The 121,896-nt window shown below is 37.8% G+C and overlaps 2 long non-coding RNA genes across 5 annotated transcripts; one reads left to right on the top strand and one right to left on the bottom strand.

Moving 5' to 3' along the window:
- Positions 1-6,300: 6,300 nt before the first annotated feature.
- Positions 6,301-112,299, bottom strand: LOC146365200 (uncharacterized). 3 transcript variants are annotated; one of them, XR_014798721.1, is made up of 10 exons: positions 111,761-112,299; positions 111,374-111,546; positions 111,055-111,126; positions 10,848-10,928; positions 8,817-8,998; positions 8,233-8,718; positions 7,592-7,743; positions 7,231-7,339; positions 7,004-7,125; positions 6,301-6,861 (listed from the first exon to the last, which is right to left on the bottom strand). It is a non-coding gene; the product is annotated as an uncharacterized LOC146365200 (long non-coding RNA). The 3 variants fall into 3 exon arrangements; XR_014798720.1 differs by lacking the exon at positions 10,848-10,928 and having other exon boundaries at positions 111,761-112,298; XR_014798719.1 differs by lacking the exons at positions 111,055-111,126; positions 111,374-111,546; positions 111,761-112,299 and having other exon boundaries at positions 7,592-7,748; positions 10,848-11,313.
- A 15-nt stretch (positions 112,300-112,314) lies between these two features.
- Positions 112,315-117,862, top strand: LOC146365199 (uncharacterized). 2 transcript variants are annotated; one of them, XR_014798723.1, is made up of 6 exons: positions 112,315-112,619; positions 114,106-114,865; positions 115,353-115,509; positions 115,762-115,800; positions 115,975-116,096; positions 117,280-117,862. It is a non-coding gene; the product is annotated as an uncharacterized LOC146365199 (long non-coding RNA). The 2 variants fall into 2 exon arrangements; XR_014798722.1 differs by having other exon boundaries at positions 115,762-115,870.
- Positions 117,863-121,896: the final 4,034 nt, after the last annotated feature.

The raw sequence follows: 121,896 nt of genomic DNA, 5'->3' as shown, positions 1-121,896 counted from the left end.
TCAAACAGCTGCAAAACCTATTTCCCCAGCACAGATATGCTGAATTCTATAAGGCAAAGCCATATTTATGTGTGTCTGAGTCTTCTATCAAAATTTACAGCTGTCTTTATGAAATGGCGTTATTAGCACAAATCAGTCCCATAGATATGGGCCATCTCCTGCTAGATTGTTCAGAAGGTTGTTATCATCCATCCAGATGGAGGATCACTAACAGGAGCGTGGGAAGACTCCAGAATCCACTCTGGCTGGAATCCGGTGGATATGCAGTGTTTACAGGTACGACCGCTTAAACGGACAGCATTTATAGAATGACTATAAAAGTCAGCGAGTGTCAATAATGTTAATGTGGTTATGTTAGTAATACACCGAGTGCTAATATAACAGCTTTAAGATGCATTTGTAGATATTATTACGTGTTTTACCGTCTTTATGGTGCTAGCTTAAAGTTACGGTGTAAACGTTAGCTTATATTGTAGTAAAGCTGTTACTGTTTAAACGATGTTAGCGCAGAAATATTAGCTTCTGTCATGACTGATGAAGTTACTGGTTAATAAAGTTTCCAGTAAAGTGTTTAATCGCAGCCACAGATTGACAGCAAATATCTCGATTAGCTTCAGTACATCTGTAATAAATATGTGCAAGTTTCAGTGCTTCGTTTAAACTGTATGATACTTATACTGACCCAGGGTCAGTGTAAAATACAATCCTAGCTGTGTGAACAAAGCCTGGCTCCTTTAATCCTGCATGACAAACCTCAGGATGCAGGTTATTATTACTCTTTCCTGCTGGCACACCTGTCACACCTGAGAGTCAGCTAGAAACGTACAGTGACGTGGACATCATGCAAAGACTGCCAGACTCTGTAATACTGCAAATGATCAGTGACTCAAGTTAACACTAAACTTTAAACGGTACCTCTGTGTCTCTGTGTGCTGAACATTTAGGATTGAGTCAGGCTGCATTGACTGTGGGACTTTAATGTGTTAAAAGCAGGTTGAAGACGGCTCAGAAACATCTGAAGATTAAAATTTAGCATTATGGCTGCTGGTGGTTTGTAAAGCCTATACTCAGCTGTATTTTTGTTACTAATTTATGTTTGTTGTTGTTTAACACAGATTCCAGAAGAGCAAATATGCTTAATAGTTTAACTAGATTTCATTTGTCAGTGTGGGACTGCTGAGTCACCTGAAGAACTCATTTCATTCATTCTCCACGTGATGTTCATTTACAGAAATGTTTCACAGGAACTGATTCCTCCCAAAAGGGTGAACTAGTGTGTTTCCATAGATTATCTCTGTATGAATCTACTTCTTAAATGAAGGCAAGTGTTTGTCCTTTTTTGTTCCTCAGTTACAGTACGTGATATTAAGGGCAGGCGGTCAACACTGGGGGAAGACAAGAAGCAGACGTACTTCCAAGAGGGAGCTGCAGTGAGGACACAGCCAGGTCACTGAGGTCAGAGGTCAGAATCTGAAACAGCTCAGGTTTGTATTTTATGGGTTATAAAAAATCAAAATGTATTTATGAAGAAACCTTTAAATAATAGTCATAATTATGATTATTATAACAAATATCAAACATTTAAGTGGATTTTCTGTTACACATATTGTGTTAGCCCTGCGATAAACTGGCAGCCTGTCCTTTTCTCTGTCCTGTCTCAGCTGGGATAGGCTTCATCCTCCTGCAACCCTGAATTGGATACATTGTATTCCAATTATGTAATCTGATCATTTACAAACTCAAGGTATCTAATCAAAATGTAAGTAATAATTATAAAATGGGAAAGCAGAAATAAGTGTGACATAAATGTAAATGTGCTAGCTGACATAGAGGACAGCTACATGCAGTCTGAAAAACCTTTGTTGTCAAGTTTGCAGGTATATCAGCACAAGACATTCTTACACTGTAACTCAGTGAAGCATTATTGGTCCAGTCTGTTTGGATAAATATAGTAAGTTGATGTACGTCCATTTATTGACACATTTTCTTAAGTGCTTATCCAGTTCAGCATCACAGTGGAGCTGCAGCTGGATATGTTCACTAAATAAACCTTACAAAAGTTAACAATAAACCTGCATCCCTGTATGTTGTTGTCCACAGGATGAGAAAATCAAACTGGAAGACTGTGGAACATGTTAATAAATGTTTGTGTTTATCCCTGTGTCTTTCACAGGAGGCTCTGGAAGGTTTCCCTAATAGTTCCTGGTGAATCAAAGCAGAACCATAAAGGTTGCTGGATTGCATGATGGCCTTACCCCTGAGCAGTCATCCTGTTAAAGGAGGAACCAGTTAGAAGCTGTTTTCAAAGTAGCTGAGCAGATTTCATCTCAAGTAAGCGATTAACTGTTTGTTAATCTGTTCTGCCACTTAAAGAGCATTTAAGGACATCTTTTGAGTGTCCAGTTGAATTAATTCTACTGGCTCTCATGGTCATTTGTTATTATAGACATATTTTTCATGTTCATCCAGCTATTTAGTAAATTCTATCTATTTAGTAATATCTGTCAGCTATAAAATGTAATATAAATATAAAAATATCTAAATATCTCCTGCCCTTTATATTTTAATGATGTAAGTCTGTTATCGTGTTACATTAGCATTCCTCACATGTCAATGAGATGCTGTACAGTACAATCCTACTGACACAGCAGAGGGATAACGACGGCTATTCAACATTGTTACACGACACATTCGAGCTGCATGATGCAGACAAAGTGACTAAATCATCTTTTTTGTGGTTTATTGTCTTCAAACCAGCAGACAAAGCTGATGGCAGAAGATGTCGGAGAAGAACTTCAGGCCGTGGACTGAAAAGGTATTTTTTTCTTGTTATCAAAAGACATTTGGAGTGACGGCTTCTACAACTGGTTGTGCTAAAGTAAAGCTTACAGTCTAAGAAATCACAGTGTTGATATTCAGCACAAAGAGAAAAGCTCACTTGTTTGAATTTATTTACATCTTTTACAGCTTTGATATTGTTTAACACTAGATATCAGGTTTAATTTAAAGGTTTCTGTGTCCCAATGAGCCATTTACACTGACCAGTGTTTCACTTTAACTGTAACACATTCATTATTTAGTTCCAACATTTCTAAGAGAAATAACTGAATGTAAAAAATGGCAGCCCTCAGGCCAGGTTTAATTGATAGAGATATATGCATGCATTATGAAATTTATGTATCCCAGATAATTGTTATTCATCTAGTCATGGCATACCCACCCCTTCCTCCCAAGTTAACTGCAACCCAAAAGAACTAGTGGGACTATTTACACACTCACAACCAGTGTGGGGTAAAAAGAGCCACCAAAAAGCCACAGATGTGCTAGAAGAGTTAGAAACTCTACTTATGGAGAAACTTTCTAAGTCTAACAGGGGACAGGTACTTCTGCCCAAATAACATGATATAACCCCACATACAGCCCAGCCATAAAATGAACCAAGTCATTTAGTTAAAGACAGCATGGGACCAAATGCATGTAACCAGCCTGCACCAACCTGGCATTTCTTCCTCCTGAATTAAATGAATGAATGGATGAAAGTTAAATGACTACAAACGTAAAGCCACTAGTTCCCACACTGGAGCTCCCTGACACTGTGTGTTAACCGTATTTAGCTTGTATCAACAGTTGTAACAGGCTAAGCCACCTGAGACACTGCATTGAATGATTGTTCCTGTCTTAATGATTTCAGCTGACTGGTTTCAGCTCAGATGTTCTGCTTTTTCCTTTCAGTAGATCAAAGCAGCTCGTGCTCCTTCTGCTTCCAATTTAATGGCAAGAAGAAGAAGAAGAAGAAGAATGCTTCAGCGAAGTGGCGTTCATGGTCTCAGTGAACAGTCATGTTCACTGAGACCATGACAAACTGCATGTGGTTTTAAAAGCAACATGTCTGTTCACTACAACGATCGAGATGTGTAATATTAGTGCAGCTACGGTTTGTTCTTGAACATCAGTTCTGTTTTCTACTTTGATCACTTAGACCAAAAAAGTGTTGTTTTCAGATTCTTTCTTTTAAATCTATAAAGCACCTGTTCATTTTTTATTACAATTAGTTTCACATGAATGTTAGTGTTTCCTTTATAATCTTTTAATGCTTACACTACACTGTACATGTCTACATTAGAGACATTTCTGTTACCTGTTTCTGTTGACTCAGAGTTGTGAAATGTTCTTTTATTTCATACACAATATGAAGTTCATAATTTTCTTACAAATAAAACTCTAATGACAAACATGAACAGCTGTGCTTATTTCTGAGACATGAGTTTTTGAATGTGTTCATATTTAGACAGTGTGCATCTGTAGGCTGAAACTGTAATAGTGAACCTGAGGTGATGGTCAACAGAAGGCAAATATATATCAATATAAAACAATGTTGAAGTAATGTCTTTACCCTCTGCAGCGTGTGGACGCTGTGCACACAATCACCTTATTTACTGTAGTAAACATGCACCGCTAGCTCACGTGACTGACTGTCTCCATAGTTATATTGTATATTATTAGCTATGTAAACAGCTTCCAAAGATACCGCCATAGCTCTCTGCAGCTGTAACACTGTCACACTTTGCAAATCATTTCACGTTTTTGATAGTTATGAAGACAGAATATGTTTTTAAGGTCATGCTAGGCGGTTGCTATGGTGGTTGCTGTGGACTTGGGTGGACCGCGTCCGATTCCTGTTATTAGCTGTCCGCCGTAGGAAGGCTGCGTTCCATTTACAAGTAGTGACAGTCTGCCGTAACTCCAACTCAAACCCCGCTTTGTTCTTTAATTATAGGCCTTTTATAGCCGTTCATGACACGCACACACACACATAAAGCACTTTGCCTCACCATGAGAATGCAAGTTTACCTAACCTAACCTTTAAAGTATCTGATATAGGATAGAAAAATGAAGCAACCAGAGATTTAATGATGAAGACTCTGGGTTCTGTGGTGACCTGAATGACTCTTTGCATATAATTTATTGACGAGGAGTTTAGAATGCACTTCACATTTAGACTGTTGCTGTTTAATTTTTTACATTGTTGCCGTGTTATGTCATGAATAAGGTTCACCTGCTGGGGGTTTGATGGATCAGCTGGACAATACAGTCAAAGACAGACTTCATTCATCATATGCAAGAATCCTAGTTGGATTTTTGTTGTCACTCATGTTTTTGAACCAAATATTGAAAACAATTCTGACAGACTGGATACCTGGTCAGGTGTACATTACCTTGTACTCAAGCATCCCAGGACAGAGCCCTGGCCCACCATGAGTCTGGGTGGATACGTGGTTATAATATAAAAGGACCGATACTGAATATGAATATTTCATGAAAATTGAATTATAATACAAATTAGTAATAAGGGTTTCTCTGGGCCCTTATCTACCCCATACTCAAAGAGCTGCGGGCAGAGAGGGTGACAGGAGAGGATGGCACTGAAGAGAAGATGCTCGGTTTCTGGAGTCTCCTGGTCCTGTCAGTATTAGTAGGATGCATCTGCTGTCTTCTCGTGGATGCTCACCTACCTTGACTCGTTCCAGCCTGGTATGGATTTCCCAACACTGCGGACAGTGGCCCACGTCAGAGACGTTTAATATTGATTACATATGTCTGAATTGCTAACCGTAACCCTAACCCTAGCTCAACAGACCACAATGCTCTGGACTGTCAGTATTATTACACGCTGTGAACATAAGTAGCTTTGATCACAGTTTATGTTGTAAAGAGAAGGAATATTGAAAAAAAGATCAACATTGTGATATTATTTGTTCCAAACTGACCAGAAACATGCTTGTCAGACTCTCACAGCAAAGGATCAGACTCACTGTGCATGACGGCTCAGGCCAAAGATGTCTGTTAGATTGTCAGTTGTTTAGTGCTTCTGTACAGTTAGGGTCACCATCTCTATTTCAGAATAATTAATATGCGGAAAACACTAAAAGTTGATTGTCTTCCAATATTCTAACATAATTAAAAAACTGTACGTTTGTAAGTACATATTGTTACAGTCCTAATGCCAATATGATTCTTCATAACTCCTGCTTTGAAATACTGAACTTTAAAATTTACCTGATGAAAGATAATTTACAGTGGCACTCTGTCAGGATCATTCTGACTATAAGATCACTGTATTAATCTGAATCCTTCTGAAATGTGCTGTGAATGAATGCTGATGCAACTCACTGTGGGAAAGCTGTTAATAAAATGAATCTGTGACACATGCAACACATTCACAGAGGAAGAGGACACAAAGGGAGGACACGCAGAGGCTGTGTTAAAGTCAGAAATCCAAATCTTTAGTCAAAAACAGGCGGCGGTAACAAACAGGAAGACAAGCAGTCCATCAAACAGTCTACAGGGTCAAACATTCAGAGAATTCAAACAGCAGTAAAAAATAACTGGACACTGAAAAACTTAAAGCAATGTGTGACGCAATAAAAGGAAGCAGCGCAGTATATTCACTGAATTATCATCAATTACAAAAGAGAAAAAGAGAAAGGGAGAAAAACTATGATTTCTAAGAAAATAAACCTTGATGTAAACTATCACATAGTTTACATTCTGTAAACTATGTGAGTTTGGTGAACTTTGTTAGTAACAAATGAGGTAAAAACTCAAAACAGACAAAACACAGAAAGAGGCTCTCAGTATTCATTAATAATTAGAAAGCATCTAAACATTCTGGTTGTGGATTTTTACAGTCTTAGTTCCGCTCGCTGTCATCATTATAATCATCATGATCAATGGCGAGGTCCTGAGGTGGGCGGGACTGTCTCTGGTGATGTCACCATGAAGGAACAGCATCTGGCACGTGTTACTGAAACGTCCCAGTACACTGGTGTAGTTTCCTCTCCAGCTGTTTGACATTTGACACTTCAACATTAAGGGGAAGAAGAAGAAACAGTGTTAGGTCAGGTGACCACATGGTTTCTAAAGTAACTGACAGGAAGTAACCAGGCCGTTAGAAATGGATGGCATGTGTTTAGAGTTACTGGAGTTGGGTAACTCTACTTACCAAAAGCAGAAGCACACAGATGACAGATCAGATGCTGAATGTTGCAGGAACATGCTCATGTGTGGTGATCATTCAATGCTGCTCCGGCAGGTTAGACAGTCCAAGACTGATATACTGCCCATCTGAGAGTTTGAAAACACACATGCAAAGATTTATTTTGTATTACAGTCAAAGTTGGATGTTCATTTTTGTCCTTTAAAAATGTTTGTGTATTTGAAAGCACTAACATTTAAGGATGACTTGGATTGTCTCCTTTAAAGGGGAGACAAGTGTATCCACTGATCCACGTCACTTTACCTGGATGATGACTCCTCTCTCCCTCACTCAGAAACACTCCTAATATAACCAAGCAAATAAATAATATTGAAGATTTACTTACATCATTACAAAAACATCAAAAACATCTTCCTTTGATTCTATTTCTCCATTCCTGCTGAACATCAGGCAACAAATATCTCAATAAATCACAGTAAAATGTAAAGCACATATTTTCTCTGCTTTGTCTAACCTCTGCAGAGCCTCTGTCAAGAAAAACATATCTGTAAGCATAAAACAAATATACATTTCATAACACGTCACTGGACAAACCTCGCTCAGTTGATTTCCTCTGTGCAGTGCAGACGAGCATCAGTCAGCAAGTCAAGGTGGTGAGATGGACTGGTGCCCTTTGTGACTCTGCTGGTTCTTCTGAGGAAACACCACCGTCTCTCCACACCGTCACCATCTGTGAGCACAAACTGCTGCTCTGCCAGCATGTAGGAAATCACATATCACACACAAAGGGGTGAAGAAACATTAGAGCTCAACTATGGATACTTTAGATCTAAACAGATCAAACTAGCTCTTAGTTTCAACAATCAGTGAACAGACAAACAATGATACCATACTGATTCTGTATGAATACAATATGGTATTTTCAATACAGGTGTCAAATTAATTCATTAAAACTAATACAGATATATGTATATATATTTTTTTGATAAATTAGTTTGCTAAATTATAAGAATATTTTTTTTTTCATTTAACAATTGCAACTGAAAGAAATTAAATATTGAACAAAAATATATTGTCACATTCTGAGCATGCTCAGCATGCTGACAGACTTGAAGTTGCTACAGATTTTAAGAAGTGATAATTATAGGGAAGAAACTTCTCTTTTTCATCCATTTAATCAAACATTTGATGCCTCAGCTGTCTCAGTCCTATAGCGTTCTGCAACTACAACTAACCTGAGGCTTGGATTTGGCTGCAGGTGCCCCTGTACATCCTTCTCAACATGTGGGTACCATTTAATCACACTTCTTCCTGAGCTTTGCTTCATAACAAGACCAAAGGTGGCATCCCGTGTCACAGTCTTATCATCATCCAGAAGAAACATTTGAAGAAACATCATGGAGAAGAAACATTTACGCGCCTCCTGGTTTTGTTTTCTGATCCCGCAAAAAGACTGAGGACAACAAAGCCCAGAGAACACGAGATACACAACATCCAACATTCAGACTCAACAGCCTCCATAAATGAAGAGCACCAGGTTGGTTCAGTTATAGTAGATATAAGCATACTTCACATTACTGGGTATGAATAATAATGAGGAGGCAAACTTTGAAGATGCAGAGCATGATGTCCCATCATCAGACTGTAAACAAACATCCACCAGGCTTCTTTGTTGGCAAAATTGATGATTCTCCTATCAGGGATCAGTAGAGTGTATTAACCTGTGGTATAAGCAGCAGTCACTGAAATATTACTGTTTCAGATAAGAAATCTAGCACATAAAAGCCAGGGTGGGAGGGATCTCTGCAAACTGACTTACCTCTGCAAGTGTGAAGCTCAACAAAAATCTGACTCTCCAGTCACAGACAAACAAAAACCTCCAGCTGGGAGATAGAAAACACTGTCTGGGTCTTGCTGGATGTTGCTGGTCAGAGTCCACACATTAGCAGAGTGCTTCTTGGTCCCACTGACCCATGTGGACAGTGACTGTGGAGAACTGTTCTGGAAAACAGAAAAGAGAATTAAAATAACAAAAAGCCAAACAGGATTTCCACAAAGACTATCTTGGAATCAGCAATCAAAAAAAAAACACTGGTTCATATTTCAATTAAATATGAACAGGTTCCTTAAATGTACGCAGTTCAGACCTGATTTAATTTAATTTCCTTCACACAGCACATTTGTCCAGGCTGACAGGTAAACATAGAATTAATCTCAGGTAACATGACTCATAGTAGAGATTCAGTAAGAAAGATTGCCAGCTCTGATATTATTACTACACAATCCAAGGACACACCAACAGCTCAGATTTCTAGAACTATTTAAACAAATGTCTTCTGAATATTCAATTCAGGTTCACAGTGGGGGGTGTCGTGGAATTTTTTAAATAAAGTCTGCAACACAGAAAGAGCTGTGATCAAGCTATTTATTACTGCGCACAGGAGAGCCAACACACATCAAACATCACAGTTCAGTCATGTCAGCGCTGCCACAGAAGTGGTGCTCCTACTCCTTTATGCATTCCAAGGAAGAGGGAGGAAGTTACAAACTGATCGCACCACACTTCACGTGTCTCGCTATGAAACCTAACGGATCAATGGTTAAGCTGTTTTGTGCCCTTGGCCTTATCAGCACCTGTAAAGGGAGTTGTTTTCTCAAACTGCTGACGCTGAAGTAAGTTCATCTAGTTTTAGAAACTTTCACTGAACAGTCTATAACAGTGTCACAACTAAGCACATGCATGAGCACTTAAATACTTTAAATGAGAATAACAGAAAATTTCTATTAAAAAGGCTAGAGCCTGTCCCAGTAGTCATAGGTAGAGCACACCTGGACAGGTCACCAGTCTGTCAGAGGACTAACACAGAGACAGACATCAGAGTAACAAATCTATTTAAAATTAATGTAAGTTTGCTGCAGCTGTATGTATGAACATGTGTTTCTGTGCTCACAGTCCACCTCTCAGGAACCTGCAGTTCATTTTTAGTCTACTTTAAACAGACCTCACAAAAGGCTGATGTGGCTGGATCAGTAGTCTGATTTAAGTACGATACCTTTGGCCAGGGATTAATCTGGTACATCGCTTCACTGCAGTCTTACGTATTTTCCCCACACCTGAATTAAAAAAAATACTGATATATACAAATAACAGCTTCAGCTGATGCAGCCTGACTCAATCCTAAATGTTCAGAGACACACAGAGACACAGAGGTGCCGTTTAAAGTTTAGTGATAACTTGAGTCACTGATCATTTGCAGTATTACAGAGTCTGGCAGTCTTTGCATGATGTCCACGTCACTGTACGTTTCTAGCTGACTCTCAGGTGTGACAGGTGTGCCAGCAGGAAAGAGTAATAATAACCTGCATCCTGAGGTTTGTCATTCAGGATTAAAGGAGCCAGGCTTTGTTCACACAGCTAGGATTGTATTTTACACTGACCCTGGGTCAGTATAAGTATCATACAGTTTAAACGAAGCACTGAAACTTGCACATATTTATTACAGATGCACTGAAGCTAATCGAGATATTTGCTGTCAATCTGTGGCTGCGATTAAACACTTTACTGGAAACTTTATTAACCAGTAACTTCATCAGTCATGACAGAAGCTAATATTTCTGTGCTAACATCGTTTAAACAGTAACAGCTTTACTACAATATAAGCTAACGTTTACACCGTAACTTTAAGCTAGCACCATAAAGACGGTAAAACACGTAATAATATCTACAAATGCATCTTAAAGCTGTTATATTAGCACTCGGTGTATTACTAACATAACCACATTAACATTATTGACACTCGCTGACTTTTAATAGTCATTCTATAAATGCTGTCCGTTTAAATGGTCTTACCTGTAAACACTGCTGTATCCACCGGATTCCAGCCAGAGTGGATTCTGGAGTCTTCCCACGCTCCTGTTAGTGATCCTCCATCTGGATGGATGATAACAACCTTCTGAACAATCTAGCAGGAGATGGTCCATATCTATGGGACTGATTTGTGCTAATAACGCCCATTGTATGGACTGATAACAGCCGAAGCGGGTGAATAAAGTCACCCAGTCGCTAGCTGTGCCATTACCCAGCATATTAGGCAATATTAGGCACAGCACCACCATAGACATTTTCAGTGGTTTTGAATGCAGGACATGGTTATCTTACCTTGTAAAACGCATGACAATAAAACAGCTAACCACCATAAAATGGTATTGTGTGTATGTGTGTGCATGTGTGTGTGTGTGTGTGTGTGTGTGTGTGTGTGTGTGTGTGTGTGTGTGTGAGAGAGAGAGAGAGAGAGGGAGAGAGATCAAAGGCGTGCGTTTATGTTTTTTCTTGATCAAGAGTGAGCCTCCTCTCTCTTATTGGCTGTATGGTATAGCATGTTTATTCAGGTGCACCTTTGAAGTCTATGAGAATACTTTGCAGCCTGGTCTGAGTGGTCATTTCTGCACAGACACAATGAAGCGTGCACTCAGTTTAGAGGAGGCTGTTGCTGCAGTTTTGCACTCTTCAGAAAGTGAAAACGATACCACAAGCAGTGGAGATACTTCTGACAGCGAAGAAGAATTTTTGCCAGGCACCGAGGAGCTTTGCAGCTCGTGTGAGGAGGAGGAGGAGGAGAAGGAGGAAGAAGAGCAGGAGGAAGAGACAAGACTGGAGGATGGCCAGTGGAGATCTAAAAATGGAGAAATCATGTGGCAACCCACACATGAAGAGGTCCTGCCATTTTTTCCTCCTCCCATTTTAACCCCAGGACCAACCCATTATGCAATTCGTAGGATCAGCAGCCCTGTGAGCACTTTCCATCTTTTTTTTGCAGAGGACATTATGCAGCTAATCCTGCATTTCACCAACCTGCAGGGCAACAGGTCAGTAAAAGACTGGAAGGACATAGATGAGGAGGGGTTGCAGGCTTACATGGGGCTTGTGATGCTGGCTGGCCTGTACAGGTCTCAACATGAAACGACAACAAGCCTGTGGGATGGGGAGACAGGGCTCTTCTGTTTCCTGCTACCATGTCAAAAAAAAGATTTGAGCAAATTAATCGGGCAGTAAGATTCGATGATCGTCTCTCCCGTCCAGGTCGCTACAGGGGGGACAAGGCTGTGGTTTCCTACATCCCCAAGCAAAGAAAAAATGTTGTCTTATTGAGCACCAGGCACCGTGAGCTACAAGTCCAGGACTCTGGGAAGAGAAAGCCCCACATCATCCTGGATTATAACAAATGCAAAGGGGCTGTGGATCATCTGGACCAGGTAAGCACAATTATAAGTCATTTATTTGCCAAATTGTTTACCGTTTCTCATTGTTATAACTGATAAAGTCAGATAATGTGATTATGATAGTTTTGATATGAGATGATAGTTTTAGACTATGATAGTTTTGATAGTTACAGAAAGGAGGGGGGGGGGGGGTATAGTTTGACGCCCACAGGCAGGAAGAATCTATGAAGTTTATGAAAAAACGCTTTATTTATTGAGCAAACCTGTTTGCTCAACACGGGGATATAGAATTCTATAAGATAAAACCATAAATATGTGTGTCTGAGTCTTCTATCAAAAGTTACAGCTAACTTCATGAAGTTGTACAAAAAGGCTTTATTTCGCCGACACAGTGCGTTTCTGACTGTTACATGCATTTGAATGGAGTTCTCGCCAGAAAACAAAGTATAGGTTTTCATTATGTGAATAACTTGAAAATCTTAGCTCAAACAGCTTTAAAACCTGTCTGCTCAACACGGGGATATTGAATTCTATGAGATAAAACCATAAATATGTGGGTCTGAGTCTTCTATCAAAAGTTACATATAACTTCATGAAGTTGTACAAAAAGGCTTTATTTCGCCGAGACAGTGCGTTTCTGACTATTACATGCATTTAAATGGAGTTCTCGCACGAAACAAAGTATAGGTTTTCATCTTGTGAATAACTCGAAAATCTTAGCTCAAACAGCTTTAAAACCTGTTTGCTCAACACGGGGATTTTGAATTCTATGAGATAAAACCATAAATATGTGTGTCTGAGTCTTCTATCAAAAGTTACATGTAACTTCATGAAGTTGTACAAAAAGGCTTTATTTCGCCGAGACAGTGCGTTTCTGACTGTTACATGCATTTAAATGGAGTTCTCGCACGAAACAAAGTATAGGTTTTCATCTTGTGAATAACTCGAAAATCTTAGCTCAAACAGCTTTAAAACCTGTTTGCTCAACACGGGGATTTTGAATTCTATGAGATAAAACCATAAATATGTGTGTCTGAGTCTTCTATCAAAAGTTACATGTAACTTCATGAAGTTGTACAAAAAGGCTTTATTTCGCCGAGACAGTGCGTTTCTGACTATTACATGCATTTGAATGGAGTTCTCGCACGAAACAAAGTATAGGTTTTCATCTTGTGAATAACTCGAAAATCTTAGCTCAAACAGCTTTAAAACCTGTTTGCTCAACACGGGGATATAGAATTCTATAAGATAAAACCATAAATATGTGGGTCTGAGCCTTCTATCAAAAGTTACAGCTAACTTCATGAAGTTGTACAAAAAGGCTTTATTTCGCCGAGACAGTGCGTTTCTGACTGTTACATGCATTTGAATGGAGTTCTCGCACGAAACAAAGTATAGGTTTTCATCTTGTGAATAACTCGAAAATCTTAGCTCAAACAGCTTTAAAACCTGTCTGCTCAACACGGGGATTTTGAATTCTATAAGATAAAACCATAAATATGTGGGTCTGAGCCTTCTATCAAAAGTTACAGCTAACTTCATGAAGTTGTACAAAAACACTTTATTTCGCCGAGACAGTGCGTTTCTGACTATTACATGCATTTGAATGGAGTTCTCGCCAGAAAACAAAGTATAGGTTTTCATCTTGTGAATAACTTGAAAATCTTAGCTCAAACAGCTTTAAAACCCGTCTGCTCAACACGGGGATATAGAATTCTATGAGATAAAACCATAAATATGTGTGTCTGAGTCTTCTATCAAAAGTTACATGTAACTTCATGAAGTTGTACAAAAACACTTTATTTCGCCGAGACAGTGCGTTTCTGACTATTACATGCATTTGAATGGAGTTCTCGCACGAAACAAAGTATATGTTTTCATCTTGTGAATAACTCGAAAAACTTAGCTCAAACAGCTTTAAAACCTGTTTGCTCAACACGGGGATATAGAATTCTATAAGATAAAACCATAAATATGTGGGTCTGAGCCTTCTATCAAAAGTTACATGTAACTTCATGAAGTTGTACAAAAAGGTTTTATTTCGCCGAGACAGTGCGTTTCTGACTGTTACATGCATTTGAATGGAGTTCTCGCACGAAACAAAGTATAGGTTTTCATCTTGTGAATAACTCGAAAATCTTAGCTCAAACAGCTTTAAAACCTGTCTGCTCAACACGGGGATTTTGAATTCTATAAGATAAAACCATAAATATGTGGGTCTGAGCCTTCTATCAAAAGTTACAGCTAACTTCATGAAGTTGTACAAAAACACTTTATTTCGCCGAGACAGTGCGTTTCTGACTATTACATGCATTTGAATGGAGTTCTCGCCAGAAAACAAAGTATAGGTTTTCATCTTGTGAATAACTTGAAAATCTTAGCTCAAACAGCTTTAAAACCCGTCTGCTCAACACGGGGATATAGAATTCTATGAGATAAAACCATAAATATGTGTGTCTGAGTCTTCTATCAAAAGTTACATGTAACTTCATGAAGTTGTACAAAAACACTTTATTTCGCCGAGACAGTGCGTTTCTGACTATTACATGCATTTGAATGGAGTTCTCGCACGAAACAAAGTATATGTTTTCATCTTGTGAATAACTCGAAAAACTTAGCTCAAACAGCTTTAAAACCTGTTTGCTCAACACGGGGATATAGAATTCTATAAGATAAAACCATAAATATGTGGGTCTGAGCCTTCTATCAAAAGTTACATGTAACTTCATGAAGTTGTACAAAAACACTTTATTTCGCCGAGACAGTGCGTTTCTGACTGTTACATGCATTTGAATGGAGTTCTCGCACGAAACAAAGTATAGGTTTTCATCTTGTGAATAACTCGAAAATCTTAGCTCAAACAGCTTTAAAACCTGTCTGCTCAACACGGGGATTTTGAATTCTATAAGATAAAACCATAAATATGTGGGTCTGAGCCTTCTATCAAAAGTTATAGCTATGTTTATGAAGTTGTACAAAAACGCTTTATTTCGCCAAGACAGTGCGTTTCTTGCTATTTCATGCATTTTGAATGGAGTTCTCGCCCGACACAAAGTATAGGTTTTCATTTTATGAATAACTTGAAAATCTTAGCTCAAAGAGCTGCAACACCTATTTCCCCAGCACGGAGATGCTGAATTCTATAAGGCAAAGCTGTAAATACGTATATCTGAGTCTTCTATCAAAAGTTATAGCTATGTTTATGAAGTTGTACACAAACGCTTTATTTCGCCAAGACAGTGCGTTTCTCGCTATTACATGCATTTGAATGGCGTTCTCGCCCGACACAAAGTATAGGTTTTCATTTTGTGAATAACTTGAAAATCTTAACTCAAACATCTGCAAAACCTATTTCCCCAGCACGGAGATGCTGAATTCTATAAGGCAAATCCATATTTATGTGTGTCTGAGTCTTCTATCAAAAGTTACAGCTATCTCCATGTAGTTGATGGAAAAACGCTTTATTTCACCACGTTAGTGCGTTTCTCGCTATTACATGCATTTGAATGGAGTTCTCGCCCAAAACAAAGTATAGGTTTTCATTTTGTGAATAACTTGAAAATCTTAGCTCAAACAGCTGCAAATCCTATTTTCCCAGCACGGAGATGCTGAATTCTATAAGGCAAAGCTGTAAATACGTATATCTGAGTCTTCTATCAAAAGTTATAGCTATGTTTATGAAGTTGTACAAAAACCCTGTATTTCGCCAAGACAGTGCGTTTCTTGCTATTTCATGCATTTTGAATGGAGTTCTCGCCCAAAACAAAGTATAGGTTTTCATTTTGTGAATAACTTGACAATCTTAGCTCAAAGAGCTGCAAAACCTATTTCCCCAGCACGGAGATGCTGAATTCTATAAGGCAAAGCTGTGAATACGTATATCTGAGTCTTCTATCAAAAGTTATAGCTATGTTTATGAAGTTGTACAAAAACGCTTTATTTCGCCGAGACAGTGCGTTTCTCGCTATTACATGCATTTTGAATGGAGTTCTCGCCCGACACAAAGTATAGGTTTTCATTTTGTGAATAACTTGACAATCTTAGCTCAAAGAGCTGCAAAACCTATTTCCCCAGCACGGAGATGCTGAATTCTATAAGGCAAACTTGTAAATACGTATATCTGAGTCGTCTATCAAATGTTATAGCTATGTTTATGAAGTTGTACAAAAACGGTTTATTTCGCCAAGACAGTGCGTTTCTCGCTATTACATGCATTTGAATGGAGTTCTCGCCCGACACACAATATAGGTTTTCATTTAGTGAATAACTTGAAAATCTTAGCTCAAACAGCTGCAAAACCTATTTCCCCAGCACGGAGATGCTGAATTCTATAAGGCAAAGCTGTAAATACGTATATCTGAGTCTTCTATCAAAAGTTATAGCTATGTTTATGAAGTTGTACAAAAACGCTTTATTTCGCTAAGACAGTGCGTTTCTCGCTATTACATGCATTTGAATGGAGTTCTCGCCCGACACAAAGTATAGGTTTTCATTTTGTGAATAACTTGAAAATCTTAGCTCAAACAGCTGCAAAACCTATTTCCCCAGCACGGAGATGCTGAATTCTATAAGGCAAAGCTGTAAATACGTATATCTGAGTCTTCTATCAAAAGTTATAGCTATGTTTATGAAGTTGTACAAAAACGCTTTATTTCGCCAAGACAGTGCGTTTCTCGCTATTACATGCATTTGAATGGCGTTCTCGCCCGACACAAAGTATAGGTTTTCATTTTGTGAATAACTTGAAAATCTTAACTCAAACAGCTGCAAAACCTATTTCCCCAGCACGGAGATGCTGAATTCTATAAGGCAAATCCATATTTATGTGTGTCTGAGTCTTCTATCAAAAGTTACAGCTATCTCCATGTAGTTGATGGAAAAACGCTTTATTTCACCACGTTAGTGCGTTTCTCGCTATTACATGCATTTGAATGGAGTTCTCGCCCAAAACAAAGTATAGGTTTTCATTTTGTGAATAACTTGAAAATCTTAGCTCAAACAGCTGCAAATCCTATTTTCCCAGCACGGAGATGCTGAATTCTATAAGGCAAAGCTATAAATACGTATATCTGAGTCTTCTATCAAAAGTTATAGCTATGTTTATGAAGTTGTACAAAAACCCTGTATTTCGCCAAGACAGTGCGTTTCTTGCTATTTCATGCATTTTGAATGGAGTTCTCGCCCAAAACAAAGTATAGGTTTTCATTTTGTGAATAACTTGAAAATCTTAGCTCAAACAGCTGCAAATCCTATTTTCCCAGCACGGAGATGCTGAATTCTATAAGGCAAAGCTATAAATACGTATATCTGAGTCTTCTATCAAAAGTTATAGCTATGTTTATGAAGTTGTACAAAAACGCTTTATTTCGCCGAGACAGTGCGTTTCTCGCTATTACATGCATTTTGAATGGAGTTCTCGCCCAAAACAAAGTATAGGTTTTCATTTTGTGAATAACTTGACAATCTTAGCTCAAAGAGCTGCAAAACCTATTTCCCCAGCACGGAGATGCTGAATTCTATAAGGCAAACTTGTAAATACGTATATCTGAGTCGTCTATCAAATGTTATAGCTATGTTTATGAAGTTGTACAAAAACGGTTTATTTCGCCAAGACAGTGCGTTTCTCGCTATTACATGCATTTGAATGGAGTTCTCGCCCGACACACAGTATAGGTTTTCATTTAGTGAATAACTTGAAAATCTTAGCTCAAACAGCTGCAAAACCTATTTCCCCAGCACGGAGATGCTGAATTCTATAAGGCAAAGCTGTAAATACGTATATCTGAGTCTTCTATCAAAAGTTATAGCTATGTTTATGAAGTTGTACAAAAACGCTTTATTTCGCCAAGACAGTGCGTTTCTCGCTATTTCATGCATTTTGAATGGAGTTCTCGCCCAAAACAAAGTATAGGTTTTCATTTTGTGAATAACTTGACAATCTTAGCTCAAAGAGCTGCAAAACCTATTTCCCCAGCACGGAGATGCTGAATTCTATAAGGCAAACTTGTAAATACGTATATCTGAGTCGTCTATCAAATGTTATAGCTATGTTTATGAAGTTGTACAAAAACGGTTTATTTCGCCGAGACAGTGCGTTTCTCGCTATTACATGCATTTGAATGGAGTTCTCGCCCGACACAAAGTATAGGTTTTCATTTAGTGAATAACTTGAAAATCTTAGCTCAAACAGCTGCAAAACCTATTTCCCCAGCACGGAGATGCTGAATTCTATAAGGCAAAGCTGTAAATACGTATATCTGAGTCTTCTATCAAAAGTTATAGCTATGTTTATGAAGTTGTACAAAAACGCTTTATTTCGCCAAGACAGTGCGTTTCTCGCTATTACATGCATTTGAATGGAGTTCTCGCCCGACACAAAGTATAGGTTTTCATTTAGTGAATAACTTGAAAATCTTAGCTCAAACAGCTGCAAAACCTATTTCCCCAGCACGGAGATGCTGAATTCTATAAGGCAAAGCTGTAAATACGTATATCTGAGTCTTCTATCAAAAGTTATAGCTATGTTTATGAAGTTGTACAAAAACGCTTTATTTCGCCAAGACAGTGCGTTTCTCGCTATTACATGCATTTGAATGGCGTTCTCGCCCGACACAAAGTATAGGTTTTCATTTTGTGAATAACTTGAAAATCTTAACTCAAACAGCTGCAAAACCTATTTCCCCAGCACGGAGATGCTGAATTCTATAAGGCAAATCCATATTTATGTGTGTCTGAGTCTTCTATCAAAAGTTACAGCTATCTCCATGTAGTTGATGGAAAAACGCTTTATTTCACCACGTTAGTGCGTTTCTCGCTATTACATGCATTTGAATGGAGTTCTCGCCCAAAACAAAGTATAGGTTTTCATTTTGTGAATAACTTGAAAATCTTAGCTCAAACAGCTGCAAAACCTATTTCCCCAGCACGGAGATGCTGAATTCTATAAGGCAAAGCTGTAAATACGTATATCTGAGTCTTCTATCAAAAGTTATAGCTATGTTTATGAAGTTGTACAAAAACGCTTTATTTCGCCAAGACAGTGCGTTTCTCGCTATTTCATGCATTTTGAATGGAGTTCTCGCCCAAAACAAAGTATAGGTTTTCATTTTGTGAATAACTTGACAATCTTAGCTCAAAGAGCTGCAAAACCTATTTCCCCAGCACGGAGATGCTGAATTCTATAAGGCAAACTTGTAAATACGTATATCTGAGTCGTCTATCAAATGTTATAGCTATGTTTATGAAGTTGTACAAAAACGGTTTATTTCGCCGAGACAGTGCGTTTCTCGCTATTACATGCATTTGAATGGAGTTCTCGCCCGACACAAAGTATAGGTTTTCATTTAGTGAATAACTTGAAAATCTTAGCTCAAACAGCTGCAAAACCTATTTCCCCAGCACGGAGATGCTGAATTGTATAAGGCAAAGCTGTAAATACGTATATCTGAGTCTTCTATCAAAAGTTATAGCTATGTTTATGAAGTTGTACAAAAACGCTTTATTTCGCCAAGACAGTGCGTTTCTCGCTATTACATGCATTTGAATGGCGTTCTCGCCCGACACAAAGTATAGGTTTTCATTTTGTGAATAACTTGAAAATCGTAACTCAAACAGCTGCAAAACCTATTTCCCCAGCACGGAGATGCTGAATTCTATAAGGCAAAGCCGTATTTATGTGTGTCTGAGTCTTCTATCAAAAGTTACAGCTATCTCCATGTAGTTGATGGAAAAACGCTTTATTTCACCACGTTAGTGCGTTTCTCGCTATTACATGCATTTGAATGGAGTTCTCGCCCGACACAAAGTATAGGTTTTCATTTTGTGAATAACTTGAAAATCTTAGCTCAAACAGCTGGAAAACCTATTTCCCCAGCACGGAGATGCTGAATTCTATAAGGCAAAGCTGTAAATACGTATATCTGAGTCTTCTATCAAAAGTTATAGCTATGTTTATGAAGTTGTACAAAAACGCTTTATTTCGCCAAGACAGTGCGTTTCTCGCTATTACATGCATTTGAATGGAGTTCTCGCCCGACACAAAGTATAGGTTTTCATTTTGTGAATAACTTGAAAATCTTAACTCAAACAGCTGCAAAACCTATTTCCCCAGCACGGAGATGCTGAATTCTATAAGGCAAATTCATATTTATGTGTGTCTGAGTCTTCTATCAAAAGTTACAGCTATCTCCATGTAGTTGATGGAAAAACGCTTTATTTCACCACGTTAGTGCGTTTCTCGCTATTACATGCATTTGAATGGAGTTCTCGCCCAAAACAAAGTATAGGTTTTCATTTTGTGAATAACTTGAAAATCTTAGCTCAAACAGCTGCAAATCCTATTTTCCCAGCACGGAGATGCTGAATTCTATAAGGCAAAGCTGTAAATACGTATATCTGAGTCTTCTATCAAAAGTTATAGCTATGTTTATGAAGTTGTACAAAAACCCTGTATTTCGCCAAGACAGTGCGTTTCTTGCTATTTCATGCATTTTGAATGGAGTTCTCGCCCAAAACAAAGTATAGGTTTTCATTTTGTGAATAACTTGACAATCTTAGCTCAAAGAGCTGCAAAACCTATTTCCCCAGCACGGAGATGCTGAATTCTATAAGGCAAAGCTGTGAATACGTATATCTGAGTCTTCTATCAAAAGTTATAGCTATGTTTATGAAGTTGTACAAAAACGCTTTATTTCGCCAAGACAGTGCGTTTCTCGCTATTACATGCATTTTGAATGGAGTTCTCGCCCAAAACAAAGTATAGGTTTTCATTTTGTGAATAACTTGACAATCTTAGCTCAAAGAGCTGCAAAACCTATTTCCCCAGCACGGAGATGCTGAATTCTATAAGGCAAACTTGTAAATACGTATATCTGAGTCGTCTATCAAATGTTATAGCTATGTTTATGAAGTTGTACAAAAACGCTTTATTTCGCCAAGACAGTGCGTTTCTCGCTATTACATGCATTTGAATGGAGTTCTCGCCCGACACACAGTATAGGTTTTCATTTAGTGAATAACTTGAAAATCTTAGCTCAAACAGCTGCAAAACCTATTTCCCCAGCACGGAGATGCTGAATTCTATAAGGCAAAGCTGTAAATACGTATATCTGAGTCTTCTATCAAAAGTTATAGCTATGTTTATGAAGTTGTACAAAAACGCTTTATTTCGCCAAGACAGTGCGTTTCTCGCTATTTCATGCATTTTGAATGGAGTTCTCGCCCAAAACAAAGTATAGGTTTTCATTTTGTGAATAACTTGACAATCTTAAATCAAAGAGCTGCAAAACCTATTTCCCCAGCACGGAGATGCTGAATTCTATAAGGCAAACTTGTAAATACGTATATCTGAGTCGTCTATCAAATGTTATAGCTATGTTTATGAAGTTGTACAAAAACGGTTTATTTCGCCGAGACAGTGCGTTTCTCGCTATTACATGCATTTGAATGGCGTTCTCGCCCGACACAAAGTATAGGTTTTCATTTTGTGAATAACTTGACAATCTTAGCTCAAAGAGCTGCAAAACCTATTTCCCCAGCACGGAGATGCTGAATTCTATAAGGCAAACTTGTAAATACGTATATCTGAGTCGTCTATCAAATGTTATAGCTATGTTTATGAAGTTGTACAAAAACGGTTTATTTCGCCGAGACAGTGCGTTTCTCGCTATTACATGCATTTGAATGGCGTTCTCGCCCGACACAAAGTATAGGTTTTCATTTAGTGAATAACTTGAAAATCTTAGCTCAAACAGCTGCAAAACCTATTTCCCCAGCACGGAGATGCTGAATTGTATAAGGCAAAGCTGTAAATACGTATATCTGAGTCTTCTATCAAAAGTTATAGCTATGTTTATGAAGTTGTACAAAAACGCTTTATTTCGCCGAGACAGTGCGTTTCTCGCTATTACATGCATTTGAATGGAGTTCTCGCCCGACACAAAGTATAGGTTTTCATTTTGTGAATAACTTGAAAATCTTAGCTCAAACAGCTGGAAAACCTATTTCCCCAGCACGGAGATGCTGAATTCTATAAGGCAAATCCATATTTATGTGTGTCTGAGTCTTCTATCAAAAGTTACAGCTATCTATATGTAGTTGATGGAAAAACGCTTTATTTCACCACGTTAGTGCGTTTCTCGCTATTACATGCATTTGAATGGAGTTCTCGCCCAAAACAAAGTATAGGTTTTCATTTTGTGAATAACTTGAAAATCTTAGCTCAAACAGCTGGAAAACCTATTTCCCCAGCACGGAGATGCTGAATTCTATAGGGCAAATCCATATTTATGTGTGTCTGAGTCTTCTATCAAAAGTTACAGCTATCTATATGTAGTTGATGGAAAAACGCTTTATTTCACCACGTTAGTGCGTTTCTCGCTATTACATGCATTTGAATGGAGTTCTCGCCCAAAACAAAGTATAGGTTTTCATTTTGTGAATAACTTGAAAATCTTAGCTCAAACAGCTGAAAAACCTATTTCCCCAGCACGGAGATGCTGAATTGTATAAGGCAAAACTGTAAATACGTATATCTGAGTCTTCTATCAAAAGTTATAGCTATGTTTATGAAGTTGTACAAAAACCCTGTATTTCGCCAAGACAGTGCGTTTCTTGCTATTTCATGCATTTTGAATGGAGTTCTCGCCCAAAACAAAGTATAGGTTTTCATTTTGTGAATAACTTGACAATCTTAGCTCAAAGAGCTGCAAAACCTATTTCCCCAGCACGGAGATGCTGAATTCTATAAGGCAAAGCTGTGAATACGTATATCTGAGTCTTCTATCAAAAGTTATAGCTATGTTTATGAAGTTGTACAAAAACGCTTTATTTCGCCAAGACAGTGCGTTTCTCGCTATTTCATGCATTTTGAATGGAGTTCTCGCCCAAAACAAAGTATAGGTTTTCATTTTGTGAATAACTTGACAATCTTAGCTCAAAGAGCTGCAAAACCTATTTCCCCAGCACGGAGATGCTGAATTCTATAAGGCAAACTTGTAAATACGTATATCTGAGTCGTCTATCAAATGTTATAGCTATGTTTATGAAGTTGTACAAAAACGGTTTATTTCGCCGAGACAGTGCGTTTCTCGCTATTACATGCATTTGAATGGCGTTCTCGCCCGACACAAAGTATAGGTTTTCATTTAGTGAATAACTTGAAAATCTTAGCTCAAACAGCTGCAAAACCTATTTCCCCAGCACGGAGATGCTGAATTCTATAAGGCAAAGCTGTAAATACGTATATCTGAGTCTTCTATCAAAAGTTATAGCTATGTTTATGAAGTTGTACAAAAACGCTTTATTTCGCCAAGACAGTGCGTTTCTCGCTATTACATGCATTTGAATGGAGTTCTCGCCCGACACAAAGTATAGGTTTTCATTTTGTGAATAACTTGAAAATCTTAGCTCAAACAGCTGGAAAACCTATTTCCCCAGCACGGAGATGCTGAATTCTATAAGGCAAATCCATATTTATGTGTGTCTGAGTCTTCTATCAAAAGTTACAGCTATCTATATGTAGTTGATGGAAAAACGCTTTATTTCACCACGTTAGTGCGTTTCTCGCTATTACATGCATTTGAATGGAGTTCTCGCCCAAAACAAAGTATAGGTTTTCATTTTGTGAATAACTTGAAAATCTTAGCTCAAACAGCTGAAAAACCTATTTCCCCAGCACGGAGATGCTGAATTGTATAAGGCAAAACTGTAAATACGTATATCTGAGTCTTCTATCAAAAGTTATAGCTATGTTTATGAAGTTGTACAAAAACCCTGTATTTCGCCAAGACAGTGCGTTTCTTGCTATTTCATGCATTTTGAATGGAGTTCTCGCCCAAAACAAAGTATAGGTTTTCATTTTGTGAATAACTTGACAATCTTAGCTCAAAGAGCTGCAAAACCTATTTCCCCAGCACGGAGATGCTGAATTCTATAAGGCAAAGCTGTGAATACGTATATCTGAGTCTTCTATCAAAAGTTATAGCTATGTTTATGAAGTTGTACAAAAACGGTTTATTTCGCCAAGACAGTGCGTTTCTCGCTATTACATGCATTTGAATGGAGTTCTCGCCCGACACACAGTATAGGTTTTCATTTAGTGAATAACTTGAAAATCTTAGCTCAAACAGCTGCAAAACCTATTTCCCCAGCACGGAGATGCTGAATTCTATAAGGCAAAGCTGTAAATACGTATATCTGAGTCTTCTATCAAAAGTTATAGCTATGTTTATGAAGTTGTACAAAAACGCTTTATTTCGCCAAGACAGTGCGTTTCTCGCTATTACATGCATTTGAATGGAGTTCTCGCCCGACACAAAGTATAGGTTTTCATTTTGTGAATAACTTGAAAATCTTAGCTCAAACAGCTGCAAAACCTATTTCCCCAGCACGGAGATGCTGAATTCTATAAGGCAAAGCTGTAAATACGTATATCTGAGTCTTCTATCAAAAGTTATAGCTATGTTTATGAAGTTGTACAAAAACGCTTTATTTCGCCAAGACAGTGCGTTTCTCGCTATTTCATGCATTTTGAATGGAGTTCTCGCCCAAAACAAAGTATAGGTTTTCATTTTGTGAATAACTTGACAATCTTAGCTCAAAGAGCTGCAAAACCTATTTCCCCAGCACGGAGATGCTGAATTCTATAAGGCAAACTTGTAAATACGTATATCTGAGTCGTCTATCAAAAGTTATAGCTATGTTTATGAAGTTGTACAAAAACGGTTTATTTCGCCGAGACAGTGCGTTTCTCGCTATTACATGCATTTGAATGGAGTTCTCGCCCGACACAAAGTATAGGTTTTCATTTTGTGAATAACTTGAAAATCTTAGCTCAAACAGCTGCAAAACCTATTTCCCCAGCACGGAGATGCTGAATTCTATAAGGCAAAGCTGTAAATACGTATATCTGAGTCTTCTATCAAAAGTTATAGCTATGTTTATGAAGTTGTACAAAAACGCTTTATTTCGCCAAGACAGTGCGTTTCTCGCTATTACATGCATTTGAATGGCGTTCTCGCCCGACACAAAGTATAGGTTTTCATTTAGTGAATAACTTGAAAATCTTAGCTCAAACAGCTGCAAAACCTATTTCCCCAGCACGGAGATGCTGAATTCTATAAGGCAAAGCTGTAAATACGTATATCTGAGTCTTCTATCAAAAGTTATAGCTATGTTTATGAAGTTGTACAAAAACGCTTTATTTCGCCAAGACAGTGCGTTTCTCGCTATTACATGCATTTGAATGGAGTTCTCGCCCGACACAAAGTATAGGTTTTCATTTTGTGAATAACTTGAAAATCTTAGCTCAAACAGCTGGAAAACCTATTTCCCCAGCACGGAGATGCTGAATTCTATAAGGCAAATCCATATTTATGTGTGTCTGAGTCTTCTATCAAAAGTTACAGCTATCTATATGTAGTTGATGGAAAAACGCTTTATTTCACCACGTTAGTGCGTTTCTCGCTATTACATGCATTTGAATGGAGTTCTCGCCCAAAACAAAGTATAGGTTTTCATTTTGTGAATAACTTGAAAATCTTAGCTCAAACAGCTGGAAAACCTATTTCCCCAGCACGGAGATGCTGAATTCTATAGGGCAAATCCATATTTATGTGTGTCTGAGTCTTCTATCAAAAGTTACAGCTATCTATATGTAGTTGATGGAAAAACGCTTTATTTCACCACGTTAGTGCGTTTCTCGCTATTACATGCATTTGAATGGAGTTCTCGCCCAAAACAAAGTATAGGTTTTCATTTTGTGAATAACTTGAAAATCTTAGCTCAAACAGCTGAAAAACCTATTTCCCCAGCACGGAGATGCTGAATTGTATAAGGCAAAACTGTAAATACGTATATCTGAGTCTTCTATCAAAAGTTATAGCTATGTTTATGAAGTTGTACAAAAACCCTGTATTTCGCCAAGACAGTGCGTTTCTTGCTATTTCATGCATTTTGAATGGAGTTCTCGCCCAAAACAAAGTATAGGTTTTCATTTTGTGAATAACTTGACAATCTTAGCTCAAAGAGCTGTAAAACCTATTTCCCCAGCACGGAGATGCTGAATTCTATAAGGCAAAGCTGTGAATACGTATATCTGAGTCTTCTATCAAAAGTTATAGCTATGTTTATGAAGTTGTACAAAAACGGTTTATTTCGCCAAGACAGTGCGTTTCTCGCTATTACATGCATTTGAATGGAGTTCTCGCCCGACACACAGTATAGGTTTTCATTTAGTGAATAACTTGAAAATCTTAGCTCAAACAGCTGCAAAACCTATTTCCCCAGCACGGAGATGCTGAATTCTATAAGGCAAAGCTGTAAATACGTATATCTGAGTCTTCTATCAAAAGTTATAGCTATGTTTATGAAGTTGTACAAAAACGCTTTATTTCGCCAAGACAGTGCGTTTCTCGCTATTACATGCATTTGAATGGAGTTCTCGCCCGACACAAAGTATAGGTTTTCATTTTGTGAATAACTTGAAAATCTTAGCTCAAACAGCTGCAAAACCTATTTCCCCAGCACGGAGATGCTGAATTCTATAAGGCAAAGCTGTAAATACGTATATCTGAGTCTTCTATCAAAAGTTATAGCTATGTTTATGAAGTTGTACAAAAACGCTTTATTTCGCCAAGACAGTGCGTTTCTCGCTATTTCATGCATTTTGAATGGAGTTCTCGCCCAAAACAAAGTATAGGTTTTCATTTTGTGAATAACTTGACAATCTTAGCTCAAAGAGCTGCAAAACCTATTTCCCCAGCACGGAGATGCTGAATTCTATAAGGCAAACTTGTAAATACGTATATCTGAGTCGTTTATCAAATGTTATAGCTATGTTTATGAAGTTGTACAAAAACGGTTTATTTCGCCGAGACAGTGCGTTTCTCGCTATTACATGCATTTGAATGGAGTTCTCGCCCGACACAAAGTATAGGTTTTCATTTAGTGAATAACTTGAAAATCTTAGCTCAAACAGCTGCAAAACCTATTTCCCCAGCACGGAGATGCTGAATTGTATAAGGCAAAGCTGTAAATACGTATATCTGAGTCTTCTATCAAAAGTTATAGCTATGTTTATGAAGTTGTACAAAAACGCTTTATTTCGCCGAGACAGTGCGTTTCTCGCTATTACATGCATTTGAATGGAGTTCTCGCCCGACACAAAGTATAGGTTTTCATTTTGTGAATAACTTGAAAATCTTAGCTCAAACAGCTGGAAAACCTATTTCCCCAGCACGGAGATGCTGAATTCTATAAGGCAAATCCATATTTATGTGTGTCTGAGTCTTCTATCAAAAGTTACAGCTATCTATATGTAGTTGATGGAAAAACGCTTTATTTCACCACGTTAGTGCGTTTCTCGCTATTACATGCATTTGAATGGAGTTCTCGCCCAAAACAAAGTATAGGTTTTCATTTTGTGAATAACTTGAAAATCTTAGCTCAAACAGCTGAAAAACCTATTTCCCCAGCACGGAGATGCTGAATTGTATAAGGCAAAACTGTAAATACGTATATCTGAGTCTTCTATCAAAAGTTATAGCTATGTTTATGAAGTTGTACAAAAACCCTGTATTTCGCCAAGACAGTGCGTTTCTTGCTACTTCATGCATTTTGAATGGAGTTCTCGCCCAAAACAAAGTATAGGTTTTCATTTTGTGAATAACTTGACAATCTTAGCTCAAAGAGCTGCAAAACCTATTTCCCCAGCACGGAGATGCTGAATTCTATAAGGCAAAGCTGTGAATACGTATATCTGAGTCTTCTATCAAAAGTTATAGCTATGTTTATGAAGTTGTACAAAAACGCTTTATTTCGCCGAGACAGTGCGTTTCTCGCTATTACATGCATTTTGAATGGAGTTCTCGCCCAAAACAAAGTATAGGTTTTCATTTTGTGAATAACTTGACAATCTTAGCTCAAAGAGCTGCAAAACCAATTTCCCCAGCACGGAGATGCTGAATTCTATAAGGCAAACTTGTAAATACGTATATCTGAGTCGTCTATCAAATGTTATAGCTATGTTTATGAAGTTGTACAAAAACGCTTTATTTCGCCGAGACAGTGCGTTTCTCGCTATTACATGCATTTGAATGGAGTTCTCGCCCGACACACAGTATAGGTTTTCATTTAGTGAATAACTTGAAAATCTTAGCTCAAACAGCTGCAAAACCTATTTCCCCAGCACGGAGATGCTGAATTCTATAAGGCAAAGCTGTAAATACGTATATCTGAGTCGTCTATCAAATGTTATAGCTATGTTTATGAAGTTGTACAAAAACGGTTTATTTCGCCGAGACAGTGCGTTTCTCGCTATTACATGCATTTGAATGGAGTTCTCGCCCGACACAAAGTATAGGTTTTCATTTAGTGAATAACTTGAAAATCTTAGCTCAAACAGCTGCAAAACCTATTTCCCCAGCACGGAGATGCTGAATTCTATAAGGCAAATCCATATTTATGTGTGTCTGAGTCTTCTATCAAAAGTTACAGCTATCTATATGTAGTTGATGGAAAAACGCTTTATTTCACCACGTTAGTGCGTTTCTCGCTATTACATGCATTTGAATGGAGTTCTCGCCCAAAACAAAGTATAGGTTTTCATTTTGTGAATAACTTGACAATCTTAGCTCAAAGAGCTGCAAAACCTATTTCCCCAGCACGGAGATGCTGAATTCTATAAGGCAAAGCTGTGAATACGTATATCTGAGTCTTCTATCAAAAGTTATAGCTATGTTTATGAAGTTGTACAAAAACGCTTTATTTCGCCGAGACAGTGCGTTTCTCGCTATTACATGCATTTTGAATGGAGTTCTCGCCCAAAACAAAGTATAGGTTTTCATTTTGTGAATAACTTGACAATCTTAGCTCAAAGAGCTGCAAAACCTATTTCCCCAGCACGGAGATGCTGAATTCTATAAGGCAAACTTGTAAATACGTATATCTGAGTCGTCTATCAAATGTTATAGCTATGTTTATGAAGTTGTACAAAAACGGTTTATTTCGCCGAGACAGTGCGTTTCTCGCTATTACATGCATTTGAATGGAGTTCTCGCCCTACACAAAGTATAGGTTTTCATTTTGTGAATAACTTGAAAATCTTAGCTCAAACAGCTGCAAAACCTATTTCCCCAGCACGGAGATGCTGAATTCTATAAGGCAAAGCTGTAAATACGTATATCTGAGTCTTCTATCAAAAGTTATAGCTATGTTTATGAAGTTGTACAAAAACGCTTTATTTCGCCAAGACAGTGCGTTTCTCGCTATTTCATGCATTTGAATGGAGTTCTCGCCCTACACAAAGTATAGGTTTTCATTTTGTGAATAACTTGAAAATCTTAGCTCAAACAGCTGCAAAACTTATTTCCCCAGCACGGAGATGCTGAATTCTATAAGGAAAATCCATATTTATGTGTGTCTGAGTCTTCTATCAAAACTTACAGCTATCTCCATGTAGTTGATGGAAAAACGCTTTATTTCACCACGTTAGTGCGTTTCTCGCTATTACATGCATTTGAATGGCGTTCTCGCCCGACACAAAGTATAGGTTTTCATTTTGTGAATAACTTGAAAATCTTAGCTCAAAAAGCTGCAAAACCTATTTCCCCAGCACGGAGATGCTGAATTCTATAAGGCAAAGCTGTAAATACGTATATCTGAGTCTTCTATCAAAAGTTATAGCTATGTTTATGAAGTTGTACAAAAACGCTTTATTTCGCCGAGACAGTGCGTTTCTCGCTATTACATGCATTTGAATGGAGTTCTCGCCCGACACAAAGTATAGGTTTTCATTTTGTGAATAACTTGAAAATCTTAGCTCAAACAGCTGGAAAACCTATTTCCCCAGCACGGAGATGCTGAATTCTATAAGGCAAATCCATATTTATGTGTGTCTGAGTCTTCTATCAAAAGTTACAGCTATCTATATGTAGTTGATGGAAAAACGCTTTATTTCACCACGTTAGTGCGTTTCTCGCTATTACATGCATTTGAATGGAGTTCTCGCCCAAAACAAAGTATATTTTTTCATTTTGTGAATAACTTGACAATCTTAGCTCAAAGAGCTGCAAAACCTATTTCCCCAGCACGGAGATGCTGAATTCTATAAGGCAAAGCTGTGAATACGTATATCTGAGTCTTCTATCAAAAGTTATAGCTATGTTTATGAAGTTGTACAAAAACGCTTTATTTCGCCGAGACAGTGCGTTTCTCGCTATTACATGCATTTTGAATGGAGTTCTCGCCCAAAACAAAGTATAGGTTTTCATTTTGTGAATAACTTGACAATCTTAGCTCAAAGAGCTGCAAAACCTATTTCCCCAGCACGGAGATGCTGAATTCTATAAGGCAAACTTGTAAATACGTATATCTGAGTCGTCTATCAAATGTTATAGCTATGTTTATGAAGTTGTACAAAAACGGTTTATTTCGCCGAGACAGTGCGTTTCTCGCTATTACATGCATTTGAATGGAGTTCTCGCCCGACACACAGTATAGGTTTTCATTTAGTGAATAACTTGAAAATCTTAGCTCAAACAGCTGCAAAACCTATTTCCCCAGCACGGAGATGCTGAATTCTATAAGGCAAAGCTGTAAATACGTATATCTGAGTCTTCTATCAAAAGTTATAGCTATGTTTATGAAGTTGTACAAAAACGCTTTATTTCGCCAAGACAGTGCGTTTCTCGCTATTTCATGCATTTGAATGGAGTTCTCGCCCTACACAAAGTATAGGTTTTCATTTTGTGAATAACTTGAAAATCTTAGCTCAAACAGCTGCAAAACCTATTTCCCCAGCACGGAGATGCTGAATTCTATAAGGAAAATCCATATTTATGTGTGTCTGAGTCTTCTATCAAAACTTACAGCTATCTCCATGTAGTTGATGGAAAAACGCTTTATTTCACCACGTTAGTGCGTTTCTCGCTATTACATGCATTTGAATGGCGTTCTCGCCCGACACAAAGTATAGGTTTTCATTTTGTGAATAACTTGAAAATCTTAGCTCAAACAGCTGCAAAACCTATTTCCCCAGCACGGAGATGCTGAATTCTATAAGGCAAAGCTGTAAATACGTATATCTGAGTCTTCTATCAAAAGTTATATCTATGTTTATGAAGTTGTACAAAAACGGTTTATTTCGCCGAGACAGTGCGTTTCTCGCTATTACATGCATTTGAATGGAGTTCTCGCCCTACACAAAGTATAGGTTTTCATTTTGTGAATAACTTGAAAATCTTAGCTCAAACAGCTGCAAAACCTATTTCCCCAGCACGGAGATGCTGAATTCTATAAGGCAAAGCTGTAAATACGTATATCTGAGTCTTCTATCAAAAGTTATAGCTATGTTTATGAAGTTGTACAAAAACGCTTTATTTCGCCAAGACAGTGCGTTTCTCGCTATTTCATGCATTTGAATGGAGTTCTCGCCCTACACAAAGTATAGGTTTTCATTTTGTGAATAACTTGAAAATCTTAGCTCAAACAGCTGCAAAACTTATTTCCCCAGCACGGAGATGCTGAATTCTATAAGGAAAATCCATATTTATGTGTGTCTGAGTCTTCTATCAAAACTTACAGCTATCTCCATGTAGTTGATGGAAAAACGCTTTATTTCACCACGTTAGTGCGTTTCTCGCTATTACATGCATTTGAATGGCGTTCTCGCCCGACACAAAGTATAGGTTTTCATTTTGTGAATAACTTGAAAATCTTAGCTCAAAAAGCTGCAAAACCTATTTCCCCAGCACGGAGATGCTGAATTCTATAAGGCAAAGCTGTAAATACGTATATCTGAGTCTTCTATCAAAAGTTATAGCTATGTTTATGAAGTTGTACAAAAACGCTTTATTTCGCCGAGACAGTGCGTTTCTCGCTATTACATGCATTTGAATGGAGTTCTCGCCCGACACACAATATAGGTTTTCATTTAGTGAATAACTTGAAAATCTTAGCTCAAACAGCTGCAAAACCTATTTCCCCAGCACGGAGATGCTGAATTCTATAAGGCAAAGCTGTAAATACGTATATCTGAGTCTTCTATCAAAAGTTATAGCTATGTTTATGAAGTTGTACAAAAACGCTTTATTTCGCTAAGACAGTGCGTTTCTCGCTATTACATGCATTTGAATGGAGTTCTCGCCCGACACAAAGTATAGGTTTTCATTTAGTGAATAACTTGAAAATCTTAGCTCAAACAGCTGCAAAACCTATTTCCCCAGCACGGAGATGCTGAATTCTATAAGGCAAAGCTGTAAATACGTATATCTGAGTCTTCTATCAAAAGTTATAGCTATGTTTATGAAGTTGTACAAAAACGCTTTATTTCGCCAAGACAGTGCGTTTCTCGCTATTTCATGCATTTGAATGGAGTTCTCGCCCTACACAAAGTATAGGTTTTCATTTTGTGAATAACTTGAAAATCTTAGCTCAAACAGCTGCAAAACCTATTTCCCCAGCACGGAGATGCTGAATTCTATAAGGAAAATCCATATTTATGTGTGTCTGAGTCTTCTATCAAAACTTACAGCTATCTCCATGTAGTTGATGGAAAAACGCTTTATTTCACCACGTTAGTGCGTTTCTCGCTATTACATGCATTTGAATGGCGTTCTCGCCCGACACAAAGTATAGGTTTTCATTTTGTGAATAACTTGAAAATCTTAGCTCAAACAGCTGCAAAACCTATTTCCCCAGCACGGAGATGCTGAATTCTATAAGGCAAAGCTGTAAATACGTATATCTGAGTCTTCTATCAAAAGTTATATCTATGTTTATGAAGTTGTACAAAAACGGTTTATTTCGCCGAGACAGTGCGTTTCTCGCTATTACATGCATTTGAATGGAGTTCTCGCCCTACACAAAGTATAGGTTTTCATTTTGTGAATAACTTGAAAATCTTAGCTCAAACAGCTGCAAAACCTATTTCCCCAGCACGGAGATGCTGAATTCTATAAGGCAAAGCTGTAAATACGTATATCTGAGTCTTCTATCAAAAGTTATAGCTATGTTTATGAAGTTGTACAAAAACGCTTTATTTCGCCAAGACAGTGCGTTTCTCGCTATTTCATGCATTTGAATGGAGTTCTCGCCCTACACAAAGTATAGGTTTTCATTTTGTGAATAACTTGAAAATCTTAGCTCAAACAGCTGCAAAACTTATTTCCCCAGCACGGAGATGCTGAATTCTATAAGGAAAATCCATATTTATGTGTGTCTGAGTCTTCTATCAAAACTTACAGCTATCTCCATGTAGTTGATGGAAAAACGCTTTATTTCACCACGTTAGTGCGTTTCTCGCTATTACATGCATTTGAATGGCGTTCTCGCCCGACACAAAGTATAGGTTTTCATTTTGTGAATAACTTGAAAATCTTAGCTCAAAAAGCTGCAAAACCTATTTCCCCAGCACGGAGATGCTGAATTCTATAAGGCAAAGCTGTAAATACGTATATCTGAGTCTTCTATCAAAAGTTATAGCTATGTTTATGAAGTTGTACAAAAACGCTTTATTTCGCCGAGACAGTGCGTTTCTCGCTATTACATGCATTTGAATGGAGTTCTCGCCCGACACAAAGTATAGGTTTTCATTTTGTGAATAACTTGAAAATCTTAGCTCAAACAGCTGGAAAACCTATTTCCCCAGCACGGAGATGCTGAATTCTATAAGGCAAATCCATATTTATGTGTGTCTGAGTCTTCTATCAAAAGTTACAGCTATCTATATGTAGTTGATGGAAAAACGCTTTATTTCACCACGTTAGTGCGTTTCTCGCTATTACATGCATTTGAATGGAGTTCTCGCCCAAAACAAAGTATATTTTTTCATTTTGTGAATAACTTGACAATCTTAGCTCAAAGAGCTGCAAAACCTATTTCCCCAGCACGGAGATGCTGAATTCTATAAGGCAAAGCTGTGAATACGTATATCTGAGTCTTCTATCAAAAGTTATAGCTATGTTTATGAAGTTGTACAAAAACGCTTTATTTCGCCGAGACAGTGCGTTTCTCGCTATTACATGCATTTTGAATGGAGTTCTCGCCCAAAACAAAGTATAGGTTTTCATTTTGTGAATAACTTGACAATCTTAGCTCAAAGAGCTGCAAAACCTATTTCCCCAGCACGGAGATGCTGAATTCTATAAGGCAAACTTGTAAATACGTATATCTGAGTCGTCTATCAAATGTTATAGCTATGTTTATGAAGTTGTACAAAAACGGTTTATTTCGCCGAGACAGTGCGTTTCTCGCTATTACATGCATTTGAATGGAGTTCTCGCCCGACACACAGTATAGGTTTTCATTTAGTGAATAACTTGAAAATCTTAGCTCAAACAGCTGCAAAACCTATTTCCCCAGCACGGAGATGCTGAATTCTATAAGGCAAAGCTGTAAATACGTATATCTGAGTCTTCTATCAAAAGTTATAGCTATGTTTATGAAGTTGTACAAAAACGCTTTATTTCGCCAAGACAGTGCGTTTCTCGCTATTTCATGCATTTGAATGGAGTTCTCGCCCTACACAAAGTATAGGTTTTCATTTTGTGAATAACTTGAAAATCTTAGCTCAAACAGCTGCAAAACCTATTTCCCCAGCACGGAGATGCTGAATTCTATAAGGAAAATCCATATTTATGTGTGTCTGAGTCTTCTATCAAAACTTACAGCTATCTCCATGTAGTTGATGGAAAAACGCTTTATTTCACCACGTTAGTGCGTTTCTCGCTATTACATGCATTTGAATGGCGTTCTCGCCCGACACAAAGTATAGGTTTTCATTTTGTGAATAACTTGAAAATCTTAGCTCAAACAGCTGCAAAACCTATTTCCCCAGCACGGAGATGCTGAATTCTATAAGGCAAAGCTGTAAATACGTATATCTGAGTCTTCTATCAAAAGTTATATCTATGTTTATGAAGTTGTACAAAAACGCTTTATTTCGCCGAGACAGTGCGTTTCTCGCTATTACTTGCATTTGAATGGAGTTCTCGCCCGACACAAAGTATAGGTTTTCATTTTGTGAATAACTTGAAAATCTTAGCTCAAACAGCTGGAAAACCTATTTCCCCAGCACGGAGATGCTGAATTCTATAAGGCAAATCCATATTTATGTGTGTCTGAGTCTTCTATCAAAAGTTATAGCTATCTATATGTAGTTGATGGAAAAACACTTTATTTCACCACGTTAGTGCGTTTCTCGCTATTACATGCATTTGAATGGCGTTCTCGCCCGACACAAAGTATAGGTTTTCATTTTGTGAATAACTTGAAAATCTTAGCTCAAAAAGCTGCAAAACCTATTTCCCCAGCACGGAGATGCTGAATTCTATAAGGCAAAGCTGTAAATACGTATATCTGAGTCTTCTATCAAAAGTTATAGCTATGTTTATGAAGTTGTACAAAAACGCTTTATTTCGCCGAGACAGTGCGTTTCTCGCTATTACATGCATTTGAATGGAGTTCTCGCCCGACACAAAGTATAGGTTTTCATTTAGTGAATAACTTGAAAATCTTAGCTCAAACAGCTGCAAAACCTATTTCCCCAGCACGGAGATGCTGAATTCTATAAGGCAAAGCTGTAAATACGTATATCTGAGTCTTCTATCAAAAGTTATAGCTATGTTTATGAAGTTGTACAAAAACGCTTTATTTCGCCAAGACAGTGCGTTTCTCGCTATTACATGCATTTGAATGGAGTTCTCGCCCGACACAAAGTATAGGTTTTCATTTTGTGAATAACTTGAAAATCTTAGCTCAAACAGCTGCAAAACCTATTTCCCCAGCACGGAGATGCTGAATTCTATAAGGCAAAGCTGTAAATACGTATATCTGAGTCTTCTATCAAAAGTTATAGCTATGTTTATGAAGTTGTACAAAAACGCTTTATTTCGCCGAGACAGTGCGTTTCTCGCTATTACTTGCATTTGAATGGAGTTCTCGCCCGACACAAAGTATAGGTTTTCATTTTGTGAATAACTTGAAAATCTTAGCTCAAACAGCTGCAAAACCTATTTCCCCAGCAAGGAGATGCTGAATTCTATAAGGCAAAGCTGTAAATACGTATATCTGAGTCTTCTATCAAAAGTTATAGCTATGTTTATGAAGTTGTACAAAAACGCTTTATTTCGCCAAGACAGTGCGTTTCTCGCTATTTCATGCATTTTGAATGGAATTCTCGCCCCAAACAAAGTATAGGTTTTCATTTTGTGAATAACTTGACAATCTTAGCTCAAAGAGCTGCAAAACCTATTTCCCCAGCACGGAGATGCTGAATTCTATAAGGCAAACTTGTAAATACGTATATCTGAGTCGTCTATCAAATGTTATAGCTATGTTTATGAAGTTGTACAAAAACGGTTTATTTCGCCGAGACAGTGCGTTTCTCGCTATTACATGCATTTGAATGGAGTTCTCGCCCGACACAAAGTATAGGTTTTCATTTAGTGAATAACTTGAAAATCTTAGCTCAAACAGCTGCAAAACCTATTTCCCCAGCACGGAGATGCTGAATTCAATAAGGCAAATCCATATTTATGTGTGTCTGAGTCTTCTATCAAAAGTTACAGCTATCTATATGTAGTTGATGGAAAAACGCTTTATTTCACCACGTTAGTGCGTTTCTCGCTATTACATGCATTTGAATGGAGTTCTCGCCCAAAACAAAGTATAGGTTTTCATTTTGTGAATAACTTGACAATCTTAGCTCAAAGAGCTGCAAAACCTATTTCCCCAGCACGGAGATGCTGAATTCTATAAGGCAAAGCTGTGAATACGTATATCTGAGTCTTCTATCAAAAGTTATAGCTATGTTTATGAAGTTGTACAAAAACGCTTTATTTCGCCGAGACAGTGCGTTTCTCGCTATTACATGCATTTTGAATGGAGTTCTCGCCCAAAACAAAGTATAGGTTTTCATTTTGTGAATAACTTGACAATCTTAGCTCAAAGAGCTGCAAAACCTATTTCCCCAGCACGGAGATGCTGAATTCTATAAGGCAAACTTGTAAATACGTATATCTGAGTCGTCTATCAAATGTTATAGCTATGTTTATGAAGTTGTACAAAAACGGTTTATTTCGCCGAGACAGTGCGTTTCTCGCTATTACATGCATTTGAATGGAGTTCTCGCCCAAAACAAAGTATAGGTTTTCATTTTGTGAATAACTTGAAAATCTTAGCTCAAACAGCTGCAAAACCTATTTCCCCAGCACGGAGATGCTGAATTCTATAAGGCAAAGCTGTAAATACGTATATCTGAGTCTTCTATCAAAAGTTATAGCTATGTTTATGAAGTTGTACAAAAACGCTTTATTTCGCCAAGACAGTGCGTTTCTCGCTATTTCATGCATTTGAATGGAGTTCTCGCCCTACACAAAGTATAGGTTTTCATTTTGTGAATAACTTGAAAATCTTAGCTCAAACAGCTGCAAAACTTATTTCCCCAGCACGGAGATGCTGAATTCTATAAGGAAAATCCATATTTATGTGTGTCTGAGTCTTCTATCAAAACTTACAGCTATCTCCATGTAGTTGATGGAAAAACGCTTTATTTCACCACGTTAGTGCGTTTCTCGCTATTACATGCATTTGAATGGCGTTCTCGCCCGACACAAAGTATAGGTTTTCATTTTGTGAATAACTTGAAAATCTTAGCTCAAAAAGCTGCAAAACCTATTTCCCCAGCACGGAGATGCTGAATTCTATAAGGCAAAGCTGTAAATACGTATATCTGAGTCTTCTATCAAAAGTTATAGCTATGTTTATGAAGTTGTACAAAAACGCTTTATTTCGCCGAGACAGTGCGTTTCTCGCTATTACATGCATTTGAATGGAGTTCTCGCCCGACACAAAGTATAGGTTTTCATTTTGTGAATAACTTGAAAATCTTAGCTCAAACAGCTGGAAAACCTATTTCCCCAGCACGGAGATGCTGAATTCTATAAGGCAAATCCATATTTATGTGTGTCTGAGTCTTCTATCAAAAGTTACAGCTATCTATATGTAGTTGATGGAAAAACGCTTTATTTCACCACGTTAGTGCGTTTCTCGCTATTACATGCATTTGAATGGAGTTCTCGCCCAAAACAAAGTATATTTTTTCATTTTGTGAATAACTTGACAATCTTAGCTCAAAGAGCTGCAAAACCTATTTCCCCAGCACGGAGATGCTGAATTCTATAAGGCAAAGCTGTGAATACGTATATCTGAGTCTTCTATCAAAAGTTATAGCTATGTTTATGAAGTTGTACAAAAACGCTTTATTTCGCCGAGACAGTGCGTTTCTCGCTATTACATGCATTTTGAATGGAGTTCTCGCCCAAAACAAAGTATAGGTTTTCATTTTGTGAATAACTTGACAATCTTAGCTCAAAGAGCTGCAAAACCTATTTCCCCAGCACGGAGATGCTGAATTCTATAAGGCAAACTTGTAAATACGTATATCTGAGTCGTCTATCAAATGTTATAGCTATGTTTATGAAGTTGTACAAAAACGGTTTATTTCGCCGAGACAGTGCGTTTCTCGCTATTACATGCATTTGAATGGAGTTCTCGCCCGACACACAGTATAGGTTTTCATTTAGTGAATAACTTGAAAATCTTAGCTCAAACAGCTGCAAAACCTATTTCCCCAGCACGGAGATGCTGAATTCTATAAGGCAAAGCTGTAAATACGTATATCTGAGTCTTCTATCAAAAGTTATAGCTATGTTTATGAAGTTGTACAAAAACGCTTTATTTCGCCAAGACAGTGCGTTTCTCGCTATTTCATGCATTTGAATGGAGTTCTCGCCCGACACAAAGTATAGGTTTTCATTTTGTGAATAACTTGAAAATCTTAGCTCAAACAGCTGCAAAACCTATTTCCCCAGCACGGAGATGCTGAATTCTATAAGGCAAAGCTGTAAATACGTATATCTGAGTCTTCTATCAAAAGTTATAGCTATGTTTATGAAGTTGTACAAAAACGCTTTATTTCGCCAAGACAGTGCGTTTCTCGCTATTACATGCATTTGAATGGAGTTCTCGCCCGACACAAAGTATAGGTTTTCATTTTGTGAATAACTTGAAAATCTTAGCTCAAACAGCTGCAAAACCTATTTCCCCAGCACGGAGATGCTGAATTCTATAAGGCAAAGCTGTAAATACGTATATCTGAGTCTTCTATCAAAAGTTATAGCTATGTTTATGAAGTTGTACAAAAACGCTTTATTTCGCCGAGACAGTGCGTTTCTCGCTATTACTTGCATTTGAATGGAGTTCTCGCCCGACACAAAGTATAGGTTTTCATTTTGTGAATAACTTGAAAATCTTAGCTCAAACAGCTGGAAAACCTATTTCCCCAGCACGGAGATGCTGAATTCTATAAGGCAAATCCATATTTATGTGTGTCTGAGTCTTCTATCAAAAGTTACAGCTATCTATATGTAGTTGATGGAAAAACGCTTTATTTCACCACGTTAGTGCGTTTCTCGCTATTACATGCATTTGAATGGAGTTCTCGCCCGACACAAAGTATAGGTTTTCATTTTGTGAATAACTTGAAAATCTTAGCTCAAACAGCTGGAAAACCTATTTCCCCAGCACGGAGATGCTGAATTCTATAAGGCAAAGCTATAAATACGTATATCTGAGTCTTCTATCAAAAGTTATAGCTATGTTTATGAAGTTGTACAAAAACGCTTTATTTCGCCAAGACAGTGCGTTTCTCGCTATTACATGCATTTGAATGGCGTTCTCGCCCGACACAAAGTATAGGTTTTCATTTTGTGAATAACTTGAAAATCTTAACTCAAACAGCTGCAAAACCTATTTCCCCAGCACGGAGATGCTGAATTCTATAAGGCAAATCCATATTTATGTGTGTCTGAGTCTTCTATCAAAAGTTACAGCTATCTCCATGTAGTTGATGGAAAAACACTTTATTTCACCACGTTAGTGCGTTTCTCGCTATTACATGCATTTGAATGGAGTTCTCGCCCGACACAAAGTATAGGTTTTCATTTTGTGAATAACTTGAAAATCTTAGCTCAAACAGCTGCAAAACCTATTTCCCCAGCACGGAGATGCTGAATTCTATAAGGCAAAGCTGTAAATACGTATATCTGAGTCTTCTATCAAAAGTTATAGCTATGTTTATGAAGTTGTACAAAAACGCTTTATTTCGCCGAGACAGTGCGTTTCTCGCTATTACTTGCATTTGAATGGAGTTCTCGCCCGACACAAAGTATAGGTTTTCATTTTGTGAATAACTTGAAAATCTTAGCTCAAACAGCTGGAAAACCTATTTCCCCAGCACGGAGATGCTGAATTCTATAAGGCAAATCCATATTTATGTGTGTCTGAGTCTTCTATCAAAAGTTACAGCTATCTATATGTAGTTGATGGAAAAACGCTTTATTTCACCACGTTAGTGCGTTTCTCGCTATTACATGCATTTGAATGGCGTTCTCGCCCGACACAAAGTATAGGTTTTCATTTTGTGAATAACTTGAAAATCTTAGCTCAAACAGCTGCAAAACCTATTTCCCCAGCACGGAGATGCTGAATTCTATAAGGCAAAGCTATAAATACGTATATCTGAGTCTTCTATCAAAAGTTATAGCTATGTTTATGAAGTTGTACAAAAACGCTTTATTTCGCCAAGACAGTGCGTTTCTCGCTATTTCATGCATTTGAATGGCGTTCTCGCCCGACACAAAGTATAGGTTTTCATTTTGTGAATAACTTGAAAATCTTAGCTCAAACAGCTGCAAAACCTATTTCCCCAGCACGGAGATGCTGAATTCTATAAGGCAAAGCCGTATTTATGTGTGTCTGAGTCTTCTATCAAAAGTTACAGCTATCTCCATGTAGTTGATGGAAAAACGCTTTATTTCACCACGTTAGTGCGTTTCTCGCTATTACATGCATTTGAATGGAGTTCTGGCCCAAAACAAAGTATAGGTTTTCATTTTGTGAATAACTTGAAAATCTTAGCTCAAACAGCTGCAAATCCTATTTCCCCAGCACGGAGATGCTGAATTCTATAAGGCAAAGCCATATTTATGTGTGTCTGAGTCTTCTATCAAAAGTTATAGCTATGTTTATGAAGTTGTACAAAAACGCTTTATTTCGCCGAGTCAGTGCGTTTCTCGCTATTTCATGCATTTGAATGGAGTTCTCGCCCAAAACAAAGTAACTTGAAAATCTTAGCTCAAACAGCTGCAAAACCTATTTCCCCAGCACGGAGATGCTGAATTCTATAAGGCAAAGCCGTATTTATGTGTGTCTGAGTCTTCTATCAAAAGTTACAGCTATCTCCATGTAGTTGATGGAAAAACGCTTTATTTCACCACGTTAGTGCGTTTCTCGCTATTACATGCATTTGAATGGAGTTCTCGCCCGACACAAAGTATAGGTTTTCATTTTGTGAATAACTTGAAAATCTTAGCTCAAACAGCTGCAAAACCTATTTCCCCAGCACGGAGATGCTGAATTCTATAAGGCAAAGCTGTAAATACGTATATCTGAGTCTTCTATCAAAAGTTATAGCTATGTTTATGAAGTTGTACAAAAACGCTTTATTTCGCCAAGACAGTGCGTTTCTCGCTATTACATGCATTTGAATGGCGTTCTCGCCCGACACAAAGTATAGGTTTTCATTTTGTGAATAACTTGAAAATCTTAACTCAAACAGCTGCAAAACCTATTTCCCCAGCACGGAGATGCTGAATTCTATAAGGCAAATCCATATTTATGTGTGTCTGAGTCTTCTATCAAAAGTTACAGCTATCTCCATGTAGTTGATGGAAAAACGCTTTATTTCACCACGTTAGTGCGTTTCTCGCTATTACATGCATTTGAATGGATTTCTCGCCCGACACAAAGTATAGGTTTTCATTTTGTGAATAACTTGAAAATCTTAGCTCAAACAGCTGCAAATCCTATTTTCCCAGCACGGAGATGCTGAATTCTATAAGGCAAAGCTGTAAATACGTATATCTGAGTCTTCTATCAAAAGTTATAGCTATGTTTATGAAGTTGTACAAAAACGCTTTATTTCGCCAAGACAGTGCGTTTCTCGCTATTACATGCATTTGAATGGCGTTCTCGCCCGACACAAAGTATAGGTTTTCATTTTGTGAATAACTTGAAAATCTTAACTCAAACAGCTGCAAAACCTATTTCCCCAGCACGGAGATGCTGAATTCTATAAGGCAAATCCATATTTATGTGTGTCTGAGTCTTCTATCAAAAGTTACAGCTATCTCCATGTAGTTGATGGAAAAACGCTTTATTTCACCACGTTAGTGCGTTTCTCGCTATTACATGCATTTGAATGGAGTTCTCGCCCAAAACAAAGTATAGGTTTTCATTTTGTGAATAACTTGAAAATCTTAGCTCAAACAGCTGCAAATCCTATTTTCCCAGCACGGAGATGCTGAATTCTATAAGGCAAAGCTGTAAATACGTATATCTGAGTCTTCTATCAAAAGTTATAGCTATGTTTATGAAGTTGTACAAAAACGCTTTATTTCGCCGAGACAGTGCGTTTCTCGCTATTACTTGCATTTGAATGGAGTTCTCGCCCGACACAAAGTATAGGTTTTCATTTTGTGAATAACTTGAAAATCTTAGCTCAAACAGCTGGAAAACCTATTTCCCCAGCACGGAGATGCTGAATTCTATAAGGCAAATCCATATATATGTGTGTCTGAGTCTTCTATCAAAAGTTACAGCTATCTATATGTAGTTGATGGAAAAACGCTTTATTTCACCACGTTAGTGCGTTTCTCGCTATTACATGCATTTGAATGGAGTTCTCGCCCGACACAAAGTATAGGTTTTCATTTTGTGAATAACTTGAAAATCTTAGCTCAAACAGCTGGAAAACCTATTTCCCCAGCACGGAGATGCTGAATTCTATAAGGCAAAGCTATAAATACGTATATCTGAGTCTTCTATCAAAAGTTATAGCTATGTTTATGAAGTTGTACAAAAACGCTTTATTTCGCCAAGACAGTGCGTTTCTCGCTATTACATGCATTTGAATGGCGTTCTCGCCCGACACAAAGTATAGGTTTTCATTTTGTGAATAACTTGAAAATCTTAGCTCAAACAGCTGCAAAACCTATTTCCCCAGCACGGAGATGCTGAATTCTATAAGGCAAAGCTGTAAATACGTATATCTGAGTCTTCTATCAAAAGTTATAGCTATGTTTATGAAGTTGTACAAAAACGCTTTATTTCGCCGAGACAGTGCGTTTCTCGCTATTACATGCATTTGAATGGAGTTCTCGCCCGACACAAAGTATAGGTTTTCATTTTGTGAATAACTTGAAAATCTTAGCTCAAACAGCTGGAAAACCTATTTCCCCAGCACGGAGATGCTGAATTCTATAAGGCAAATCCATATTTATGTGTGTCTGAGTCTTCTATCAAAAGTTACAGCTATCTATATGTAGTTGATGGAAAAACGCTTTATTTCACCACGTTAGTGCGTTTCTCGCTATTACATGCATTTGAATGGAGTTCTCGCCCAAAACAAAGTATATTTTTTCATTTTGTGAATAACTTGACAATCTTAGCTCAAAGAGCTGCAAAACCTATTTCCCCAGCACGGAGATGCTGAATTCTATAAGGCAAACTTGTAAATACGTATATCTGAGTCGTCTATCAAATGTTATAGCTATGTTTATGAAGTTGTACAAAAACGGTTTATTTCGCCGAGACAGTGCGTTTCTCGCTATTACATGCATTTGAATGGAGTTCTCGCCCGACACACAGTATAGGTTTTCATTTAGTGAATAACTTGAAAATCTTAGCTCAAACAGCTGCAAAACCTATTTCCCCAGCACGGAGATGCTGAATTCTATAAGGCAAAGCTGTAAATACGTATATCTGAGTCTTCTATCAAAAGTTATAGCTATGTTTATGAAGTTGTACAAAAACGCTTTATTTCGCCAAGACAGTGCGTTTCTCGCTATTTCATGCATTTGAATGGAGTTCTCGCCCGACACAAAGTATAGGTTTTCATTTAGTGAATAACTTGAAAATCTTAGCTCAAACAGCTGCAAAACCTATTTCCCCAGCACGGAGATGCTGAATTCTATAAGGCAAAGCTGTAAATACGTATATCTGAGTCTTCTATCAAAAGTTATAGCTATGTTTATGAAGTTGTACAAAAACGCTTTATTTCGCCAAGACAGTGCGTTTCTCGCTATTACATGCATTTGAATGGAGTTCTCGCCCGACACAAAGTATAGGTTTTCATTTTGTGAATAACTTGAAAATCTTAGCTCAAACAGCTGCAAAACCTATTTCCCCAGCACGGAGATGCTGAATTCTATAAGGCAAAGCTGTAAATACGTATATCTGAGTCTTCTATCAAAAGTTATAGCTATGTTTATGAAGTTGTACAAAAACGCTTTATTTCGCCGAGACAGTGCGTTTCTCGCTATTACTTGCATTTGAATGGAGTTCTCGCCCGACACAAAGTATAGGTTTTCATTTTGTGAATAACTTGAAAATCTTAGCTCAAACAGCTGGAAAACCTATTTCCCCAGCACGGAGATGCTGAATTCTATAAGGCAAATCCATATTTATGTGTGTCTGAGTCTTCTATCAAAAGTTACAGCTATCTATATGTAGTTGATGGAAAAACGCTTTATTTCACCACGTTAGTGCGTTTCTCGCTATTACATGCATTTGAATGGAGTTCTCGCCCGACACAAAGTATAGGTTTTCATTTTGTGAATAACTTGAAAATCTTAGCTCAAACAGCTGGAAAACCTATTTCCCCAGCACGGAGATGCTGAATTCTATAAGGCAAAGCTATAAATACGTATATCTGAGTCTTCTATCAAAAGTTATAGCTATGTTTATGAAGTTGTACAAAAACGCTTTATTTCGCCAAGACAGTGCGTTTCTCGCTATTACATGCATTTGAATGGCGTTCTCGCCCGACACAAAGTATAGGTTTTCATTTTGTGAATAACTTGAAAATCTTAACTCAAACAGCTGCAAAACCTATTTCCCCAGCACGGAGATGCTGAATTCTATAAGGCAAAGCCGTATTTATGTGTGTCTGAGTCTTCTATCAAAAGTTACAGCTATCTCCATGTAGTTGATGGAAAAACACTTTATTTCACCACGTTAGTGCGTTTCTCGCTATTACATGCATTTGAATGGAGTTCTCGCCCGACACAAAGTATAGGTTTTCATTTTGTGAATAACTTGAAAATCTTAGCTCAAACAGCTGCAAAACCTATTTCCCCAGCACGGAGATGCTGAATTCTATAAGGCAAAGCTGTAAATACGTATATCTGAGTCTTCTATCAAAAGTTATAGCTATGTTTATGAAGTTGTACAAAAACGCTTTATTTCGCCGAGACAGTGCGTTTCTCGCTATTACTTGCATTTGAATGGAGTTCTCGCCCGACACAAAGTATAGGTTTTCATTTTGTGAATAACTTGAAAATCTTAGCTCAAACAGCTGGAAAACCTATTTCCCCAGCACGGAGATGCTGAATTCTATAAGGCAAATCCATATTTATGTGTGTCTGAGTCTTCTATCAAAAGTTACAGCTATCTATATGTAGTTGATGGAAAAACGCTTTATTTCACCACGTTAGTGCGTTTCTCGCTATTACATGCATTTGAATGGCGTTCTCGCCCGACACAAAGTATAGGTTTTCATTTTGTGAATAACTTGAAAATCTTAGCTCAAACAGCTGCAAAACCTATTTCCCCAGCACGGAGATGCTGAATTCTATAAGGCAAAGCTATAAATACGTATATCTGAGTCTTCTATCAAAAGTTATAGCTATGTTTATGAAGTTGTACAAAAACGCTTTATTTCGCCAAGACAGTGCGTTTCTCGCTATTACATGCATTTGAATGGCGTTCTCGCCCGACACAAAGTATAGGTTTTCATTTTGTGAATAACTTGAAAATCTTAGCTCAAACAGCTGCAAAACCTATTTCCCCAGCACGGAGATGCTGAATTCTATAAGGCAAAGCCGTATTTATGTGTGTCTGAGTCTTCTATCAAAAGTTACAGCTATCTCCATGTAGTTGATGGAAAAACGCTTTATTTCACCACGTTAGTGCGTTTCTCGCTATTACATGCATTTGAATGGAGTTCTCGCCCGACACAAAGTATAGGTTTTCATTTTGTGAATAACTTGAAAATCTTAGCTCAAACAGCTGCAAAACCTATTTCCCCAGCACGGAGATGCTGAATTCTATAAGGCAAAGCTGTAAATACGTATATCTGAGTCTTCTATCAAAAGTTATAGCTATGTTTATGAAGTTGTACAAAAACGCTTTATTTCGTTAAGACAGTGCGTTTCTCGCTATTACATGCATTTGAATGGCGTTCTCGCCCGACACAAAGTATAGGTTTTCATTTTGTGAATAACTTGAAAATCTTAACTGAAACAGCTGCAAAACCTATTTCCCCAGCACGGAGATGCTGAATTCTATAAGGCAAATCCATATTTATGTGTGTCTGAGTCTTCTATCAAAAGTTACAGCTATCTCCATGTAGTTGATGGAAAAACGCTTTATTTCACCACGTTAGTGCGTTTCTCGCTATTACATGCATTTGAATGGAGTTCTCGCCCAAAACAAAGTATAGGTTTTCATTTTGTGAATAACTTGAAAATCTTAGCTCAAACAGCTGCAAATCCTATTTTCCCAGCACGGAGATGCTGAATTCTATAAGGCAAAGCTGTAAATACGTATATCTGAGTCTTCTATCAAAAGTTATAGCTATGTTTATGAAGTTGTACAAAAACGCTTTATTTCGCCAAGACAGTGCGTTTCTCGCTATTACATGCATTTGAATGGCGTTCTCGCCCGACACAAAGTATAGGTTTTCATTTTGTGAATAACTTGAAAATCTTAACTCAAACAGCTGCAAAACCTATTTCCCCAGCACGGAGATGCTGAATTCTATAAGGCAAATCCATATTTATGTGTGTCTGAGTCTTCTATCAAAAGTTACAGCTATCTCCATGTAGTTGATGGAAAAACGCTTTATTTCACCACGTTAGTGCGTTTCTCGCTATTACATGCATTTGAATGGAGTTCTCGCCCAAAACAAAGTATAGGTTTTCATTTTGTGAATAACTTGAAAATCTTAGCTCAAACAGCTGCAAATCCTATTTTCCCAGCACGGAGATGCTGAATTCTATAAGGCAAAGCTGTAAATACGTATATCTGAGTCTTCTATCAAAAGTTATAGCTATGTTTATGAAGTTGTACAAAAACGCTTTATTTCGCCGAGACAGTGCGTTTCTCGCTATTACTTGCATTTGAATGGAGTTCTCGCCCGACACAAAGTATAGGTTTTCATTTTGTGAATAACTTGAAAATCTTAGCTCAAACAGCTGGAAAACCTATTTCCCCAGCACGGAGATGCTGAATTCTATAAGGCAAATCCATATATATGTGTGTCTGAGTCTTCTATCAAAAGTTACAGCTATCTATATGTAGTTGATGGAAAAACGCTTTATTTCACCACGTTAGTGCGTTTCTCGCTATTACATGCATTTGAATGGAGTTCTCGCCCGACACAAAGTATAGGTTTTCATTTTGTGAATAACTTGAAAATCTTAGCTCAAACAGCTGGAAAACCTATTTCCCCAGCACGGAGATGCTGAATTCTATAAGGCAAAGCTATAAATACGTATATCTGAGTCTTCTATCAAAAGTTATAGCTATGTTTATGAAGTTGTACAAAAACGCTTTATTTCGCCAAGACAGTGCGTTTCTCGCTATTACATGCATTTGAATGGCGTTCTCGCCCGACACAAAGTATAGGTTTTCATTTTGTGAATAACTTGAAAATCTTAACTCAAACAGCTGCAAAACCTATTTCCCCAGCACGGAGATGCTGAATTCTATAAGGCAAATCCATATTTATGTGTGTCTGAGTCTTCTATCAAAAGTTACAGCTATCTCCATGTAGTTGATGGAAAAACGCTTTATTTCACCACGTTAGTGCGTTTCTCGCTATTACATGCATTTGAATGGAGTTCTCGCCCAAAACAAAGTATAGGTTTTCATTTTGTGAATAACTTGAAAATCTTAGCTCAAACAGCTGCAAATCCTATTTTCCCAGCACGGAGATGCTGAATTCTATAAGGCAAAGCTGTAAATACGTATATCTGAGTCTTCTATCAAAAGTTATAGCTATGTTTATGAAGTTGTACACAAACGCTTTATTTCGCCAAGACAGTGCGTTTCTCGCTATTTCATGCATTTGAATGGAGTTCTCGCCCTACACAAAGTATAGGTTTTCATTTTGTGAATAACTTGAAAATCTTAGCTCAAACAGCTGCAAAACCTATTTCCCCAGCACGGAGATGCTGAATTCTATAAGGCAAAGCCGTATTTATGTGTGTCTGAGTCTTCTATCAAAAGTTACAGCTATCTCCATGTAGTTGATGGAAAAACGCTTTATTTCACCACGTTAGTGCGTTTCTCGCTATTACATGCATTTGAATGGAGTTCTCGCCCAAAACAAAGTATAGGTTTTCATTTTGTGAATAACTTGAAAATCTTAGCTCAAACAGCTGCAAATCCTATTTTCCCAGCACGGAGATGCTGAATTCTATAAGGCAAAGCTGTAAATACGTATATCTGAGTCTTCTATCAAAAGTTATAGCTATGTTTATGAAGTTGTACAAAAACGCTTTATTTCGCCGAGACAGTGCGTTTCTCGCTATTACATGCATTTGAATGGAGTTCTCGCCCGACACAAAGTATAGGTTTTCATTTTGTGAATAACTTGAAAATCTTAGCTCAAACAGCTGCAAAACCTATTTCCCCAGCACGGAGATGCTGAATTCTATAAGGCAAATCCATATATATGTGTGTCTGAGTCTTCTATCAAAAGTTACAGCTATCTATATGTAGTTGATGGAAAAACGCTTTATTTCACCACGTTAGTGCGTTTCTCGCTATTACATGCATTTGAATGGAGTTCTCGCCCGACACAAAGTATAGGTTTTCATTTTGTGAATAACTTGAAAATCTTAGCTCAAACAGCTGCAAAACCTATTTCCCCAGCACGGAGATGCTGAATTCTATAAGGCAAAGCTGTAAATACGTATATCTGAGTCTTCTATCAAAAGTTATATCTATGTTTATGAAGTTGTACAAAAACGCTTTATTTCGCCGAGACAGTGCGTTTCTCGCTATTACTTGCATTTGAATGGAGTTCTCGCCCGACACAAAGTATAGGTTTTCATTTTGTGAATAACTTGAAAATCTTAGCTCAAACAGCTGGAAAACCTATTTCCCCAGCACGGAGATGCTGAATTCTATAAGGCAAATCCATATTTATGTGTGTCTGAGTCTTCTATCAAAAGTTACAGCTATCTATATGTAGTTGATGGAAAAACACTTTATTTCACCACGTTAGTGCGTTTCTCGCTATTACATGCATTTGAATGGAGTTCTCGCCCGACACAAAGTATAGGTTTTCATTTTGTGAATAACTTGAAAATCTTAGCTCAAAAAGCTGCAAAACCTATTTCCCCAGCACGGAGATGCTGAATTCTATAAGGCAAATCCATATTTATGTGTGTCTGAGTCTTCTATCAAAAGTTACAGCTATCTATATGTAGTTGATGGAAAAACACTTTATTTCACCACGTTAGTGCGTTTCTCGCTATTACATGCATTTGAATGGCGTTCTCGCCCGACACAAAGTATAGGTTTTCATTTTGTGAATAACTTGAAAATCTTAGCTCAAAAAGCTGCAAATCCTATTTCCCCAGCACGGAGATGCTGAATTCTATAAGGCAAAGCTGTAAATACGTATATCTGAGTCTTCTATCAAAAGTTATAGCTATGTTTATGAAGTTGTACAAAAACGCTTTATTTCGCCGAGACAGTGCGTTTCTCGCTATTACATGCATTTGAATGGAGTTCTCGCCCGACACAAAGTATAGGTTTTCATTTAGTGAATAACTTGAAAATCTTAGCTCAAACAGCTGCAAAACCTATTTCCCCAGCACGGAGATGCTGAATTCTATAAGGCAAAGCTGTAAATACGTATATCTGAGTCTTCTATCAAAAGTTATAGCTATGTTTATGAAGTTGTACAAAAACGCTTTATTTCGCCAAGACAGTGCGTTTCTCGCTATTACATGCATTTGAATGGAGTTCTCGCCCGACACAAAGTATAGGTTTTCATTTTGTGAATAACTTGAAAATCTTAGCTCAAACAGCTGCAAAACCTATTTCCCCAGCACGGAGATGCTGAATTCTATAAGGCAAAGCTGTAAATACGTATATCTGAGTCTTCTATCAAAAGTTATAGCTATGTTTATGAAGTTGTACAAAAACGCTTTATTTCGCCGAGACAGTGCGTTTCTCGCTATTACTTGCATTTGAATGGAGTTCTCGCCCGACACAAAGTATAGGTTTTCATTTTGTGAATAACTTGAAAATCTTAGCTCAAACAGCTGGAAAACCTATTTCCCCAGCACGGAGATGCTGAATTCTATAAGGCAAATCCATATTTATGTGTGTCTGAGTCTTCTATCAAAAGTTACAGCTATCTATATGTAGTTGATGGAAAAACGCTTTATTTCACCACGTTAGTGCGTTTCTCGCTATTACATGCATTTGAATGGAGTTCTCGCCCGACACAAAGTATAGGTTTTCATTTTGTGAATAACTTGAAAATCTTAGCTCAAACAGCTGGAAAACCTATTTCCCCAGCACGGAGATGCTGAATTCTATAAGGCAAAGCTGTAAATACGTATATCTGAGTCTTCTATCAAAAGTTATACCTATGTTTATGAAGTTGTACAAAAACGCTTTATTTCGCCAAGACAGTGCGTTTCTCGCTATTACATGCATTTGAATGGCGTTCTCGCCCGACACAAAGTATAGGTTTTCATTTTGTGAATAACTTGAAAATCTTAACTCAAACAGCTGCAAAACCTATTTCCCCAGCACGGAGATGCTGAATTCTATAAGGCAAATCCATATTTATGTGTGTCTGAGTCTTCTATCAAAAGTTACAGCTATCTCCATGTAGTTGATGGAAAAACGCTTTATTTCACCACGTTAGTGCGTTTCTCGCTATTACATGCATTTGAATGGAGTTCTCGCCCAAAACAAAGTATAGGTTTTCATTTTGTGAATAACTTGAAAATCTTAGCTCAAACAGCTGCAAATCCTATTTTCCCAGCACGGAGATGCTGAATTCTATAAGGCAAAGCTGTAAATACGTATATCTGAGTCTTCTATCAAAAGTTATAGCTATGTTTATGAAGTTGTACAAAAACGCTTTATTTCGCCAAGACAGTGCGTTTCTCGCTATTACATGCATTTGAATGGCGTTCTCGCCCGACACAAAGTATAGGTTTTCATTTTGTGAATAACTTGAAAATCTTAACTCAAACAGCTGCAAAACCTATTTCCCCAGCACGGAGATGCTGAATTCTATAAGGCAAATCCATATTTATGTGTGTCTGAGTCTTCTATCAAAAGTTACAGCTATCTCCATGTAGTTGATGGAAAAACGCTTTATTTCACCACGTTAGTGCGTTTCTCGCTATTACATGCATTTGAATGGAGTTCTCGCCCAAAACAAAGTATAGGTTTTCATTTTGTGAATAACTTGAAAATCTTAGCTCAAACAGCTGCAAATCCTATTTTCCCAGCACGGAGATGCTGAATTCTATAAGGCAAAGCTGTAAATACGTATATCTGAGTCTTCTATCAAAAGTTATAGCTATGTTTATGAAGTTGTACAAAAACGCTTTATTTCGCCGAGACAGTGCGTTTCTCGCTATTACTTGCATTTGAATGGAGTTCTCGCCCGACACAAAGTATAGGTTTTCATTTTGTGAATAACTTGAAAATCTTAGCTCAAACAGCTGGAAAACCTATTTCCCCAGCACGGAGATGCTGAATTCTATAAGGCAAATCCATATATATGTGTGTCTGAGTCTTCTATCAAAAGTTACAGCTATCTATATGTAGTTGATGGAAAAACGCTTTATTTCACCACGTTAGTGCGTTTCTCGCTATTACATGCATTTGAATGGAGTTCTCGCCCGACACAAAGTATAGGTTTTCATTTTGTGAATAACTTGAAAATCTTAGCTCAAACAGCTGGAAAACCTATTTCCCCAGCACGGAGATGCTGAATTCTATAAGGCAAAGCTATAAATACGTATATCTGAGTCTTCTATCAAAAGTTATAGCTATGTTTATGAAGTTGTACAAAAACGCTTTATTTCGCCAAGACAGTGCGTTTCTCGCTATTTCATGCATTTGAATGTAGTTCTCGCCCGACACAAAGTATAGGTTTTCATTTTGTGAATAACTTGAAAATCTTAGCTCAAACAGCTGCAAAACCTACTTCCCCAGCACGGAGATGCTGAATTCTATAAGGCAAAGCCGTATTTATGTGTGTCTGAGTCTTCTATCAAAAGTTACAGCTATCTCCATGTAGTTGATGGAAAAACGCTTTATTTCACCACGTTAGTGCGTTTCTCGCTATTACATGCATTTGAATGGAGTTCTCGCCCAAAACAAAGTATAGGTTTTCATTTTGTGAATAACTTGAAAATCTTAGCTCAAACAGCTGCAAATCCTATTTTCCCAGCACGGAGATGCTGAATTCTATAAGGCAAAGCTGTAAATACGTATATCTGAGTCTTCTATCAAAAGTTATAGCTATGTTTATGAAGTTGTACACAAACGCTTTATTTCGCCAAGACAGTGCGTTTCTCGCTATTTCATGCATTTGAATGGAGTTCTCGCCCTACACAAAGTATAGGTTTTCATTTTGTGAATAACTTGAAAATCTTAGCTCAAACAGCTGCAAAACCTATTTCCCCAGCACGGAGATGCTGAATTCTATAAGGCAAAGCCGTATTTATGTGTGTCTGAGTCTTCTATCAAAAGTTACAGCTATCTCCATGTAGTTGATGGAAAAACGCTTTATTTCACCACGTTAGTGCGTTTCTCGCTATTTCATGCATTTGAATGGAGTTCTCGCCCAAAACAAAGTATAGGTTTTCATTTTGTGAATAACTTGAAAATCTTAGCTCAAACAGCTGCAAATCCTATTTTCCCAGCACGGAGATGCTGAATTCTATAAGGCAAAGCTGTAAATACGTATATCTGAGTCTTCTATCAAAAGTTATAGCTATGTTTATGAAGTTGTACAAAAACGCTTTATTTCGCCGAGACAGTGCGTTTCTCGCTATTACATGCATTTGAATGGAGTTCTCGCCCGACACAAAGTATAGGTTTTCATTTTGTGAATAACTTGAAAATCTTAGCTCAAACAGCTGAAAAACCTATTTCCCCAGCACGGAGATGCTGAATTCTATAAGGCAAAGCTGTAAATACGTATATCTGAGTCTTCTATCAAAAGTTATAGCTATGTTTATGAAGTTGTACAAAAACGCTTTATTTCGCCAAGACAGTGCGTTTCTTGCTATTTCATGCATTTTGAATGGAGTTCTCGCCCGACACAAAGTATAGGTTTTCATTTTATGAATAACTTGAAAATCTTAGCTCAAAGAGCTGCAAAACCTATTTCCCCAGCACGGAGATGCTGAATTCTATAAGGCAAAGCTGTAAATACGTATATCTGAGTCTTCTATCAAAAGTTATGGCTATGTTTATGAAGTTGTACACAAACGCTTTATTTCGCCAAGACAGTGCGTTTCTCGCTATTTCATGCATTTGAATGGAGTTCTCGCCCGACACAAAGTATAGGTTTTCATTTTGTGAATAACTTGAAAATCTTAGCTCAAACAGCTGCAAAACCTATTTCCCCAGCACGGAGATGCTGAATTCTATAAGGCAAAGCTGTAAATACGTATATCTGAGTCTTCTATCAAAAGTTATAGCTATGTTTATGAAGTTGTACACAAACGCTTTATTTCGCCAAGACAGTGCGTTTCTCGCTATTACATGCATTTGAATGGAGTTCTCGCCCGACACAAAGTATAGGTTTTCATTTTGTGAATAAGTTGACAATCTTAGCTCAAAGAGCTGCAAAACCTATTTCCCCAGCACGGAGATGCTGAATTCTATAAGGCAAAGCCGTATTTATGTGTGTCTGAGTCTTCTATCAAAAGTTACAGCTATCTCCATGTAGTTGATGGAAAAACGCTTTATTTCACCACGTTAGTGCGTTTCTTGCTATTACATGCATTTGAATGGAGTTCTCGCCCGACACAAAGTATAGGTTTTCATTTTGTGAATAACTTGAAAATCTTAGCTCAAAAAGCTGCAAAACCTATTTCCCCAGCACGGAGATGCTGAATTCTATAAGGCAAAGCTGTAAATACGTATATCTGAGTCTTCTATCAAAAGTTATAGCTATGTTTATGAAGTTGTACACAAACGCTTTATTTCGCCAAGACAGTGCGTTTCTCGCTATTTCATGCATTTGAATGGAGTTCTCGCCCTACACAAAGTATAGGTTTTCATTTTGTGAATAACTTGAAAATCTTAGCTCAAACAGCTGCAAAACCTATTTCCCCAGCACGGAGATGCTGAATTCTATAAGGCAAAGCTGTAAATACGTATATCTGAGTCTTCTATCAAAAGTTATAGCTATGTTTATGAAGTTGTACACAAACGCTTTATTTCGCCAAGACAGTGCGTTTCTCGCTATTTCATGCATTTGAATGGAGTTCTCGCCCGACACAAAGTATAGGTTTTCATTTTGTGAATAACTTGAAAATCTTAGCTCAAAGAGCTGCAAAACCTATTTCCCCAGCACGGAGATGCTGAATTCTATAAGGCAAAGCCGTATTTATGTGTGTCTGAGTCTTCTATCAAAAATTACAGCTATCTCCATGTAGTTGATGGAAAAACGCTTGATTTCACCACGTTAGTGCGTTTCTCGCTATTACATGCATTTGAATGGAGTTCTCGCCCAAAACAAAGTATAGGTTTTCATTTTGTGAATAACTTGAAAATCTTAGCTCAAACAGCTGCAAATCCTATTTTCCCAGCACGGAGATGCTGAATTCTATAAGGCAAAGCTGTAAATACGTATATCTGAGTCTTCTATCAAAAGTTATAGCTATGTTTATGAAGTTGTACAAAAACGCTTTATTTCGCCGAGACAGTGCGTTTCTCGCTATTACATGCATTTGAATGGAGTTCTCGCCCGACACAAAGTATAGGTTTTCATTTTGTGAATAACTTGAAAATCTTAGCTCAAACAGCTGCAAAACCTATTTCCCCAGCACGGAGATGCTGAATTCTATAAGGCAAATCCATATATATGTGTGTCTGAGTCTTCTATCAAAAGTTACAGCTATCTATATGTAGTTGATGGAAAAACGCTTTATTTCACCACGTTAGTGCGTTTCTCGCTATTACATGCATTTGAATGGAGTTCTCGCCCGACACAAAGTATAGGTTTTCATTTTGTGAATAACTTGAAAATCTTAGCTCAAACAGCTGCAAAACCTATTTCCCCAGCACGGAGATGCTGAATTCTATAAGGCAAAGCTGTAAATACGTATATCTGAGTCTTCTATCAAAAGTTATATCTATGTTTATGAAGTTGTACAAAAACGCTTTATTTCGCCGAGACAGTGCGTTTCTCGCTATTACTTGCATTTGAATGGAGTTCTCGCCCGACACAAAGTATAGGTTTTCATTTTGTGAATAACTTGAAAATCTTAGCTCAAACAGCTGGAAAACCTATTTCCCCAGCACGGAGATGCTGAATTCTATAAGGCAAATCCATATTTATGTGTGTCTGAGTCTTCTATCAAAAGTTACAGCTATCTATATGTAGTTGATGGAAAAACACTTTATTTCACCACGTTAGTGCGTTTCTCGCTATTACATGCATTTGAATGGCGTTCTCGCCCGACACAAAGTATAGGTTTTCATTTTGTGAATAACTTGAAAATCTTAGCTCAAAAAGCTGCAAAACCTATTTCCCCAGCACGGAGATGCTGAATTCTATAAGGCAAATCCATATTTATGTGTGTCTGAGTCTTCTATCAAAAGTTACAGCTATCTATATGTAGTTGATGGAAAAACACTTTATTTCACCACGTTAGTGCGTTTCTCGCTATTACATGCATTTGAATGGCGTTCTCGCCCGACACAAAGTATAGGTTTTCATTTTGTGAATAACTTGAAAATCTTAGCTCAAAAAGCTGCAAAACCTATTTCCCCAGCACGGAGATGCTGAATTCTATAAGGCAAAGCTGTAAATACGTATATCTGAGTCTTCTATCAAAAGTTATAGCTATGTTTATGAAGTTGTACAAAAACGCTTTATTTCGCCGAGACAGTGCGTTTCTCGCTATTACATGCATTTGAATGGAGTTCTCGCCCGACACAAAGTATAGGTTTTCATTTAGTGAATAACTTGAAAATCTTAGCTCAAACAGCTGCAAAACCTATTTCCCCAGCACGGAGATGCTGAATTCTATAAGGCAAAGCTGTAAATACGTATATCTGAGTCTTCTATCAAAAGTTATAGCTATGTTTATGAAGTTGTACAAAAACGCTTTATTTCGCCAAGACAGTGCGTTTCTCGCTATTACATGCATTTGAATGGAGTTCTCGCCCGACACAAAGTATAGGTTTTCATTTTGTGAATAACTTGAAAATCTTAGCTCAAACAGCTGCAAAACCTATTTCCCCAGCACGGAGATGCTGAATTCTATAAGGCAAAGCTGTAAATACGTATATCTGAGTCTTCTATCAAAAGTTATAGCTATGTTTATGAAGTTGTACAAAAACGCTTTATTTCGCCGAGACAGTGCGTTTCTCGCTATTACTTGCATTTGAATGGAGTTCTCGCCCGACACAAAGTATAGGTTTTCATTTTGTGAATAACTTGAAAATCTTAGCTCAAACAGCTGGAAAACCTATTTCCCCAGCACGGAGATGCTGAATTCTATAAGGCAAATCCATATTTATGTGTGTCTGAGTCTTCTATCAAAAGTTACAGCTATCTATATGTAGTTGATGGAAAAACGCTTTATTTCACCACGTTAGTGCGTTTCTCGCTATTACATGCATTTGAATGGAGTTCTCGCCCGACACAAAGTATAGGTTTTCATTTTGTGAATAACTTGAAAATCTTAGCTCAAACAGCTGGAAAACCTATTTCCCCAGCACGGAGATGCTGAATTCTATAAGGCAAAGCTGTAAATACGTATATCTGAGTCTTCTATCAAAAGTTATACCTATGTTTATGAAGTTGTACAAAAACGCTTTATTTCGCCAAGACAGTGCGTTTCTCGCTATTACATGCATTTGAATGGCGTTCTCGCCCGACACAAAGTATAGGTTTTCATTTTGTGAATAACTTGAAAATCTTAACTCAAACAGCTGCAAAACCTATTTCCCCAGCACGGAGATGCTGAATTCTATAAGGCAAATCCATATTTATGTGTGTCTGAGTCTTCTATCAAAAGTTACAGCTATCTCCATGTAGTTGATGGAAAAACGCTTTATTTCACCACGTTAGTGCGTTTCTCGCTATTACATGCATTTGAATGGAGTTCTCGCCCAAAACAAAGTATAGGTTTTCATTTTGTGAATAACTTGAAAATCTTAGCTCAAACAGCTGCAAATCCTATTTTCCCAGCACGGAGATGCTGAATTCTATAAGGCAAAGCTGTAAATACGTATATCTGAGTCTTCTATCAAAAGTTATAGCTATGTTTATGAAGTTGTACAAAAACGCTTTATTTCGCCAAGACAGTGCGTTTCTCGCTATTACATGCATTTGAATGGCGTTCTCGCCCGACACAAAGTATAGGTTTTCATTTTGTGAATAACTTGAAAATCTTAACTCAAACAGCTGCAAAACCTATTTCCCCAGCACGGAGATGCTGAATTCTATAAGGCAAATCCATATTTATGTGTGTCTGAGTCTTCTATCAAAAGTTACAGCTATCTCCATGTAGTTGATGGAAAAACGCTTTATTTCACCACGTTAGTGCGTTTCTCGCTATTACATGCATTTGAATGGAGTTCTCGCCCAAAACAAAGTATAGGTTTTCATTTTGTGAATAACTTGAAAATCTTAGCTCAAACAGCTGCAAATCCTATTTTCCCAGCACGGAGATGCTGAATTCTATAAGGCAAAGCTGTAAATACGTATATCTGAGTCTTCTATCAAAAGTTATAGCTATGTTTATGAAGTTGTACAAAAACGCTTTATTTCGCCGAGACAGTGCGTTTCTCGCTATTACTTGCATTTGAATGGAGTTCTCGCCCGACACAAAGTATAGGTTTTCATTTTGTGAATAACTTGAAAATCTTAGCTCAAACAGCTGCAAAACCTATTTCCCCAGCACGGAGATGCTGAATTCTATAAGGCAAATCCATATATATGTGTGTCTGAGTCTTCTATCAAAAGTTACAGCTATCTATATGTAGTTGATGGAAAAACGCTTTATTTCACCACGTTAGTGCGTTTCTCGCTATTACATGCATTTGAATGGAGTTCTCGCCCGACACAAAGTATAGGTTTTCATTTTGTGAATAACTTGAAAATCTTAGCTCAAACAGCTGGAAAACCTATTTCCCCAGCACGGAGATGCTGAATTCTATAAGGCAAAGCTATAAATACGTATATCTGAGTCTTCTATCAAAAGTTATAGCTATGTTTATGAAGTTGTACAAAAACGCTTTATTTCGCCAAGACAGTGCGTTTCTCGCTATTTCATGCATTTGAATGTAGTTCTCGCCCGACACAAAGTATAGGTTTTCATTTTGTGAATAACTTGAAAATCTTAGCTCAAACAGCTGCAAAACCTACTTCCCCAGCACGGAGATGCTGAATTCTATAAGGCAAAGCCGTATTCATGTGTGTCTGAGTCTTCTATCAAAAGTTACAGCTATCTCCATGTAGTTGATGGAAAAACGCTTTATTTCACCACGTTAGTGCGTTTCTCGCTATTACATGCATTTGAATGGAGTTCTCGCCCAAAACAAAGTATAGGTTTTCATTTTGTGAATAACTTGAAAATCTTAGCTCAAACAGCTGCAAATCCTATTTTCCCAGCACGGAGATGCTGAATTCTATAAGGCAAAGCTGTAAATACGTATATCTGAGTCTTCTATCAAAAGTTATAGCTATGTTTATGAAGTTGTACACAAACGCTTTATTTCGCCAAGACAGTGCGTTTCTCGCTATTTCATGCATTTGAATGGAGTTCTCGCCCTACACAAAGTATAGGTTTTCATTTTGTGAATAACTTGAAAATCTTAGCTCAAACAGCTGCAAAACCTATTTCCCCAGCACGGAGATGCTGAATTCTATAAGGCAAAGCCGTATTTATGTGTGTCTGAGTCTTCTATCAAAAGTTACAGCTATCTCCATGTAGTTGATGGAAAAACGCTTTATTTCACCACGTTAGTGCGTTTCTCGCTATTTCATGCATTTGAATGGAGTTCTCGCCCAAAACAAAGTATAGGTTTTCATTTTGTGAATAACTTGAAAATCTTAGCTCAAACAGCTGCAAATCCTATTTTCCCAGCACGGAGATGCTGAATTCTATAAGGCAAAGCTGTAAATACGTATATCTGAGTCTTCTATCAAAAGTTATAGCTATGTTTATGAAGTTGTACAAAAACGCTTTATTTCGCCGAGACAGTGCGTTTCTCGCTATTACATGCATTTGAATGGAGTTCTCGCCCGACACAAAGTATAGGTTTTCATTTTGTGAATAACTTGAAAATCTTAGCTCAAACAGCTGAAAAACCTATTTCCCCAGCACGGAGATGCTGAATTCTATAAGGCAAAGCTGTAAATACGTATATCTGAGTCTTCTATCAAAAGTTATAGCTATGTTTATGAAGTTGTACAAAAACGCTTTATTTCGCCAAGACAGTGCGTTTCTTGCTATTTCATGCATTTTGAATGGAGTTCTCGCCCGACACAAAGTATAGGTTTTCATTTTATGAATAACTTGAAAATCTTAGCTCAAAGAGCTGCAAAACCTATTTCCCCAGCACGGAGATGCTGAATTCTATAAGGCAAAGCTGTAAATACGTATATCTGAGTCTTCTATCAAAAGTTATGGCTATGTTTATGAAGTTGTACACAAACGCTTTATTTCGCCAAGACAGTGCGTTTCTCGCTATTTCATGCATTTGAATGGAGTTCTCGCCCGACACAAAGTATAGGTTTTCATTTTGTGAATAACTTGAAAATCTTAGCTCAAACAGCTGCAAAACCTATTTCCCCAGCACGGAGATGCTGAATTCTATAAGGCAAAGCTGTAAATACGTATATCTGAGTCTTCTATCAAAAGTTATAGCTATGTTTATGAAGTTGTACACAAACGCTTTATTTCGCCAAGACAGTGCGTTTCTCGCTATTACATGCATTTGAATGGAGTTCTCGCCCGACACAAAGTATAGGTTTTCATTTTGTGAATAAGTTGACAATCTTAGCTCAAAGAGCTGCAAAACCTATTTCCCCAGCACGGAGATGCTGAATTCTATAAGGCAAAGCCGTATTTATGTGTGTCTGAGTCTTCTATCAAAAGTTACAGCTATCTCCATGTAGTTGATGGAAAAACGCTTTATTTCACCACGTTAGTGCGTTTCTTGCTATTACATGCATTTGAATGGAGTTCTCGCCCGACACAAAGTATAGGTTTTCATTTTGTGAATAACTTGAAAATCTTAGCTCAAAAAGCTGCAAAACCTATTTCCCCAGCACGGAAATGCTGAATTCTATAAGGCAAAGCTGTAAATACGTATATCTGAGTCTTCTATCAAAAGTTATAGCTATGTTTATGAAGTTGTACACAAACGCTTTATTTCGCCAAGACAGTGCGTTTCTCGCTATTTCATGCATTTGAATGGAGTTCTCGCCCTACACAAAGTATAGGTTTTCATTTTGTGAATAACTTGAAAATCTTAGCTCAAACAGCTGCAAAACCTATTTCCCCAGCACGGAGATGCTGAATTCTATAAGGCAAAGCTGTAAATACGTATATCTGAGTCTTCTATCAAAAGTTATAGCTATGTTTATGAAGTTGTACACAAACGCTTTATTTCGCCAAGACAGTGCGTTTCTCGCTATTTCATGCATTTGAATGGAGTTCTCGCCCGACACAAAGTATAGGTTTTCATTTTGTGAATAACTTGAAAATCTTAGCTCAAAGAGCTGCAAAACCTATTTCCCCAGCACGGAGATGCTGAATTCTATAAGGCAAAGCCGTATTTATGTGTGTCTGAGTCTTCTATCAAAAATTACAGCTATCTCCATGTAGTTGATGGAAAAACGCTTGATTTCACCACGTTAGTGCGTTTCTCGCTATTACATGCATTTGAATGGAGTTCTCGCCCGGCACAAAGTATAGGTTTTCATTTTGTGAATAACTTGAAAATCTTAGCTCAAAAAGCTGCAAAACCTATTTCCCCAGCACGGAGATGCTGAATTCTATAAGGCAAAGCTGTAAATACGTATATCTGAGTCTTCTATCAAAAGTTATAGCTATGTTTATGAAGTTGTACAAAAACGCTTTATTTCGCCAAGACAGTGCGTTTCTTGCTATTTCATGCATTTTGAATGGAGTTCTCGCCCGACACAAAGTATAGGTTTTCATTTTGCGAATAACTTGAAAATCTTAGCTCAAACAGGTGCAAAACCTATTTCCCCAGCACGGAGATGCTGAATTCTATAAGGCAAAGCTGTAAATACGTATATCTGAGTCTTCTATCAAAAGTTATAGCTATGTTTATGAAGTTGTACAAAAACGCTTTATTTCGCCAAGACAGTGCGTTTCTCGCTATTTCATGCATTTGAATGGAGTTCTCGCCCTACACAAAGTATAGGTTTTCATTTTGTGAATAACTTGAAAATCTTAGCTCAAACAGCTGCAAAACCTATTTCCCCAGCACGGAGATGCTGAATTCTATAAGGCAAATCCATATTTATGTGTATCTGAGTCTTCTATCAAAATTTACAGCTATCTCCATGTAGTTGATGGAAAAACGCTTTATTTCACCACGTTAGTGCGTTTCTCTCTATTTCATGCATTTGAATGGAGTTCTCGCCCGACACAAAGTATAGGTTTTCATTTTGTGAATAACTTGAAAATCTTAGCTCAAACAGCTGCAAATCCTATTTCCCCAGCACGGAGATGCTGAATTCTATAAGGCAAAGCCATATTTATGTGTGTCTGAGTCTTCTATCAAAAGTTATAGCTATGTTTATGAAGTTGTACAAAAACGCTTTATTTCGCCAAGACAGTGCGTTTCTTGCTATTTCATGCATTTTGAATGGAGTTCTCGCCCGACACAAAGTATAGGTTTTCATTTTGCGAATAACTTGAAAATCTTAGCTCAAACAGCTGCAAATCCTATTTCCCCAGCACGGAGATGCTGAATTCTATAAGACAAATCCATATTTATGTGTGTCTGAGTCTTCTATCAAAAGTTACACCTATCTCCATGTAGTTGATGGAAAAACGCTTTATTTCACCACGTTAGTGCGTTTCTCGCTATTACATGCATTTGAATGGAGTTCTCGCCCAAAACAAAGTACAGGTTTTCATTTTGTGAATAACTTGACAATCATAGCTCAAAGAGCTGCAAAACCTATTTCCCCAGCACGGAGATGCTGAATTCTATAAGGCAAAGCTGTAAATACGTATATCTGAATCTTCTATCAAAAGTTATAGCTATGTTTATGAAGTTGTACAAAAACGCTTTATTTCGCCAAGACAGTGCGTTTCTCGCTATTTCATGCATTTGAATGGAGTTCTCGCCCTACACAAAGTATAGGTTTTCATTTTGTGAATAACTTGAAAATCTTAGCTCAAACAGCTGCAAAACCTATTTCCCCAGCACGGAGATGCTGAATTCTATAAGGCAAATCCATATTTATGTGTATCTGAGTCTTCTATCAAAATTTACAGCTATCTCCATGTAGTTGATGGAAAAACGCTTTATTTCACCACGTTAGTGCGTTTCTCTCTATTTCATGCATTTGAATGGAGTTCTCGCCCGACACAAAGTATAGGTTTTCATTTTGTGAATAACTTGAAAATCTTAGCTCAAACAGCTGCAAATCCTATTTCCCCAGCACGGAGATGCTGAATTCTATAAGGCAAATCCATATTTATGTGTATTTGAGTCTTCTATCAAAAGTTACAGCTATCTCCATGTAGTTGATGGAAAAACGCTTTATTTCGCCAAGACAGTGCGTTTCTCGCTATTACATGCATTTGAATGGAGTTCTCGCCCTACACAAAGTATAGGTTTTCATTTTGTGAATAACTTGAAAATCTTAGCTCAAACAGCTGCAAAACCTATTTCCCCAGCACGGAGATGCTGAATTCTATAAGGCAAAGCTGTAAATACGTATATCTGAGTCTTCTATCAAAAGTTATAGCTATGTTTATGAAGTTGTACAAAAACGCTTTATTTCGCTAAGACAGTGCGTTTCTCGCTATTACATGCATTTGAATGGAGTTCTCGCCCGACACAAAGTATAGGTTTTCATTTTGTGAATAACTTGAAAATCTTAGCTCAAACAGCTGCAAAACCTATTTCCCCAGCACGGAGATGCTGAATTCTATAAGGCAAATCCATATTTATGTGTATCTGAGTCTTCTATCAAAAGTTACAGCTATCTCCATGTAGTTGATGGAAAAACGCTTTATTTCGCCAAGACAGTGCGTTTCTTACTATTTCATGCATTTTGAATGGAGTTCTCGCCCGACACAAAGTATAGGTTTTCATTTTGTGAATAACTTGAAAATCTTAGCTCAAACAGCTGCAAAACCTATTTCCCCAGCACGGAGATGCTGAATTCTATAAGGCAAAGCTGTAAATACGTATATCTGAGTCTTCTATCAAAAGTTATAGCTATGTTTATGAAGTTGTACAAAAACGCTTTATTTCGCTAAGACAGTGCGTTTCTCGCTATTACATGCATTTGAATGGAGTTCTCGCCCGACACAAAGTATAGGTTTTCATTTTGTGAATAACTTGAAAATCTTAGCTCAAACAGCTGCAAATCCTATTTCCCCAGCACGGAGATGCTGAATTCTATAAGGCAAAGCTGTAAATACGTATATCTGAGTCTTCTATCAAAAGTTACAGCTATCTCCATGTAGTTGATGGAAAAACGCTTTATTTCACCACGTTAGTGCGTTTCTCGCTATTACATGCATTTGAATGGAGTTCTCGCCCGACACAAAGTATAGGTTTTCATTTTGTGAATAACTTGACAATCTTAGCTCAAACAGCTGCAAAACCTATTTCCCCAGCACGGAGATGCTGAATTCTATAAGGCAAAGCTGTAAATACGTATATCTGAGTCTTCTATCAAAAGTTATAGCTATGTTTATGAAGTTGTACAAAAACGCTTTATTTCGCCAAGACAGTGCGTTTCTCGCTATTACATGCATTTGAATGGAGTTCTCGCCCGACACAAAGTATAGGTTTTCATTTTGTGAATAACTTGAAAATCTTAGCTCAAACAGCTGCAAAACCTATTTCCCCAGCACGGACATGCTGAATTCTATAAGGCAAATCCATATTTATGTGTGTCTGAGTCTTCTATCAAAAGTTACAGCTATCTCCATGTAGTTGATGGAAAAGCGCTTTATTTCACAACGTTAGTGCGTTTCTCGCTATTACATGCATTTGAATGGAGTTCTCGCCCAAAACAAAGTATAGGTTTTCATTTTGTGAATAACTTGAAAATCTTAGCTCAAACAGCTGCAAATCCTATTTTCCCAGCACGGAGATGCTGAATTCTATAACGCAAAGCCGTATTTATGTGTGTCTGAGTCTTCTATCAAAAGTTATAGCTATGTTTATGAAGTTGTACAAAAACGCTTTATTTCGCCGAGTCAGTGCGTTTCTCGCTATTACATGCATTTGAATGGAGTTCTCGCCCGACACAAAGTATAGGTTTTCATTTTGTGAATAACTTGAAAATCTTAGCTCAAACAGCTGCAAAACCTATTTCCCCAGCACGGAGATGCTGAATTCTATAAGGCAAAGCTGTAAATACGTATATCTGAGTCTTCTATCAAAAGTTATAGCTATGTTTATGAAGTTGTACAAAAACGCTTTATTTCGCCAAGACAGTGCGTTTCTCGCTATTACATGCATTTGAATGGAGTTCTCGCCCGACACAAAGTATAGGTTTTCATTTTGTGAATAACTTGAAAATCTTAGCTCAAACAGCTGCAAAACCTATTTCCCCAGCACGGAGATGCTGAATTCTATAAGGCAAAGTATATTTATGTGTGTCTGAGTCTTCTATCAAAAGTTACAGCTATCTCCATGTAGTTGATGGAAAAGCGCTTTATTTCACAACGTTAGTGCGTTTCTCGCTATTACATGCATTTGAATGGAGTTCTCGCCCAAAACAAAGTATAGGTTTTCATTTTGTGAATAACTTGAAAATCTTAGCTCAAACAGCTGCAAATCCTATTTCCCCAGCACGGAGATGCTGAATTCTATAAGGCAAAGCCGTATTTATGTGTGTCTGAGTCTTCTATCAAAAGTTATAGCTATGTTTATGAAGTTGTACAAAAACGCTTTACTTCGCCGAGACAGTGCGTTTCTCGCTATTACATGCATTTGAATGGCGTTCTCGCCCGACACAAAGTATAGGTTTTCATTTTGTGAATAACTTGAAAATCTTAGCTCAAACAGCTGCAAAACCTATTTCCCCAGCACGGAGATGCTGAATTCTATAAGGCAAATCCATATTTATGTGTGTCTGAGTCTTCTATCAAAAGTTACAGCTATCTCCATGTAGTTGATGGAAAAACGCTTTATTTCACCACGTTAGTGCGTTTCTCGCTATTACATGCATTTGAATGGAGTTCCCGCCCAAAACAAAGTATAGGTTTTCATTTTGTGAATAACTTGACAATCTTAGCTCAAACAGCTGCAAAACCTATTTCCCCAGCACGGAGATGCTGAATTCTATAAGGCAAAGCTGTAAATACGTATATCTGAGTCTTCTATCAAAAGTTATAGCTATGTTTATGAAGTTGTACAAAAACGCTTTATTTCGCCAAGACAGTGCGTTTCTCGCTATTACATGCATTTGAATGACGTTCTCGCCCGACACAAAGTATAGGTTTTCATTTTGTGAATAACTTGAAAATCTTAGCTCAAACAGCTGCAAAACCTATTTCCCCAGCACGGAGATGCTGAATTCTATAAGGCAAAGCCGTATTTTCGTGTGTCTGAGTCTTCTATCAAAAGTTACAGCTATCTCCATGTAGTTGATGGAAAAACGCTTTATTTCACCACGTTAGTGCGTTTCTCGCTATTACATGCATTTGAATGGAGTTCTGGCCCAAAACAAAGTATAGGTTTTCATTTTGTGAATAACTTGAAAATCTTAGCTCAAACAGCTGCAAATCCTATTTCCCCAGCACGGAGATGCTGAATTCTATAAGGCAAAGCCATATTTATGTGTGTCTGAGTCTTCTATCAAAAGTTATAGCTATGTTTATGAAGTTGTACAAAAACGCTTTATTTCGCCGAGTCAGTGCGTTTCTCGCTATTACATGCATTTGAATGGAGTTCTCGCCCGACACAAAGTATAGGTTTTCATTTTGTGAATAACTTGACAATCTTAGCTCAAACAGCTGCAAAACCTATTTCCCCAGCACGGAGATGCTGAATTCTATAAGGCAAAGCTGTAAATACGTATATCTGAGTCTTCTATCAAAAGTTATAGCTATGCTTATGAAGTTGTACAAAAACGCTTTATTTCGCCGAGACAGTGCGTTTCTCGCTATTACATGCATTTGAATGGAGTTCTCGCCCGACACAAAGTATAGGTTTTCATTTTGTGAATAACTTGAAAATCTTAGCTCAAACAGCTGCAAAACCTATTTCCCCAGCACGGAGATGCTGAATTCTATAAGGCAAAGCTGTAAATACGTATATCTGAGTCTTCTATCAAAAGTTATAGCTATGTTTATGAAGTTGTACAAAAACGCTTTATTTCGCCAAGACAGTGCGTTTCTTACTATTTCATGCATTTTGAATGGAGTTCTCGCCCGACACAAAGTATAGGTTTTCATTTTGTGAATAACTTGAAAATCTTAGCTCAAACAGCTGCAAAACCTATTTCCCCAGCACGGAGATGCTGAATTCTATAAGGCAAAGCTGTAAATACGTATATCTGAGTCTTCTATCAAAAGTTATAGCTATGTTTATGAAGTTGTACAAAAACGCTTTATTTCGCTAAGACAGTGCGTTTCTCGCTATTACATGCATTTGAATGGAGTTCTCGCCCGACACAAAGTATAGGTTTTCATTTTGTGAATAACTTGAAAATCTTAGCTCAAACAGCTGCAAATCCTATTTCCCCAGCACGGAGATGCTGAATTCTATAAGGCAAAGCTGTAAATACGTATATCTGAGTCTTCTATCAAAAGTTACAGCTATCTCCATGTAGTTGATGGAAAAACGCTTTATTTCACCACGTTAGTGCGTTTCTCGCTATTACATGCATTTGAATGGAGTTCTCGCCCGACACAAAGTATAGGTTTTCATTTTGTGAATAACTTGACAATCTTAGCTCAAACAGCTGCAAAACCTATTTCCCCAGCACGGAGATGCTGAATTCTATAAGGCAAAGCTGTAAATACGTATATCTGAGTCTTCTATCAAAAGTTATAGCTATGTTTATGAAGTTGTACAAAAACGCTTTATTTCGCCAAGACAGTGCGTTTCTCGCTATTACATGCATTTGAATGGAGTTCTCGCCCGACACAAAGTATAGGTTTTCATTTTGTGAATAACTTGAAAATCTTAGCTCAAACAGCTGCAAAACCTATTTCCCCAGCACGGAGATGCTGAATTCTATAAGGCAAAGCCGTATTTATGTGTGTCTGAGTCTTCTATCAAAAATTACAGCTATCTCCATGTAGTTGATGGAAAAGCGCTTTATTTCACAACGTTAGTGCGTTTCTCGCTATTACATGCATTTGAATGGAGTTCTCGCCCAAAACAAAGTATAGGTTTTCATTTTGTGAATAACTTGAAAATCTTAGCTCAAACAGCTGCAAATCCTATTTTCCCAGCACGGAGATGCTGAATTCTATAACGCAAAGCCGTATTTATGTGTGTCTGAGTCTTCTATCAAAAGTTATAGCTATGTTTATGAAGTTGTACAAAAACGCTTTACTTCGCCGAGACAGTGCGTTTCTCGCTATTACATGCATTTGAATGGCGTTCTCGCCCGACACAAAGTATAGGTTTTCATTTTGTGAATAACTTGAAAATCTTAGCTCAAACAGCTGCAAAACCTATTTCCCCAGCACGGAGATGCTGAATTCTATAAGGCAAATCCATATTTATGTGTGTCTGAGTCTTCTATCAAAAGTTACAGCTATCTCCATGTAGTTGATGGAAAAACGCTTTATTTCACCACGTTAGTGCGTTTCTCGCTATTACATGCATTTGAATGGAGTTCCCGCCCAAAACAAAGTATAGGTTTTCATTTTGTGAATAACTTGACAATCTTAGCTCAAACAGCTGCAAAACCTATTTCCCCAGCACGGAGATGCTGAATTCTATAAGGCAAAGCTGTAAATACGTATATCTGAGTCTTCTATCAAAAGTTATAGCTATGTTTATGAAGTTGTACAAAAACGCTTTATTTCGCCAAGACAGTGCGTTTCTCGCTATTACATGCATTTGAATGACGTTCTCGCCCGACACAAAGTATAGGTTTTCATTTTGTGAATAACTTGAAAATCTTAGCTCAAACAGCTGCAAAACCTATTTCCCCAGCACGGAGATGCTGAATTCTATAAGGCAAAGCCGTATTTTCGTGTGTCTGAGTCTTCTATCAAAAGTTACAGCTATCTCCATGTAGTTGATGGAAAAACGCTTTATTTCACCACGTTAGTGCGTTTCTCGCTATTACATGCATTTGAATGGAGTTCTGGCCCAAAACAAAGTATAGGTTTTCATTTTGTGAATAACTTGAAAATCTTAGCTCAAACAGCTGCAAATCCTATTTCCCCAGCACGGAGATGCTGAATTCTATAAGGCAAAGCCATATTTATGTGTGTCTGAGTCTTCTATCAAAAGTTATAGCTATGTTTATGAAGTTGTACAAAAACGCTTTATTTCGCCGAGTCAGTGCGTTTCTCGCTATTACATGCATTTGAATGGAGTTCTCGCCCGACACAAAGTATAGGTTTTCATTTTGTGAATAACTTGACAATCTTAGCTCAAACAGCTGCAAAACCTATTTCCCCAGCACGGAGATGCTGAATTCTATAAGGCAAAGCTGTAAATACGTATATCTGAGTCTTCTATCAAAAGTTATAGCTATGCTTATGAAGTTGTACAAAAACGCTTTATTTCGCCGAGACAGTGCGTTTCTCGCTATTACATGCATTTGAATGGAGTTCTCGCCCGACACAAAGTATAGGTTTTCATTTTGTGAATAACTTGAAAATCTTAGCTCAAACAGCTGCAAAACCTATTTCCCCAGCACGGAGATGCTGAATTCTATAAGGCAAAGCTGTAAATACGTATATCTGAGTCTTCTATCAAAAGTTATAGCTATGTTTATGAAGTTGTACAAAAACGCTTTATTTCGCCAAGACAGTGCGTTTCTTACTATTTCATGCATTTTGAATGGAGTTCTCGCCCGACACAAAGTATAGGTTTTCATTTTGTGAATAACTTGAAAATCTTAGCTCAAACAGCTGCAAAACCTATTTCCCCAGCACGGAGATGCTGAATTCTATAAGGCAAAGCTGTAAATACGTATATCTGAGTCTTCTATCAAAAGTTATAGCTATGTTTATGAAGTTGTACAAAAACGCTTTATTTCGCTAAGACAGTGCGTTTCTCGCTATTACATGCATTTGAATGGAGTTCTCGCCCGACACAAAGTATAGGTTTTCATTTTGTGAATAACTTGAAAATCTTAGCTCAAACAGCTGCAAATCCTATTTCCCCAGCACGGAGATGCTGAATTCTATAAGGCAAAGCTGTAAATACGTATATCTGAGTCTTCTATCAAAAGTTACAGCTATCTCCATGTAGTTGATGGAAAAACGCTTTATTTCACCACGTTAGTGCGTTTCTCGCTATTACATGCATTTGAATGGAGTTCTCGCCCGACACAAAGTATAGGTTTTCATTTTGTGAATAACTTGACAATCTTAGCTCAAACAGCTGCAAAACCTATTTCCCCAGCACGGAGATGCTGAATTCTATAAGGCAAAGCTGTAAATACGTATATCTGAGTCTTCTATCAAAAGTTATAGCTATGTTTATGAAGTTGTACAAAAACGCTTTATTTCGCCAAGACAGTGCGTTTCTCGCTATTACATGCATTTGAATGGAGTTCTCGCCCGACACAAAGTATAGGTTTTCATTTTGTGAATAACTTGAAAATCTTAGCTCAAACAGCTGCAAAACCTATTTCCCCAGCACGGAGATGCTGAATTCTATAAGGCAAAGCCGTATTTATGTGTGTCTGAGTCTTCTATCAAAAATTACAGCTATCTCCATGTAGTTGATGGAAAAGCGCTTTATTTCACAACGTTAGTGCGTTTCTCGCTATTACATGCATTTGAATGGAGTTCTCGCCCAAAACAAAGTATAGGTTTTCATTTTGTGAATAACTTGAAAATCTTAGCTCAAACAGCTGCAAATCCTATTTTCCCAGCACGGAGATGCTGAATTCTATAACGCAAAGCCGTATTTATGTGTGTCTGAGTCTTCTATCAAAAGTTATAGCTATGTTTATGAAGTTGTACAAAAACGCTTTATTTCGCCGAGTCAGTGCGTTTCTCGCTATTACATGCATTTGAATGGAGTTCTCGCCCGACACAAAGTATAGGTTTTCATTTTGTGAATAACTTGAAAATCTTAGCTCAAACAGCTGCAAAACCTATTTCCCCAGCACGGAGATGCTGAATTCTATAAGGCAAAGCTGTAAATACGTATATCTGAGTCTTCTATCAAAAGTTATAGCTATGTTTATGAAGTTGTACAAAAACGCTTTATTTCGCCAAGACAGTGCGTTTCTCGCTATTACATGCATTTGAATGGAGTTCTCGCCCGACACAAAGTATAGGTTTTCATTTTGTGAATAACTTGAAAATCTTAGCTCAAACAGCTGCAAAACCTATTTCCCCAGCACGGAGATGCTGAATTCTATAAGGCAAAGTATATTTATGTGTGTCTGAGTCTTCTATCAAAAGTTACAGCTATCTCCATGTAGTTGATGGAAAAGCGCTTTATTTCACAACGTTAGTGCGTTTCTCGCTATTACATGCATTTGAATGGAGTTCTCGCCCAAAACAAAGTATAGGTTTTCATTTTGTGAATAACTTGAAAATCTTAGCTCAAACAGCTGCAAATCCTATTTCCCCAGCACGGAGATGCTGAATTCTATAAGGCAAAGCCGTATTTATGTGTGTCTGAGTCTTCTATCAAAAGTTATAGCTATGTTTATGAAGTTGTACAAAAACGCTTTACTTCGCCGAGACAGTGCGTTTCTCGCTATTACATGCATTTGAATGGCGTTCTCGCCCGACACAAAGTATAGGTTTTCATTTTGTGAATAACTTGAAAATCTTAGCTCAAACAGCTGCAAAACCTATTTCCCCAGCACGGAGATGCTGAATTCTATAAGGCAAATCCATATTTATGTGTGTCTGAGTCTTCTATCAAAAGTTACAGCTATCTCCATGTAGTTGATGGAAAAACGCTTTATTTCACCACGTTAGTGCGTTTCTCGCTATTACATGCATTTGAATGGAGTTCCCGCCCAAAACAAAGTATAGGTTTTCATTTTGTGAATAACTTGACAATCTTAGCTCAAACAGCTGCAAAACCTATTTCCCCAGCACGGAGATGCTGAATTCTATAAGGCAAAGCTGTAAATACGTATATCTGAGTCTTCTATCAAAAGTTATAGCTATGTTTATGAAGTTGTACAAAAACGCTTTATTTCGCCAAGACAGTGCGTTTCTCGCTATTACATGCATTTGAATGACGTTCTCGCCCGACACAAAGTATAGGTTTTCATTTTGTGAATAACTTGAAAATCTTAGCTCAAACAGCTGCAAAACCTATTTCCCCAGCACGGAGATGCTGAATTCTATAAGGCAAAGCCGTATTTATGTGTGTCTGAGTCTTCTATCAAAAGTTACAGCTATCTCCATGTAGTTGATGGAAAAACGCTTTATTTCACCACGTTAGTGCGTTTCTCGCTATTACATGCATTTGAATGGAGTTCTGGCCCAAAACAAAGTATAGGTTTTCATTTTGTGAATAACTTGAAAATCTTAGCTCAAACAGCTGCAAATCCTATTTCCCCAGCACGGAGATGCTGAATTCTATAAGGCAAAGCCATATTTATGTGTGTCTGAGTCTTCTATCAAAAGTTATAGCTATGTTTATGAAGTTGTACAAAAACGCTTTATTTCGCCGAGTCAGTGCGTTTCTCGCTATTACATGCATTTGAATGGAGTTCTCGCCCGACACAAAGTATAGGTTTTCATTTTGTGAATAACTTGAAAATCTTAGCTCAAACAGCTGCAAAACCTATTTCCCCAGCACGGAGATGCTGAATTCTATAAGGCAAAGCTGTAAATACGTATATCTGAGTCTTCTATCAAAAGTTATAGCTATGTTTATGAAGTTGTACAAAAACGCTTTATTTCGCCAAGACAGTGCGTTTCTTGCTATTTCATGCATTTTGAATGGAGTTCTCGCCCGACACAAAGTATAGGTTTTCATTTTATGAATAACTTGAAAATCTTAGCTCAAACAGCTGCAAAACCTATTTCCCCAGCACGGAGATGCTGAATTCTATAAGGCAAAGCTGTAAATACGTATATCTGAGTCTTCTATCAAAAGTTATAGCTATGTTTATGAAGTTGTACAAAAACGCTTTATTTCGCCAAGACAGTGCGTTTCTTGCTATTTCATGCATTTTGAATTGAGTTCTCGCCCTACACAAAGTATAGGTTTTCATTTTATGAATAACTTGAAAATCTTAGCTCAAACAGCTGCAAAACCTATTTCCCCAGCACGGAGATGCTGAATTCTATAAGGCAAAGCTGTAAATACGTATATCTGAGTCTTCTATCAAAAGTTATAGCTATGTTTATGAAGTTGTACAAAAACGCTTTATTTCGCCAAAACAGTGCGTTTCTCGCTATTTCATGCATTTGAATGGAGTTCTCGCCCGACACAAAGTATAGGTTTTCATTTTGTGAATAACTTGAAAATCTTAGCTCAAACAGCTGCAAAACCTATTTCCCCAGCACGGAGATGCTGAATTCTATAAGGCAAAGCTGTAAATACGTATATCTGAGTCTTCTATCAAAAGTTATAGCTATGTTTATGAAGTTGTACAAAAACGCTTTATTTCGCCAAGACAGTGCGTTTCTTGCTATTTCATGCATTTTGAATGGAGTTCTCGCCCGACACAAAGTATAGGTTTTCATTTTATGAATAACTTGAAAATCTTAGCTCAAACAGCTGCAAAACCTATTTCCCCAGCACGGAGATGCTGAATTCTATAAGGCAAAGCTGTAAATACGTATATCTGAGTCTTCTATCAAAAGTTATAGCTATGTTTATGAAGTTGTACAAAAACGCTTTATTTCGCCAAGACAGTGCGTTTCTTGCTATTTCATGCATTTTGAATGGAGTTCTCGCCCTACACAAAGTATAGGTTTTCATTTTATGAATAACTTGAAAATCTTAGCTCAAACAGCTGCAAAACCTATTTCCCCAGCACGGAGATGCTGAATTCTATAAGGCAAAGCTGTAAATACGTATATCTGAGTCTTCTATCAAAAGTTATAGCTATGTTTATGAAGTTGTACAAAAACGCTTTATTTCGCCAAAACAGTGCGTTTCTCGCTATTTCATGCATTTGAATGGAGTTCTCGCCCGACACAAAGTATAGGTTTTCATTTTGTGAATAACTTGAAAATCTTAGCTCAAACAGCTGCAAAACCTATTTCCCCAGCACGGAGATGCTGAATTCTATAAGGCAAAGCTGTAAATACGTATATCTGAGTCTTCTATCAAAAGTTGTGACTATGTTTATGAAGTTGTACAAAAACGCTTTATTTCGCCAAGACAGTGCGGTTCTCGCTATTACATGCATTTGAATGGAGTTCTCGCCCGACACAAAGTATAGGTTTTCATTTTGTGAATAACTTGAAAATCTTAGCTTAAACAGCTGCAAAACCTATTTCCCCAGCACGGAGATGCTGAATTCTATAAGGCAAAGCCGTATTTATGTGTGTCTGAGTCTTCTATCAAAAGTTATAGCTATGTTTATGAAGTTGTACAAAAACGCTTTATTTCGCCGAGTCAGTGCGTTTCTCGCTATTACATGCATTTGAATGGAGTTCTCGCCCGACACAAAGTATAGGTTTTCATTTTGTGAATAACTTGAAAATCTTAGCTCAAACAGCTGCAAAACCTATTTCCCCAGCACGGAGATGCTGAATTCTATAAGGCAAAGCTGTAAATACGTATATCTGAGTCTTCTATCAAAAGTTATAGCTATGTTTATGAAGTTGTACAAAAACGCTTTATTTCGCCAAGACAGTGCGTTTCTCGCTATTACATGCATTTGAATGGAGTTCTCGCCCGACACAAAGTATAGGTTTTCATTTTGTGAATAACTTGAAAATCTTAGCTCAAACAGCTGCAAAACCTATTTCCCCAGCACGGAGATGCTGAATTCTATAAGGCAAATCCATATTTATGTGTGTCTGAGTCTTCTATCAAAAGTTACAGCTATCTCCATGTAGTTGATGGAAAAACGCTTTATTTCACCACGTTTGTGCGTTTCTCGCTATTACATGCATTTGAATGGAGTTCTCGCCCGACACAAAGTATAGGTTTTCATTTTGTGAATAACTTGACAATCTTAGCTCAAACAGCTGCAAAACCTATTTCCCCAGCACGGAGATGCTGAATTCTATAAGGCAAAGCTGTAAATACGTATATCTGAGTCTTCTATCAAAAGTTATAGCTATGTTTATGAAGTTGTACAAAAACGCTTTATTTCGCCAAGACAGTGCGTTTCTTGCTATTTCATGCATTTGAATGACGTTCTCGCCCGACACAAAGTATAGGTTTTCATTTTGTGAATAACTTGAAAATCTTAGCTCAAACAGCTGCAAAACCTATTTCCCCAGCACGGAGATGCTGAATTCTATAAGGCAAAGCTGTAAATACGTATATCTGAGTCTTCTATCAAAAGTTATAGCTATGTTTATGAAGTTGTACAAAAACGCTTTATTTCGCCAAGACAGTGCGTTTCTTGCTATTTCATGCATTTTGAATGGAGTTCTCGCCCGACACAAAGTATAGGTTTTCATTTTATGAATAACTTGAAAATCTTAGCTCAAACAGCTGCAAAACCTATTTCCCCAGCACGGAGATGCTGAATTCTATAAGGCAAAGCTGTAAATACGTATATCTGAGTCTTCTATCAAAAGTTATAGCTATGTTTATGAAGTTGTACAAAAACGCTTTATTTCGCCAAGACAGTGCGTTTCTTGCTATTTCATGCATTTTGAATGGAGTTCTCGCCCTACACAAAGTATAGGTTTTCATTTTATGAATAACTTGAAAATCTTAGCTCAAACAGCTGCAAAACCTATTTCCCCAGCACGGAGATGCTGAATTCTATAAGGCAAAGCTGTAAATACGTATATCTGAGTCTTCTATCAAAAGTTATAGCTATGTTTATGAAGTTGTACAAAAACGCTTTATTTCGCCAAAACAGTGCGTTTCTCGCTATTTCATGCATTTGAATGGAGTTCTCGCCCGACACAAAGTATAGGTTTTCATTTTGTGAATAACTTGAAAATCTTAGCTCAAACAGCTGCAAAACCTATTTCCCCAGCACGGAGATGCTGAATTCTATAAGGCAAAGCTGTAAATACGTATATCTGAGTCTTCTATCAAAAGTTGTGACTATGTTTATGAAGTTGTACAAAAACGCTTTATTTCGCCAAGACAGTGCGGTTCTCGCTATTACATGCATTTGAATGGAGTTCTCGCCCGACACAAAGTATAGGTTTTCATTTTGTGAATAACTTGAAAATCTTAGCTTAAACAGCTGCAAAACCTATTTCCCCAGCACGGAGATGCTGAATTCTATAAGGCAAAGCCGTATTTATGTGTGTCTGAGTCTTCTATCAAAAGTTATAGCTATGTTTATGAAGTTGTACAAAAACGCTTTATTTCGCCGAGTCAGTGCGTTTCTCGCTATTACATGCATTTGAATGGAGTTCTCGCCCGACACAAAGTATAGGTTTTCATTTTGTGAATAACTTGAAAATCTTAGCTCAAACAGCTGCAAAACCTATTTCCCCAGCACGGAGATGCTGAATTCTATAAGGCAAAGCTGTAAATACGTATATCTGAGTCTTCTATCAAAAGTTATAGCTATGTTTATGAAGTTGTACAAAAACGCTTTATTTCGCCAAGACAGTGCGTTTCTCGCTATTACATGCATTTGAATGGAGTTCTCGCCCGACACAAAGTATAGGTTTTCATTTTGTGAATAACTTGAAAATCTTAGCTCAAACAGCTGCAAAACCTATTTCCCCAGCACGGAGATGCTGAATTCTATAAGGCAAATCCATATTTATGTGTGTCTGAGTCTTCTATCAAAAGTTACAGCTATCTCCATGTAGTTGATGGAAAAACGCTTTATTTCACCACGTTTGTGCGTTTCTCGCTATTACATGCATTTGAATGGAGTTCTCGCCCGACACAAAGTATAGGTTTTCATTTTGTGAATAACTTGACAATCTTAGCTCAAACAGCTGCAAAACCTATTTCCCCAGCACGGAGATGCTGAATTCTATAAGGCAAAGCTGTAAATACGTATATCTGAGTCTTCTATCAAAAGTTATAGCTATGTTTATGAAGTTGTACAAAAACGCTTTATTTCGCCAAGACAGTGCGTTTCTTGCTATTTCATGCATTTGAATGACGTTCTCGCCCGACACAAAGTATAGGTTTTCATTTTGTGAATAACTTGAAAATCTTAGCTCAAACAGCTGCAAAACCTATTTCCCCAGCACGGAGATGCTGAATTCTATAAGGCAAAGCTGTAAATACGTATATCTGAGTCTTCTATCAAAAGTTATAGCTATGTTTATGAAGTTGTACAAAAACGCTTTATTTCGCCAAGACAGTGCGTTTCTTGCTATTTCATGCATTTTGAATGGAGTTCTCGCCCGACACAAAGTATAGGTTTTCATTTTATGAATAACTTGAAAATCTTAGCTCAAACAGCTGCAAAACCTATTTCCCCAGCACGGAGATGCTGAATTCTATAAGGCAAAGCTGTAAATACGTATATCTGAGTCTTCTATCAAAAGTTATAGCTATGTTTATGAAGTTGTACAAAAACGCTTTATTTCGCCAAGACAGTGCGTTTCTTGCTATTTCATGCATTTTGAATGGAGTTCTCGCCCTACACAAAGTATAGGTTTTCATTTTATGAATAACTTGAAAATCTTAGCTCAAACAGCTGCAAAACCTATTTCCCCAGCACGGAGATGCTGAATTCTATAAGGCAAAGCTGTAAATACGTATATCTGAGTCTTCTATCAAAAGTTATAGCTATGTTTATGAAGTTGTACAAAAACGCTTTATTTCGCCAAAACAGTGCGTTTCTCGCTATTTCATGCATTTGAATGGAGTTCTCGCCCGACACAAAGTATAGGTTTTCATTTTGTGAATAACTTGAAAATCTTAGCTTAAACAGCTGCAAAACCTATTTCCCCAGCACGGAGATGCTGAATTCTATAAGGCAAAGCTGTAAATACGTATATCTGAGTCTTCTATCAAAAGTTACAGCTATCTCCATGTAGTTGATGGAAAAACGCTTTATTTCACCACGTTAGTGCGTTTCTCGCTATTACATGCATTTGAATGGAGTTCTCGCCCGACACAAAGTATAGGTTTTCATTTTGTGAATAACTTGAAAATCTTAGCTCAAACAGCTGCAAAACCTATTTCCCCAGCACGGACATGCTGAATTCTATAAGGCAAATCCATATTTATGTGTGTCTGAGTCTTCTATCAAAAGTTGTGACTATGTTTATGAAGTTGTACAAAAACGCTTTATTTCGCCAAGACAGTGCGGTTCTCGCTATTACATGCATTTGAATGGAGTTCTCGCCCGACACAAAGTATAGGTTTTCATTTTGTGAATAACTTGAAAATCTTAGCTTAAACAGCTGCAAAACCTATTTCCCCAGCACGGAGATGCTGAATTCTATAAGGCAAAGCTGTAAATACGTATATCTGAGTCTTCTATCAAAAGTTATAGCTATGTTTATGAAGTTGTACAAAAACGCTTTATTTCGCCAAGACAGTGCGTTTCTCGCTATTACATGCATTTGAATGACGTTCTCGCCCGACACAAAGTATAGGTTTTCATTTTGTGAATAACTTGAAAATCTTAGCTCAAACAGCTGCAAAACCTATTTCCCCAGCACGGAGATGCTGAATTCTATAAGGCAAAGCCGTATTTATGTGTGTCTGAGTCTTCTATCAAAAGTTACAGCTATCTCCATGTAGTTGATGGAAAAACGCTTTATTTCACCACGTTAGTGCGTTTCTCGCTATTACATGCATTTGAATGGAGTTCTGGCCCAAAACAAAGTATAGGTTTTCATTTTGTGAATAACTTGAAAATCTTAGCTCAAACAGCTGCAAATCCTATTTCCCCAGCACGGAGATGCTGAATTCTATAAGGCAAAGCCATATTTATGTGTGTCTGAGTCTTCTATCAAAAGTTATAGCTATGTTTATGAAGTTGTACAAAAACGCTTTATTTCGCCGAGTCAGTGCGTTTCTCGCTATTACATGCATTTGAATGGAGTTCTCGCCCGACACAAAGTATAGGTTTTCATTTTGTGAATAACTTGAAAATCTTAGCTCAAACAGCTGCAAAACCTATTTCCCCAGCACGGAGATGCTGAACTCTATAAGGCAAAGCTGTAAATACGTATATCTGAGTCTTCTATCAAAAGTTATAGCTATGTTTATGAAGTTGTACAAAAACGCTTTATTTCGCCAAGACAGTGCGTTTCTTGCTATTTCATGCATTTTGAATGGAGTTCTCGCCCGACACAAAGTATAGGTTTTCATTTTATGAATAACTTGAAAATCTTAGCTCAAACAGCTGCAAAACCTATTTTCCCAGCACGGAGATGCTGAATTCTATAAGGCAAAGCTGTAAATACGTATATCTGAGTCTTCTATCAAAAGTTATAGCTATGTTTATGAAGTTGTACAAAAACGCTTTATTTCGCCAAGACAGTGCGTTTCTTGCTATTTCATGCATTTTGAATGGAGTTCTCGCCCGACACAAAGTATAGGTTTTCATTTTATGAATAACTTGAAAATCTTAGCTCAAACAGCTGCAAAACCTATTTCCCCAGCACGGAGATGCTGAATTCTATAAGGCAAAGCTGTAAATACGTATATCTGAGTCTTCTATCAAAAGTTATAGCTATGTTTATGAAGTTGTACAAAAACGCTTTATTTCGCCAAGACAGTGCGTTTCTCGCTATTACATGCATTTGAATGACGTTCTCGCCCGACACAAAGTATAGGTTTTCATTTTGTGAATAACTTGAAAATCTTAGCTCAAACAGCTGCAAAACCTATTTCCCCAGCACGGAGATGCTGAATTCTATAAGGCAAAGCCGTATTTATGTGTGTCTGAGTCTTCTATCAAAAGTTACAGCTATCTCCATGTAGTTGATGGAAAAACGCTTTATTTCACCACGTTAGTGCGTTTCTCGCTATTACATGCATTTGAATGGAGTTCTGGCCCAAAACAAAGTATAGGTTTTCATTTTGTGAATAACTTGAAAATCTTAGCTCAAACAGCTGCAAATCCTATTTCCCCAGCACGGAGATGCTGAATTCTATAAGGCAAAGCCATATTTATGTGTGTCTGAGTCTTCTATCAAAAGTTATAGCTATGTTTATGAAGTTGTACAAAAACGCTTTATTTCGCCGAGTCAGTGCGTTTCTCGCTATTACATGCATTTGAATGGAGTTCTCGCCCGACACAAAGTATAGGTTTTCATTTTGTGAATAACTTGAAAATCTTAGCTCAAACAGCTGCAAAACCTATTTCCCCAGCACGGAGATGCTGAACTCTATAAGGCAAAGCTGTAAATACGTATATCTGAGTCTTCTATCAAAAGTTATAGCTATGTTTATGAAGTTGTACAAAAACGCTTTATTTCGCCAAGACAGTGCGTTTCTCGCTATTACATGCATTTGAATGACGTTCTCGCCCGACACAAAGTATAGGTTTTCATTTTGTGAATAACTTGAAAATCTTAGCTCAAACAGCTGCAAAACCTATTTCCCCAGCACGGAGATGCTGAATTCTATAAGGCAAAGCCGTATTTATGTGTGTCTGAGTCTTCTATCAAAAGTTACAGCTATCTCCATGTAGTTGATGGAAAAACGCTTTATTTCACCACGTTAGTGCGTTTCTCGCTATTACATGCATTTGAATGGAGTTCTGGCCCAAAACAAAGTATAGGTTTTCATTTTGTGAATAACTTGAAAATCTTAGCTCAAACAGCTGCAAATCCTATTTCCCCAGCACGGAGATGCTGAATTCTATAAGGCAAAGCCATATTTATGTGTGTCTGAGTCTTCTATCAAAAGTTATAGCTATGTTTATGAAGTTGTACAAAAACGCTTTATTTCGCCGAGTCAGTGCGTTTCTCGCTATTACATGCATTTGAATGGAGTTCTCGCCCGACACAAAGTATAGGTTTTCATTTTGTGAATAACTTGAAAATCTTAGCTCAAACAGCTGCAAAACCTATTTCCCCAGCACGGAGATGCTGAACTCTATAAGGCAAAGCTGTAAATACGTATATCTGAGTCTTCTATCAAAAGTTATAGCTATGTTTATGAAGTTGTACAAAAACGCTTTATTTCGCCAAGACAGTGCGTTTCTTGCTATTTCATGCATTTTGAATGGAGTTCTCGCCCGACACAAAGTATAGGTTTTCATTTTATGAATAACTTGAAAATCTTAGCTCAAACAGCTGCAAAACCTATTTCCCCAGCACGGAGATGCTGAATTCTATAAGGCAAAGCTGTAAATACGTATATCTGAGTCTTCTATCAAAAGTTATAGCTATGTTTATGAAGTTGTACAAAAACGCTTTATTTCGCCAAAACAGTGCGTTTCTCGCTATTTCATGCATTTGAATGGAGTTCTCGCCCGACACAAAGTATAGGTTTTCATTTTGTGAATAACTTGAAAATCTTAGCTCAAACAGCTGCAAAACCTATTTCCCCAACACGGAGATGCTGAATTCTATAAGGCAAAGCTGTAAATACGTATATCTGAGTCTTCTATCAAAAGTTGTGACTATGTTTATGAAGTTGTACAAAAACGCTTTATTTCGCCAAGACAGTGCGGTTCTCGCTATTACATGCATTTGAATGGAGTTCTCGCCCGACACAAAGTATAGGTTTTCATTTTGTGAATAACTTGAAAATCTTAGCTCAAACAGCTGCAAAACCTATTTCCCCAGCACGGAGATGCTGAATTCTATAAGGCAAAGCTGTAAATACGTATATCTGAGTCTTCTATCAAAAGTTATAGCTATGTTTATGAAGTTGTACAAAAACGCTTTATTTCGCCAAGACAGTGCGTTTCTTGCTATTTCATGCATTTTGAATGGAGTTCTCGCCCGACACAAAGTATAGGTTTTCATTTTATGAATAACTTGAAAATCTTAGCTCAAACAGCTGCAAAACCTATTTCCCCAGCACGGAGATGCTGAATTCTATAAGGCAAAGCTGTAAATACGTATATCTGAGTCTTCTATCAAAAGTTATAGCTATGTTTATGAAGTTGTACAAAAACGCTTTATTTCGCCAAAACAGTGCGTTTCTCGCTATTTCATGCATTTGAATGGAGTTCTCGCCCGACACAAAGTATAGGTTTTCATTTTGTGAATAACTTGACAATCTTAGCTCAAACAGCTGCAAAACCTATTTCCCCAGCACGGAGATGCTGAATTCTATAAGGCAAAGCTGTAAATACGTATATCTGAGTCTTCTATCAAAAGTTGTGACTATGTTTATGAAGTTGTACAAAAACGCTTTATTTCGCCAAGACAGTGCGGTTCTCGCTATTACATGCATTTGAATGGAGTTCTCGCCCGACACAAAGTATAGGTTTTCATTTTGTGAATAACTTGAAAATCTTAGCTCAAACAGCTGCAAAACCTATTTCCCCAGCACGGAGATGCTGAATTCTATAAGGCAAAGCTGTAAATACGTATATCTGAGTCTTCTATCAAAAGTTATAGCTATGTTTATGAAGTTGTACAAAAACGCTTTATTTCGCCAAGACAGTGCGTTTCTCGCTATTACATGCATTTGAATGGAGTTCTCGCCCGACACAAAGTATAGGTTTTCATTTTGTGAATAACTTGAAAATCTAAGCTCAAACAGCTGCAAAACCTATTTCCCCAGCACGGAGATGCTGAATTCTATAAGGCAAAGCCGTATTTATGTGTGTCTGAGTCTTCTATCAAAAGTTATAGCTATGTTTATGAAGTTTTACAAAAACGCTTTATTTCACCACGTTAGTGCGTTTCTCGCTATTACATGCATTTGAATGGAGTTCTCGCGCGACACAAAGTATAGGTTTTCATTTGGTGAATAACTTGAAAATCTTAGCTCAAACAGCTGCAAAACCTATTTTCCCAGCACGGAGATGCTGAATTCTATAAGGCAAAGCTTTAAATACGTATATCTGAGTCTTCTAAAAAAAGTTATGGCTATGTTTATGAAGTTGTACAAAAACGCTTTATTTCGCCAAGACAGTGCGTTTCTCACTGACACATGCATTTGAATGGAGTTCTCGCCCGACACAAAGTATAGGTTTTCATTTTGTGAATAACTTGAAAATCTAAGCTCAAACAGCTGCAAAACCTATTTCCCCAGCACGGAGATGCTGAATTCTATAAGGCAAAGCCGTATTTATGTGTGTCTGAGTCTTCTATCAAAAGTTATAGCTATGTTTATGAAGTTGTACAAAAACGCTTTATTTCGCCAAGACAGTGCGTTTCTCGCTATTACATGCATGGAGTTCTCGCCCGACACAAAGTATAGGTTTTCATTTGGTGAATAACTTGAAAATCTTAGCTCAAACAGCTGCAAAACCTATTTTCCCAGCACGGAGATGCTGAATTCTATAAGGCAAAACCATATTTATGTCTGTCTGAGTCTTCTAAAAAAAGTTATGGCTATGTTTATGAAGTTGTACAAAAACGCTTTATTTCGCCAAGACAGTGCGTTTCTCGCTATTACATGCATTTGAATGGAGTTCTCGCCCGACACAAAGTATAGGTTTTCATTTTGTGAATAACTTGACAATCTTAGCTCAAACAGCTGCAAAACCTATTTCCCCAGCACGGAGATGCTGAATTCTATAAGGCAAAGCCGTATTTATGTGTGTCTGAGTCTTCTATCAAAAGTTATAGCTATGTTTATGAAGTTGTACAAAAACGCTTTATTTCGCCAAGACAGTGCGTTTCTCGCTATTTCATGCATTTGAATGTAGTTCTCGCCCGACACAAAGTATAGGTTTTCATTTTGTGAATAACTTGAAAATCTTAGCTCAAACAGCTGCAAAACCTACTTCCCCAGCACGGAGATGCTGAATTCTATAAGGCAAAGCCGTATTTATGTGTGTCTGAGTCTTCTATCAAAAGTTATAGCTATGTTTATGAAGTTGTACAAAAACGCTTTATTTCGCCAAGACAGTGCGTTTCTTGCTATTACATGCATTTTGAATGGAGTTCTCGCCCGACACAAAGTATAGGTTTTCATTTGGTGAATAACTTGAAAATCTTAGCTCAAACAGCTGCAAAACCTATTTCCCCAGCACGGAGATGCTGAATTCTATAAGGCAAAGCCGTATTTATGTGTGTCTGAGTCTTCTATCAAAAGTTATAGCTATGTTTATGAAGTTGTACAAAAACGCTTTATTTCGCCAAGACAGTGCGTTTCTCGCTATTACATGCATGGAGTTCTCGCCCGACACAAAGTATAGGTTTTCATTTTGTGAATATCTTGAAAATCTTAGCTCAAACAGCTGCAAAACCTATTTCCCCAGCACGGAGATGCTGAATTCTATAAGGCAAAGCCGTATTTATGTCTGTCTGACTCTTCTAAAAAAAGTTATAGCTATGTTTATGAAGTTGTACAAAAACGCTTTATTTCGCTAAGACAGCGCGTTTCTCGCTATTACATGCATTTGAATGGAGTTCTCGCCCGACACAAAGTATAGGTTTTCATTTTGTGAATAACTTGAAAATCTTAGCTCAAACAGCTGCAAAACCTATTTCCCCAGCACGGAGATGCTGAATTCTATAAGGCAAAGCCGTATTTATGTGTGTCTGAGTCTTCTATCAAAAGTTATAGCTATGTTTATGAAGTTGTACAAAAACGCTTTATTTCGCCAAGACAGTGCGTTTCTCGCTATTTCATGCATTTGAATGGAGTTCTCGCTCGACACAAAGTATAGGTTTTCATTTGGTGAATAACTTGAAATTCTTAGCTCAAACAGCTGCAAAACCTATTTCCCCAGCACGGAGATGCTGAATTCTATAAGGCAAAGCTGTAAATACGTATATCTGAGTCTTCTATCAAAAGTTATAGCTATGTTTATGAAGTTGTACAAAAACGCTTTATTTCGCCAAGACAGTGCGTTTCTTGCTATTTCATGCATTTTGAATGGAGTTCTCGCCCGACACAAAGTATAGGTTTTCATTTTGTGAATAACTTGAAAATCTTAGCTCAAACAGCTGCAAAACCTACTTCCCCAGCACGGAGATGCTGAATTCTATAAGGCAAAACCGTATTTATGTGTGTCTGAGTCTTCTATCAAAAGTTATAGCTATGTTTATGAAGTTGTACAAAAACGCTTTATTTCGCCAAGACAGTGCGTTTCTCGCTATTTCATGCATTTGAATGGAGTTCTCGCCCGACACAAAGTATAGGTTTTCATTTGGTGAATAACTTGAAAATCTTAGCTCAAACAGCTGCAAAACCTGTTTCCCCAGCACGGAGATGCTGAATTCTATAAGGCAAAACCATATTTATGTGTGTCTGAGTCTTCTAAAAAAAGTTATGGCTATGTTTATGAAGTTGTACAAAAACGCTTTATTTCGCCAAGACAGTGCGTTTCTCGCTATTACATGCATTTGAATGGAGTTCTCGCCCGACACAAAGTATAGGTTTTCATTTTGTGAATAACTTGAAAATCTTAGCTCAAACAGCTGCAAAACCTACTTCCCCAGCACGGAGATGCTGAATTCTATAAGGCAAAGCCGTATTCATGTGTGTCTGAGTCTTCTATCAAAAGTTATAGCTATGTTTATGAAGTTGTACAAAAACGCTTTATTTCGCCAAGACAGTGCGTTTCTTGCTATTACATGCATTTTGAATGGAGTTCTCGCCCGACACAAAGTATAGGTTTTCATTTAGTGAATAACTTGAAAATCTTAGCTCAAACAGCTGCAAAACCTATTTCCCCAGCACGGAGATGCTGAATTCTATAAGGCAAAGCCGTATTTATGTGTGTCTGAGTCTTCTATCAAAAGTTATAGCTATGTTTATGAAGTTGTACAAAAACGCTTTATTTCGCCAAGACAGTGCGTTTCTCGCTATTACATGCATGGAGTTCTCGCCCGACACAAAGTATAGGTTTTCATTTTGTGAATATCTTGAAAATCTTAGCTCAAACAGCTGCAAAACCTATTTCCCCAGCACGGAGATGCTGAATTCTATAAGGCAAAGCCATATTTATGTGTGTCTGAGTCTTCTATCAAAAGTTACAGCTATCTCCATGTAGTTGATGGAAAAACGCTTTATTTCACCACGTTAGTGCGTTTCTCGCTATTACATGCATTTGAATGGAGTTCTCGCCCAAAACAAAGTACAGGTTTTCATTTTGTGAATAACTTGACAATCTTAGCTCAAACAGCTGCAAAACCTATTTCCCCAGCACGGAGATGCTGAATTCTATAAGTCAAAGCTTTAAATACGTATATCTGAGTCTTCTATCAAAAGTTATAGCTATGTTTATGAAGTTGTACGAAAACGCTTTATTTCGCCAAGACAGTGCGGTTCTCGCTATTACATGCATTTGAATGGAGTTCTCGCCCGACACAAAGTATAGGTTTTCATTTTGTGAATAACTTGAAAATCTTAGCTCAAACAGCTGCAAAACCTGTTTCCCCAGCACGGAGATGCTGAATTCTATAAGGCAAAACCATATTTATGTGTGTCTGAGTCTTCTAAAAAAAGTTATGGCTATGTTTATGAAGTTGTACAAAAACGCTTTATTTCGCCAAGACAGTGCGTTTCTTGCTATTTCATGCATTTTGAATGGAGTTCTCGCCCGACACAAAGTATAGGTTTTCATTTTGTGAATAACTTGAAAATCTTAGCTCAAACAGCTGCAAAACCTACTTCCCCAGCACGGAGATGCTGAATTCTATAAGGCAAAACCGTATTTATGTGTGTCTGAGTCTTCTAAAAAAAGTTATGGCTATGTTTATGAAGTTGTACAAAAACGCTTTATTTCGCCAAGACAGTGCGTTTCTCACTGACACATGCATTTGAATGGAGTTCTCGCCCGACATAAAGTATAGGTTTTCATTTTGTGAATAACTTGAAAATCTTAGCTCAAACAGCTGCAAAACCTACTTCCCCAGCACGGAGATGCTGAATTCTATAAGGCAAAGCCGTATTCATGTGTGTCTGAGTCTTCTATCAAAAGTTATAGCTATGTTTATGAAGTTGTACAAAAACGCTTTATTTCGCCAAGACAGTGCGTTTCTTGCTATTACATGCATTTGAATGGAGTTCTCGCCCGACACAAAGTATAGGTTTTCATTTGGTGAATAACTTGAAAATCTTAGCTCAAACAGCTGCAAAACCTATCTCCCCAGCACGGAGATGCTGAATTCTATAAGGCAAAGCCGTATTTATGTGTGTCTGAGTCTTCTATCAAAAGTTATAGCTATGTTTATGAAGTTGTACAAAAACGCTTTATTTCGCCAAGACAGTGCGTTTCTCGCTATTACATGCATGGAGTTCTCGCCCGACACAAAGTATAGGTTTTCATTTTGTGAATATCTTGAAAATCTTAGCTCAAACAGCTGCAAAACCTATTTCCCCAGCACGGAGATGCTGAATTCTATAAGGCAAAGCCATATTTATGTGTGTCTGAGTCTTCTATCAAAAGTTACAGCTATCTCCATGTAGTTGATGGAAAAACGCTTTATTTCACCACGTTAGTGCGTTTCTCGCTATTACATGCATTTGAATGGAGTTCTCGCCCAAAACAAAGTACAGGTTTTCATTTTGTGAATAACTTGACAATCTTAGCTCAAACAGCTGCAAAACCTATTTCCCCAGCACGGAGATGCTGAATTCTATAAGGCAAAGCTGTAAATACGTATATCTGAGTCTTCTATCAAAAGTTATAGCTATGTTTATGAAGTTGTACAAAAACGCTTTATTTCGCCAAGACAGTGCGTTTCTCGCTATTTCATGCATTTGAATGGAGTTCTCGCCCGACACAAAGTATAGGTTTTCATTTTGTGAATAACTTGGAAATCTTAGCTCAAACAGCTTCAAAACCTATTTCCCCAGCACGGAGATGCTGAATTCTATAAGGCAAAGCTATAAATACGTATATCTGAGTCTTCTATCAAAAGTTATAGCTATGTTTATGAAGTTGTACAAAAACGCTTTATTTCGCCAAGACAGTGCGTTTCTCGCTATTACATGCATTTGAATGGAGTTCTCGCCCGACACAAAGTATAGGTTTTCATTTTATGAATAACTTGACAATCTTAGCTCAAACAGCTGCAAAACCTATTTCCCCAGCACGGAGATTCGGAATTCTATAAGGCAAAGCCGTATTTATGTGTGTCTGAGTCTTCTATCAAAAGTTATAGCTATGTTTATGAAGTTGTACAAAAACGCTTTATTTCGCCAAGACAGTGCGTTTCTCGCTATTTCATGCATTTGAATGGAGTTCTCGCCCGACACAAAGTATAGGTTTTCATTTGGTGAATAACTTGAAAATCTTAGCTCAAACAGCTGCAAAACCTATTTCCCCAGCACGGAGATGCTGAATTCTATAAGGCAAAACCATATTTATGTCTGTCTGAGTCTTCTAAAAAAAGTTATGGCTATGTTTATGAAGTTGTACAAAAACGCTTTATTTCGCCAAGACAGTGCGTTTCTCACTGACACATGCATTTGAATGGAGTTCTCGCCCGACACAAAGTATAGGTTTTCATTTTGTGAATAACTTGAAAATCTTAGCTCAAACAGCTGCAAAACCTACTTCCCCAGCACGGAGATGCTGAATTCTATAAGGCAAAGCCGTATTTATGTGTGTCTGAGTCTTCTATCAAAAGTTATAGCTATGTTTATGAAGTTGTACGAAAACGCTTTATTTCGCCAAGACAGTGCGGTTCTCGCTATTACATGCATTTGAATGGAGTTCTCGCCCGACACAAAGTATAGGTTTTCATTTTGTGAATAACTTGACAATCTTAGCTCAAACAGCTGCAAAACCTATTTCCCCAGCACGGAGATGCTGAATTCTATAAGTCAAAGCTTTAAATACGTATATCTGAGTCTTCTATCAAAAGTTATAGCTATGTTTATGAAGTTGTACAAAAACGCTTTATTTCGCCAAGACAGTGCGTTTCTCGCTATTTCATGCATTTGAATGTAGTTCTCGCCCGACACAAAGTATAGGTTTTCATTTTGTGAATAACTTGAAAATCTTAGCTCAAACAGCTGCAAAACCTACTTCCCCAGCACGGAGATGCTGAATTCTATAAGGCAAAGCCGTATTTATGTGTGTCTGAGTCTTCTATCAAAAGTTATAGCTATGTTTATGAAGTTGTACAAAAACGCTTTATTTCGCCAAGACAGTGCGTTTCTTGCTATTACATGCATTTTGAATGGAGTTCTCGCCCGACACAAAGTATAGGTTTTCATTTGGTGAATAACTTGAAAATCTTAGCTCAAACAGCTGCAAAACCTATTTCCCCAGCACGGAGATGCTGAATTCTATAAGGCAAAGCTGTAAATACGTATATCTGAGTCTTCTATCAAAAGTTATAGCTATGTTTATGAAGTTGTACAAAAACGCTTTATTTCGCCAAGACAGTGCGTTTCTCGCTATTTCATGCATTTGAATGGAGTTCTCGCCCGACACAAAGTATAGGTTTTCATTTTGTGAATAACTTGGAAATCTTAGCTCAAACAGCTTCAAAACCTACTTCCCCAGCACGGAGATGCTGAATTCTATAAGGCAAAGCCGTATTTATGTGTGTCTGAGTCTTCTATCAAAAGTTATAGCTATGTTTATGAAGTTGTACAAAAACGCTTTATTTCGCCAAGACAGTGCGTTTCTTGCTATTACATGCATTTTGAATGGAGTTCTCGCCCGACACAAAGTATAGGTTTTCATTTGGTGAATAACTTGAAAATCTTAGCTCAAACAGCTGCAAAACCTATTTCCCCAGCACGGAGATGCTGAATTCTATAAGGCAAAGCTGTAAATACGTATATCTGAGTCTTCTATCAAAAGTTATAGCTATGTTTATGAAGTTGTACAAAAACGCTTTATTTCGCCAAGACAGTGCGTTTCTCGCTATTTCATGCATTTGAATGGAGTTCTCGCCCGACACAAAGTATAGGTTTTCATTTTGTGAATAACTTGGAAATCTTAGCTCAAACAGCTTCAAAACCTATTTCCCCAGCACGGAGATGCTGAATTCTATAAGGCAAAGCTATAAATACGTATATCTGAGTCTTCTATCAAAAGTTATAGCTATGTTTATGAAGTTGTACAAAAACGCTTTATTTCGCCAAGACAGTGCGTTTCTCGCTATTACATGCATTTGAATGGAGTTCTCGCCCGACACAAAGTATAGGTTTTCATTTTATGAATAACTTGACAATCTTAGCTCAAACAGCTGCAAAACCTATTTCCCCAGCACGGAGATGCTGAATTCTATAAGGCAAAGCCGTATTTATGTGTGTCTGAGTCTTCTATCAAAAGTTATAGCTATGTTTATGAAGTTGTACAAAAACGCTTTATTTCGCCAAGACAGTGCGTTTCTCGCTATTTCATGCATTTGAATGGAGTTCTCGCCCGACACAAAGTATAGGTTTTCATTTGGTGAATAACTTGAAAATCTTAGCTCAAACAGCTGCAAAACCTATTTCCCCAGCACGGAGATGCTGAATTCTATAAGGCAAAACCATATTTATGTCTGTCTGAGTCTTCTAAAAAAAGTTATGGCTATGTTTATGAAGTTGTACAAAAACGCTTTATTTCGCCAAGACAGTGCGTTTCTCACTGACACATGCATTTGAATGGAGTTCTCGCCCGACACAAAGTATAGGTTTTCATTTTGTGAATAACTTGAAAATCTTAGCTCAAACAGCTGCAAAACCTACTTCCCCAGCACGGAGATGCTGAATTCTATAAGGCAAAGCCGTATTTATGTGTGTCTGAGTCTTCTATCAAAAGTTATAGCTATGTTTATGAAGTTGTACGAAAACGCTTTATTTCGCCAAGACAGTGCGGTTCTCGCTATTACATGCATTTGAATGGAGTTCTCGCCCGACACAAAGTATAGGTTTTCATTTTGTGAATAACTTGACAATCTTAGCTCAAACAGCTGCAAAACCTATTTCCCCAGCACGGAGATGCTGAATTCTATAAGTCAAAGCTTTAAATACGTATATCTGAGTCTTCTATCAAAAGTTATAGCTATGTTTATGAAGTTGTACAAAAACGCTTTATTTCGCCAAGACAGTGCGTTTCTCGCTATTTCATGCATTTGAATGTAGTTCTCGCCCGACACAAAGTATAGGTTTTCATTTTGTGAATAACTTGAAAATCTTAGCTCAAACAGCTGCAAAACCTACTTCCCCAGCACGGAGATGCTGAATTCTATAAGGCAAAGCCGTATTTATGTGTGTCTGAGTCTTCTATCAAAAGTTATAGCTATGTTTATGAAGTTGTACAAAAACGCTTTATTTCGCCAAGACAGTGCGTTTCTCGCTATTACATGCATGGAGTTCTCGCCCGACACAAAGTATAGGTTTTCATTTTGTGAATAACTTGAAAATCTTAGCTCAAACAGCTGCAAAACCTATTTCCCCAGCACGGAGATGCTGAATTCTATAAGGCAAAGCCGTATTTATGTCTGTCTGACTCTTCTAAAAAAAGTTATAGCTATGTTTATGAAGTTGTACAAAAACGCTTTATTTCGCTAAGACAGCGCGTTTCTCGCTATTACATGCATTTGAATGGAGTTCTCGCCCGACACAAAGTATAGGTTTTCATTTTGTGAATAACTTGAAAATCTTAGCTCAAACAGCTGCAAAACCTATTTCCCCAGCACGGAGATGCTGAATTCTATAAGGCAAAGCCGTATTTATGTGTGTCTGAGTCTTCTATCAAAAGTTATAGCTATGTTTATGAAGTTGTACAAAAACGCTTTATTTCGCCAAGACAGTGCGTTTCTCGCTATTTCATGCATTTGAATGGAGTTCTCGCTCGACACAAAGTATAGGTTTTCATTTGGTGAATAACTTGAAATTCTTAGCTCAAACAGCTGCAAAACCTATTTCCCCAGCACGGAGATGCTGAATTCTATAAGGCAAAGCTGTAAATACGTATATCTGAGTCTTCTATCAAAAGTTATAGCTATGTTTATGAAGTTGTACAAAAACGCTTTATTTCGCCAAGACAGTGCGTTTCTTGCTATTTCATGCATTTTGAATGGAGTTCTCGCCCGACACAAAGTATAGGTTTTCATTTTGTGAATAACTTGAAAATCTTAGCTCAAACAGCTGCAAAACCTACTTCCCCAGCACGGAGATGCTGAATTCTATAAGGCAAAACCGTATTTATGTGTGTCTGAGTCTTCTATCAAAAGTTATAGCTATGTTTATGAAGTTGTACAAAAACGCTTTATTTCGCCAAGACAGTGCGTTTCTCGCTATTTCATGCATTTGAATGGAGTTCTCGCCCGACACAAAGTATAGGTTTTCATTTGGTGAATAACTTGAAAATCTTAGCTCAAACAGCTGCAAAACCTGTTTCCCCAGCACGGAGATGCTGAATTCTATAAGGCAAAACCATATTTATGTGTGTCTGAGTCTTCTATCAAAAGTTATAGCTATGTTTATGAAGTTGTACAAAAACGCTTTATTTCGCCAAGACAGTGCGTTTCTCGCTATTTCATGCATTTGAATGGAGTTCTCGCCCGACACAAAGTATAGGTTTTCATTTGGTGAATAACTTGAAAATCTTAGCTCAAACAGCTGCAAAACCTGTTTCCCCAGCACGGAGATGCTGAATTCTATAAGGCAAAACCGTATTTATGTGTGTCTGAGTCTTCTATCAAAAGTTATAGCTATGTTTATGAAGTTGTACAAAAACGCTTTATTTCGCCAAGACAGTGCGTTTCTCGCTATTTCATGCATTTGAATGGAGTTCTCGCTCGACACAAAGTATAGGTTTTCATTTGGTGAATAACTTGAAATTCTTAGCTCAAACAGCTGCAAAACCTATTTCCCCAGCACGGAGATGCTGAATTCTATAAGGCAAAGCTGTAAATACGTATATCTGAGTCTTCTATCAAAAGTTATAGCTATGTTTATGAAGTTGTACAAAAACGCTTTATTTCGCCAAGACAGTGCGTTTCTTGCTATTTCATGCATTTTGAATGGAGTTCTCGCCCGACACAAAGTATAGGTTTTCATTTTGTGAATAACTTGAAAATCTTAGCTCAAACAGCTGCAAAACCTATCTCCCCAGCACGGAGATGCTGAATTCTATAAGGCAAAGCCGTATTTATGTGTGTCTGAGTCTTCTATCAAAAGTTATAGCTATGTTTATGAAGTTGTACAAAAACGCTTTATTTCGCCAAGACAGTGCGTTTCTCGCTATTTCATGCATTTGAATGGAGTTCTCGCTCGACACAAAGTATAGGTTTTCATTTGGTGAATAACTTGAAAATCTTAGCTCAAACAGCTGCAAAACCTATTTCCCCAGCACGGAGATGCTGAATTCTATAAGGCAAAGCCATATTTATGTGTGTCTGAGTCTTCTATCAAAAGTTACAGCTATCTCCATGTAGTTGATGGAAAAACGCTTTATTTCACCACGTTAGTGCGTTTCTCGCTATTACATGCATTTGAATGGAGTTCTCGCCCAAAACAAAGTACAGGTTTTCATTTTGTGAATAACTTGACAATCTTAGCTCAAACAGCTGCAAAACCTATTTCCCCAGCACGGAGATGCTGAATTCTATAAGTCAAAGCTTTAAATACGTATATCTGAGTCTTCTATCAAAAGTTATAGCTATGTTTATGAAGTTGTACGAAAACGCTTTATTTCGCCAAGACAGTGCGGTTCTCGCTATTACATGCATTTGAATGGAGTTCTCGCCCGACACAAAGTATAGGTTTTCATTTTGTGAATAACTTGAAAATCTTAGCTCAAACAGCTGCAAAACCTATTTCCCCAGCACGGAGATGCTGAATTCTATAAGGCAAAGCCATATTTATGTGTGTCTGAGTCTTCTATCAAAAGTTACAGCTATCTCCATGTAGTTGATGGAAAAACGCTTTATTTCACCACGTTAGTGCGTTTCTCGCTATTACATGCATTTGAATGGAGTTCTCGCCCAAAACAAAGTACAGGTTTTCATTTTGTGAATAACTTGACAATCTTAGCTCAAACAGCTGCAAAACCTATTTCCCCAGCACGGAGATGCTGAATTCTATAAGGCAAAGCTGTAAATACGTATATCTGAGTCTTCTATCAAAAGTTATAGCTATGTTTATGAAGTTGTACAAAAACGCTTTATTTCGCCAAGACAGTGCGTTTCTCGCTATTTCATGCATTTGAATGGAGTTCTCGCCCGACACAAAGTATAGGTTTTCATTTTGTGAATAACTTGGAAATCTTAGCTCAAACAGCTTCAAAACCTATTTCCCCAGCACGGAGATGCTGAATTCTATAAGGCAAAGCTATAAATACGTATATCTGAGTCTTCTATCAAAAGTTATAGCTATGTTTATGAAGTTGTACAAAAACGCTTTATTTCGCCAAGACAGTGCGTTTCTCGCTATTACATGCATTTGAATGGAGTTCTCGCCCGACACAAAGTATAGGTTTTCATTTTATGAATAACTTGACAATCTTAGCTCAAACAGCTGCAAAACCTATTTCCCCAGCACGGAGATGCTGAATTCTATAAGGCAAAGCCGTATTTATGTGTGTCTGAGTCTTCTATCAAAAGTTATAGCTATGTTTATGAAGTTGTACAAAAACGCTTTATTTCGCCAAGACAGTGCGTTTCTCGCTATTTCATGCATTTGAATGGAGTTCTCGCCCGACACAAAGTATAGGTTTTCATTTGGTGAATAACTTGAAAATCTTAGCTCAAACAGCTGCAAAACCTATTTCCCCAGCACGGAGATGCTGAATTCTATAAGGCAAAACCATATTTATGTCTGTCTGAGTCTTCTAAAAAAAGTTATGGCTATGTTTATGAAGTTGTACAAAAACGCTTTATTTCGCCAAGACAGTGCGTTTCTCACTGACACATGCATTTGAATGGAGTTCTCGCCCGACACAAAGTATAGGTTTTCATTTTGTGAATAACTTGAAAATCTTAGCTCAAACAGCTGCAAAACCTACTTCCCCAGCACGGAGATGCTGAATTCTATAAGGCAAAGCCGTATTTATGTGTGTCTGAGTCTTCTATCAAAAGTTATAGCTATGTTTATGAAGTTGTACGAAAACGCTTTATTTCGCCAAGACAGTGCGGTTCTCGCTATTACATGCATTTGAATGGAGTTCTCGCCCGACACAAAGTATAGGTTTTCATTTTGTGAATAACTTGGAAATCTTAGCTCAAACAGCTGCAAAACCTATTTCCCCAGCACGGAGATGCTGAATTCTATAAGTCAAAGCTTTAAATACGTATATCTGAGTCTTCTATCAAAAGTTATAGCTATGTTTATGAAGTTGTACAAAAACGCTTTATTTCGCCAAGACAGTGCGTTTCTCGCTATTTCATGCATTTGAATGTAGTTCTCGCCCGACACAAAGTATAGGTTTTCATTTTGTGAATAACTTGAAAATCTTAGCTCAAACAGCTGCAAAACCTACTTCCCCAGCACGGAGATGCTGAATTCTATAAGGCAAAGCCGTATTTATGTGTGTCTGAGTCTTCTATCAAAAGTTATAGCTATGTTTATGAAGTTGTACAAAAACGCTTTATTTCGCCAAGACAGTGCGTTTCTTGCTATTACATGCATTTTGAATGGAGTTCTCGCCCGACACAAAGTATAGGTTTTCATTTGGTGAATAACTTGAAAATCTTAGCTCAAACAGCTGCAAAACCTATTTCCCCAGCACGGAGATGCTGAATTCTATAAGGCAAAGCCGTATTTATGTGTGTCTGAGTCTTCTATCAAAAGTTATAGCTATGTTTATGAAGTTGTACAAAAACGCTTTATTTCGCCAAGACAGTGCGTTTCTCGCTATTACATGCATGGAGTTCTCGCCCGACACAAAGTATAGGTTTTCATTTTGTGAATAACTTGAAAATCTTAGCTCAAACAGCTGCAAAACCTATTTCCCCAGCACGGAGATGCTGAATTCTATAAGGCAAAGCCGTATTTATGTCTGTCTGACTCTTCTAAAAAAAGTTATAGCTATGTTTATGAAGTTGTACAAAAACGCTTTATTTCGCTAAGACAGCGCGTTTCTCGCTATTACATGCATTTGAATGGAGTTCTCGCCCGACACAAAGTATAGGTTTTCATTTTGTGAATAACTTGAAAATCTTAGCTCAAACAGCTGCAAAACCTATTTCCCCAGCACGGAGATGCTGAATTCTATAAGGCAAAGCTGTAAATACGTATATCTGAGTCTTCTATCAAAAGTTATAGCTATGTTTATGAAGTTGTACAAAAACGCTTTATTTCGCCAAGACAGTGCGTTTCTCGCTATTTCATGCATTTGAATGGAGTTCTCGCCCGACACAAAGTATAGGTTTTCATTTGGTGAATAACTTGAAAATCTTAGCTCAAACAGCTGCAAAACCTGTTTCCCCAGCACGGAGATGCTGAATTCTATAAGGCAAAACCATATTTATGTGTGTCTGAGTCTTCTATCAAAAGTTATAGCTATGTTTATGAAGTTGTACAAAAACGCTTTATTTCGCCAAGACAGTGCGTTTCTCGCTATTTCATGCATTTGAATGGAGTTCTCGCCCGACACAAAGTATAGGTTTTCATTTGGTGAATAACTTGAAAATCTTAGCTCAAACAGCTGCAAAACCTGTTTCCCCAGCACGGAGATGCTGAATTCTATAAGGCAAAACCGTATTTATGTGTGTCTGAGTCTTCTATCAAAAGTTATAGCTATGTTTATGAAGTTGTACAAAAACGCTTTATTTCGCCAAGACAGTGCGTTTCTCGCTATTTCATGCATTTGAATGGAGTTCTCGCTCGACACAAAGTATAGGTTTTCATTTGGTGAATAACTTGAAATTCTTAGCTCAAACAGCTGCAAAACCTATTTCCCCAGCACGGAGATGCTGAATTCTATAAGGCAAAGCTGTAAATACGTATATCTGAGTCTTCTATCAAAAGTTATAGCTATGTTTATGAAGTTGTACAAAAACGCTTTATTTCGCCAAGACAGTGCGTTTCTTGCTATTTCATGCATTTTGAATGGAGTTCTCGCCCGACACAAAGTATAGGTTTTCATTTTGTGAATAACTTGAAAATCTTAGCTCAAACAGCTGCAAAACCTACTTCCCCAGCACGGAGATGCTGAATTCTATAAGGCAAAACCGTATTTATGTGTGTCTGAGTCTTCTAAAAAAAGTTATGGCTATGTTTATGAAGTTGTACAAAAACGCTTTATTTCGCCAAGACAGTGCGTTTCTCGCTATTACATGCATTTGAATGGAGTTCTCGCCCGACACAAAGTATAGGTTTTCATTTTGTGAATAACTTGAAAGTCTTAGCTCAAACAGCTGCAAAACCTACTTCCCCAGCACGGAGATGCTGAATTCTATAAGGCAAAGCCGTATTCATGTGTGTCTGAGTCTTCTATCAAAAGTTATAGCTATGTTTATGAAGTTGTACAAAAACGCTTTATTTCGCCAAGACAGTGCGTTTCTTGCTATTACATGCATTTTGAATGGAGTTCTCGCCCGACACAAAGTATAGGTTTTCATTTTGTGAATAACTTGAAAATCTTAGCTCAAACAGCTGCAAAACCTATTTCCCCAGCACGGAGATGCTGAATTCTATAAGGCAAAGCCATATTTATGTGTGTCTGAGTCTTCTATCAAAAGTTACAGCTATCTCCATGTAGTTGATGGAAAAACGCTTTATTTCACCACGTTAGTGCGTTTCTCGCTATTACATGCATTTGAATGGAGTTCTCGCCCAAAACAAAGTACAGGTTTTCATTTTGTGAATAACTTGACAATCTTAGCTCAAACAGCTGCAAAACCTATTTCCCCAGCACGGAGATGCTGAATTCTATAAGTCAAAGCTTTAAATACGTATATCTGAGTCTTCTATCAAAAGTTATAGCTATGTTTATGAAGTTGTACGAAAACGCTTTATTTCGCCAAGACAGTGCGGTTCTCGCTATTACATGCATTTGAATGGAGTTCTCGCCCGACACAAAGTATAGGTTTTCATTTTGTGAATAACTTGACAATCTTAGCTCAAACAGCTGCAAAACCTATTTCCCCAGCACGGAGATCCTGAATTCTATAAGTCAAAGCTTTAAATACGTATATCTGAGTCTTCTATCAAAAGTTACAGCTATGTTTATGAAGTTGTACAAAAACGCTTTATTTCGCCAAGACAGTGCGTTTCTCGCTATTTCATGCATTTGAATGGAGTTCTCGCCCGACACAAAGTATAGGTTTTCATTTTGTGAATAACTTGGAAATCTTAGCTCAAACAGCTTCAAAACCTATTTCCCCAGCACGGAGATGCTGAATTCTATAAGGCAAAGCTGTAAATACGTATATCTGAGTCTTCTATCAAAAGTTATAGCTATGTTTATGAAGTTGTACAAAAACGCTTTATTTCGCCAAGACAGTGCGTTTCTCGCTATTACATGCATTTGAATGGAGTTCTCGCCCGACACAAAGTATAGGTTTTCATTTTATGAATAACTTGACAATCTTAGCTCAAACAGCTGCAAAACCTATTTCCCCAGCACGGAGATGCTGAATTCTATAAGGCAAAGCCGTATTTATGTGTGTCTGAGTCTTCTATCAAAAGTTATAGCTATGTTTATGAAGTTGTACAAAAACGCTTTATTTCGCCAAGACAGTGCGTTTCTCGCTATTTCATGCATTTGAATGGAGTTCTCGCCCGACACAAAGTATAGGTTTTCATTTGGTGAATAACTTGAAAATCTTAGCTCAAACAGCTGCAAAACCTATTTCCCCAGCACGGAGATGCTGAATTCTATAAGGCAAAACCATATTTATGTCTGTCTGAGTCTTCTAAAAAAAGTTATGGCTATGTTTATGAAGTTGTACGAAAAGGCTTTATTTCGCCAAGACAGTGCGTTTCTCACTGACACATGCATTTGAATGGAGTTCTTGCCCGACACAAAGTATTGGTTTTCATTTTGTGAATAACTTGAAAATCTTAGCTCAAACAGCTGCAAAACCTACTTCCCCAGCACGGAGATGCTGAATTCTATAAGGCAAAGCCGTATTTATGTGTGTCTGAGTCTTCTATCAAAAGTTGTGACTATGTTTATGAAGTTGTACAAAAACGCTTTATTTCGCTAAGACAGTGCGTTTCTCGCTATTACATGCATTTGAATGGAGTTCTCGCCCGACACAAAGTATAGGTTTTCATTTTGTGAATAACTTGAAAATCTTAGCTCAAACAGCTGCAAAACCTATTTCCCCAGCACGGAGATGCTGAATTCTATAAGGCAAAGCTGTAAATACGTATATCTGAGTCTTCTATCAAAAGTTGTGACTATGTTTATGAAGTTGTACAAAAACGCTTTATTTCGCCAAGACAGTGCGTTTCTCGCTATTTCATGCATTTGAATGGAGTTCTCGCCCGACACAAAGTATAGGTTTTCATTTTATGAATAACTTGACAATCTTAGCTCAAACAGCTGCAAAACCTATTTCCCCAGCACGGAGATGCTGAATTCTATAAGGCAAAGCCGTATTTATGTGTGTCTGAGTCTTCTATCAAAAGTTATAGCTATGTTTATGAAGTTGTACAAAAACGCTTTATTTCGCCAAGACAGTGCGTTTCTCGCTATTACATGCATTTGAATGGAGTTCTCGCCCGACACAAAGTATAGGTTTTCATTTTGTGAATAACTTGAAAATCTTAGCTCAAACAGCTGCAAAACCTATTTCCCCAGCACGGAGATGCTGAACTCTATAAGGCAAAGCCGTATTTATGTGTGTCTGAGTCTTCTATCAAAAGTTACAGCTATCTCCATGTAGTTGATGGAAAAACGCTTTATTTCACCACGTTAGTGCGTTTCTCGCTATTACATGCATTTGAATGGAGTTCTCGCCCGACACAAAGTATAGGTTTTCATTTTGTGAATAACTTGAAAATCTTAGCTCAAACAGCTGCAAAACCTATTTCCCCAGCACGGAGATGCTGAATTCTATAAGGCAAAGCTGTAAATACGTATATCTGAGTCTTCTATCAAAAGTTATAGCTATGTTTATGAAGTTGTACAAAAACGCTTTATTTCGCCAAGACAGTGCGTTTCTCGCTATTTCATGCATTTGAATGGAGTTCTCGCCCGACACAAAGTATAGGTTTTCATTTTGTGAATAACTTGAAAATCTTAGCTCAAACAGCTGCAAAACCTATTTCCCCAGCACGGAGATGCTGAATTCTATAAGGCAAAGCCGTATTTATGTGTGTCTGAGTCTTCTATCAAAAGTTATAGCTATGTTTATGAAGTTGTACAAAAACGCTTTATTTCGCCAAGACAGTGCGTTTCTCGCTATTTCATGCATTTGAATGGAGTTCTCGCCCGACACAAAGTATAGGTTTTCATTTTGTGAATAACTTGAAAATCTTAGCTCAAACAGCTGCAAAACCTATTTCCCCAGCACGGAGATGCTGAATTCTATAAGGCAAAGCTGTAAATACGTATATCTGAGTCTTCTATCAAAAGTTATAGCTATGTTTATGAAGTTGTACAAAAACGCTTTATTTCGCCAAGACAGTGCGTTTCTCGCTATTTCATGCATTTGAATGGAGTTCTCGCCCGACACAAAGTATAGGTTTTCATTTTGTGAATAACTTGAAAATCTTAGCTCAAACAGCTGCAAAACCTATTTCCCCAGCACGGAGATGCTGAATTCTATAAGGCAAAGCCATATTTATGTGTGTCTGAGTCTTCTATCAAAAGTTACAGCTATCTCCATGTAGTTGATGGAAAAACGCTTTATTTCGCCAAGTCAGTGCGTTTCTCGCTATTACATGCATTTGAATGGAGTTCTCGCCCGACACAAAGTATAGGTTTTCATTTTGTGAATAACTTGACAATCTTAGCTCAAACAGCTGCAAAACCTATTTCCCCAGCACGGAGATGCTGAATTCTATAAGGCAAAGCTGTAAATACGTATATCTGAGTCTTCTATCAAAAGTTATAGCTATGTTTATGAAGTTGTACAAAAACGCTTTATTTCGCCAAGACAGTGCGTTTCTCGCTATTACATGCATTTGAATGTAGTTCTCGCCCGACACAAAGTATAGGTTTTCATTTTGTGAATAACTTGAAAATCTTAGCTCAAACAGCTGCAAAACCTATTTCCCCAGCACGGAGATTCGGAATTCTATAAGGCAAAGCCGTATTTATGTGTGTCTGAGTCTTCTATCAAAAGTTATGGCTATGTTTATGAAGTTGTACAAAAACGCTTTATTTCGCCAAGACAGTGCGTTTCTCACTGACACATGCATTTGAATGGAGTTCTCGCCCGACACAAAGTATAGGTTTTCATTTGGTGAATAACTTGAAAATCTTAGCTCAAACAGCTGCAAAACCTATTTCCCCAGCACGGAGATTCGGAATTCTATAAGGCAAAGCCGTATTTATGTGTGTCTGAGTCTTCTATCAAAAGTTACAGCTATCTCCATGTAGTTGATGGAAAAACGCTTTATTTCACCACGTTAGTGCGTTTCTCGCTATTACATGCATTTGAATGGAGTTCTCGCCCGACACAAAGTATAGGTTTTCATTTTGTGAATAACTTGAAAATCTTAGCTCAAACAGCTGCAAAACCTATTTCCCCAGCACGGAGATGCTGAATTCTATAAGGCAAAGCTGTAAATACGTATATCTGAGTCTTCTATCAAAAGTTATAGCTATGTTTATGAAGTTGTACAAAAACGCTTTATTTCGCCAAGTCAGTGCGTTTCTCGCTATTTCATGCATTTGAATGGAGTTCTCGCCCGACACAAAGTATAGGTTTTCATTTTGTGAATAACTTGAAAATCTTAGCTCAAACAGCTGCAAAACCTATTTCCCCAGCACGGAGATGCTGAATTCTATAAGGCAAAGCCGTATTTATGTGTGTCTGAGTCTTCTATCAAAAGTTATGGTTATGTTTATGAAGTTGTACAAAAACGCTTTATTTCACCACGTTAGTGCGTTTCTCGCTATTTCATGCATTTGAATGGAGTTCTCGCCCGATACAAAGTATAGGTTTTCATTTTATGAATAACTTGACAATCTTAGCTCAAACAGCTGCAAAACCTATTTCCCCAGCACGGAGATGCTGAATTCTATAAGGCAAAGCTGTATTTATGTGTGTCTGAGTCTTCTATCAAAAGTTACAGCTATCTCCATGTAGTTGATGGAAAAACGCTTTATTTCGCCAAGTCAGTGCGTTTCTCGCTATTACATGCATTTGAATGGAGTTCTCGCCCGACACAAAGTATAGGTTTTCATTTTGTGAATAACTTGACAATCTTAGCTCAAACAGCTGCAAAACCTATTTCCTCAGCACGGAGATGCTGAATTCTATAAGGCAAAGCTGTAAATACGTATATCTGAGTCTTCTATCAAAAGTTATAGCTATGTTTATGAAGTTGTACAAAAACGCTTTATTTCGCCAAGACAGTGCGTTTCTCGCTATTACATGCATTTGAATGGAGTTCTCGCCCGACACAAAGTATAGGTTTTCATTTTGTGAATAACTTGAAAATCTTAGCTCAAACAGCTGCAAAACCTATTTCCCCAGCACGGAGATGCTGAATTCTATAAGGCAAAGCTGTAAATACGTATATCTGAGTCTTCTAACAAAAGTTGTGACTATGTTTATGAAGTTGTACAAAAACGCTTTATTTCGCCAAGACAGTGCGGTTCTCGCTATTACATGCATTTGAATGGAGTTCTCGCCCGACACAAAGTATAGGTTTTCATTTTGTGAATAACTTGAAAATCTTAGCTCAAACAGCTGCAAAACCTATTTCCCCAGCACGGAGATGCTGAATTCTATAAGGCAAAGCCGTATTTATGTGTGTCTGAGTCTTCTATCAAAAGTTATAGCTATGTTTATGAAGTTGTACAAAAACGCTTTATTTCGCCAAGACAGTGCTTTTCTCGCTATTTCATGCATTTGAATGGAGTTCTCGCCCGACACAAAGTATAGGTTTTCATTTTGTGAATAACTTGAAAATCTTAGCTCAAACAGCTGCAAAACCTATTTCCCCAGCACGGAGATGCTGAATTCTATAAGGCAAAACCATATTTATGTGTGTCTGAGTCTTCTATCAAAAGTTACAGCTATCTCCATGTAGTTGATGGAAAAACGCTTTATTTCACCACGTTAGTGCGTTTCTCGCTATTACATGCATTTGAATGGAGTTCTCGCCCGACACAAAGTATAGGTTTTCATTTTGTGAATAACTTGAAAATCTTAGCTCAAACAGCTGCAAAACCTATTTCCCCAGCACGGAGATGCTGAATTCTATAAGGCAAAGCTGTAAATACGTATATCTGAGTCTTCTAACAAAAGTTATGGCTATGTTTATGAAGTTGTACAAAAACGCTTTATTTCGCCAAGTCAGTGCGTTTCTCGCTATTTCATGCATTTGAATGGAGTTCTCGCCCGACACAAAGTATAGGTTTTCATTTTGTGAATAACTTGAAAATCTTAGCTCAAACAGCTGCAAAACCTATTTCCCCAGCACGGAGATGCTGAATTCTATAAGGCAAAGCCGTATTTATGTGTGTCTGAGTCTTCTATCAAAAGTTATGGTTATGTTTATGAAGTTGTACAAAAACGCTTTATTTCACCACGTTAGTGCGTTTCTCGCTATTACATGCATTTGAATGGAGTTCTCGCCCGACACAAAGTATAGGTTTTCATTTTGTGAATAACTTGAAAATCTTAGCTCAAACAGCTGCAAAACCTATTTCCCCAGCACGGAGATGCTGAATTCTATAAGGCAAAGCTGTAAATACGTATATCTGAGTCTTCTATCAAAAGTTATAGCTATGTTTATGAAGTTGTACAAAAACGCTTTATTTCGCCGAGTCAGTGCGTTTCTCGCTATTACATGCATTTGAATGGAGTTCTCGCCCGACACAAAGTATAGCTTTTCTTTTTGTGAATAACTTGAAAATCTTAGCTCAAACAGCTGCAAAACCTATTTCCCCAGCACGGAGATTCGGAATTCTATAAGGCAAAGCCGTATTTATGTGTGTCTGAGTCTTCTATCAAAAGTTATAGCTATGTTTATGAAGTTGTACAAAAACGCTTTATTTCGCCAAGACAGTGCGTTTCTCGCTATTACATGCATTTGAATGGAGTTCTCGCCCGACACAAAGTATAGGTTTTCATTTTGTGAATAACTTGAAAATCTTAGCTCAAACAGCTGCAAAACCTATTTCCCCAGCACGGAGATGCTGAACTCTATAAGGCAAAGCCGTATTTATGTGTGTCTGAGTCTTCTATCAAAAGTTACAGCTATCTCCATGTAGTTGATGGAAAAACGCTTTATTTCACCACGTTAGTGCGTTTCTCGCTATTACATGCATTTGAATGGAGTTCTCGCCCGACACAAAGTATAGGTTTTCATTTTGTGAATAACTTGAAAATCTTAGCTCAAACAGCTGCAAAACCTATTTCCCCAGCACGGAGATGCTGAATTCTATAAGGCAAAGCTGTAAATACGTATATCTGAGTCTTCTATCAAAAGTTATAGCTATGTTTATGAAGTTGTACAAAAACGCTTTATTTCGCCAAGACAGTGCGTTTCTCGCTATTTCATGCATTTGAATGGAGTTCTCGCCCGACACAAAGTATAGGTTTTCATTTTGTGAATAACTTGAAAATCTTAGCTCAAACAGCTGCAAAACCTATTTCCCCAGCACGGAGATGCTGAATTCTATAAGGCAAAGCTGTAAATACGTATATCTGAGTCTTCTATCAAAAGTTATAGCTATGTTTATGAAGTTGTACAAAAACGCTTTATTTCGCCAAGACAGTGCGTTTCTCGCTATTTCATGCATTTGAATGGAGTTCTCGCCCGACACAAAGTATAGGTTTTCATTTTGTGAATAACTTGAAAATCTTAGCTCAAACAGCTGCAAAACCTATTTCCCCAGCACGGAGATGCTGAATTCTATAAGGCAAAGCCGTATTTATGTGTGTCTGAGTCTTCTATCAAAAGTTACAGCTATCTCCATGTAGTTGATGGAAAAACGCTTTATTTCGCCAAGTCAGTGCGTTTCTCGCTATTACATGCATTTGAATGGAGTTCTCGCCCAAAACAAAGTACAGGTTTTCATTTTGTGAATAACTTGACAATCTTAGCTCAAACAGCTGCAAAACCTATTTCCCCAGCACGGAGATGCTGAATTCTATAAGGCAAAGCCGTATTTATGTGTGTCTGAGTCTTCTATCAAAAGTTATAGCTATGTTTATGAAGTTGTACAAAAACGCTTTATTTCGCCAAGACAGTGCGTTTCTCGCTATTTCATGCATTTGAATGGAGTTCTCGCCCGACACAAAGTATAGGTTTTCATTTTGTGAATAACTTGAAAATCTTAGCTCAAACAGCTGCAAAACCTATTTCCCCAGCACGGAGATGCTGAATTCTATAAGGCAAAGCCGTATTTATGTGTGTCTGAGTCTTCTATCAAAAGTTATAGCTATGTTTATGAAGTTGTACAAAAACGCTTTATTTCGCCAAGACAGTGCGTTTCTCGCTATTTCATGCATTTGAATGGAGTTCTCGCCCGACACAAAGTATAGGTTTTCATTTTGTGAATAACTTGAAAATCTTAGCTCAAACAGCTGCAAAACCTATTTCCCCAGCACGGAGATGCTGAATTCTATAAGGCAAAGCCATATTTATGTGTGTCTGAGTCTTCTATCAAAAGTTATAGCTATCTCCATGTAGTTGATGGAAAAACGCTTTATTTCGCCAAGTCAGTGCGTTTCTCGCTATTACATGCATTTGAATGGAGTTCTCGCCCGACACAAAGTATAGGTTTTCATTTTGTGAATAACTTGAAAATCTTAGCTCAAACAGCTGCAAAACCTATTTCCCCAGCACGGAGATGCTGAATTCTATAAGGCAAAGCTGTAAATACGTATATCTGAGTCTTCTATCAAAAGTTATAGCTATGTTTATGAAGTTGTACAAAAACGCTTTATTTCGCCAAGACAGTGCGTTTCTCGCTATTACATGCATTTGAATGGAGTTCTCGCCCGACACAAAGTATAGGTTTTCATTTTGTGAATAACTTGAAAATCTTAGCTCAAACAGCTGCAAAACCTATTTCCCCAGCACGGAGATGCTGAATTCTATAAGGCAAAGCTAGAAATACGTATATCTGAGTCTTCTATCAAAAGTTGTGACTATGTTTATGAAGTTGTACAAAAACGCTTTATTTCGCCAAGACAGTGCGGTTCTCGCTATTACATGCATTTGAATGGAGTTCTCGCCCGACACAAAGTATAGGTTTTCATTTTGTGAATAACTTGAAAATCTTAGCTCAAACAGCTGCAAAACCTATTTCCCCAGCACGGAGATGCTGAATTCTATAAGGCAAAGCCGTATTTATGTGTGTCTGAGTCTTCTATCAAAAGTTATGGCTATGTTTATGAAGTTGTACAAAAACGCTTTATTTCGCCAAGACAGTGCGTTTCTCACTGACACATGCATTTGAATGGAGTTCTCGCCCGACACAAAGTATAGGTTTTCATTTGGTGAATAACTTGAAAATCTTAGCTCAAACAGCTGCAAAACCTATTTCCCCAGCACGGAGATTCGGAATTCTATAAGGCAAAGCCGTATTTATGTGTGTCTGAGTCTTCTATCAAAAGTTATAGCTATGTTTATGAAGTTGTACAAAAACGCTTTATTTCGCCAAGACAGTGCTTTTCTCGCTATTTCATGCATTTGAATGGAGTTCTCGCCCGACAGAAAGTATAGGTTTTCATTTTGTGAATAACTTGAAAATCTTAGCTCAAACAGCTGCAAAACCTATTTCCCCAGCACGGAGATGCTGAATTCTATAAGGCAAAGCCGTATTTATGTGTGTCTGAGTCTTCTATCAAAAGTTACAGCTATGTTTATGAAGTTGTACAAAAACGCTTTATTTCGCCAAGTCAGTGCGTTTCTCGCTATTTCATGCATTTGAATGGAGTTCTCGCCCGACACAAAGTATAGGTTTTCATTTTGTGAATAACTTGAAAATCTTAGCTCAAACAGCTGCAAAACCTATTTCCCCAGCACGGAGATGCTGAATTCTATAAGGCAAAGCTGTAAATACGTATATCTGAGTCTTCTATCAAAAGTTATAGCTATGTTTATGAAGTTGTACAAAAACGCTTTATTTCGCCAAGTCAGTGCGTTTCTCGCTATTTCATGCATTTGAATGGAGTTCTCGCCCGACACAAAGTATAGGTTTTCATTTTGTGAATAACTTGAAAATCTTAGCTCAAACAGCTGCAAAACCTATTTCCCCAGCACGGAGATGCGGAATTCTATAAGGCAAATCCATATATATGTGTGTCTGAGTCTTCTATCAAAAGTTACAGCTATCTATATGTAGTTGATGGAAAAACGCTTTATTTCACCACGTTAGTGCGTTTCTCGCTATTACATGCATTTGAATGGAGTTCTCGCCCGACACAAAGTATAGGTTTTCATTTTGTGAATAACTTGAAAATCTTAGCTCAAACAGCTGCAAAACCTATTTCCCCAGCACGGAGATGCTGAATTCTATAAGGCAAAGCTGTAAATACGTATATCTGAGTCTTCTATCAAAAGTTATGGCTATGTTTATGAAGTTGTACAAAAACGCTTTATTTCGCCGAGTCAGTGCGTTTCTCGCTATTTCATGCATTTGAATGGAGTTCTCGCCAGACACAAAGTATAGGTTTTCATTTTATGAATAACTTGACAATCTTAGCTCAAACAGCTGCAAAACCTATTTCCCCAGCACGGAGATGCTGAATTCTATAAGGCAAAGCCGTATTTATGTGTGTCTGAGTCTTCTATCAAAAGTTATAGCTATGTTTATGAAGTTGTACAAAAAGGCTTTATTTCGCCAAGACAGTGCGTTTCTCGCTATTTCATGCATTTGAATGGAGTTCTCGCCCGACACAAAGTATAGGTTTTCATTTTGTGAATAACTTGAAAATCTTAGCTCAAACAGCTGCAAAACCTATTTCCCCAGCACGGAGATGCTGAATTCTATAAGGCAAAGCCGTATTTATGTGTGTCTGAGTCTTCTATCAAAAGTTACAGCTATCTCCATGTAGTTGATGGAAAAACGCTTTATTTCAACACGTTAGTGCGTTTCTCGCTATTTCATGCATTTGAATGGAGTTCTCGCCCAAAACAAAGTACAGGTTTTCATTTTGTGAATAACTTGACAATCTTAGCTCAAACAGCTGCAAAACCTATTTCCCCAGCACGGAGATGCTGAATTCTATAAGGCAAAGCCGTATTTATGTGTGTCTGAGTCTTCTATCAAAAGTTATGGTTATGTTTATGAAGTTGTACAAAAACGCTTTATTTCGCCAAGACAGTGCGTTTCTCGCTATTTCATGCATTTGAATGGAGTTCTCGCCCGACACAAAGTATAGGTTTTCATTTTGTGAATAACTTGAAAATCTTAGCTCAAACAGCTGCAAAACCTATTTCCCCAGCACGGAGATGCTGAATTCTATAAGGCAAAGCTGTAAATACGTATATCTGAGTCTTCTATCAAAAGTTATAGCTATGTTTATGAAGTTGTACAAAAACGCTTTATTTCGCCGAGTCAGTGCGTTTCTCGCTATTACATGCATTTGAATGGAGTTCTCGCCCGACACAAAGTATAGGTTTTCATTTTGTGAATAACTTGAAAATCTTAGCTCAAACAGCTGCAAAACCTATTTCCCCAGCACGGAGATGCTGAATTCTATAAGGCAAAGCTGTAAATACGTATATCTGAGTCTTCTATCAAAAGTTATAGCTATGTTTATGAAGTTGTACAAAAACGCTTTATTTCGCCAAGACAGCGCGTTTCTCGCTATTACATGCATTTGAATGGAGTTCTCGCCCGACACAAAGTATAGGTTTTCATTTTGTGAATAACTTGAAAATCTTAGCTCAAACAGCTGCAAAACCTATTTCCCCAGCACGGAGATGCTGAATTCTATAAGGCAAAGCTGTAAATACGTATATCTGAGTCTTCTAACAAAAGTTATAGCTATGTTTATGAAGTTGTACAAAAACGCTTTATTTCGCCAAGACAGTGCGTTTCTCGCTATTTCATGCATTTGAATGGAGTTCTCGCCCGACACAAAGTATAGGTTTTCATTTTGTGAATAACTTGAAAATCTTAGCTCAAACAGCTGCAAAACCTATTTCCCCAGCACGGAGATGCTGAATTCTATAAGGCAAAGCCGTATTTATGTGTGTCTGAGTCTTCTATCAAAAGTTATAGCTATGTTTATGAAGTTGTACAAAAACGCTTTATTTCGCCAAGACAGTGCGTTTCTCGCTATTTCATGCATTTGAATGGAGTTCTCGCCCGACACAAAGTATAGGTTTTCATTTTGTGAATAACTTGAAAATCTTAGCTCAAAGAGCTGCAAAACCTATTTCCCCAGCACGGAGATGCTGAATTCTATAAGGCAAAACCATATTTATGTCTGTCTGAGTCTTCTAAAAAAAGTTATGGCTATGTTTATGAAGTTGTACAAAAACGCTTTATTTCGCCAAGACAGTGCCTTTCTCACTGATACATGCATTTGAATGGAGTTCTCGCCCGACACAAAGTACAGGTTTTCATTTTGTGAATAACTTGAAAATCTTGGCTCAAACAGCTGCAAAACCTATTTCCCCAACACGGAGATGCTGAATTCTATAAGGCAAAGCCATATTTATGTGTGTCTGAGTCTTCTATCAAAAGTTATGGTTATGTTTATGAAGTTGTACAAAAACGCTTTATTTCGCCAAGACAGCGCGTTTCTCGCTATTTCATGCAGTTGAATGGAGTTCTCGCCCGACACAAAGTATAGGTTTTCATTTTGTGAATAACTTGAAAATCTTAGCTCAAACAGCTGCAAATCCTATTTCCCCAGCACGGAGATGCTGAATTCTATAAGGCAAAGCTGTAAATACGTATATCTGAGTCTTCTATCAAAAGTTGTGACTATGTTTATGAAGTTGTACAAAAACGCTTTATTTCGCCAAGACAGTGCCTTTCTCACTGATACATGCATTTGAATGGAGTTCTCGCCCGACACAAAGTATAGGTTTTCATTTTGTGAATAACTTGAAAATCTTAGCTCAAACAGCTGCAAATCCTATTTCCCCAGCACGGAGATGCTGAATTCTATAAGGCAAAGCTGTAAATACGTATATCTGAGTCTTCTATCAAAAGTTGTGACTATGTTTATGAAGTTGTACAAAAACGCTTTATTTCACCAAGACAGTGCGTTTCTTCCTATTTCATGCATTTTGAATGGAGTTCTCGCCCGACACAAAGTATAGGTTTTCATTTTGTGAATAACTTGAAAATCTTAGCTCAAACAGCTGCAAAACCTATTTCCCCAGCACGGAGATGCTGAATTCTATAAGGCAAAGCTGTAAATACGTATATCTGAGTCTTCTATCAAAAGTTATAGCTATGTTTATGAAGTTGTACAAAAACGCTTTATTTCGCCAAGCCAGTGCGTTTCTCGCTATTTCATGCATTTGAATGGAGTTCTCGCCCGACACAAAGTATAGGTTTTCATTTTGTGAATAACTTGAAAATCTTAGCTCAAACAGCTGCAAAACCTATTTCCCCAGCACGGAGATGCTGAATTCTATAAGGCAAAGCTGTAAATACGTATATCTGAGTCTTCTATCAAAAGTTACAGCTATCTCCATGTAGTTGATGGAAAAACGCTTTATTTCACCACGTTAGTGCGTTTCTCGCTATTACATGCATTTGAATGGAGTTCTCGCCCGACACAAAGTATAGGTTTTCATTATGTGAATAACTTGAAAATCTTAGCTCAAACAGCAGCAAAACCTGTTTGCTCAACACGGGGATATCGAATTTTATAAGATAAAGCCATAAATATGTGTATGTCCGTCTTCTATCAAACGTTACAGCTGTCTTGAATGAAAGCATTATAGCAGCTTACCTCGATCATGTGTTAGAACAGACACATGGGCCACCTACGTGTCCTCCTACGGCAGGAGTAGTTTCCACAAACCTGCAAAACAAAAAGAAATGATCAGGTGACATGAATAGATTTATACAGCCATAAGCAAGAGATTCTTCCTGCCTGTGGGCGTCAAACTATACCCCCCCCCCTCCTTACTGTAACTATCAAAACTATCATAGTCTAAAACTATCATCTCATATCAAAACTATCATAATCACATTATCTGACTTTATCAGTTATAACAATGAGAAACGGTAAACAATTTGGCAAATAAATGACTTATAATTGTGCTTACCTGGTCCAGATGATCCACAGCCCCTTTGCATTTGTTATAATCCAGGATGATGTGGGGCTTTCTCTTCCCAGAGTCCTGGACTTGTAGCTCACGGTGCCTGGTGCTCAATAAGACAACATTTTTTCTTTGCTTGGGGATGTAGGAAACCACAGCCTTGTCCCCCCTGTAGCGACCTGGACGGGATAGACGATCATCGAATCTTACTGCCCGATTAATTTGCTCAAATCTTTTTTTTGACATGGTAGCAGGAAACAGAAGAGCCCTGTCTCCCCATCCCACAGACTTGTTGTCGTTTCATGTTGAGACCTGTACAGGCCAGCCAGCATCACAAGCCCCATGTAAGCCTGCAACCCCTCCTCATCTATGTCCTTCCAGTCTTTTACTGACCTGTTGCCCTGCAGGTTGGTGAAATGCAGGATTAGCTGCATAATGTCCTCTGCAAAAAAAAGATGGAAAGTGCTCACAGGGCTGCTGATCCTACGAATTGCATAATGGGTTGGTCCTGGGGTTAAAATGGGAGGAGGAAAAAATGGCAGGACCTCTTCATGTGTGGGTTGCCACATGATTTCTCCATTTTTAGATCTCCACTGGCCATCCTCCAGTCTTGTCTCTTCCTCCTGCTCTTCTTCCTCCTTCTCCTCCTCCTCCTCCTCACACGAGCTGCAAAGCTCCTCGGTGCCTGGCAAAAATTCTTCTTCGCTGTCAGAAGTATTTCCACTGCTTGTGGTATCGTTTTCACTTTCTGAAGAGTGCAAAACTGCAGCAACAGCCTCCTCTAAACTGAGTGCACGCTTCATTGTGTCTGTGCAGAAATGACCACTCAGACCAGGCTGCAAAGTATTCTCATAGACTTCAAAGGTGCACCTGAATAAACATGCTATACCATACAGCCAATAAGAGAGAGGAGGCTCACTCTTGATCAAGAAAAAACATAAACGCACGCCTTTGATCTCTCTCCCTCTCTCTCTCTCTCTCTCTCTCTCTCTCACACACACACACACACACACACACATGCTGGGTAATGGCACAGCTAGCGACTGGGTGACTTTATTCACCCGCTTCGGCTGTTATCAGTCCATACAATGGGCGTTATTAGCACAAATCAGTCCCATAGATATGGACCATCTCCTTCTAGATTGTTCAGAAGGTTGTTATCATCCATCCAGATGGAGGATCACTAACAGGAGCGTGGGAAGACTCCAGAATCCACTCTGGCTGGAATCCGGTGGATATGCAGTGTTTACAGGTAAGACCATTTAAACGGACAGCATTTATAGAATGACTATTAAAAGTCAGCGAGTGTCAATAATGTTAATGTGGTTATGTTAGTAATACACCGAGTGCTAATATAACAGCTTTAAGATGCATTTGTAGATATTATTACGTGTTTTACCGTCTTTATGGTGCTAGCTTAAAGTTACAGTGTAAACGTTAGCTTATATTGGAGGAAAGCTGTTACTGTTTAAACGATGTTAGCGCAGAAATATTAGCTTCTGTCATGACTGATGAAGTTACTGGTTAATAAAGTTTCCAGTAAAGTGTTTAATCGCAGCCACAGATTGACAGCAAATATCTCAATTAGCTTCAGTGCATCTGTAATAAATATGTGCAAGTTTCAGTGCTTCGTTTAAACTGTATGATACTTATACTGACCCAGGGTCAGTGTAAAATACAATCCTAGCTGTGTGAACAAAGCCTGGCTCCTTTAATCCTGCATGACAAACCTCAGGATGCAGGTTATTATTACTCTTTCCTGCTGGCACACCTGTCACACCTGAGAGTCAGCTAGAAACGTACAGTGACGTGGACATCATGCAAAGACTGCCAGACTCTGTAATACTGCAAATGATCAGTGACTCAAGTTAACACTAAACTTTAAACGGTACCTCTGTGTCTCTGTGTGTCTCTGAACATTTAGGATTGAGTCAGGCTGCATCTGTGTTAGTCCTCTGACAGACTGGTGACCTGTCCAGGTGTGCTCTACCTATGACTACTGGGACAGGCTCTAGCTCCTGTAATAGAAATTTTCTGTTATTCTCATTTAAAGTATTTAAGTGCTTATGCATATGCTTAGTTGTGACACTGTTATAGACTGTTCAGTGAAAGTTTCTAAAACTAGATGAACTTACTTCAGCAGTTTGAGAAAACAACTCCCTTTACAGGTGCTGATAACGCCAAGGGCACAAAACAGCATAACCATTGATCCGTTAGGTTTCATAGCGAGACACGTGAAGTGGCAGAGCTGACATGACTGAACTGTGATGTTTGATGTGTGTTGGCTCTCCTGTGCGCAGTAATAAATAGCTTGATCACAGCTCTTTCTGTGTTGCAGACTTTATTTAAAAAATTCCACGACACCCCCCCACCCTCCCACTGTGAACCTGAATTGAATATTCAGAAGACATTTGTTTAAATAGTTCTAGAAATCTGAGCTGTTGGTGTGTCCTTGGATTGTGTAGTAATAATATCAGAGCTAGCAATCTTTCTTACTGAATCTCTACTATGAGTCATGTTACCTGAGATTAATTCTACGTTTACCTGTCAGCCTGGACAAATGTGCTGTGTGAAGGAAATTAAATTAAATCAGGTCTGAACTGCTTACATTTAAGGAACCTGTTCATATTTAATTGAAATATGAACCAGTGTTTTTTTTTTATTGCTGATTCCAAGATAGTCTTTGTGGAAATCCTGTTTGGCTTTTTGTTATTTTAATTCTCTTTTCTGTTTTCCAGAACAGTTCTCCACAGTCACTGTCCACATGGGTCAGTGGGACCAAGAAGCACTCTGCTAATGTGTGGACTCTGACCAGCAACATCCAGCAAGACCCAGACAGCGTTTTCTATCTCCCAGCTGGAGGTTTTTGTTTGTCTGTGACTGGAGAGTCAGATTTTTGTTGAGCTTCACACTTGCAGAGGTAAGTCAGTTTGCAGAGATCCCTCCCACCCTGGCTTTTATGTGCTAGATTTCTTATCTGAAACAGTAATATTTCAGTGACTGCTGCTTATACCACAGGTTAATACACTCTACTGATCCCTGATAGGAGAATCATCAATTTTGCCAACAAAGAAGCCTGGTGGATGTTTGTTTACAGTCTGATGATGGGACATCATGCTCTGCATCTTCAAAGTTTGCCTCCTCATTATTATTCATACCCAGTAATGTGAAGTATGCTTATATCTACTATAACTGAACCAACCTGGTGCTCTTCATTGAGTCTGAATGTTGGATGTTGTGTATCTCGTGTTCTCTGGGCTTTGTTGTCCTCAGTCTTTTTGCAGGATCAGAAAACAAAACCAGGAGGCGCGTAAATGTTTCTTCTCCATGATGTTTCTTCAAATGTTCCTTATGGATGATGATAAGACTGTGACACAGGATGCCACCTTTGGTCTTGTGATGAAGCAAAGCTCAGGAAGAAGTGTGATTAAATGGTACCCACATGTGTGCTGCTGAGAAGGATGTACAGGGGCACCTGCAGCCAAATCCAAGCCTCAGGTTAGTTGTAGTTGCAGAACGCTATAGGACTGAGACATCTAAGGCATCAAATGTTTGATTAAACGGATGAAAAAGAGAAGTTTCTTCCCTATAATTATCACTTCTTAAAATCTGTAGCAACTTTAAGTCTGTCAGCATGCTGAGCATGCTCAGAATGTGACAATATATTTTTGTTCAATATTTAATTTCTGTCAGTTGCAATTGTTAAATGAAAATATATATATATATTCTTATAATTTAGCAAACTAATTTATCAAAAAAAATATATACATATATCTGTATTAGTTTTAATGAATTAATTTGACACCTGTATTGAAAATACCATATTGTATTCATACAGAATCAGTATGGTATCATTGTTTGTCTGTTCACTGATTGTTGAAGCTAAGAGCTAGTTTGATCTGTTTAGATCTAAAGTATCCAAAGTTGAGCTCTAATGTTTCCTCACCCTTGTGTGTGTGATATGTGATTTCCTACATGCTGGCAGAGCGGCAGTTTGTGCTCACAGATGGTGACGGTGTGGAGAGACGGTGGTGTTTCCTCAGAAGAACCAGCAGAGTCACAAAGGACACCAGTCCATCTCACCACCTTGACTTGCTGACTGATGTTCGTCTGCACTGCACAGAGGAAATCAACTGAGCGAGGTTTGTCCAGTGACGTGTTATGAAATGTATATTTGTTTTATGCTTACAGATATGTTTTTCTTGACAGAGGCTCTGCAGAGGTTTGACAAAGCAGAGAAAATATGTGCTTTACATTTTACTGTGATTTATTGAGATATTTGTTGCCTGATGTTCAGCAGGAATGGAGAAATAGAATCAAAGGGAGATGTTTTTCCTGTTTTTGTAATGATGTAAGTAAATCTTCAATATTATTTATTTGCTTGGTTATATTAGGAGTGTTTCTGAGTGAGGGGGAGAGGAGTCATCATCCAGGTAAAGTGACGTAGATCAGTGGATACACTTGTCTCCCCTTTAAAGGAGACGATCCAAGTCATCCTTAAATGTTAGTGCTTTCAAATACACAAACATTTTAAAGGACAGAAATGAACATCCAACTTTGACTGTAATACAAAATAAATCTTTGCATGTGTGTTTTCAAACTCTCAGATGGGCAGCATATCAGTCTTGGACTGTCTAACCTGCCGGAGCAGCATTGAATGATCACCACACATGAGCATGTTCCTGCAACATTCAGCATCTGATCCTTCATCTGTGTGCTGCTGCTTTTGGTAAGTACAGTTATCCAACTACAGTACCTCTAAACACATGCCATCCATTTCTTTTCTTTTTTTTTCTTTTTTTTGCCTGTCCCGTTTGGTTCTTTTGCCATCAGAATTATTGTCTAAAGGTGAAGAAAGATGCCCAACGGATTTACTTTACCAAATTGACCATCCCAGCCTTGCCGTAATGGTCTATTTGATATACCTTTTATTGTTTATTTTATTTATTTTTTATTTTCACTTGCTAGATACGGGACAGACTTGAATGAGGAAAAGAAAAGGGAGAAAGGAAGAGGGGGAAAAACAGCGGAGAAGAGGGACGGGGATAAAGGGCAAAAAAACAAAACCCAATTAAATAAGCAGACAAAAAAAAAATACATCTATCAATCACCTGGATCACCTGTTGAGAAAGAAAAAAGAAAACAAGCAGAAGAAAACGAGAGCAATACAATAAACAACATCACGATGATATATGGGAATATAACAGTAAATACTAAATATTAAACATTATTGTGCAGCACATAATATCGACAGCGCACAGTGTGCTTTGAGGTAGGAGCCAAAAAGGGTGTAGTTTGTGTGTGTGAGCACCCGTGTGTACACCTGTGAGCGTGAGCGCGCTTGTTTTAAAAGGTTCCTTCATGTAATGATCTGCTAGAGCAGGGGTGTCAAACTCAAATACACAGTGGGCCAAAATTCAAAACTGGAACAAAGTCGCGGGCTAACATTAATATAAAAAAAAAATCTTCCTCCAGATATGAGAATGAATCTTTTCTTATAGACTCAAACAAGTTTTGCTGAAAAACTGAATATGGAACAAGCAAAGCTTAATACTAAACTATATATATTAGCTGTATAATACCAGTAGGTCAGCTCTAATAGTAATTTGGTATGGCTTTGCGGGCCAAATGTAATTAGGCTGCGGGCCAGAGTTTGACACCTATGTGCTAGAGGGTGTGGGGAGCCACAGCCCCGTCCACCAGGGCATGAAGCAGGTATGGAGGAGATCAAAACTCCAGACATCCAGAGGCCCTCAGAACACAAGAGACCAAGGAAGACCAACAGAGGGGCAGCTGCGCCACTTCTGCCATCCATTTCTAACGGCCTGGTTACTTCCTGTCAGTTACTTTAGAAACCTTATGGTCACCTGACCTAACACTGTTTCTTCTTCTTCTTCCCCTTAATGTTGAAGTGTCAAATGTCAAACAGCTGGAGAGGAAACTACACCAGTGTACTGGGATGTTTCAGCAACACGTGCCAGATGCTGTACCTTCATGGTGACAGCACCAGAGACAGCCCCGCCTACCTCAGGACCTCGCCATTGATCATGATGATTATAATGATGACAGCGAGCGGAACTAAGACTGTAAAAATCCATGACCAGAATGTTTAGATGCTTTCTAATGTAATGTAATGTAATGAATACTGAGTTTTTGTCTCTCTTTTTTTTTTTCTCATTTGTTACTAACAAAGTTCACCAAACTCACACAGTTTACATTCTGTATGTTTCCATCAAGGTTTATTTTCTTAGAAATCATAGTTTTTCTCCCTTTCTCTTTTTCTCTTTTGTAATTGATGATAATTCAGTCAATATACTGCGCTGCTTCCTTTTATTGCGTCTCACATTGCTTTAAGTTTTTCAGTGTCCAGTTATTTTTTTACTGCTGTTTGAATTCTCTGTATGTTTGACCCTGTAGACTGTTTGATGGATTGCTTGTCTTCCTGTTTGTAACCGCCGCCTGTTTTTGACTAAAGATTTGGATTTCTGACTTTAACACAGCCTCTGCGTGTCCTCCCTTTGTGTCCTCTTCCTCTGTGAATGTGTTGCATGTGTCACAGATTCATTTTATTAACAGCTTTCCCACAGTGAGTTGCATCAGCATTCATTCACAGCACATTTCAGAAGGATTCAGATTAATAGAGTGATCTTATAGTCAGAATTATCCTGACAGAGTGCCACTGTAAATTATCTTTCATCAGGTAAATTTTAAAGTTCAGTATTTCAAAGCAGGAGTTATGAAGAATCATATTGGCATTAGGACTGTAACAATATGTACTTACAAACATACAGTTTTTTAATTATGTTAGAATATTGGAAGACAATCAACTTTTAGTGTTTTCCACATATTAATTATTCTGAAATAGAGATGGTGACCCTAACTGTACAGAAGCACTAAACAACTGACAATCTAACAGACATCATTGGCCTGAGCCATCATGCACAGTGAGTCTGATTCTTTGCTGTGAGAGTATGACAAGCATGTTTCTGGTCAGTTTGGAACAAATAATATCACAATGTTGATCTTTTTGTCAATATTCCTTCTCTTTTACAACATAAACTGTGATCAAAGCTACTTATGTTCACAGCATGTAATAATACTGACAGTCCAGAGCATTGTGGTCTGTTGAGCTAGGGGTAGGGTTACAGTTAGCAATTCAGACATATGTAATCAATATTAAACGTCTCTGACGTGGGCCACTGTCCGCAGTGTTGGGAAATCCATACCAGGCTGGAACGAGTCAAGGTAGGTGAGCATCCACGAGAAGACACAGCAGATGCATCCTACTAATACTGACAGGACCAGGAGACTCCAGAAACCGAGCATCTTCTCTTCAGTGCCATCCTCTCCTGTCACCCTCTCTGCCCGCAGCTCTTTGAGTATGGGGTAGATAAGGGCGCAGAGAAACCCTTATTACTAATTTGTATTATAATTCAATTTTCATGAAATATTCATATTCAGTATCGGTCCTTTTATATTATAACCACGTATCCACCCAGACTCATGGTGGGGCAGGGCTCTGTCCTGGGATGCTTGAGTGAAAGGTAATGTACACCTGGCCAGGTATCCAGTCTGTCAGAATTGTTTTCAATATTTGGTTCAAAAACATGAGTGAAAACAAAAATCCAACTAGGATTCTTGCATATGATGAATGAAGTCTGTCTTTGACTGTATTGTCCAGCTGATCCATCAAACCCCCAGCAGGTGAACCTTATTCATGACATAACACGGCAACAATGTAAAAAATGAAACAGCAACAGTCTAAATGTAAAGTGCATTCTAAAGTCCTCTTCAATAAATTATATGCAAAGAGTCATTCAGGTCACTACAGAACCCAGAGTCTTCATCATTAAATCTCTGGTTGCTTCATTTTTCTATCCTATATCAGATACTTTAAAGGTTAGGTTAGGTAAAGTTGCATTCTCATGGTGAGGCAAAGTGCTTTATGTGTGTGTGTGCGTGTCATGAACGGCTATAAAAGGCCTATAATTAAAGAACAAAGCGGGGTTTGAGTTCGAGTTACGGCAGACTGTCACTACTTGTAAATGGAACGCAGCCTTCCTACGGCGGACAGCTAATAACAGGAATCGGACGCGGTCCACCCAAGTCCACAGCAACCACCATAGCAACCGCCTAGCATGACCTTAAAAACATATTCTGTCTTCATAACTATCAAAAACGTGAAATGATTTGCAAAGTGTGACAGTGTTACAGCTGCAGAGAGCTATGGCGGTATCTATGGAAGCTGTTTACATAGCTAATAATATACGATGTAACCATAGAGACAGTCAGTCACGTGAGCTAGCGGTGCATGTTTACTACAGTAAATAAGGTGATTGTGTGCACAGCGTCCACACGCTGCAGAGGGTAAAGACATTACTTCAATATTGTTTTATATTGATATATATTTGCCTTCTGTTGACCATCACCTCAGGTTCACCATTACAGTTTCAGCCTACAAATGCACACTGTCTAAATATCAAAACATACAAAAACTCATGTCTCAGAAATAAGCACAGCTGTTCATGTTTGTCATTAGAGTTTTATTTGTAAGAAAATTATGAACTTCATATTGTGCATCAAATAAAAGAACATTTCACAACTCTGAGTCAACAGAAACAGGTAACAGAAATGTCTCTAATGTAGACATGTACAGTGTAGTGTAAGCATTAAAAGATTATAAAGGAAACACTAACATTTATGTGAAACTAATTGTAATAAAAAATGAGCAGGTGCTTTATAGATTTAAAAGAAAGAATCTGAAAACAACACTTTTTTGGTCTAAGTGATCAAAGTAGAAAACAGAACTGATGTTCAAGAACAAACCGTAGCTGCACTAATATTACACATCTCGACTGTTGTGGTGAACAGACATGTTGCTTTTAAAACCACATGCAGTGTGTGGCCATGACTGTTCACTGAGACCATGAACGCCACTTCGCTGAAGCAGTCTTCTTCTTCTTCTTCTTCTTCTTCTTCTTCTTGCCATTAAAATGGAAGCAGAAAGAGCTGCTTTGATCTACTGAAAGGAAAAAGCAGAACATCTGAGCTGAAACCAGTCAGCTGAAATCATTAAGACAGGAACAATTATTCAATGCAGTGTCTCAGGTGGCTTAGTCTGTTACAACTGTTGATACAAGCTAAATACGGTTAACACACAGTGTCAGGGAGCTCCAGTGTGGGAACTAGTGGCTTTACGTTTGTAGTCATTTAACTTTCATCCATTCATTCATTTAATTCAGGAGGAAGAAATGCCAGGTTGGTGCAGGCTGGTTACATGCATTTGGTCCCATGCTGTCTTTAACTAAATGACTTGGTTCATTTTATGGCTGGGCTGTATGTGGGGTTATATCATGTTATTTGGACAGGAGTACCTGTCCCCTGTTAGACTTAGAAAGTTTCTCCATAAGTAGAGTTTCCAACTCTTATAGCACATCTGTGGCTTTTTGGTGGCTCTTTTTACCCCACACTGGTTGTGAGTGTGTAAAATAGCCCCACTAGTTCTTTTGGGTTGCAGTTAACTTGGGAGGAAGGGGTGGGTCTGCCAGGACTAGATGTATAACAATTATCTGGGATACATAAATTTCATAATGCATGCATATATCTCTATAAACCTGCCTGAGGGCTGCCATTTTTACATTCAGTTATTTCTCTGTTGGAACTAAATAATGAATGTGTTACAGTTAAAGTGAAACACTGGCCAGTGTAAATGGCTCATAGGGACATAGAAACCTTTAAATTAAACCCTATCACCTGATCTCGAGTGTCAAACAATATCAAAGCTGTAAAATCTGTTTACAGTCAGAATTTTTAAAAACTATGATTGTAAATAAATTCAAACATAGTGCTGAATATCAACACTGTGATTTCTTAGATTGTAAGCTTTACTTTAGTGCAACCAGTTGTAGAAGCCGTCACTCCAAATGTCTTTTGATAACAAGAAAAAAATACCTTTTCAGTACACGGCCTGAAGTTCTTCTCCAACATCTTCTGCCATCAGCTTTGTCTGCTGGTTTGAAGACAATAAACCACAAAAACAGATGATTTAGTCACTTTGTCTGCATCATGCAGCTCGAATGTGTCGTGTAACAATGTTGAATAGCCGTCGTTATCCCTCTGCTGTCAGTAGGATTGTACTGTAAAGCCATTGATATGTGAGGAATGCTAATGTAACACGATAACAGACTTACATCATTAAAATATAAAGGGCAGGAGATATTTAGATATTTTTATATTTATATTACATTTTATAGCTGACAGATATTACTAAATAGATAGAATTTACTAAATAGCTGGATGAACATGAAAAATATGTCCATAATCACAAATGACCATGAGAGCCAGTAGAATTAATTCAACTGGACACTCAAAAGATGTCCTTAAATGCTCTTTAAGAGGCAAAACAAATGAACAAACAGTTAATCGCTTACTTGAGATGAAATCTGCTCAGCTACTTTGAAAACAGCTTCTAACTGGTTCCTCCTTTAACAGGATGACTGCTCATGATGCAGTCCAGCAACCTTTATGGT

This window comes from Perissodus microlepis, chromosome 19 (genome assembly GCF_051167445.1).
Source record: "Perissodus microlepis isolate ML-2025 ecotype Zambia chromosome 19, ASM5116744v1, whole genome shotgun sequence".
NCBI lineage: Eukaryota > Metazoa > Chordata > Actinopteri > Cichliformes > Cichlidae > Perissodus > Perissodus microlepis.
Note: the sequence above shows the minus strand (reverse complement) of the source record. Positions and strands in the feature narration are given on the sequence as shown.